General features: G+C 37.2%; 1 protein-coding gene and 2 long non-coding RNA genes across 3 annotated transcripts; 1 reads left to right on the forward strand and 2 right to left on the reverse strand.

The window, feature by feature from the left end:
• Positions 1 to 15,302: 15,302 nt before the first annotated feature.
• LOC309664990 lies at positions 15,303 to 52,841 on the reverse strand. The gene is made up of 5 exons (XR_014266126.1): positions 52,761 to 52,841; positions 45,424 to 45,562; positions 30,875 to 30,951; positions 19,188 to 24,760; positions 15,303 to 19,137 (listed from the first exon to the last, which is right to left on the reverse strand). It is a non-coding gene; the product is annotated as an uncharacterized lncRNA (long non-coding RNA).
• On the forward strand, positions 33,885 to 88,038 carry ALDH1A1 (aldehyde dehydrogenase 1 family member A1). The gene is made up of 13 exons (XM_082471022.1): positions 33,885 to 34,022; positions 52,780 to 52,884; positions 60,553 to 60,693; positions 62,772 to 62,901; positions 64,491 to 64,552; positions 66,100 to 66,228; positions 67,859 to 67,972; positions 72,494 to 72,596; positions 74,174 to 74,358; positions 77,213 to 77,377; positions 80,663 to 80,820; positions 82,632 to 82,706; positions 87,429 to 88,038. Exons 1-13 carry the CDS (start codon positions 33,957 to 33,959, stop codon positions 87,499 to 87,501), a joined length of 1,506 nt encoding a protein of 501 aa, XP_082327148.1. The 5' UTR covers positions 33,885 to 33,956; the 3' UTR covers positions 87,502 to 88,038.
• Positions 88,039 to 90,964: 2,926 nt separating this feature from the next.
• On the reverse strand, positions 90,965 to 121,668 carry LOC309665005. Its single transcript, XR_014266146.1, has 2 exons — positions 120,427 to 121,668; positions 90,965 to 91,910 (listed from the first exon to the last, which is right to left on the reverse strand). It is a non-coding gene; the product is annotated as an uncharacterized lncRNA (long non-coding RNA).
• Positions 121,669 to 121,896: the final 228 nt, after the last annotated feature.

The following is a 121,896-nucleotide window of genomic DNA, read 5'->3' on the forward strand; positions in this document are numbered from 1 at the left end:
CACGTGCTTCCCCCCTAAGTAAAGAGAAACAGATTAGACTGGGAGATATGTGGATTGCAGTGGTCCTCAAAGCCTGTCCCATGCCAGTAGCATAACAAATTCCTGGGGACTTGGTAGGAAATACAAATTCTTGGGTCTCACCCCAACCTACTAAGTTAGAAACTCCAACTTGTGTTTTAACAAATCCTCCAGGTGATTCTGAGTTTTGAGAACCTCTGGCATAGTGAAAGGCAATACACAATTGTCCAAAGTCACATAGCCAGAGGTAGAACCAAGAGCCAAGAAAGCATGTGCCCTGACTCCCAGCTCAGATCCACTTGCCCAAGACTCTGTGTATGTATATTATCAGGTTCCTCTTGCACTTGTCTTTAAGGATGATTTGGATAATTTTTGAAACAGAACTTTTCCAGGACTTTAATTGAAGGAATTAAAGACAGTGTGGATTTTTTATATTTTAATACCACAAAAACTAAATGAGAATATAATGAGTAATGTATACTTTTATTACATATTTCTTGACTTTGGTGATCCTATTGGAGATAATGGCTCTCTGATCAGACTTAACCATTTCTGTTTCTAGGAATGTTCTCCTACAATTGGGAAACTGAATATTTCAAAGTGCTCAACAAAATCTTTGTGAAGTTGGCTTCAGTGCTTCTGTTTGTGAAGTGAATCTTTTGTAGGACAACAGTGATGTATTAAACCACATTGATGTATTCAGATACCTTTCTTACTTTTCTTCATCTTGGTATCAGAAAATGCATCTAAAGTACACCAGTGAAATGGTATTCAGTTCTCTTGGCACTTTGAGACATTCTAATGCTTTAGTACTGTCTCATTTTATTAGTCTATAAACTTGTAAACACATAAATGAACTATGGGCACCATCATAATTGTTTTATTGTTTGCAGCTAAGATTTACTCTGCATCCCTCTAATCATAAAACAGATTCTTTCTCAATTTACTTCTGGTAATATCTATGTATTTTCATTTTATATATTGAAAAATGTTAACCTGGTGGTCTATCTTACCCTTCAAAATACTTAGGGATCTAACAAACTCCATTATTTGGGGGAAGAATGAATCATCTTTCCTCTCAAAGTTAATATCTCACAAATGATCATAGTTTGGTATAAGCATGACGTTTTCAAAGGGGGCTGCTACAGGAACTTTTTCATTACAATACAGCTTTAAAGACACTGTGTAATCTATTTCTAAAAAGTCACAAGTTGTGGAAAGAAGACAAGCTATCTGTAGTGATTATGCTTAACAGGTTTGGTTTCCCTATACCTCAGGTATTCCCACCCACCTCCTCGAGGGAGACTTTATGTTAAATACAATGAAATTATCATCACTCAGGGGCTTGCCCTGCCAAATATAATCCAGGTAAAACGCATTTGTACGATGCAGCCAAGTATATAACTTAGTGCGCTTATGATGGGATTCCTTTCGGTCTGTTAATTGATAGGCACAGCCAGAGGGATTATGTAAGTAATCAAGGGAATGAAATGCAATGCAGAGGGTGTAACTCTATCCCAGGCTGCAAAGCAAGAGGCAGCATGCACCTGACAGCGCGCTGGACTCAAGCGAGGTATCTAAAAATGGAAGCAGTTACTTTTTATAGTCCTGTTCCTCAAGGGGACCTACTCCACATAGTTATGTTAAGCAATCTCCCCACACTTCTGATGCTACCTGGGAGGTTCTAAATTGTTCCAAAGTTTGCTGCTCACAGCTCTCTTGGAGCAAACATTAGGCTTCTGAATTCAGTGTGCACTGTCTTCATAATAATTAAAAAAAAAAATCTGTTATGTGCCTAGTATACAAAAGGAATGGTTTCTTGCATCACTATCCCCCTTCCCCAGGATCATGATAAATGTTCATTCATGTAATTAATAATTATTCATTGGGGCTTCCCTGGTGGCGCAGTGGTTGAGAATCTGCCTGCCAATGCAGGGGACACGGGTTCGAGCCCTGGTCTGGGAGGATCCCACATGCCGCGGAGCGACTAAGCCCGTGAGCCACAATTGCTGAGCCTGCGCGTCTGGAGCCTGTGCTCCGCAACAAGAGAGGCCGCGATAGTGAGAAGCCCGCGCACCGCGATGAAGAGTGGCCCCCACTTGCCGCAACTAGAGAAAGCCCTCACACAGAAACGAAGACCCAACACAGCCATAAATAAATAAATAAAATTAAAAAAAAAAAAAAAATAATTATTCATTGAATACACCAACTTTAAGCCATGTGCTGTACTAGTGTCTGGGGACACAGTGCTACCAAAACACAGCTGTGTAATATCCAAGTGGATCTCACAGATTCATAGACACCCTAGTGTCTGGTAAGTTCTATGGTTAAAAGGCATTGGGTGCTTTAAGAGCCCAAATAGGGTTGGGGAAAGTTTCCCAGAATAAAGTCCTAGTATTACTAAGACCTGAAGTAGTAATTAATCAAGCAAAGAAAGAGAGCCGGAAGAGAGGAAATTATCATGGAAACATAACTTAGAGCACAATTTTATAATTATATGGCAACAAATCGCTAAGGTCATTAGGTCTAATAGCTGCCTTCAAAACAAACCAGTGTCTTAAAAGTCAAGAACATTTACCTAACCATTATTTCTCTAGTATTTTGCCAACTCCCTGAGTGGACCTTTTCCTGCATTTTCTTGCCCTTATAAATAACCCCACAGCATAGTGTCTGGAATATTGTAGGTGCTCAGTTAATATCTGATGAAGTATTATTTAAAATAATCTCCCCTTGTATAATATAGTCTAGTATGAATATAGGAAAACAATCAAATCTTTTTTCTAGAAAATTTCTGCACATATCTTTAGCTTCCTCTTAAGGGTAAAAAGCTTTCCTTAGAAAACTCAGTCACACAGGTAATATCCTACCACTAAGCATTCAACCCCAGGGTGCTGGGGTGTGGAGGAGGGAGTCTTTTAAACAGTAGCCTTTATCTTAACTATGAACGTTAGCATCAAACTAATTTAACCCCAGTCATCATATAATGACAAAGCACTTCGGACATGCCTTTCCCAGCATTATACAGGAGAAAGTGTTTCACCATTAAGCAACTATTCCTTGTTATCATATATCACCACATTTATGGAATCAGTCCTCCTCTTTACCTGCCTCAAAATGCAGTGTCATTAATGTGATGCCTAATTGCAAAAATATATATCTACAGATTTACTGCTTACATATCAAATATGTAAAAATCAAGAGGCTGTCTGGGACTTCCCTGGTGGCACAGTGGTTAAGAATCTGCCTGGCAATGCAAGAGACATGGGTTCGATCCATGGTCCGGGAAGATCCCACATGCCGCGGAACAACTAAGCCCGTGTGCCACATCTACTGAGCCTGTGCTCTACAGCCCGCGAGCCACAACTACTAAGCCTGCGTGCCACAACTACTGAAGCCCGCGCGCCTAGAGCCCGTGCTCTTCAACAAGAGAAGCCACCGCAACGCGAAGCCCGCGCACCGCAACAAAGAGTAGCCCCCGCTCACTGCAACTAGAGAAAGCCCGCGGGCAGCAACGAAGACCCAACGCAGCCAAAAAAAAGAGGCTGTCTGCATCTTGACTTTTAAACCAAGATTGCTTCAGGGGAAGTTGAAAGTTGCTTAATACCAACTGCTTTCAGCAATACAAGCTGATGATTAAGGATTTAATAATCTGCAACCTGGTAGAAGGATGGGGATCTATTGGTCTATTCACATTATATTTAACGGAGAAAACTTTAGTCAGTAATTCCTTAAACACTTGCATACAAAATTATTTTTAAGTAGGGAAAACTCATGTTAATGTTTCATTTGCTCTCTTTAGATATGTCACTTGAGTCAGATTGTTATCATCTATGGCAAATCAGTACCTTAATGAGCACCTTGGGAGTATAAAGTGCACATCGAATTGTGCATGATGAAGACTGAAAGGCAGGCCCATCTAGTCCAAAGCATTGTTTCCCAGCTGGAGACAGAGAGGACTTGAGAGCCCAAGAGCCTGCACCTGTTCAGGGTCCCACTGCTGATTTTTGGAGGGCTGGAATGGGGACCCTGGACTCCCACATCAAGTCAGGGCTCTCTTCCCTTGATCCAGCATCTCAATTTTTTGTTTAAGATTCTCCCAGTTGGGGCGATTACTAGATTGTGAACTGTATCTCAATTCTATGTTAGGATTTTCCAAATTGGAGTGATTAATACATTGTGAACTTCTGAAGAAAAATTAAAAAGCCATTTGCAAGGAATATCTTTACATTTTGATTACCTATTACAGTCATTGACCTCTGCGGAGGATAGTTTATTAACCTGTTTTTTTTTCCTACTGCCAGTAATTAGCTAAAATTTCACAAATGCATGTGAATTTGATATATAGTTTGTGTTCCCTAGTAGGTACATATACTCAAATTAACCCTTTTCTGGAAAGGTTTTGAGGCTAATTCTTAAAGTAATCATTGACTAACTTTTACAGATTGTTTGGTTAGTTGGTAATTCCTGTGATATATTAACCCAGGTTGTCTATTCTGTCACTTCCTGACCTATAGAAGGTATCTAAATTAGGGACGAATTATTTTTTCTCTCAAAGCCTTTTTCTCTTAATAGAATGACTTGGTTCAGAACAGGCTCAGGCAATATAATTTATGGTACACAGTCTCCTAAAGTATAGAGCAAAAAATAGGCCAATGGATCTTCTAACATCATCCAGGAGCCTGGGAAAAAGATACCTAACAGTAGATCCTCTACTACATCACTATGAAGTACACAGGCGCAAAGAATTGAAAAGGACTTGTGATTCTGAACTTGGGACTATTCCTAAGAAATCACAGTTATACTGAGAATCCTCCTTATTAAGCACTCTCACCTTAAGACTGATGGAGCCAAAGCATCATTATCCAACCACACCATTGACAGCCAGATTTGGAAAGATATCTGAGAAGAGCACTCTGCTGATGATAACAGAGCCCTGGCATTCCTCCTTAAAAGTTGTTCTTAGATTCCGTATATATGTGTTAGCATACTGTATTTGTTTTTCTCTTTCTGACTTACTTCACTCTGTATGACAGACTCTTACTCCATCCACCTCACTACAAATACCTCCATTTCATTTCTTTTTATGGCTGAGTAATATGCCATTGTATATATGTGCCACATCTTCTTTATCCATTCATCCGATGATGGACACTTAGGTTGCTTCCATGTCCCGGCTATTGTAAATAGACCTGCAATGAACATTTTGGTACATGACTCTTTTTGAATAAAGGTCATGAAGAACCTAGTGGCAAGACGGGAATAAAGACACAGACCTACTAGAGAATGGACTTGAGGATATGGGGAGGGGGAGGGGTAAGATGTGACAGGGTGAGAGAGTGGCATGGACATATATACACTACCAAATGTAAAATAGATAGCTAGTGGGAAGCAGCCGCATAGCACAGGGAGATCAGCTCAGTGCTTTGTGACCACCTAGAGGGGTGGGATAGGGAGGGTGGGAGGGAGGGAGACGCAAGAGGGAAGAGATATGGGAACATATGTATATGTATAACTGATTCACTTTGTTATAAAGCAGAAACTAACACACCACTGTAAAGCAATTATACTCCAATAAAGATGTTTAAAAAAAAAAATAAAACATACTTGGCCTTTTTATAGAGGCTCACATTTAAAAGTCTTGGACACCACAGTGGATTCTGGGTCCTGACCAAGAATCAGTTGCTTGACAACCAAATCCTGCAGCCTCAGCTAGTCTGAGGAGGTAGTCTTCTCCTCTTAGGGCTCTTAAATCTCTCTACAACTCTAGGAAGGCAACTCCAGAAAAATATGTGAAATCAATCAATCAATCAATCAATCCATGACATAACCACATTTGCAACTGGTATTAGCAAGTGTCATCAGTTTGGTAATTATCACTATACTTCTGTGCATGTTTTTTTTCTGCTCCTTAAGGTATTTGAAGCATTGGATGGGTGAAATCCGTGATTTTATTGAATGTTTAGAAGAGTATGATTAAATGTTTGCAATCAATGCTTAAGCATTTGGATAATTTAATTTGTTAAATGTGTAAGTTTTGATTTATTCATCTTAAGCAGCATGTAAATACTTAGAAGAATATCAATCATTTATGTTTAATGTTTGAAGGACGCTTAAATCATAATATTAATGAAATGGACATTAAATTAAAAAAAAAAGTTGTTCTTTGACTTAGTCATGCTGTTTCTTTTTCAAGAATCTACTATTATATGCCTAACGCCATGACAGTTATTTCTCAGAGATGATTTCTTTCAGTAACATTCATTTTTTTCCCAGAAAATACTTACTGAGCTAATGTATGATGTGATAGGATATTTTTCATATATCATATTTACTATAGTATATAATATATTTTATATCATATAGGGATAACTGAAAAAATTTCTTGAAATAATACTGACCTTTACTACATGCAGTACACTCTAATATATTATATCCTACTGAATTTTATTTTTAAAAATGTAACAGAGAAGTACAAATCTGACTCCATATTGGATCTATTCTTTTAGCTCTAACCTTTGTGCTCTGTTGCCTGTGCTTAGTTATAATGGCTTTGCACCTTTGTAAAAGAATGTTTGCCTGAAATAAACATGATAGCCCATCCTCAAGGCTCTGCCTCCCAGGCTTGACCTTTAGAGGTATAACACTTTTCATTCACACAGAGATTAAAAAAATTGCAGAACAGAGAATAGCGTTCGTCTTGTTAAGAGTTTACAGGAACACCATGACTAGACCTACGTGGACAGCTGCAAGAGCAAAGGATTATCACAATCCCTTGGGGGTCTGGCCAGCGCCAAGAAGTCTGCAACAGCCAGCCACACCCCCTCCCCTTTTAGTGTAAAAGAGGCATGAATTCTAACTCAGGTAAGATGGTTCTTTGGGACACTCGTCCATCATTTTCTCAGTCTGCTGGCTTTCTGAATAAAGTCTCCATTCCTTGTCCCTACACCTTGTTTCCTGACTTAGTGGCCTGTTGTGCGGCGAGCAGTACAAGCTTGGACTCGGTAATAAAAATGCTTATCTTAACCCACTAAACTGATATCATTTACATTTTAGTTGGACAATTAATTTGGCTTATTATTTGATTTGTCATTTGAAAAATACTGTTTCAAGCCATATTAAAATTTGAAAGCCATTTAAAAATGATTTGTAAGCCTTGAAAATGATTGGGGGATTTTGAAGCTGTTTAAGAGTTCTTAGCAAAGAAATGGAGTGATCCTTTGGTATCTTATTTTATTTTGTGCCCAATTAACATTTTAATTAAGGGTAACAAACAATAATTAAACAGATGACATTTAAATTAATTTTCTCACTATAAATAGTCTGATGGAAATTATTGTAAAATCTGATCTAAATATTTCTCATCACAAAAACAGTGACCTCAAACTACCTATGATCAGAAACATCCCCCCACTTTTTTCAGGCTTTATTAAAATATAATTAACATATAACATTGTGTAAGTTTAAGGTGTATGACATATTCATTTGATACATGAATATATTGCAAATGATCACCATTATAGTGTTAGCCAACACCTCCATCAAGTCATATAATTACCATTTCTTTTTTGTGTTGAGAGCATTTACGATCTACTCTTATCAGCTTTCAAGTATACAATACAATATTATTAACTATAGTCACTATGCTGTACATTAGGTCCCCAGAACTTATTCATCTTGTAACTGGAAGTTTGTACTCTTTGACCAACATCTCCCCTCACCTCCCCGCCGGCCCCTGGTAACTACCATTCTAGTCTCTATTTCTCCTTTTGGTATTTTAAAAGAAAATTCTGCCTGTGCCATGGAGCATGACTTGGAAGGAATGGAGACATCCCAGGTGTCAACCATCTGTACAAGAGCCTGCAACTTCACTGAGTAGCAGAGGGGCATCTGCCTCTCCTTGTCATGACTTGGCCCAGATGTCCTGGGAACAATTGGAAGGCTAGGGTTTTAAGATGGTGATTTCCACGTGAGCAGCAGTCAGACCAAGAAAATAAGGAACTGAAGCAAGGGGATTATGAAATCAGTCCAGTCTTTTGGAGCTGGAGTTTAGAAACTTCAGGCTATAGAATCTAGTTGCATGATAGCCATGTGTACTTTGTTATCCAAATTACTTAGTATTTTAGTCACTAATGTGTTCATTCATTTAAGATGTATAAAACAATTACTATCTGTCAAGACTGTGTTAAGTGTCAGGGATTTAAAAAAATAAGGCTAGTTCCCGGTCTTAAAAGAGATCCACACATCTTTCCCTGGAGGAAAACAAATCTTATGTTTTCTGTATTTATTTCTCTTTTGCTCTTTCTATGTACTTAATAAAAGTCTGAAAATCTAGCCTGGCTTTGTTGTAGTGAGAGGAACCTATAGTATCAGGAAAAACCAGAACCACTGGAAAGGGGAAACTTGACAGAACAAATCTGGAGCCACTTGGTTCAAAATGGACCTCTCTATGGAGACTTTGCTTCCGGTAAAAAAATCTTTTGAGGTTCTGGATTTTGTTTGAGAGAGTTGGCATTCCCTTAATCCTACATTATAATCTTAGTATAAGCCTTTTCAAGCATGTTAACTATTAGGAAAATCAGTTGTTTATCACAAAGAACTGAAAGATGAATGAATGACACTCTCCATTATTCATCAACACGTCTCTCTAAATGTGTTTAAGCTATCAGCGAGTAATGCTGGCAACAGCTGAAACAGGCTTACAGAATACTAAGGGACATAAGATAAAGATCTGAGCAGTAACATAGAACAGAGGTAGGGTTATTCAAAGCACACTTTCCTCCAAACTCCAGCACACACAATAACTCCCTCTGTGAGTAGCAGTCTTCCGTGAAAGATCAAAGAACTAACACTTGAGACTATATCAAGAAATCTAGTCGTTAAAGAGCCAAAAATGTAGATCAGAATCTTCTTTCAGATTAACTCAGGATATGAAGCAGAAGAAAATGGGCAAAGTATCTTTCTAGTGAAGTGAGGAAGGAAAACGTAAAAGAAAAGAAGCAGTAATCTATAGTTCAAAGTAGACCCCTAAAATATGGGACAATCAAATATTGTATGTATTTTGGGTCCCTGTAGACTGTCTCATCCCCCACCAAGTTGCTGATTATTTGTCCCACATTCCTGAAGATGATAAAAACACTATAGAAAATTTAAAGTGCTAACTGAAAAACAAGGAAGTTCTGAAAACTGTTCAATAATCCTGGTAATTATCACTGCAGGGAGACTGGATTCAATGGCAAACCATTCTTGGTCTCCCGTTTGGCCCAAATAATTGGGACTCAGTACTTTTACAGGTAGTTTATGATATCTAGTGAATAGTTCTTTACTACTTCTTTAACTTGCAAAATAAAATGGTAAAATGAAATGCTCACTATGGCACTTTCCAGCCTTAAGACCTTATATGTTCAAACCTTTTGAAAGGATACACCCACTTGATTATATATATATATATAATAAAAGGAAAGATTTTGTCGGTAGAGAACACATCCTAACTGTGACATTCCTGATAGATGGCACCACAAAATGGGTCTCATAGACTTCTGAATCTATCTTGATGGATAATTTAGTATGCTAAATAAAAGCCCCAACTGGGAATGTGACTTATACAACATCTGTTGACAAAGACCACTTCTTTAACCTGAGAAAAATGCAGTTTTCCCTGGATTTAATCTACGTGTAAGGTTTGACCTTTAATTTCTTGCACAGTGAGTCAGCATTATTTGGTGCTGCTAAGGAGTGTAAACTAATTTCCACACTTGCTGTTATGCAACCCATAGCTTTATCTTTTCCCTTTGCATTCTCATAACCTTGAATCTCATCACAATCCCAAAAGCACTTGTACATGGTCTTTTGTAAAAATGCATACACCCTGTGTGTACACCTGAGGTCTTGTTTATATTTGGTTACTGTGGTGGTAACCATAGAGCACTTTTGGGGTAGGTGTCGCTGTCTGCATAAAAACTCAAATTCAACCTTAACTTATATACCCCAGAACCTAGTAAACACAGTGAATTCCATGGTGCTACATTATTTTATATGTAAACAGTGCCTCCTAGAATTCTATGACTTTTGTGGCCTTAGTGGAGATAATCACCTCTTTCATAAAGATTTGAGGGAGCCAGTGGGGGGCTTGCTCTGAGAGAGAGGACACATTGTAAAAAATTTCTGAATGTGCTTGATAATAATAGTTCAAGCCTTGCTAAAATGGTTGTCTTCTGTTCTCTAACAATTATTTTGTGGATATTCATGAGAGGAAAACATGAAAGAAATCAGAATGTTATTTAAAGCATATTATTTCACGAACATATAATACCCTAGTTTATCTAAAATGTGTGAGTCTTAAAACAGCAGTTCCTCTATCAGCAGGTCGAAATATAGAGTATTGCATAGTAGCCAGGGGATCCAAGTCCAGAAGGAAATAGTTTTAATATACGGAATTATTCAAGCCTATAATCTCTTGGATTGTTATATAACATTTCACTCCACTATTTGGAAATGTTTCCAAACCACAGAATGTCTTCAGCATTGCAAATAAGTTACTATGCCAACATCTGCCACCCTGTTGAGCCGCATTATAAGATGAGTTCCCTTAGTACCAATTATTTTTTGAGGGACTAGATTCACTTGGTTGGAAACATCATGCTTTCAAAAACCTTTTAACACAGAAACCTGCGATCTCATTGCATGCATGCTTTCAGTCAATCAGCCTGTGTTTATTCGGACATTTCCTAGGAGGTACAGGACTGGGTATAGTAGAGAGAGTAAAGACAATTAAGAAACAGTTCCTGTCCTCCAGCTGCTCAAAGTCTAGGACAGAAAACAGATAGATAATCACAACCATAAAACAATATGATTAAGATAAGTGCAAGGTGCTCTAGTAATAGAAGGGTTAGCAACTGACTGGTGGAGCCTAGAAAGACTTGAAGAAGTAAAATTGAAGCTGGAAATTGAAGGTAATATTTAAGCCATTCAGAGAAGAGGAATTAAGACTTTCATGGTAGAGGGTGCAACATTATAGATTATAGAAACTTAAAAGATTAAAATATTAAGAATATTAAGGCAATGACAATTTATATGGCATGGATGGTTTACAACTTGAAATATGTTAGGGAATGTATGGAAGATGACAGGGAAGGTAGGATGAGTCTTTAGTCTGGTGTACCTATGTACCAGGCAAGAAGGCTGGACTTCATCTCGTGAGAAACTGGAAGCCTTTGAAGGTTTTTTGAGCAGGAAACTAGAGACATGATTATAACTTTATTTGAAAAAGATAATTCTGGTGGCCATATTTAATGAACATCTATTAGTTTTCAGTCAGTCCTACCACCCTTAGTTTGGAATACTGCCCCTTCCTTGCTCCTTGTGATTTTGGAAGTAGTAAGCAAGGGTAGTAAGCAAGGGTTTCCACCTCTCCACCACGGGGTTGGGCACATGGCACAAGCTGGCTAATCAAACTGGCCCAGGAGTGAACCCTGACCCATGATAGCTTAATAGAAATCTTTGGGGGTTGGGTGGGTGGATGACATACATGCTAGTGGTCATCATGCTTTTTCCTCTAGAATTTCTACCTAAAAGACTTAATCATGTGAGCCTGTGGCTCCTTGGCTATCTTTGTCACTACGTGGACAGAACCTGACCAAGGAGGCCAATGGTGAAAAAAGCAGAGCTGAGGGATGGAAACAGAGACAGAATTCTGATGGCATCATTTGAACACCTGTATCTAGCTATGCTTGAAACCAACTCTCTTCTTCAGTTTTTTTATTTAATAAATTATATTTTGTTGTTTATTTCATAAACATAATTTGAATTTGGTTTCTGTATTTGTAGTTGAAAATGTTCTCACTAATGTACAGGATAAAAGTCAGATGAAAGTGGAAGAAGAGAGATGTACTTATAGGAATTAAAGTAATCTACATGAGTGATGATAAGGGCCTGAACTAAGACAATGGCGCTAAAGAAGAGAGGCTATATCCAAATGTATGCATCCCGAATGGACACGCTTCAGTGACTTATTAGACGTGTGAGGGAGGAAGGGGAGAGGGAGAACGAAGACTGACAGATGTTATCTATGAAGCACTCTCCACCATTATTTCTAAGCAAGTGAAAGGTCCCATTCTTAACTAAAATGAATGATTGAAGAAGCAGGATGTGCTTTAGTTTTCCTTGGGGTTCAGTCCAAGGAAATTTGTATAGTTTATTGCACCCTGGTGAATAGCCAATGTGAAGAAACAGAGGCTGTGTGTGCATCTCCTCCTCAGTACTCTGGGAGTCAGGTTCCAAGCTTAGTGTATTGTAATTAGCTAACATAGCACTTGATGTTCCTTCATCTAAAAGCTGGGCGCTGTCAGCTGTGACCTGCCAGCTAAGCTGAGTGCTATGAAAGGATGAGGATGACTCACTGTGCTCTGCTTCTATGCCTGCCACTGCTTTGAATGAGATAGAAACTTAAACCCTCATCTTTGAAGCCAGTCTTTGCGGGTAACTCTTGAGCAGAGCCGTAATTCAATCTCTAGTTCCCAGAGGTATAAGTGATGTTGTTTCAGAGAGATGATGCCACTTCTGTGCCAAAATGCAGCTGGAAGAGGATCTTGTGTGATTTGTCCAGTATGATGGAATGAAAAAAAAAAAACAAGAAAAAAACAGACTAAGTAGGTGCTTAAAATAAATGTTACTTTAAAAAAGAAATCAAGTTATACAGTTATCTAGTCTAAATCTGTAACCTATAAAGAGCACATTCAAATTTTTATGTAAAGCACCAAGACTTCAATATAAAGAGAATGCGCAGGAGGCCCACTCATGAAGAGACATGCATAATACACAGACTCAAGGAAACTTATTTAGCCTCATGGGCAATCAAATAAATGCTTACTGAAACTTAACCAAAGTACCTTTGCATTACTAATAACTCGGAGGCAGGAAATTAAAATGTTAAAATGAAATCATGATTTTGGAATTGAGTATGGCAATATTTAACTTATGGTATTTAAAACCATAAAATATCATTCCTCTTACTCAATATTCCTACTCTTGGGATTATATCCTTAGGATATTATTCAGCAGAAGAAAAAGATATGTACATAAAATGTCCATTATAACATTCTCTGTAGTATCAATATATTGGAAAAAGTTTAACTGACCAATAATAGGGAATGGATAAGCAAAAATGCTGCAAAAAGGTATATAGGCACAATGTTATAAAACAATGTGGAAATATTGAAAATAAGATAACTTCTGAAATAAAGAAGCAGTATTTAAAATTGAATATACACTATGTGAATGAAAAATGTGTATTTGGACAAAGACTAAGTTGACTCAAAGAAAACAGAAACAAAGTAATGCATGTACTGAAACTTAATTTATGACTGAGATTAAAAGAAGGACAAAAAAGGAGCTACTCAATAAATAATGCTGTATGACACACAGACAAAATCAATTCCAGCTAGTTAAAAAACTTTAACGTGAAAGGTAAAATTTTCAACCTTTTAGAAGATAATCTAGGAGAATTTTTTTCTGGCTTCAGAACAAGGAATAACTCCTTAAATCATACATTAAAAGCACTTACCATAAAAGAAAAGTGATACAATTGACTTCATGAAAATAAGAAACTTCTGTTCATCCAAAGACACCCTCAAAAGAGTAAAAATACAAACCACAAATTGAGAGTAGATATATGTAACACAAATAACCCACAAAGCCCTAGTATACAGACTACAGGAAGATTTAAAAATTGGGTGAAAGTCATGAATATATATGCTTCACAAATGAAGAAGTATGACTAGCCATTAAACAAACTCGTTAATAATCAAGCAATTTTACATTACAGTCACACTGAGATATGCTTCATTCCAGCGTTGCTATATACAGCTGCACGGATCACCCACTGCTCCACTCCAGGGAGCACCATCCTTACGAACTCAAATATGAGTGTCGTCCCCTTGAAGCTGTGGAATGCACTGGCTCTGTTTCACAACCACTAAACTGGCAAAAAATCAAAAGTCTGCCATATCAGCAAGGATGTGAAACAATGAGAATCTCAGTTACTCCTTACTGACGTGTAAATTGGTTCAACCCCTTTGGAGAGCAGCTTGTCATTATCTAGGACAATTGATGGCAGGTTTAGAGTAGGAAGAGGAAAGAGTGTTGACTAGTGACAAACAGAGAAATGAGCAGATATTAAAAATAAAAATGTGAAATGGCTCTAATCAGGATACATTTTTTTCCAGATGTCTTTAGAAGCCTGGCAGCAGAAGTGAGGAAAGCAGATCAAGACAGGATAAAAAACCGTCAAGACAGATGGGGCTAAAGGTCAGGAGGGCACAGATAGGGTGAAGTTGAAATAATTATCCAGGCTATCCTTGTTAGTATATAGGCAAAGGCATAGGCCAACATACTATGACCTGTGGACCAAATCCAGCTTGACTACCTATTTTTGTAAATAAAGTTTTATTGAAACACAGTCACATCCTTTCATTTCTGTGTAATCTATAAGCTGCTTTTGCTCTACAACAGTGAAGGTGAATAGTTGTGCAGAAGCCTATGGCCTGTTAAGCCTAAAATATTTACTATCTCACCCTTACGGAAACATTTTGCTGACCCCTGGACCAAAACATTAGGAAAGTAAAAAAAAAAAAAAAAAATTAGAGTGCTTGGTAAAATTTTAAAAATACATTTTAATGAAACAATGAAAAGATTATTGATCTCTATCATGGAAGAGAATTACAGAATTCATGTACGTAAAGTTAAAGCTAAAATGCAAGATAACACAGTCCAGAGTGTGTTCATGCCAGTGGTTGCCAACCTGATATCAAGTTGTGATTAAGTTTAGCAGACTTTTTGATCTCTAGTAATCATAGTGGAAAATCTGGAACAGAAGGCCAAATACTCCCTATGAATTGACAAAATTCTACATCATGTGGATGTAGATATAACTGACTCAATTAAAAAGACCAAAAAATAAATGGTGAGAGATTGAGTTTTGCTACTAGAGTGTTTGGGTATTCAATTGCTTTTGATGACTCCTGTAGTTATGACAATAGTTTACAACAGGGGTATCCACTCACAGATGTATTTGTCAGGGCAAGACTAAACAATTATAAATGATTTCCAAAAATCCAGATAAAAACTGTCCTTGTCCCTCTCCCATAAATGTTCCTATGAGTTCACTTCAGGTTTGCAGGGGAGCCCAACTCCTTGAGGTCATTCATAAGCCAGATTCCTTTGAAGTCATTGTCATGCTACCCCTTAGGCACTATCACCAGTTGACACTGTCACTGTCACTTTCACTCTGGTCAGGACTGAATTCCCACCTCATCTAGCTTCCTGCTGGTAGAAAAGGAAAGAGGAGATAGAAGAGGTATACTCGATGCCTGAAGTCCTAGACCAAACACTGGCACACATAACTTCTGGAACTGTGCCATGCACTCACATGTCAGCCTCAAACCTATTATTATGGAAGATGAGAATAATGGATTTTGGAAGAGAAGTAGCAGCCTCTCTCTCTCTCTCTGTCGAGGAGTAGTAGCTTTCTGTCTAGTAGAAGAATGCCAGCCCAATCGATGCAGAGATGTAAATAATATGATTCCAAGTGTGGAGATGATAAGGTAACCTATTCATAATATTTGCTTGAAAAAGAAGTCCATAAAAATTCTTCAGGGTTTTCTACTTTTAAACTGCATTATGAGAGATATGCAGAGATCTTTTCTCTCTTTCGCTTGGGGATGAGAGGAGGAAATGTAATATTTTTCCAGTCACTGAAACTTCTATATATTTAGTTATTCAGAACATGAAAATAAAGTTGGCAGAATGACAATGTGGTCACAGAACAAATTAACCTCAACCTAAGATAACAAAAACTGGCAATGCAAAGCTGCCACAAATTAAGAATACTGGCCCGGTGACATGGTCATGGTCTCCTTGCCTCTCAAGGCAAATAAACAAAGTTTCATGGGAAGTATCCTCCTATATTAACCAAAGAGGAACACCAAGTCTCTTGTTTTATGAACTGGGTTAACCACAGTCTCATGAATGGAAACTATGGTGCTGATGACTTTCTGAAAATTCTTTGGACCAGGTGTGCTGGTTGGGGACCCTGGTTCTTAACTGTAATATGAATATTTTATCTGTGGCAACTCAAGTTGAACCATTGCTCAGGTAATCTGGAAGCAATAAAACATTAGCTGTTCAGAGGATGAATACTGGGTGGGCTACACCCAAATCAAAGTACTTCTCTAACATCAATATCAATAATTTACAAAACTTTAAAATGATTATGAAATATTTTATTATGTGCAAGGCACTTCCCTCTGAACCACATCTGATACAAAGCTGAGTGAGATGGGCCATTTCCTCAATTTATAAGCTGCTGGAAGAATGAGCAAGCGTATGTATGGGAGCTAAATTAAGAGATATATCAAGGTATTAACACATTTCTATAGGAGGTGGCAAGTCAAAGAAGGTAGGGACTAAATTGATTTGGAATGGTGAGTTGGGAAGGACGAGGAAGACAGTAGGACTCTGAGGATATTATTGACCTCACGAAACCTTGGTTTTTTCATCCATACAATGGGGAAAATAGTACTTTCAATCTAGATTTATAAAGCACTTAGAATAGAATTAGGTTCATAATCACTTCAGTTGTCATTGTTGCTGTTTTTGTTTTGGCTAATGTAATTTTCTGAAAGTTTGATTTTGAATAATGAACAGAATTCCAATAGTTTAAAATGCTGGAGTGTAGAATTCTAGGCAGATGAAATGGAATCATCAGCTACTGGATACTTCATTGGTATGAATCCAGACTGCAACAGGATTTAGTATGGATTTACTAAGCAAAATGCCTTTCTAAGCCAGCTGCCTAAAAGAGACTTTGAAACACCAAGGTTTCTGTGTCCTTGAGTCTACACTTACAAAGAAGGATTTAATTTACTCAGTTTTATGAATTTCCTATTTTACACTTTTGAGGGAGAATGCCACTAGTCTCTTTCTATATGTTGACTGGGGTAAAAGAACTTGTCCATGCACATATCAGTGATAGCCCAGATATGGAGGTACATAAAAAAATAGCTATAAGGTCAGTCCTCACTCAAATGGTAGTTGAAATAAAAAAGTTACATAATGTTAATTCTGATACCGTGTAATGGTACACTGGGGTCAAGTGGTAAGGAATGAATAACTTGCAATTCTATGGAACACAGTGGAATCTCTGTATGCTGGTACTTCTTAAAATCCAAAGAAAGAAACAATTTTTGGCATTAGCTGTGTGCTTCTTGAAATTTTGCAATTTGGGGACTGAATTGGAAACCTAACTTCATACTTGGGGGAAAAAAATCTCTTAGAAAATCAAATAGTTAATCCACAGTAAACTTCCCAGTGTTCTTCTAGGACTTTGAACTTTTGAAGTCCATTTTTTTTGGAGAAACAGTTTGCATCGCCCACAGGTAATGTTAGGAGATTATAAATGCTTAGGGAGTTCATGACTCTCTTATTTAAAAAATTAGTCTTCATACAGGAACATGAGGGAGAGAAGTGTGCCATTGCTTTTTTGCCTAGGAAAGTTGTATCCTGCAAGAAACAACCCCCAATGGTTTAGAGGGAAGCTTTGAAATCTGGGTTCAGGACAAATCATGACACTATTGCCTGAGGGAAACCATTTCCTATGTTCACACACCATTTGTTTTTAAAATGTTTAAACTCCACGTTCTAAATTGCTGTTCAGTGCTTTAAAGTCATAGTAGTCTGACTTCAGAGAGAAAAGAATTCCCGATTCCCAGATTGTTGTACAAACCCTTTCCAAAACTAATCAGGGCAACTTAGGAAAGATTTTGGATTAATACCGACTCTTGTTTTATTCTTTGAATGAGGGGGAACTTGAGGCAAATCATTCTTTATCCTTCAGAAACAACAAGAAAAATATACAAATTTATCCTTTTAGAATATTGAAGTGTTATCCAATACATGCTAATCATTATTTATGTTGTCACAATATCTAAGAAATGAAACTGAAACAATAGGACACGGGAGCAAAATATTTTAAATGGCATGAAACTCATATTTCCCCAGGGCAGCCATTCCTGGGTCAGTTTGAAAGTAATACAAACAGTTTCTCAGGCTTTTAGTATCCATGGTATTGCAAGGTCTACAGCCTCATCAAAGAATCATCCATTAACTGGTATATCCTTGGGTTGTCACATGTGGTCAGTAATAAGTTTCTATCTGCTTCCTCTGTATATTTTTAAAATAATTTATTGAGGTGAGATTTTGACAACATGAAATTAACCATTTTAAAGGGAACAGTTCAGTGACATTTAGTCCATTCACATGTGCTGCAGCCACGACCCTTATCTAGGTCCACAACGTTTCCATCACTCCAAAGTAAAACTCCTTCCCCATTAATCAGTTTCTCCCCAGGCCCTGGCAACCACCAGCTCACATTCTGTCTCATCTGTTTCCCGTTTCGTGATCTGTTCCTTTTAGTGAGGGTTCTTACCAGGCTTTTGCTGTCCATAAAGTCATCTGAGAGCACCCGGCTGCAGCCATTTACAGCTAAAGAAAAGCTGATCTTAGAGCCAAGGACACAATCTCTCTCTTGGTGGTCACTAAGCTGCCAGTAACAACCCTCTGCTGCCTGAATGCTCTCCTATCTCCATGGCTACCCTACCTCCTGGGCATTGCATGGGCTCTACATCTCTGCTGCCATGACTGACACGGTGGAGTCTTCAAAAATACCAGTGATAATGTATTTTCTGGGTTCATTCATGTACCAAAGCCACTGTGGGGAGAATCTTTCTCTCTCTCTTAACTCTTGCATTTCTCTCTATCATGTAACAGATAAATTAAATACCCCTGGAATTTCTTTGGGTCTGTGGGAGAATGACTTGTCATCAATTAACAGTTTTTTATTCATTAATTTCAGCCTACTCTCTCCTTACATTATGATGAAAACCCCTGTCTGGGAGAAGGGGTGCTGAGTTAGGAGCAAATCTCAATAGCAAATGGCAAGTTGTGATCAGATTCAACCCTCATCTCTGACAATCAAAGCATTACTATAGACCTCAGTTTGTTTCTCTGGTGCTATCCTCACTTAGAGGTATTCCCAGGAAGATCTTAGCCCTTCCTTTAAAAATGCTCCTGATGGGTCAATATGATCAGTATTCTGGACACATTCAAAATATCTCAACACTGGTAGATTTTAGCTTGAGTTTAGGTTCAACCTGGAACTCTAAGTACAAGTATTAAACTTAGTATTGGAGAGATAACAAACTAATATGATCTTGTATGATTTTGTAATTTTAATATAAATTGACTAAAATTTTCTATAAAAGGGAAAAACTGAAAAAAAAAAAGCTCCAAATCAGGAAAGAGGTTTCTATACACATACACCTTTATGCTTGTAGCTAATAATAAACAATATATACCATATATAAGAGGGTATGAATATTTTCTTATATTGATTGACATTTATTAAAAAAAGTTTCTCAAAAATATGTGCAAACAAAAAATGAGCAAGTGTAAAAATCTAGTAGTCTTATGAACGAACTAGTTTTTTTTAAAATGACTGTGCTCTTTTTAGAAAAATAATTTCCATTTCACTCGTTATAGCAGGCTAGATCATGGGGAAATTCTCCTTCTAAAACACAACTGAAAATGCAAGATAAAAATATAATAAGTAACTGTCGAATGCATACTTGGCTCAATAAGAAAGTAAAAGAAAAAAGTTCCAGAAGCCAAAAGAACAGAGGAAACTTAAAATTGAGAGGTAAACAAACTGTTCCTGCTCTTGAGAATGTGCTGCCTTGATAGCCAAAGGGTTTAATAGCCAAGTAAGGAGAGCAGTCAAGGTTGCAGGAAGAGGAGGTAGGAACTAAGACCCCACATGGCTGAATGGCTTACATTCACTAAAGAATGTAATAGAAAAATATGCCTTTTGAATCACTGGATGGGGAGGCAACAGCATGGTCAACAGCTCCTTAGTCTAGGCTGTGGGTGTAAAAAAAATTTCTTCCTTCTTTGAGATTTCATAAACAAAGGCGTTTACTCTTTGTCTGTGTTACATCACTTAGACTTGAAACTGCAGTCCCTCCCAAATGCTAATGAAAGGAATATCAGAAAGATAATAATAAAATGTTTCTTCTTCCCCTTACAATACAGAGGAGCAGATACAATGTCATGTCTTAAATTTAGTTCTGATAAAGTGGTAAATTGAGATCATTTAAAAAAACATCTCAATATGATTCTCTTTCCCAGTATGGAGGTTTGTATAAAAATAAATAATCCTGCTCTATTTCATAACACATTCTTGGAAGTGTTATTTATACAAATAAGCCTTTTAAGACATTCAGATTTTGGCGGTTGTTGCTGTGTTTTGTGAAATATAACCTCAACAAACTTCTACGTGCTTGCCCAAGAAATACTATTTGAATTGACAGATTATTTGAGGTTTTGTTGTTAGTCCAGAAGAACTTTAAACTTTCCTTTTTTACCATTTGTTTATAAAGACACAATATATCTGTGATTCTGTTGAATTCTTCAGTTAAATGAAGGTTTGAGAATATTCATCTTATTTAAATCAACACAAGATAATACCAAAAAAAAACCCATGATAATTTTAAAAAGAATCAAAACTCTAGAAAGAAAAAAGTCATTGAAATTAAAAACTCAATTGATGCTCTAAACAACAGATTAAAAATAGCTGAATAGAGAGTAAAATAGAGCATAGATTTGAGGAAATTATCTAGGATGCAGCACAGAGAAATCAAGATATGGGGATTATGAAACAGATTTTCAAGAACACAGAGGTTAGAATGAGAAGGTCCAATATATGTCTAATAGAAATAAAGGTCATAGCAAATATACATATTTTTAAGAAGAAGATAAGATCATCATAAATCTTCAATTATTTGAAAACAAATTTTTAAATCCAATGCCTAATACATAATGTCTAGCACAGTCAGAAGAAGAAAAGACAGCATGAACAAAAGCCAGAAGGATCAACAGACAAAATGCATTTCTCAATGCAGGGACTTAGGATATTGAAATTATCAGACACAAACTTTAAAATATCTATATTTAAAAGACAAGACTAATAATTTCAGAAGAGATCTAAAAACTAAAAAAAGAATAACAAAAAAATAATACTTGAACTAAAAATGGCCATTATCAAATGCCACCTAGATGAATTATTTAATAGCAACTGGACACAGTTGAAGGAAGAATTAGTAAACTAGTTAGGATAGAAGAAAATTTCCATAATGAAACCTAGACAGACAAAATATTAACGAAAAATAGAGAAGAGTGAGTAAATGACTAAATAATAGAGACATGATCTAATAAAACATAGCTGGAGTCCCTGAAGGAGAAGAAAGAAGATTCAATGCAATCCCAATTAAAATCCCAGAAGGCATTTTTGTGGAAATTGGCAAACTGATTCTAAAATTCACATGGAAATAGAAAGGATCTAGAATAAACCGAAAAACTTTGAAAAACACAACATTGGAGGACGAACATTACCTTATTTCAAGATTCATTATAAAGTAACAGCTATTATAACAGTGTGGTATTGATATAAAGACAGACAAAGAGATTAATGGAATAATATAGAGTCCAGAAATAAACCTACACATACATGAACAATTGACTTTCCACAGAGGCACAAAGGCAAGTTGGTAGAAAAAGAATAGTCTTTTCAACAAATGGTGTTGGAACAATTGGATAGGTTGACACATAGCTGTTGAAAGTGGGGTTTTTTTAAATTTTCATTTTAATTATTACATTATCTGCAAGCATGTCCCATTTTATCAAAATAGTTTTGTATCCTTTTTCTCTTTTATTGCTCAGTCTTTCAAAGGATGCTCCATCTTATATTTTTCAAGAAGTCAAGTTTTGGCTTTGTTGAATTTCTCTGTTTTGTCTTTTTAAAAAAACTTAATTCATGCCTTTTCTACTTTTATTAGTTCCCTCTTTCTACTTTCTTTAGGTATATACTGTTATGGATTTCCTACCTCCTTAAAATGAGCAGTTATTTCATTCATTTGAAGAATTTTTTCAATATAAGTTTCAGGAATAAAAATTTCCCTTGAAGTACTGTTTTTGCTGAGCCTAACAGATGTTAATATATGATAATTTTATTATCATACATTTTTAGATGTATTTATATTTTCACTCACAATGCAAGTAATTAAATGCAAATCCAATTTAGCTTTAGTTCTAGTATGCAAAGATTTTTTAATATTAGAAAAATCCATAAATGTAACTGACAACATACAGAATTAAAAAGAAAAAAAACATGAAAATCTAAGATAATAGAAAAAAATTATTTTATGAAATTCAACACATTCATAATAAAACAAAACCTCTAAGTAAAGTAGGAATAAAAAGAACCTTCTTTAAACTAATAAAGAGTTTCTAAATATAAACAAACAAACAAACCCACTATCAAAAATCAATCTAAATGGGAAAACATTTGAAATGCTACCTTTAAAATCAGGATATAGAGGAGGATGTCCACTAACATCACTTAAATTCTACAATGTGTTGGACGGCTTAGCCAGTGTAATACAAATTTGAAAATCAAGTACTCAAGAATAAATCTAACAAAATCGGTACAAATCTCAACAGGGAATTTTTAAACTTTATTAGGAAATATTAAGGATTTGCTAAATACACTGGGGAACTATACCATTTCATGGATAGAAATGTTTATACAATGAAGATGTCAATTCTTTCCAAATTCCAATCAATATCTCAACACATGGCTTTTCATGAAACATAAAGTAAAAAAGATTCTAAAATATATATGGAAGAGTATAAAGCCAAGAATAGCAGGTACTCTTCTAAAGAAAAAGAGCAGAAAGAATCATCTTTTTCTACTAAATTTAGTGCTTATTGCAAAGCTAGACATACTAATTAAGACAATGTGGTATTGGTAGTTGGATGGGCAAAATGACCAGAGAAATAAAACAAAGAACCCCTCCAAATCACACATATTCGTATGAAATGTTATTCTATGACAAGATAGCATGTCAAGTTATTGGAGAAAAGCAAGATGTTCAATAAAAGGAACTTGAAAAAATGCTTATCCACATAGAGAAGATTAATCAGTACTGCTACTCAATGCTGTGCTGGTAAACCAACTCTAAAAAAACAAAACAAAACAAAAAAGGCCCTGATTTGCACTGGTTTGTAGCACTTGACAGTTCCCATAATGCAAATACTCCACCCGTGATTGAGTTCGAGTAACCAGTGTAAAGTCACCTGACTCTCGAATTCCTGAAAGATTAACAGCCATGTTTCCTGAGCTAGTATGAGGCAGCTGCAACACCCCACTAACTTTACTTCACACCATACACAAAAATCATTCCCAAATAAGCTTCAAAGGGAAAAATACAATTTAAAGTTCTTAGTAGGAAAAGATGACAGTATATCTTTGGTCTGTGTTATTTGATTAGTTTTCTTTTAAAAAGCACAAAAGACAACATTGACTGTAAAAATAAAAGATTGATAAATTTAATTGTATTAAAATTAAGAATATTTTGATCATTAAAAAGATACTGTAGGTAAATTAAAATTTAGAGATTCAAAACTGAGAAAAGACATTAGTAATATGATTAAGGATTAGAATCAAGTATATATTTTTAAACATTACAAAATAATTTTAAAATACACAGACAATACAAGAAAACTGTGCAAAGCATGTGAATAGGCTTTTACAAAAACAAAACTAACCAATAAACATATGATGAGGTATTCAAGATACTTAGTGACAAAAGAAGAACAAATCAAGATTGCAGTGCAATACCACCTTGTATCTCTTTGATTATTAAAAATTAAAAAGCCTGATACTCAAATGCTGAAGAATATGGATCCACAGGGTCATTTTTCCATTGGAGATAGAAGTGCAAATTGATACAATCACTGTGACATTATATCCCAAAGTTTAACATTCCTCTTCCTTAAGAAATATCAAATTTGATTCTAGATATATAGCCAATAGAAATGTATACAAAAATGTTCATAGAAGCACTATTCATAATAGCAAAGCCCCGCAAAACCCATTATCAAAGACTGGATGAATAAACTATTATCAGAAAAGTATAGTACCCAGCAGTCAAAATAAAGAAACTACGTGACAAGCAACAATATGAATGAATCCTAGCTATAACATTTAAGGGAGTTCCCCGATGGTCTGGTGGTTAAGATTCGGTGCTTTCACCGCTGTGGCCTGGGTTCAATCCTACAAGCAGCATGGCCAAAAAACAAAACAAAACAAAAAACATTTAAATAAGAAAAAAATAAAGTTAGAACTGACTAAAATGTATACACATACACACACACAAACACATGCATACCATTTTCTGGAATACATAGAGATACAGTGGAAGTCAATCAGGAGAATAATAAACACAGGTTTCATAATTTTCTCATCCGGGTAGGAGAGAGGGGACAGAGCAATGGAATGAAGGACTGCAAGTATACATGTAGGTTATCTTCAAAGTACTTTGTTTTGTGTAGTGCTTTGCTAGTGCTTATTATGTTATTATACATAACTAATTATACAATTAAACAAAACAAAAAGATGTATCTGAAATTCTACAGGAATAATATCAGGGTCACAGCAAAAACAAAAGGCATACCTGGCTGGAGTTCTGTAAATGATATAATGAAGGAATTTTTTACAGAAGGGTAGACAATCCACAAGGGGTACTGGAGAACCTAGAGCTTGCACAGGTGAGAAGCAGTGACCACTCCTGAAAGTCTGAAGAGACAGGAGGTGGAAATGGTATTTTCAGAGCCCAGTGAATAAAGCCAACACTCTATAGTGAGGGACATTCAACAAGGTCCATAGTCATAGGAGGAAGAGTCAGCCCTGCCAGAACCCTGCCAGAATGCCAGCCAGCCATGAGAGAAGCAAGGGAGCATGTATCCTGGCCTTTCTCTCCTGCTACACTCCATTCTCCTGTCAGCACCTCCCTCCCTTTCCTATTGGTTGAACAAAACCAGAAGCCAGAGGGCAAGAGAGCCGTGCCATGAGGCAAAGAGATGAAATGGATCTGAAGTGGAAAACAGAATATCCAGTAATATTAACATGCACACACAAACATTTAAATAAACATCCACCAGCAATGACATGTATATGGGGAGAGATGTAAACAAGTTTAAAGTGTTCTAAGTATTTAGATTAGCCAAGGAAAAGAGTAAAGGTACAAATTAATTTTAGACTTTGATCTATTATTAAAATAATAAACCCAATATAAAATTCCCAAAATAATAGAGAGAATAAATAATTTTTAAATTAATTTAAATGAATGTACACTAAATGAAAAATTAACATAGTTTAGTTTAATTTTAAAACTAATATCTTAATTAATTTTAAAGCAATTTTTTAAAAAGGTAAGAAAAGAAAAATAGAGTAAATAAAACAAAAGTATTTAGTAAGATGATAGAATTTTTAAACATAAATTTATCAATACATTATATTACATGTCAATAAAATAAGTGATCAAATTAAAATAGAAAATCTGTAAAACTGCACAAATGAATAAAACCCAACAATGGGTCGTTTAAAGAGATGCGCAATACATATAGACACAGAGATTGTAAGTAAGAAGATGGAAGAATATATATTATGCAAATTCCAACCTAAAGAAAAGCTACTGTGGGTATAATTTATCAGACAAAGGAAACTTAAAGGCAAAATGCATAAAGATGAGCAGGGACATCTTACAGTGATAAAAAGTTCAATTCACAAGGAAGATAAAGCAATGCTAAATTTGTAAGCACATAAAAATATAGCCTTACTAATGTAAGCTGCAAAGACTTGGGGGCTGTTTATCGCCAACCAATAGAAAAATTAAGAAATGCACACCAAAATAAACCATGAGTCAAGGAAGATATCACAATGGAAATTAGAAAGTATTTTTAATTGCCTGAAAATGAAAATACTATTTCCAAACTTGTAAACGCTGCTAAAGACATGCTTAGAGTGAAATTTAGAGCTTTAAATGAGGGAAGTGCATTAAAATTTATAGGTTGACTGATAAAAATAGAAAGCATTTCTTCCAAACAAAAAAAGAGGTGGAAATGGAGGAATAGAGAAATTGCAATCAATACAAGAGAAGAGAGGTAAGAAGAAAAGGAGTATGCAGTTACCTCTACAATAGTTCTCTCTTCTTAATACTACAATTACTGATTTTGAACTATGAGCCTGGCTGCCCAGAAAAAGTGTACAGTCTTTATTTTTCCTTACAGCTAAGTGTGGATATGTGACTAAACTCTGATCACTGAGCTCTAAGCTTCAAGGGAAACCTCCTCAAAACGCAGTGGACCCTAGTCCTTTGTCATTTTTCCTCCCCTTTCTCCATTCTGAATCCTGGGATATGAATGCAATGGTTGGAATTCTGGCAGCCTTCTCTTACCAGGAAGCCAAGAGTCATAGTTCAGGGATGCTGGGGCAGTAAGCTGAAAGGAACCTCTGTATCTTTCAACTCTGCCACTATGCCTGCCCTGGACGAGCAATTTACGATGTCTGTTTATGTGAAAGAGAAATCCATTTCCATTTTGAGTATTTATTTTGGATTTTCCCTGATGCGCAACCAAACCTAATCCTAACTGATATAAGGACAAACAGAAAGCACAAAGTACATCAGTCATCACAATAAATAGAAATAGATAGAAATGGAATAAACGTACGTGTTAAAAGCAAAGACTCTGAGATTGGATTAAAAAATATGACAGCTATGTGTTCTTTAAAACCCAGACCTAAAATGCCAGGACACTGGAAAGTTGAAGGTAATAATTATTTCAATAAATAAAATTAATAGTTTTACAGGAAAAAGGCAAGGAATCACAGATGCCTGAATTTTCGTCGGTGTTGTTTTGTTATAAGCAGAAAGAGAAAATTTAAGAAACAGGTTTGATTTTGAAAAATGATAATGAGTTCAATCAGGGGTCTTAAAATATGAGCTAAGAGACTAGGTAGTTAACCTAATTGAGTAAAAATAGGCTGAACTAAATACTAGAGATAGGCTGGGTCTATGTCGCAGTGCAGTGGTCCTCAGACTTGACTTTGACTCAGAATCACCTTATGGGTTCCTTAAAGCACAGATTGCTGGGCCCTAGCTCCAAAGATTCTGATTCAGTTGTCCTGAGATGGAGCCTGAGAATTAGCATTTCTAAAATTTCCAGGTGACGCGGATGCCACTCTAACTTTGAGCACCAGGAGGAAGTAGAGCCAGAGCTGCTTCAGCGGTTCTGACAGCTGACCACACGTTAGAATTACCTGAGGAATTTCAAATGCATACCAATAGCTGGGCTCAAACCTCTGTTACTGAATCGGAATCTCTTTTGTTTTGTTTTGTTTTGAATTCCCTAGGTGAATTCCAATGGGCAGGCAGGCTAAAACACTCTTCCGGTCTTCTGATGGTCAAGTTAAAATCTGGTTTTTATGTAAATGTTTCTATTTTTTTTTAATCATACTGCATGGTCCACGTAAACTAATATGCAGGCTCTCAATTTTCAAACCCAGCTACCTGACTAGGTGTGACATGTAGCTCAGGTACCCAACAAGCAGCTGGAATGTAAGCCAGAGCCTGGAAGATAAGTTTGGATTGCAGTTATAGATCTGGGTACATATGTGTGTGGGAACGAATCCAAGCAAGCAAATGCAAACCAAGTTTGATATTGTCTAGCTAAAATGATCATTTTTAAAAATTAAAGGCTTTCACAAACATCATTTTCTATTGCATCTTACTTTTGCAATTGAATGAATATCCATTTATACTACAACGGAAACTGGAAGGATTTCAAGATGTCAGCACCTGAGAAGTTTTTATTCCAGGTACAGATGGGAGGGAGGCTTCCCTTTATTTGAACGTGAATATTTAGATTTTAACAATAAACTAGAAAAACATGCAGAGGGCATGACCAATGACAGCAGATACTATATGGCAACCCTGAACTCCTGCTTACATTGATTATTGTATTGGGTGCCCATGACTGACGTAACAAATTACCATAAACTTGGTGGTTTAACACAGCACACATTCATTCGCTTACAATTCTAGAGGTCATAGGGCTGAAATCAGTTTCACTGGTCAATATCAAAGGGGTGGGCAGAGCCAGCTCCCTCCAGAGGCTCAGGGGGAGAATCCATTTCCTTGTATTTTCCAGCTTCTAGAGCTGCATTCCTTGCATTCCTTGGCTCCTAGCCCCTTGGTTGTCAAAGCTAGCTGCTTCAGTGGTCAAACTGCCTTCTGTTTCTGTGGTCAAATCTCCTTTGCCTCCCTCTTACAAGGATACTTGTGACTACATTGAAGGCCCACCCTGATAATCCAAAATAATCAACCATCTCAAGATCCTTAACAAAATCATATCTGCAGACTTTCTTTTGCTATATAAGGTAACATTCACAGCTTCCAGAGATATCTTTAGGAGTCATTATTCAGCCTGGGAAATGTCTATAAAATATAACCAAAGAAATCACATGATTGTTTTTATCATGCATAAATTCAAAATGCCAGAAATGACACTGAAGTCAAAATTCAGCTATTTAGCTTTCCAAATGCTGAGGCCAAGGTCAAAGGCAAATTGCAGATTTCGGCCAAATACTAAGAGTGAAGCACAATTTCTTAGCATGCCTACAGAAGGCACACGGGTTTATAACCTGCTTTTTTTTTACTAATTTACAAAATATCACAAAAGTTCCTCAAGTATTTGTTTACTTTTTTCACTAACCTATGATTTATCTAACCATCTGGTATTTTTTTAATTTCATAAATGATATTCTTTTAAAGATACTTGTTCATAATTTACACATATTTATTTGTTTCCTTAAAAGAAATTTCTAGAATTAGAATAACCAGATCAAGGGTTAAATATTTTTAATATTTTAATACAATTTGCCAAGTGTTATTAAGCTCTGAGAAACGCTATAGGAAAAGGGTCATTTCTCTGCACCCTTACATGTGCCGGGATTGGGATAAAAAAAGTGCCCCTTGACTCTTAAAAATGCTAACTTGTTGCTGCGTATTTTGCACTTATAATTTATATTTATTGGAGGATATTTGGGTGGAGAGTACTCCCTGAGAAACTTTCTTTACCTACAACCACGATTTAACTCACTTGCCAGATTAACTTGCACCTCTGAATTTCCTTTGTAAAAATATTCTGACTGTATGATTTGCTTACAGGTTCAAAATCAGGGAAAAAAGAATGTGTGGCATTAGAAGTTAAGATACTGGTCATCTGGGGTGAGGAAGAAGGGGATAGTGACAGAGAGGATGTACAAAGTGGGCTATGGGGTTCTAATATTGTTCAATTCTTTGACCCCGGTGGTGGTTATTTTGTTTTGTTCCTTTCATGACTGTTTGTTGAGATGTTATGATTTTTGCAGTTTTCTATACATGGTGTATTTGACTTAAAAAATTTTTTTAATAAAAAATAAATTAGGGGCTGCCCTGGTGGCGCAGCGGTTAGGAGTCCGCCTGCCAGTGCAGGGGGCGCGGGTTCGAGCCCTGGTCCGGGAAGATCCCACATGCCAGGGAGCAACTAAGCCTGTGCACCACAACTACTGAGCCTGCGCTCTAAAGCCCACGAGCCACAACTACTGAGCCTGCATGCCACAACTACTGAAGCCTGTGCGCCTAGAGCCTGTGCTCCGCAACAAGAGAAGCCACCGCAGTGAGAAGCCCGCACACTGCAATGAAGAGTAGCCCCCGCTCTCCACAACTAGAGAAAGCCCATACGCAGCAATGAAGACCCAACGCAGCCAAAAAAAAAAAGAATAAATACAATAAATAAATTAAAAAAAAAACCACAGCTACATAACATAAAGAGAAGATTCAAAAAAGTTTTAAAAAAACTAATTAAAAAAATAAATGCATAAAACATAGCTGCATGACAACATTTTTAAAAATTAATTAATTAATTAATTAAAAGAGAAAAAAATTAGTACTGACACTCATGTCTACATACACTCAGTTTTGGGCACAATATTGTCTGCTTAGCAATAGTCAAATCTCTCTGCTCCAATATCTTATCATTCACATGAACCTAGTAGTTCAACCGCATGATTAAATTAAATGTTATTTAAGTTGTTGATTTATTAGGAGGAAAGGGAAAGTGATTTCTATGAAAACAAAACTGAGTGTTATGCAAACACTCAATCTTGTCAAATTATTAAACACACTGGCACAATAATAATAATCTGTGCATAAGACAATTGTAAAAAAAATTAAAAATGCATAAAAATCTCAAAGCACTCTACATTCAGATTGCTCACAGATGTCTTTAATGTCTTTAAAATTCTTTCTGCACTCTGAGGAAACAAAAACAATGTGAACATTATTTATGCAAGGTTATTTCAAACTCTAGCAGCAGACCCAGTTCTAAGAAATGGTTTTGGCCCATGAAGTTTAGCAAAACCTATCTAAAGTGAAATAATTGTCTTATAGAGGATTTAATCTACTATTTCTTTTAGTGACCCTACTGATTAGTTAGTGTCCTCATTGTATCAGGTAAGAGGGACATCTGCCATCCTAGTAACACAGGACAAAGAGAAAGCAATGATAGGACATGTGAGGAGCAGGGGAAATCAGAGGTAAAAGAATATCGCCAATTGGAAAAGATTGTCAGATGAACAGAAATTAGCCCACAAACACATATGTTCACATACTCGAATTCTCTTTCCACCTCCATTTTTAATAGCAACTTGCCAACTGAGCACATATTCTCTTATCACATACAAGATCCACTTTTTCCAAATTATTAAAACCCAAATAGGCACATAAGCCCATGTGGTGTCTGTTGAAATTGCAGTGATCAAAAGCAAAGGGATATATCCATTGCTGGGTTAACCGCCTGGCAGACTCACCCAGTCATGCTGAAGGTGACAATGAAGTGTCGGGGATGGCAGATGTCACTGAGCAAAAGAAGTTCAACAAATTGATCCTGGATTTTGAAATCAGAAAATGTGAAACTCAGCTATGTTTTATTTTACCATACAATTAAGTTTGTTAAATATAAATGGTCTTTATTTCAATTACTCATGTGGGTGGGAGAAGGTTAGGCTCCATTAGCTTTTCAGTGACTAAGGCTTGAATGGAGTTTTAGAGAGATTCCCTATAAAATGAGACAGCAGTTTCAGCAATGGTTGAAGACCTGGTCTATATATTTCTTGGTATAATGACAGCTTTCACAAAGGACTGGAAGAAGTCAGATTCAAAATAAAAATAAATTATGCTCCTCTCCCCATCCCCCGACTGCTGTGTGTGTGTGTGTGTGTGTGTGTGTGTGTGTGTGTGTGTGTGTGTGTGTGTGTGTAACTTAGCTTGTCCCTAAGAAAGAAAGGAAGATTAAACATCCTTCATCTATTGATCCCAAATTCAAGTTCCAGCCCCTCCTCTGCTGCATAATCCTGGCAAAATATACAAATATATATTGTATGTAAAAATATACACGCTTGGGTCCAGTCTTGAAGTGGGGCTTCTTGGGCCCTGTGTTCTCACCAAAGCCACTTTGTAAGGGAGGAAAGTGATCTCCTAGGCCTTTTACCCATGCAACCACTCCTAAGAATATACTATTCTACAAGACAAATTCTAAGGGCAGGATGATACTTACTTCAGAAATAGAGATCTCAGGCCCTGTGGTTTCTGGACAGAAGAGATCTGCCCTTCAGGTAAGATTAAGGTTGGAGAGTTCCTGATACTCTAATCGTAATGCTTTACTCATAGAAGATACTTGGTAAATATTTGTTAAAATTTAATGTGCAGGTGTGGTAACCTGTTTCCAAAGCTGTTCCTTTTACCTACATTCAGTAATATCTGGCATAAAGGGACCTGTTCTTATGTAATGATTCAATAGAATATGATTAAGGATGAGCATAAAATATTGAGATGACACACCAAGTGTGTTATGAAGCTTTGAGCTTTCACTGCCTGGACAAGTGTTTGACTCCACAAACACCTGCAAAGCTGAGAGAAGAAGAAAGTAGCAAGACACAGCTGTCTGGGCCTGGCCAGAGCAACACTCTGCAAGTTATGTAACAGCTATTGAGTAATAGTGCATTTAATTTGAAACACATTCTTAAGAGAGAAAACAATTAGATTTTCCAAAAAGAATGAAATTGAGAGTAAGAGAAAGAGAGGGAGAGAGAGACAAAAATGATGAAATAGCACAGAAGTTTCTGTCTGGTCTTCAAGAGTGAAGCACAGGGAAGGCCAGGACCTTGGGGATGGTTCTCTTAGAATCTAGGGGCCTGCCTATCAGTCAAATCTGGCCTGCCTCCTGTTTTTGTAAATAGAATTGTATTGCAAAACACCCTACACCCCTTAATGTATTGACTGCCTGTAGTTTGTTTCATGCAGGGTTGAGTAAATTACAACAGAAACTATCTGGCCTAGAAAGTGGAAAATATTATCTCTTTACAGAAAAAGTTTGCTGACCCCCATCTTAGGTGAATAAAAGGCTAAGCTTGAGTGCCTGTGAGGAGTGACTACTTACTTAGAGAACCAAAACAGCCGATTCTCAAGCCCATCTGGGAATTCTCTTATGGAGAGGAGGGCAAAGAGAATAAATTGGAATAAGAGCCAGGGTTTTAGTGTCCGACTGGCCTGAAATGAAATTCAGGCCAGTGAAATTCTTGTACCTATTAGATCTGTGTTCATAAGCAAGCTACTTACTCTACGTCAGTAAAATGGGAAACCCAGTGAGGAAGGAAAGAGAAAGTAAGGCTTCTGCACCTGATTTGGAGTAACTACTCAATAAGCCTTAGCTTCCCTACCTAAATCTCATATTTGGGGGAGCTGGCATCTTTCACTGGAAAAAATAATTGCTGTTCTTAATTCTTAGTAAACAGTTAAGAGCATCCAAAGTTTTCCATCCTGTTCTGACTGTAGCTTTTGCTAGAGTTTCAATAAAATAAACGATTGTACTTAAAATGGGAGTAGTACAGTTAAAAATTGTCCTTTTTGAATGTTCCCAACTTGAAACATTAATTTCATTTTAAGAACTTGTATTACTTGGGAGTCCTGTTTAAATTCACTCTTGGTACAATTGCCTGCATCAGTGATTGATAAATACCAGCCAACTTCCAAAACCAGAGGTTACTTTCATTTTAAACGAGTTTTAGCAGCCGGTATTGCCATATTGCTATTGTGGTGACTGTGTGACAGCACAGTCCGAGTTCTCTAAAAAAATCCTGCTAACTTTTCTGTTCCCATATATAAAAGATAATTTAGATAAAGGTAATTTAAATAAAGATAATGATAATTTAAATAAAGATAATTTAGAGCTCCAGAAATCCTAGTAGTTCTACTTACCAAGCACTGAAAATACATTTGATTGGTATGATTTTGTATAAGCTGACTTGGGGTAGGGTCTCTATAGAGGGCCTTTCTTCCACAAACAGCACCCTGCTTTTCTGGGACATGGACTGATTCTCTGACTGCACTGTCCGAAAGACACCTGGCCAGGGTCCTCGACTCACCAGCCTCTGCGGAGAACAAGTGCCCTTTGAGATTATTTTTCAATCCTTGAATTCTCTGATTCCAAGTCTGTCAGAGAACAGAAAGTTTCACAGCAGCATAAAAAGCATGAAAAGCCAAAAAAATAATAACTGGCCTTAGTGGCCAGAGCAGCTGTGCTTCGTACCCTTATCACAGGTTTCGGCTTTGTAAATTAATTCGTCTGCAAATAGTGCCCTCTCTCCAGATGCAGCTTCAATGCTGTAGCACTGGTTTCTTAAGGATTTAAGTTTAAAGTCAAGGGCTTCCTGCCCTAGGTGTTACAAATAAGTAGTGTCGTTTTCTTTTTGCTCCCAGTTTGTTCATCCAATCATATCCCAGTATGCAAATAAACCTTAGCCCATGCAGATAAAAAGGAACAAATAAAGCCAAGTGCTCTATCAGAACCAAATCGCTGAGCCTGTCACCTGTGTTCCAGGAGCTGAACCAGAAATGTCGTCCTCAGCCATGCCAGATGTACCTGTCCCACTCACCAATTTGAAGTTTCAATATACTAAGGTTAGTACAACTTCTATTTGCTGCTTTGCCTCAGTTTTATAAAAACTACGTTTATTTAAAGCATAAAAGGTCAATTTAAGTAAACTTGTGTAAAGAGCCCTTTGCAAATATAAAAATAAAAGGCTTGCAAAATGCCGGTCTGGGTGTAGTGTCTTGATCAAATAATGAATTCTAAATCGTATCAGGCAACTTTTCATAAATTTATTTCTTGAAATATTTCTGAGTGAAAGGAATTCTCTTCGTTGTAAAAGGTTCTTGTGCCAGGATTCAGGGGACTTTACTAAGCAGTTCTATTAACTTTCAGCAGAGCCTAGCATGTGTGATAAGAGAGGCAGATACTTACTAGAGAAACTTACTGGAGACAGACAAACAAATGGGAATGTTTTTTTAAAAAGGAAAAAAAGAGAGAGAGAGAGAGAGAAACAGAGCATAGTGAAGTAACATGATTTTTATATATGTCAAATGAGTGTCAAAATCGAAAGACCTCAGTCTGATAATTGGATGAAGAAAACTCCAGTTACAAAAAAATTCATGGGACTTGTATTATTTAGCATATTTGGGGAAAGAAAGCATTCTTATTTATTTCTTCAGCCAAATTCGCTGCCATTGGAGCCAGTATGTAATTGTTAGCTGATAAATATTTACAGAAACAAGAGAAGGAGCCAGACCCAGATTTAAAAATCCACAGCTAGGGAGAAGGAGGAAATGGATCCTATTTGAGTCGATCAAGACTATCTCTGAACTTTGCCTGTTTCACACTGTTACATTCCTGCTTTCTAGCCAGAGCCTAGAACTCCCAGAAAAACAAATAAAACAAACAAAACCGATCTAACCAAAATCATTTAAAAAGTGAGCTTTGTGGTGTGATGCAGAAAGGAAGGTAAGAAAGGAACTATTCCCACTCAGGGAGAGAGCCATTTTCCTGTCTGAATTAACCAATGAAAAACCAAGAGCATTATACGTTAATGATAAAGTCCTGCTATTATTAAATTGTTTCCTTACTTGCGACCATGGATGCTTTTGAAATCCTAAAGTCTGTTACATTTTCATTTTCATAAGCACAACAAATGAGGAAGTTGTTCAGCTGACTGCCTATTTTCCATAGGAAAGTGTCTGTAGAGATCAGATTGTGCCTTTAACATGGTTGACCAACAGCTACAAAGTGTGTTAAAGTATTATTTTCACAAGGTTTTATTAAAAGGGAAAATATTTTTTGTCGGTTTGATTTTATTCCAAATGGGAATATGAAAAATGCGATGAGACTATACCCTCCAAAAATTTTGCACTTGGCAAAGTTATGCCCAAAAGATAACAAGACTCCAGTTTTGCCAACTTTCTTACTCTGTCATTCACAAGAAATTTCAATCCAAAGTAAGTACATTTAAAAATGCATTCATTTCATAAAGATCAAAACCATTGGCAATGATTGAATTATACCCTTACTATCATAGGAGTCTTTTTTTTTTTTTTTTTTCTATACTACCTGGGAAGATATTTTGGTAGTCTGCATGTCACTTTTTTTGAAAATTTGGTTTGCAGAAGTTTGCAGTCTTCCTTATATGTGAGTCTCCAGGGACATCTAGTATGAAATATTCTTTCTACTGAATTAAGCTTCATTTAGTAGTTATTAATTAAACATGTGAGAAACAGTAGTAGACAAATGAGATGGTCCTTAAAATCTAACATACAAACACAGATCTAGTGATTCTTTAACACATAGAGATGATTTTGAGATTAAAGTCTCCTGTTCACTTTAAAGTCATTACACAAGAACACCCTCTAGGGAAACTAACTGACCTTCATGTTCAAAAGGAGGCAAGATTCCAAGAGCAGGAATTTACTCTTGCATATAAGAACTTTTCTGGGTAAAAATGCCCAGTGCAAGTCAGTGAATTTTGATTGCTCACACATCTTCTCTACAAATCTGTTCTGCTCAGATACCATTTTATTGTCTGATTTATTGGTTACAGCATTTTCACACTTGGGAGGACACCAGTTATGTATGTAATTAAATCTAAATGGGTGAGCTTTTTCAAATGCCTTTGCATTTTCTTTTTACTGTGCCTCACTGAAGAATTGTATTGGATTTGCACTTGCAAGAGGAGTTGGAAAATGATGGTTATTAACTAAGTTTCCTGGTTGCAAACCAAATAAGCAAGGATTTTATAGTGTCTGAGAAATTACCTTCTATAGCTAGCCCCTAAACTCTATTATTTTTCTCCCACTGTTTCAGTGTCCGTCTTTATTATCGCTAGAATATATTGGTCGTTGGGGCAAGGCGGAGGGAAGAGACAAGCAAAATTGAGTAACCAAAAACTATTACAACTCTGGTAGAAGAACTACACGCCCTTTCAAGCTTGAGACTGCCTCTCATCCAAACAAAAGACATCGTTGTCTCTTATGACTTATTTTCTGGTACAGTCGGTTTAATTTTTTAAGGTGCATAAAACAGAGATCAGAGTTTAAGAAATACTTTCTAAAATGATACCAAAGCTTTTAGACCTTAAAACCTCAATAACATCATTATAAATGCACATAAACTCAGATTTCATCTCTATTCTCATTTTCCCCCTTTCCAATTCTAAACAAACCTTACATCTGCCAACTCATCTGTTTTGCTGAGCTTTTCAATGATGAGGTTCTTCGGAAATTACGTGATCTTTGGGCAAACTACATTACCTCTCTCTGCCTTGGTTTCCTTACGTGGAAAATAGGAATTCCTAAGGTGGAAGAAAGCATTAAATGAGTTTAATGAATTTAAAGCACTTGAAATAGTGCTTGGCACATGGGAAGTGATCGATTAACATTAGCTATCCTAGTCCTATTTATATTTCTGAATTCCTTCCAATTTTCCAGAGCCTTCTTTTACTCAGCCTTTCCTAGACCTGTTTCCCACAAGTGTCCCTCTCATCTCATTCTCTTTTCTAAGGCTTTCTGTCACTCTTTCTTGCACAGTCATGCCCCACCTGACAGGACCGCATTGGAGCGAAGTTCCAGGGGTTGGTCTGGGATTTCAGGGATCAAGAACTTTCTCTTACAGGATTTGGTAAATTTGTTTTCCAGTCTCCCTTCACAACACTGTTTTCTACCTTAAAAGACAAATAGAAAATTCAAGAAGAAAGCTTTCTCAGACAGGATTCAAACCCCAAAATATTTAACTTGACTCTTAAATGTAACTCATTGAATAATGATTTATTCATGCTAGAAAAGATCTTCATCAGCTAATGACATTTCACCGCACACCCCCCAACACACAGGAAATATCATAGTTAAGTTTCATTGTGTTTACTCTGTGCCAATGACTGTTTAAGTCCTTTACAATGATTTTATTTACTCCTTACAATGACCCTACGAGGACGTTACTATTCCTGTTTTGTAGATGAGGACACTGAAGAACAGAGTGGCTAAGTAACTTGGCTTAAGTTACACAGCTAGTAAACGACAAAGCTAGACTTGGAATGCTGGCAGTCTCAGCCCTCACACCAACAAGTGACTTGTCTAAGACCAATATCACTACTTTGGGACAATGGCGTTGCTGACATCCTATTTTATCTTTATTCTGTCTTTCATTTGTCTATTCCTGATTACTGGAGGGGACATGCCCATGAGCCTTTCCAGCTGTTACTCCGCTGTTCCCAGGCCAACAGGAGGAAGTTTGCCACCAACTTAGAAAAAGAGGAGAACAATAAGAAAGGCTGGAAATAAACAGACTCTCTGCTTTGATTGAAAAGGCGGCCTTTGGGCTGGGAGAGACCATGATGCAGAGGACTTTGACATAGGTGTGCAATTTCTACATGAACTGCATTTCTTCAACCCATAGGAAATAATACATTTTGGTTAGAGGAGGAGATATTTTCCTAGATTTCTGGTATTATTGTTTAACCCATGTGGGTTAAAGATATATTTTTGATAAAGAAGAGTTATGAATCATTGAATACTATGTGCTAGGCACAATTTAAAGTGTTTTTTTTTTTCCCCTACCATTATCTCCTTTTAAATTCTTACAACAAACAAATTCAGGCCACATGCAGTTCCAAATACTCCACTCTCTTCACTCATTTCTCCCTTTTTCCCTTCCTCTCTCCCATTTTACCTCTCTTTATTTAACAAATCATTGAATGACTGTTCTGTGCTAGGTCTTATGATATAAGAAAGCTAGTATGATTCTTGACTTATGGAGCTTATATTCCTGCAGGGTGTGGGGTGGGAAGGAAGGAAGCAAGTAAGTAAATACTTTAATCACAAATTGTGGTAAATGCTAAAAAGAAGAAAACAAAGCCGAGACAATATGAGGGGAAGAGGTTACTTTGGATGAGGTATCAGGGAAGGCCTCTTTAAGAAGGGGACAGTTAAGGGGAACCTGAGGGATGCAGAGCATAAGGTGGCCATGGGAAGTGGGGAAACAAAGATCCAGAGGTAATAACACGTGCAGGGACGTCTGCGGACAAGAGTTGGGTATATTCAAAGAACTATCAAAAGGCAAACATAGCCGGAATAAAGTGAGGAAGAGAGAGCATGAATGAGATAAGACTTGAGATGGAGGCTCCAGCCAGACTGCCTGATGGATTTCATTTGAGGGAAACCACTGAGGGGTGCTTAAAACAGGACAGGACTTATGTTGAAGACAAAGACGATTGTGCCATGGCACTGCTTTCATTTGGGAAATCTTTTTAAGTCCCCTCTGACTGAAGCAATATTTTGTTGGCTTTTGGCTTGGAAGCAGTTGAACAAATAGCTGGATGGCTGCAAGGTGCAGTGGCTTAACAAGATAAACCCGGCTTCAATTTCTAGCTCTTCTACTTATTTAATGATATGACCTTGGCCAAGCTTCTAATCTCCCTGAGTTTCAGTTCCCTTGTCTGTAAATTGGGAATAATAATGACTACCTTGGAAAGTGGCTGTGAGAATTAAGTGAGGTAATTTGTGGAAAGTGCCCAGCACTTATTAGCTCCTTGGTCCAGGCTCTCTTTAACCCTCTCCTTCCCAAGATGACTCCTAGAATTCTAAAAATTTTCAGTTGCCAATGTACGTGGAACAAATACTTGCACTGCTTGTCAAAGTTCAAAACTACTCTCATCTGCTGGTTTCATTTGAAGTTCATAATTAACCACCGGGAAGGAGCTGGGAAGATGTTACTTGTGACCCATTTTAGAGCTGAGGGATCTGAGCTCAGCTTAAGTGACTTGCCCAAGGTCACACAGCTTTTAAGAAGCAAACACAGAATGAACTGGATTCTGAATCTTATTTCAGATCTGATTCTTTTCCACATGATTTCATATTTTTCCTAAATACTAAAAATAGTATTTGAATCTCACTGGATCGTCTCTAACAAGTGTTTCTGCACCTGTTATTTAATTTGTATCGTGCATTCCTTACTCCAATAGAGAGAATGGAAATTTGGATGATAAGAGAAGAGAGATGATTTGGACACTAGATCCCTAAACACGTGGACTAATAGAAAGAAGATACTCTAGAGCAGTATATCTCAAATTTGATTGTGTAAGTGCCTCACTTAGAGACCACGTTGAAATGCAGATTCTGATGCTGTAGGTATGAGGTGAGGTATGGACTTCTGCATCTCTAACAGACTTGCAGGTTTTGCTGATGCTACTCAAAGCATGGTCCATTGACCAGCAGCAACTGTCTAAAAGTTTTGGGTCAGCCTTATAACTTACCTACAGTGATCACCATCTAATTACTTAGGGGCTTGACTTCCTATTTCTCCCAGAAACTCACTCACACCCAGCCAGGTCAGAAGCACTTACTTTCTCTTTTAGTGCCTGAGTCCAGCAGGAACTATGTCATGGCCACAAACCAGTGATGAAACCAACTATTGATTTTGATCCTGGGAGATAAACATTCTCTAAGAATGCAATATTTTAGCTCATCTCTGAAGACAGTGTCTTGGCAAATTGTTTTGTTCTCTGGCACCTGCCTGGCTTCAAGAAAACCTAATCAACAAAATCCTAAAGTAAACAGCACATACCCTAAAAGAGGGTGTTATTCCCATTTCATGAGGACTCTCAGGACTACAAGTGTTCACATGATTTCTTTAAACTGGACTTCACCTAATGGATTTGTCATTAACTACTTGTCAGACCAAGGGGGCGGGGTGAGAAAAACTCTTGAAGAGTATGAGAAACAACTCATTTGAAGAGCAACCCAAAGCTAGATTAGTGCCTCTGAAATGGCATGGGTAATCTATGGGATGATATAATCCAGATCAGCAAAAAAGAACCCTCATGGGAATACAGGCATTGATAAAATGGCCATAAACCTGTCTCAGAGTAGCAATTAGATGGCTTGCGGGGGGGTGGTGGTGGTGGTGGTGGTGGTTTGTATTTTCATAATGCTATTATAATTGTGGTCAAACGCATTACACATTTACCAGATTTAAGTGGCAACATAGAGCCATGTTCCAGAGAAGAGGAGCAATAATTGCTTCATAATTAAACATTTAATGAAGAGCCACTGCTAATCTACAAATCAGAAAAGTAAATATTTGTGTAAACTGGATTTCATCACACTGATTTATTTGGAGTACACACACGTGCATATGTATGTGTGCGTGTGTGTCTGTCAAAAGTTCCCACAAACACTGGCGTTGCTTGCAAGGTATGTAAAGTGTTGTTAATATTGGATTTCTGATGTTATAATATCTCTACCTGATGCCTTTATTGTAATGTTGGAATTGTTAATGTATATTTCTTGGCTGGGGGTCTGCACAAACAGCACAGTTCTTAAAATTTTGCCTGAACCGCTACCTGCCTCACCCAGATCCCATTAACTATTTCCACTGCTCTCCCAATACTTTTTCAGAAGTCAAAGGAATGCAAATATCAAACAACTGAATTATGCTCTCCATTTGGCACTTTCTTTAGACGGATGAAAGCTTATATGCGAGCAATTATCTTATTGGGTCTTGATAATTGTTAAATATTAAATACATACAGAACTTTCTAGTGCTTCTGCATCTTACCTCTTTGATATAGGGCATATATGATGTATGGAAATTATCGACGAGTGTTTTTGTCATTTATGGGACAAAATGAAGTTGTGGCTCACAACAGAAATGCTTTAGCATCTTTTCTTTTCCCCTAATTGAATTGAAAAGGCTGAAAGGTTTTTCAAAGAACAAGAAAGAATAGAGTATACATTCATGTTACTGAACTCAGACTATAATATAAAACAGAAATGAAAGGAAAATTTTATTTCTCCTACTTTTCTTTTGGTCACCCCCTCATTTTGTTTTCATTCTTTTGACTGCAGTTAAGTATTTTCTTGCCATCTGTTATTTCCTCCTTAATTTCCTTTTAGACTTTTTTACTTTGAGTCTCAACATTTTGCTTTGCAGCCTCAGGTTTGGGTTGAAAGCAGTTGCCAGAGATCTAGCTTTGATTCTTTTAAATGTTTAACACCTGACTTTTGTTCAGTCTCTCTTATTATTGAACCCCCATCTTGTTCTTTCTCCCTGCCCCCACTCCCCACCCTCAGGGTCTTTGGTGCTTTTTAGGTTCCTAATGCTGAGAAAAGTTTACACATTTACAGCATCCGTCACTTCCTATACGTTTACAACAGTACCCATCACTTCACATGCCCGAGACCCAGGCTCTCAGGTTTGGAATTTCACACAGGTGACATAAAATGGAGAATCTCATCAAACTTCCTCACTCTTGGCATGACTTAAAAGAAATTCTTTGTACGTTGAAAATGTGAAATCTGTTAAAATCTCTCTGCCACCAAGAAAGCACTGGCTTCTCTTACGGCATCTGGAGCCGCTGGCCAGGTTGCAGTCCTACAGAGATAATGTGAATTTAGGGCTCCCCGAGTGACTGTTGGAGGGAGCCAACAGGTTCCAAAAATCTCATATCAGCAGATAAGGCTAATAGGTTTTATTTGCCTATTAGTCAAACCTAACTTGATCTAAGCCAGACATATTTTGAAGAAAGTGCTTATTTATTTAGAATTGTAGCTTTATACTAAACACACTAAGATATAATAACTTTTCCTCAGGAAAGCCTTTTTTTCCTTCAAAATTATGATTTATTGTTGGACACTAAACTACATTCAGGAAGCAGCCGCTTTTTTTTTTTTTAATCAAAGGTTATGTAATGCATCTCTTACAATCTGACATATCTAAAATCGAAAGAGTAAAAATCAATTTTTAAGTTGCTTCAATATTTCCATTGATTGTTTCCCCAAATAAGAAGCACTTGAAGTTTAAGAGTATGAATAGGCATCTATAATTTCCCATCAATATTGTGGACTTTAAGTTGAGTCTACTGCACATATATATTATCCTGAGTCCAAAATTCATAATTAGAATATAGTTAACATAATGGTTAAATAGGATCCAATATTTTTTTTTTTTTACTTTTATAGCATGATCCTTTTCCCCCTAAACTTGCTAAAGGCAATCAGCAAATGGAAAATGAGGTTGTAACCATGATAGATCATTTCAACAGGCCTAAAACAGGTTTCATAATCATTATAATAAACATTCATTAACCTACACATCTCCATATAACCGTTTTATATAACTATAGGAAGGATGGTTATTCAAAAACATTCAGTCACACAGTTAGCTGGAAGGCAAATATAAACCCAATAAAATTAAAACAGAAAAAAAGATGATTAAGATAGTCCCTATCAATAACTTCTCCACAGCTCAGGGGAAAAAAAAGATGGTACAACGCTTGACTCTTTCATCTCATTATCTGTGCTGAGTTTTGTTTTTACGCTGCAAGGCCGCTGTTTGGGGGAGAATGTGTATCATTCATAATTTGCAGACTATACTGCTATGTCATTCTCCTCTAAAGCCTTAAGACGTCATGCCTGGAATGTTAAAGTGGTCTCCAGGCAAATCCCCTGGACTGTTTGTGCTCCTCAAATCCATTTTGGGTACATTAAAATCAATATTCCTAAAACATCCATTTGATCCTGTCCCTCCCTTATGACATCCAGAATAGAGTCACTCAGGTATCAAGATCCACCACACACTGGCTTCATTTTCACTGTTGGAACTTATCTAAGACTTGTTTGCACTGGAACCCTCTGCCTGGGGCTGATCTCTCTACTGTGTTCCAAATACCCCAAGAGGGTTCCCTCCTTCTGCCCCTTGTTTTCCTTTTTTTCTACCAACCCTATCTTCCAGATTGCATTCTTCCAGCCCATGCTCCTCTCTTCCATGAGTTTCACTCTGCAATTTACTGACTAAAGCACTGCTTTGGTCATTGTACTCTACAATCTTTAATTCTTTACTGGCTGACCTTGATATAAATATACTCTCCTCTTAGATCATAAACCACTTGGAAGCAGGGGCCATAGCTCACTCATCTTCCATGTTTCCATATGACCTTACAGAGTATTTCTCAGGTATCTACACATTATTTGACAAACACTTTTCTGATAAAAGAAAAGTGACCATTTGGGATTGTGTGAGTGTAAGCACAAATTCACACAAAAATTAAGTTCACTGTGTTTTCCTTTATTAAAGGTTAAAACTGAATAATGCAGAGTAGCTGCTGGTAATTTGGGATCATCTACAACTGATCTCTTCAGTTGCCTGGAGGTTGACAGATAAATTTGTGTTCTTACTCTAATGCTCATTTACAAAATATTCACTGACTTTAATCTGAAAGGGGAGTTTTATGTACAGTTTAAATGCAAGAGCCTGATAATGAAAATAGATGGCACATACATATTGTAATGGTTCTTTCACCAAAAGAGATTGTATGAAGGGATTAAAGTAAGTTATAATATATTGAGAGTGTATTATTGAAAAGTTGAAACCACAAATTATCAGGGTGAGAGGACTTAGGTGGGAGCTGGAAAGCTTCACCACAGGCCTATCAAAATATAATACATTCTGTCTCTTCTTTTTATGAGAGTTTTGGTGAAATTATACTGTGGAAGGGTGGAATGCTGGGCCTATCTCTGACAGGGTGAGACTTTGTGCTCTCTTAGTTTAGAGATATAAAGTTGGAGGAGGGGATACTATCTTTAGGGCAGAGAAGAGGCAGAATTAGACATCTGTGAGTGAATCTGAATCAAGTTTTGCAAGGCTGGCTCAAGAATCTAGAGCAAGTACCATGATGTCTTTAGTTTTCTGTTTATAATTTGATGAGCTGATATGTAGATAGCGAGCTTTAATTCAAAACAGAACATAATAAGTAATTTAATAGTAGGATATTAAAATGCTATGTTAGGAAAGAGAAAAAAAGAGGTTAAATCCAATTGGACAGACTAGTGAAATCTTCATGAGGAAATGACATTTTAAAAGAGTTTGAAGTATGAGGAGAAGAAAATATTGAAACTCCAGTCTGAGGAACAGCATGAATCAAGGTATGGAGGAGAAAAAAATCCATGGTATTTGAGACAGTAGAATGAGGCTGAAATAAAGGGTAAATTGAGGAAAGAGTGGGATAAAAGGTTAGAAAAGGACACTGGGGCCAAACCATAAGATACCTCAAATGCCATGCTCAGTAGTTTGAGAATGGAGAACCACCTAAGTGTTCTGAGGAGGGGACAAACTTTCAACTGGCCTGGCTTAGGAAGATTATGTTAACGGTAAAAATTAAATTTCAATTAGGCAGAGGTGGGGGGCAGGGAGAACAGGGAAAAGCTTTTTTATGATAGTATAAAACATAGTGATACAAAAGGATGAGTAGGGATTTTGTGTGCCATTAACAGAAGAGGGAAAGTGTGTGTGCATGTAAGAGAGAGAATGCAAGAGCAACTTTTAGAACCTTAGTTTGAGGTGAGAGCAGCATAAAGCTAGAGATGACAGTGAGCTGAACTTGGGACACTTAGATCGAGGTGCTTCCCAGCGATCCCACGTGGGGAAAAATAAGAGGTAAAGGCTAAAGACGCATGAAAGCGAATACTCTTTAAGAGTAATTACAAAAAAAAAAAAAAGAGTAATTACAGGATTCCATAAAATGTGTTTTTGATAGCTAGAATGCTGATTCACTCCAAGAGACGTTGAGCAAGTCAGTAGTTTTAATCTGAATTTATCTTCCTTCAAGTTGAACTAAGATGCCAATATTTTTTTTTTTTTTGGAGGCTAAGAGGAGTTTTATGCTCTTCGTCTGTATTCCATTACCCTATCAGAGAAACAAGGATTTTCTTGATACCTCTATCTTTCTCAAACCTCCATGTATGTGTCTTTGGACATCTAGTCTCTTTATCTGAACTGCTTTGCACCCCTCCCCCTTTATTTTTTCATGCCCACATCTTTTTCCTGTCAGTTCCAGGCTAGCACCACAATTCTTTTGAACGCCTCCAAATACATAGGTTATATTGGCAGGAACAGGCAAAGAAGGAGACTTATCCTTCCCCTTGTTTTTTACCAAATCAAAATATCAGAGTGTACTCACGTGCAGAATATTATAGATCTTACCCATATGTAGCTACTGGATTCTAGGTCCTTTGATTCAATTTTAAGTTATTTATTTAAGAGTTCTTTACTGAGGTTAAGGTCACTTGAGGACTGGGATTGTATCGCACACCTTGGACACTTCGGCTGGGAATTTTTTATTCTGAGGATAAACCAGAAAAACAGACAAACATAACTTTATTCATCACATAAGTAGTACTTCTTAATTTGGCCTCATCAAATGTTTTTATTCTATGAAAAGATGAATATCAAAACTCTGTTAACTTCCATAATGAAATGCAAACTCAGGGCTGCAAAAGTTGAAACTCAGACTTTTTAAATGATGACATACTAACACTTCTTAATATTCTTATTTTTTTATTGTGTACAAAAAACAAAATTCCATTATTTTCTAGATCCTTCTGTTTCTTTAGATGCAGGTCTCTTTCTCATAGATAGTACTAAGAAATCTAGTACCTGATTTCAAATGAGGACAAATAATTTATTAGATAATCTTTTAAAAAGGAGAATGAAACCCTTATGCCTTTAAAAAGTCGATGAAAAAATGTCACTAGCCAATTTTTTTCTAAGCAATCTTCTTTTAAAATCCTCCCTCAGGCTACTTTCAAGACAGTAAAATAAAGGATCAGAAAATAGTCACTTATGATACCAAATCACCAGTAGCCCAAAATGAACATGTTCAGAATCTGAAGTAGAAAATAGACAGTGATTCATAAAGATCAAGCCCACTCAAGCCTTCGCTCTTACCTCAAATTTATGGCTATTTCAGATAACAGCATCTTTTTCTAGATTGCCTTCTCCAGTCTGTATTTTCTATTCTTTAAATGACCTCGTATCTTAGTGAAATTTTAAAGTATTACCTTATTTTAGTGTGTGTATGTGTGCATGCGTGTGTGTGTATCTGTGAATGTATGTGTAAAATGTCTTAAACAGCTAAAATATTCTTGGAGGGGGCAGGTAGGTGAGGGAGGTGAGGTTGTAACATTGGCTTCACCTATGCATTCTGTAGTGCTTTAGTTTAAGTTTATAAAGAGCTTCCGAAATTTGCTGCATATTTAAATGCTTTTTTAAAAAATAGATCTTTATTGGAGTATAACTGCTTCATAATACCATGTTAGTTTCTATTGCACAAAAAAGCGAATCAGCCATATGCATACACATGTCCCCATATCCCCTCCCTCTTGAGCTTCCCTCTCATCCTCCCTATGCCACCCCTTTAGGTCATCGCAAAGCACTGAGCTGATCTCCCTGTGCTATGCTGCTGCTTCTCACCAGCCAACTATTTTACATTCGGTAGAGTATATATGTCGATGCTACTCTCACTTCACCCCAGCTTCACCCTCCCACCCCATGTCCTCAAGTCCATTCTCTATGCCTACCTCTTTATTCCTGCCCTGCAACTAAGTTCATCAGTACCATTTTTTTTGTTTTTTGTTTTAGATTCCATGTATATGTGTTAGCACATGGTATTTGTTTTTTTCTTTTTGACTAACTTCACTCTGCATGAGAGACTCTAGGTCCATCCACCTCACTACAAATAACTCAATTTTGTTTCTTGTTATGGCTGAGTAATATTCCATTGTATATATGTGCCACATCTTCTTTATCCGTTCATATGTTGATGGACATTTAGGTTGGTTCCATGTCCTGGCTATTGTAAATAGTGCTGCAATGAACATTGTGGTACATGACTCTTTTTAAATTATGGTTTTCTCAGGGTATATGCCCAGTAGTGGGATTGCTGGGTCATATGGTAATTCTATTTTTAGTTTTTTAAGGAACCTCCATACTCATCTCCATAGTGGTTGTATCAATTTACATTCCCACCAACAGTGTAGGAGGGTTCCCTTTTCACCACACCCTTTCCAGCATTTATTGTTTCTAGCTTTTTTGATAATGGCCATTCTGACTGGCATGAGGTGACACCTCATTGTAGTTTTGATTTGCATGTCTCTAATAATTAGTGATGTTGAGCATTTTATCATGTGCCTCTTGGCCATCTGTATCTTCCTTGGTCAAATGTCTGTTTAGGTCTTCCACCCATTTTTGGATTGGGTTGTTTGTCTTTTTGATATTGAGCTCCATGAGCTGTTTGTGTATTTTGGAGATTAATCCTTTGTCTGTTGATTCATTTGCAAATATTTTCTCCCATTCTGAGGGTTGTCTTTTTGTCTTGTTTATGGTTTCCTTTGCTGTGCAAAGGCTTTTAAGTTTAAGTCCCATTTGTTTATTTGTTTTTTTTATTTCTGTCACTCTAGGAGGTGGGTCAAAAAAGATCTTGCTGCGATTTATGTCAAAGAGTGTTTTTCCTATGTTTTCCTCTAAAAGTTTTATAGTGTCTGTTTTACATTTGAGTCTTTAATCCATTTGGAGTTTATTTTTGTGTATGGTGTTAGGGAGTGTTCTAATTTCATTCTTTTACATGTAGCTGTCCAGTTTTCCCAGCACCACTTATTGAAGAGGCTGTCTTTTCTCCACTGTATGTTCTTGCCTCCTTTGTCGTAAATTAGGTGCCCATATGTGCGTGGGTTTATCTCTGGGCATTCTATCCTGTACTATTGATCTATATTTCTGTTTCTGTGCCAGTACCATACTGTCCTGATTACTGTAGCTTTGTGGTATAGTTTGAAGTCAGGGAGCGTGATTCCTCCAACTCTGTTTTTCTTTCTCAAGATTGCTTTGGCTATTCGGGGTCTTTTGTGTTTCCATATGAACTGTCAGATTTTTTGTTCTAATTCTGTGGAGAATGCCATTGGTAGTTTGATAGGGATTGCATTGAATCTGTAGATTGCTTTGGGTAGTATAGACATTTTCACGATGTTGATTCTTCCAATCCAAGAACATGGTATATTTCTCCATCTGTTAATGTCATTCTTTGATTTCTTTCATCAGTGTTTTATAGTTTTCTGAGTACAAGTCTTTTGCCTCCTTAGGCAGGTTTATTCCTAGGTATTTTATTCTTTTTGTTGCAATGGTAAATGGGAGTGTTTACTTAATTTCTATTTCTGAGTTTTCGTTGTTGGTGTATAGGAAAGCCAGAGATTTCTGTGCATTAATTTTGTATCCTACAACCTTACCAAATTCATTCATTAGTTCTAGTAGTTTTCTGGTGGCATCTTTAGGATTTTCTATGTATAGAAAATCATGTCACCTGCAAACAGTGACAATTTTACTTTTTCTTTTCCAATTTGTATTCCTTTTATTTCTTTTTCTTCTCTGATTGCCATGGCTAGGACTTCCAAAACCTTGTTGAATAAGAGTGGTGAGAGTGGACATACTTGTCTTATTCCTGATCTTAGTGGAAATGCTTTTAGTTTTTCACCATTGAGTATGATGCTTGCTGTGGGTTTGTCATATATGGCCTTTATTATGTTGAGGTAGTTTCCCTCTATGCCCACTATCTGGAGAGTTTTTATCATAAATGGGTGTTGAATTTTGTCAAAAGCTTTTTCTGCATCTATTGAGATGATCATATGATTTTTATTCTGCAGTTTGTTAATATGGTGTATCACACTGATTGATTTGCATATATTGACAAATCCGTGCATCCCTGGGATAAATGCCACTTGATCATGGTGTATGATCCTTTTACTGTGTTGTTGGATTCTGTTTGCTAGTATTTTGTTGAGGATTTTTGCATCTATGTTCATCAGTGATATTGGCCTGTAGTTTTCTTTCTTTGTGACATCTTTGTCTGGTTTTGGTATCAGGGTGATGGTGGTTTCACAGAATGAATTTGGGAGTGTTTCTCCCTCTGCAGTTTTTTGGAAGAGTTTGAGAAGGATCAGTGTTAGCTTTTCTCTAAGTGTTTGATAGAATTCGCCTGTGAAGCCATCTGTTCCTGGACTTCTGTTTGTTGGAAGATTTTTAATTATGGTTTCAATTTCATTACTTGTGATAGGTTGTTTATATTTTCTAATTCTTCCTGGTTCTGTCTTGGAAAATTGTACCTTTCCAAGAATTTGTCCATTTCTTTGTGGTTCTCCATTTTATTGGCATATAATTGTATGTAGTAGTCTCTTATAGTCCTTTGTATTTCTGCAGTGCCAGTTGTGATTTCTCCTTTTTCATTTCTAATTTTAGTGATTTGCGTCCTCTCCCTTTTTTTCTTGATGAGTCTGGCTAAGGGTTTATCAATTTTGTTTATCTTCTCAAAGAACCAGCTTTTAGTGTTATTGATCTTTGCTATTGTTTTCTTTGTTTCTATTTCGTTTATTTCTGCTCTGATCTTTATGATTTCTTTCCTTCTACTGACTTTGGGTTCTCTTTGTTCTTCTTTCTCTAGTGATTAAGTGTAGCATTAGATTGTTTATTTGAGATTTTTCTTGCTTCTTGAGGTGAGATTGAATTGCTGTAAACTTCCCTCTTAGAACTGCCTTTGCTTCATCCCATAGGTTTTGGGTCTTCGTGTTTTTGTTGTCATTTGTTTCTATGTATTTCTTTGTTTCTTCTTTGATTTCTTCAGAGATCTCTTGATTATTTAGTAGCACACTGTTTAGCCTCCATGTATTTTTGTTTCTTACGGTTTTTTTCCCTGTAATTGATTTCCAATCTCATAGCATTGTGGTCAGAATAGATGCTTGATACAATTTCAATTTTCTTACATTTTCCGAGGCTTGATTTGTGACCCAAGATGTGATGTATACTGGAGAATGTTTGTGTGCACTTGAGAAGAAAGTGTATTCTGTCACTTTTCGGTGGAATGTTCTATAAATATCAGTTAGATCTATCTGGTCTTGTGTCATTTAAAGCTTGTGTTTCCTTATTTATTTTCTGTTTGGATGATCTGTCCATTGGTGTAATTGGGGTGTTAAAGTCCCCTACTATTATTGTGTTACTGTTGATTTCTCCTTTCATGGTTGTTAGCATTTTCTTTATGTATTGAATTTCTCCTATGTTGGGTGCATAAACATTTATAATTGTTATATCTTCTTCTTGGATTGATCCTTTGATCATTATGTAGTGTCCCTCCTTATCTCTTGTAACAGTCTTTATTTTAAAGTCTATTTTATCTGATACGAGTATTGCTACTCCAGCTTTCTTTTGATTTCCATTTGCATGGAATATCTTTTTCCATCCCCTCACTTTCAGTCTGAATGTGTCCCTAGGTCTGAAGTGGGTCTCTTGTAGACAGCATATAGATGGGTCTTGTTTTTGTATCCATTCAGCCAGCCTGTGTCTTTTGGTTGGAGCACTTAATCCATTTACAGTCAAGGTTATTATTGATATGTATGTTCCTATTACCATTTTCTTACTTGTTTTGGGTTTATTTTTGTGGGTCTTGTTCTTCTCTTGTGTTTACTGCTTAGAGAAGTTTCTTTAGCATTTGTTGTAAAGCTGGTTTGGTGGTGCTGAATTCTCTTAGCTTTTGCTTGTCTGAAAAGCTTTTAATTTCTCCATCGAATCTGAATGACATCCTTGCTGGGTAATCTTGGTTGTAGGTTTTTCGCTTTCATCACTTTAAGTATATCCTGCCACTCCCTTCTGGCCTGCAGAGTTTCCACTGAAAAATCAGCTGACAACCTTATGGGGATTCCTTTGTATGTTATTTTTTGTTTTTCCCTTGCTGCTTTTAATATTTTTTCTTTGAATTTAATTTTTGTTAGTTTGATTAATATGTGTCTTGGTGTGTTTTTCCTGGGTTTATCCTGTATGGGACTCTCTGTGCTTCCTGGACTTGGGTGACTATTTCCTTTCCCATGTTAGGGAAGTTTTCCACTATAGTCTCTTCAAATATTCTCTCAGACCCTTTTTTTTTCTCTTCTTCTTCTGGGACCCCTATAATTCAAATGTTGGTGCATTTAATGTTGTCCCAGAGGTCTCTGAGATTGTCTTCAATTCTTTTCATTCTTTTTTCTTTATTCTGCTCCTTGGCAGTTATTTCCACCATTTTGTCTTTCTGCTCACTTATTCATTCTTCTGCCTCAGTTATTCTGTTATTGATTCCTTCTAGTGTATTTTTCATTTCAGGTATTGTGTTGTTCATCTCTGTTTGTTTGTTCTTTAGTTCTTCTAGATCTTTGTTAAACATTTCTCATATTTTCTCAATCCATGCTTCCATTCTATTTCTGAGATTCTGGATCATCTTTACTATCATCACTCTGAATTGTTTTTCCGGTAGATTGCCTCTTTCCTCTTTATTTATTTGGTCTTGTAGGTTTTCACCTTGCTCCTTCATCTGTGACATTATTTTGCCATCTCATCTTTTTTTTTTTTTATGAGTGGGATTGTGTTCCTGTTTTACTGGTTGTTTGGCCTGAGGCTTCCAACACTGTAGTTTGTAGGCTATTGAGTAGAGCTGGGTCTTGGTGCTGAGATGAGGACCTCTGTGAGACTTCACTCTGATGAATATATTCCCTGGGGTCTGAGGTTCTCTGTTAGTCCAGTGGTTTGGACTCAGAGCTCCCACTGCAGGAGCTTCCACCCGACCCTGGGCTCTGTGAACCAAGATCCCTCAAGCCGTGTGGGGTTGCAAAAAAAAAAAAAACCAAAAAAACAATAACAAAGTAAAAAATAAAATTAGACTAGGAAACTAACAGATATGTTAGAAAGAATGTAAAGATAAAAATATAGATGAATCAACAACTGGAAGGTACATCAGTACCACAATAGTAAAAAAGAGGAGGAGGGAAAAGAAAAAAAAAGGGGGGGAAGGCCTTGGCTGTGGAGGGTGGGGCCTAAGCAAGGGTGAGGTTTGGATGGTGGGCGGGGCCAATGCTCAGGACCCACAGGGCTGGAAAAGGCCCTGGGGGCATGGGAGGGTGGGGCTTAGGCTCAAGAAACAGAAGGCGCACAGGCGTGCCCTCCCCGCCCCGGTCTCAGAGGCCAGGGGACCTCACCTGGGAGTCCAGCAGGCTTCCTGGGCTCGAGTGGGCGGCGCAAATGCCCTCCTCTCCTCTACTGCTCCTCTGGTCTGGGGTCCGGGAGGGCACCTCCCGCCTGCCTCTCCTGATCTCCCTGAGCCTATGCCCCCAAGGACACACACGGCCTGGAGGGGGCTTTGGAGGGCAGGGGATCAGCTTAGGAGCTCAGCAGGCTCCCCAGCCCGAGTGGGCCAGGCAATCGCCCTCCGCTCCTCTCCCGCTCTTCCCGGAGAGTCCCTCCCTCCTGCCTCTCCTGATCTCCCCCGTCTAAGGGGCACCGATCCTGTCTGGCCTCCACTTCTCCTCCCCTCTCAGTCCCCCTACATCCTACCGGTTCACTCTGGGGTTCCTCCCGTCTCCTTGGGCGTCAGAGTCCCCCACCAGCAGCTGGCAGTCACCCTAGTTGTGGGGAGATGCTAATTCCATGTCTTCCTACACCACCATCTTGACTCTGCCCTTAAATACCTTTTTATTTACCTTTTCTCCTCTTCTGCAGATCTTCATAAACAATGAATGGCATAGTTCAGTGAGTGGCAAGAAATTTCCGGTCTTTAATCCTGCAACTGAGGAGAAACTGTGTGAGGTAGAAGAAGGAGATAAGGTAAGTTTTATAACACTAGTTCCATTTTATGCCACCATTCTGAGCTCCCAACCTCGTTCCATGTTCAAATAGACATGTCACGAAACATGAAAGCATGGTTTCCAGGGCATCTGGGGAAATGTTCTTGGTACATAATGGGTGCTCACTAGTCATGCAATGATGATGAGCCTGTGCTTGAGCTTCTGGGTGTGGTGACTCTTTGCATATTATTTTCCTTGCTTTTCAGTTGAAATAGTGTCTGTATTTATTGCACAAATAGACTGCATATGAAGTGAGTGGTCATACATTTAAAAAGCAGAGACATCCTTTATTCATACAAAATTTTTTAAGTTGCAAAAGGAAACTAAAAAAATCTTAATATAGGACTTTTGTGATGATACATTGCCTAGTTATTTCATTAAAAATCATTGAATTTACATTGATCAGTACCTTAAAAATTGAATTTTAAAGTGATGTAAATTGAATCACAAATTAAGTGTTGTTGCTTGCTAGCTAATAATACTAACAACAAAAGTTAACTTTTATAATGATAATTTTTAATACAAATTAAAAAAAAATTTAATACACAAAGCAACCCTACCTACTGCTGTTAGCCACTTTTACAAATGATGATGAAACAGCAGAATGAAAAGGTTGAGTAATTTACTCAAGAAGATATTGCTAATAAATAATGAAATCAGCGTTCAGCTGCTGTGCTTCTGTCCCCGGAGCCTGTGTCTGGCAGGGCTACTGCCTTACCTTGTGATCATTATAAAAGAGAGGGTAATATTAAATAGGCCAGGGAGTGAAGAGAGTATAAAAGCCTTCAGAATATTTATCTGAACACATACCTTAAAAAGCATATGGTCTAATTTGAAATGATTTTTCTGGTCTTTAGCTGTCCAGATGTTATCAAGCTTTTAATTTCTGTCATGTAAGATATAAAGAGGTAAAATATTTTGCTGCATGAAAAGACTACTTATTGGAAGATGAAGTCAGCAAAATCCAAGGATAATACTACTTTCGACACTATGTTCAGTTCATGGTAGCAATCATGTGTTCCTGTTCTGTCTCCATTCTTTTGCTATCTTCTTCCCAATCAACTAATCTCAAGGTATTACCCCTTGCAAACCTATCTGAAAATAGTGATAGACCTGAGGGGCTCTTTGGGATTTAGGAAAGGCCCTGGATTCAGGTTGCAGTGTTATCAGAAGAAATAAGACCCATGCCTTGAGGGGCAAGGATGCAGAGTTTAGACAGAGAGGTCAACAGCTTGAGAAGTAGAAGCAACACAGAATGGAGACACATGTCACCCGCTTTCAGATTTCACTTTCTATATACCAGAGTTCACCCGTGCATAAATTCTTCAAGGGCTTCTCATTGCCTCTGGGGGGGAAAAAAAAACCCTTTGTTTCTGGCTTCCAGTTTTCCTCATCAATGTAAGAGTTCCAAGCTTACGGTGCCCAGTACCATGCCCCAAACATTGCATGTTGATCGCTGCCTCTGGGCCACAGCCACAGTGCAGTCCTTGGGACCTAGTTCAAGTCACCATCTGTGGTAAGGGCACAGAAGTTCCACATTTGCATTGACCATTTACCCTCTTTGAGCTCCTGTTCCTTTTTGTGCAGAACAGGGAGATAGGAAAAACTTGGGGGAGCTTAAATAAGAAAATACGTAGTGTTTTAACAGTGCCAGGCATATAATGTAGCCTCAATCATTATAGGTATTACACTTCTTTAAAGCCTTCTCTAACCTTCACAGGTAGAATTGCTCTCTTCTATGTCATTACAGAACATCACTTATACTTAGATTCTAACCCTTGTGTTTTACTGCTTATTGGTTAATTTGTCTGAGACAATATGCTTCTTGTAGAGATTGACATTACATCTCACCTTTATGCCCATGGCATCCAACACCCTATAGATAATGGATAAATGAAATCATTTTCTCCTTCATCAAGCTTTGTTTCCATATACCTCATACACCTTACCTTAGGAATCTAGTACTAAAATGACTACTGACTAAAAGCAGTGATTCTTGAAATTTTGGTGCTTTAGAACTTCTTGGAAGCCTTGTTAAACACAGATCCCTGGACCCCACCCACCCTGAGTTTGTTTCAATAATTCTAGAGTGAGACCTGAGCATTTGCGTTTCTGACAAATTCTTACCTGATGCCGATGCTGCCGTTTGGGGTGAGGGTAGGGGAACACACTTTGAGAACCACTGAACTAATGTATTAAACCGTAAGTTGTATCTCCTCTCAGGTGTTAGCATTTAATAGGAAGCATGGGTTTTGACAGGTAAGAAAGTTGATGGTTCGAAACTGTGCTATGATAATCACTCTGCATCTCTACGAAATGGCACAAGACCAAACTTAGGCAGAAAAATACTGATGATCCCTAGCAATGTGCTCTAGGAAATCCAGAACCCTGGGTCCTATTAGCCATTCCCAGAAATAAGAGAAAAATTGATTCTTCACATTCAATAAAGAAGAATAGCTTTTATCAGAGACTTCTAGAGGTCTACCCAGCATTACGTGACCTCAAATGTCCTTCTAGTTGCTTGAGTGGCTCTGACAATGCTGAAGAGGTGGGAAAAGCAATAAAGGACAAGATGAGGGCAGAGTTGAGCCCCTGACAGCTGCCTACGCTTTCTCTCCAGAGGTATAAATGCCACTCAGGAGGGAGACTGCAGAACTGTGTGCAGTTTGCATTAACGAAAGAAAAAAACAATTCTTGATGCTTTAGCTCTTGGGCCTTGGACATCTCGCTTTGCCACTAGCTTCTGAGATTAATTTCCTCAGTAAAACAAATCTGTGCCTGGAATTCCAGGTGAAATCTTGTCAGGCAATCTGAAGACTTTTCTTGGTATCATTGGTGAGATTTACACTCTTCCTAAAGTGTAGTGAGGGAAAGCTGATGATCACACCTGAAGCTTTAGAAATATTTGATATCTATTTGCTCTCTGCTTATTGACAATTATTCCTGCTCTTAGTAGGGCAGAACTGTCTGTGCAAATGTGGTTTAAAAACATTCATTAAAGTCCAGCAAAGCTTCAAATCAGGTCACCATGCTAATGGAGTTGGCTGGATACTTGATCTCTCAAGTTAGATTGTTTATGGTATAAACTGTCCATAGTAAGCAACTGTTTGCTTAAGATCCAGTGCTCTTGTCGTCATATTCTTTTTTGAAATGATCTACCAGCATTTGTTTTAAAATAATTATTGCTGTTCTCACAATTCTGCTGACAAATGTATAGTAACTTCCAACGTTGCTTAGTGAAAGGTACAAATCTAGTAAATTACATGGTCACAGTAAACCTAATATTCTGGAACTGACTCTTTAGATAATGAGCCAAGAGGTTTTAAGGATTTAATTGATGAGTAGAATGGAGCTAACAATGGGCTACATACCGCCTTTCAATGGTACTATAAAGAAAGGAGGAAGGGCAAGAACAAATGCAGGTTACAAAGAAAAGCACAGATGGGGGTGGGAACTGTTTTCTTTTCACTTCAGTGGCTCTTTTGGGCTATATTGACTAATCCTGAAAACTGCTTTTAATACTAAAGCATGACCTAACAAATAATTGGTGGGGATAAAAGTAAATGTCCATTAAAGTAAGTGCCTATGACAGGTGTAAAACTGGTCTGATAACTACTTTCTCCAAATCTGAACAAATTTAATATGGAAATGCACGGTCTGGGAGGGATGGAAGAGTTCAGTCCTTCCTTAATTTCATCTCTTCAACTTGTGGTCCCTTACTTCAAAAAAGGAACATTTTAAACACTATAAGGTAAAAGTATTACTGATGGTAGAAAATCTGAGTTAATGGTATCATATTGTTTTCTAGTTAGTTAAAAAATTATGTCCTTGGAAATGCTAGTCCTGGATTAAAAATCCAAGAAATAGTCGTCTTGGAATAAAAATAATCATAATAATAATTTACAAAAACCCCTTATGCCTAATAGTTTTGGTTAATGTAAAAGCTTTGTTATATAATGGAATCAATTAAGATATGAATTATTTTGTAAATATCAATATAAGAAAATTATTTATATAAGGAGCACCCTTATATGAAATCAATGTAACATAATGAGTTTATAAGATGCATAATAAACTTATTAAATATTTATAACCTGCCTATGGTAGACCCAAATAGTAAGAAGTATTATAGCTTATAATAGAGATAGCAGTGAGTATTCATTGCAAATGAGATCATTATCAGGATAGCCTTGAAGAGCTATACAACTGGATTTTGGAGTCAGATTTGGGACTAAATTTTCGTTCTACTATCTGCTAGATTTCATGTCCTATAAAACGAGGTCTGTGATGCTTAACTACAGCAGTAACTGTGGGGTTATAAAGGGTTTAGCATAGCGCCGGGAACTTAGTAAGCTCTTAACTAGTAGCTATTATCAAGCTGGATTAGTCTGGCAAGGGTTTAGGTAGGTTGTGATATTTGAGCTGGGTCTTAAAGAATATGTAGGATTTTGAAAGGAAAGGGGTGTGCTGGTAGAACATTCTAGGCGAGGAGAATTATAGGAGCAAAGGTGAGAAGTAGTTGGGCCAGACAGAGTAGAAAAAATGTGAGCACAAGTTTGAGTAGGTGAAGTGGGGCCCCAAAAATGCTAGGCTTTGAAAATCAGAAAGAGAAGTCTGACCTAAGGACCGTGGGCAAAGGGAGCATTTGCAAATATTGGAAAGGGAAAGTGATAAGGTCAAATTATTTGAGGAAGATTAGCCTGGTAGCAATAGGCAAGACAGTTTGGGGAGAGAAGAAAATGGACTTAGGAAGGCTAGCAACAATACGAGATAACGACAGCCTAAAATAATACAGGGCAGTGAAAACTGAAAGGAAGGATTAAAACACACTACAACTGCTGATAGTTATTTTAAGGTTGTTTTGACTGCTCTGATTCCAATAGCACTTACTACCATTTAATGAACACTTAACATAACGGCTGTCACAGAAAATGTATTTCAAGTGTCACCTTATTCAATCTTCAACACAACTCCATGAGGTCAATTATCCCTATTTTAAAGATAAGAAAACCAAAGGTGAGAGAAGTCATATCACAATATAGTTCACTTCAGAATATTTCTCATGGTTTATAATAATGATGTGATTATTTGGTTGTATGTTTCTCCCACACAATTGGAATTTTCAAAAGGCTAGTCTCTTTACTTCACTACTTTATCGTTAGCAGCCTGATGATAAGAATGCTACGGAATAGAGTGTTTAGCAAATCTTTAGATAGATGGATGAACGAATAGATGGATGCTTCAAAGCTTACATAGCTAATAGGTGAGGAACCAGAATTCAGATCAGGGTTGTTTTGTTCCAGACCTATATGTTAACTACCATTATTCTATTTCTGTGCCAGCAAGATAAAATATATGAGAAAAGGAGGAGTATGATCCAAAGGATATAACCACAAACACGTCTTTATTTATAGCAGCGTTCTCCAGGAACATACTTTCCATATGGCAGAGTTACTTGTCTTGAAGCCAATTATTCCATATCCCTTTGAGAGGCCAGGATGCCTATGATAAACCATATTTGGCTAAGGCTGATGATGGAACACTAAGCAGAAGCGTCCAAATGAAAGCTGTGTCACACAGACCTTTGCAAACACAGAGCAGCATGTATTTTATAAGCTGTGGTATCCACAGATCATGCTGGCAATTTCAGATTCTTGTGGTTTGCTTTTTAATTTTTTTCAACAGTGCTCTTCCAATATAATTTGGAAAAGGTGAGAACCTATGGCATAAAACAATGTCCAAATATAAGCAATCAGTGTGATTAACTGAATGCCCCAAATATGACTGAATATATATTTCTCAGGAAGGGAGAGTAAGAATACATGTATTTTATTGTATATAATCACTATTCTCTCAAAAGTTAGACAGTAAGATACACAAGTGACTAATAAGAACCTGCTGTATAAAAAAATAAATTAAATTAAAAATTTTTTTTAAAAAGGAAAAGATACACAAGTGTATGATGGTTACAGTGAAAGAATGTTTGCTTGTAGTCTGTATTGTGATAATATTATCACTTAATTAGACCAAATTATACTTGTAAAATATCCCTCTGGCCCAAGGTCATCTTAGTGTGGTGATAAATAATGTAAAACTAATTTACTTTTCTTGTATTTTAATATGCAGACTTGTAAGTTTGGGACGTCTTTTTTTTTTTGGTGGTGCTATGTGGGATCTTTGTTCTCCGACCAGGGATCAAACCCGTGTCCCTGCAGTGGAAGTGTGGAGTCCTAACCACTGGACCACCAGGGAATTCCTAGTTTGGGACTTCTTGACTGAATATAATCAAAGGCAGGGAATATTAATCTGAGATCCATGCCTCCCAAAGGGGAAGGTATCATCGTTGAATGGGTTCAGCTTAATTTGAGCAACTTAAAAAACTTTAGGACAATTTTCCCTTCAGATTCTTTAAGGAAACTATGGCTCCTGCACAAAAGACAACCCACTGGCCTAAGAGGTACCATGATTTGTGGAGCTTATATAGCTCCATGTAGTGACCAGACTGATAAGCAAAAGAAGATTGGGAAAATCTATGCCTTTAAAGTGTTTGCAACTGATTTGATGGAGGAAGGAAAAAAGACAAATAGAGTAGTAATGGAAGAGGTAGTGATTTTTGTAGTAGATGTATTCTATAGGCGCTCAAATGGGATCTGAACAAAGATCTATGGGAATGAGTGGCCAGGCAAAGTATTTAACTGAGGCAGACTAGGAAAGAACAGGAGGAATAAACCAGTTCAGAAAAAAGAGTGTGAGTGAGGACACATGAGTGAAGGCAAGAAGACTGAGTGTGAAATTACTCAATTATTTGACTTTTGCTTGAATTAATGTAATTTTAAGCAGTGCCTTAATAATAAGAAACTGACTTCTTTACCTAGTTAGGGATTGAAAGGAACTCTTTGTACCTAGTTGGGAAATGAGAGGTTGTAATATACCGCCCTTTCTCTATACCAGACCCGCTGCCTCTGTGCCTTTTTCCCTCTGAACAAGAGGAATGAGCACATGTTTATAATGTTTACTCTTCAACAGCAAAACATAGTTCTTATTCACCCTTCAGTAGGTTCTTCACGAGAATACACAGCCCATAAAGTCACCAGAGATCCAAGAAGATATTCACTATTTTAGATCTTGAGCTTTCCCTGGAACTTTTGACAAACCAATCACCAAAGCAGTAAAATGTAGTGGTGAAGAGCAAAGACTCTACAGTCAGCTGGGCTCCTTTTAAAACACAGTTCAGCCACTTTCAGCTATTGACCTTGGGCAAATCTTCCCTTTCTCTTTGCTTCAGTTTCTTCATCTGTAAAATGGGGAACGTATCTGTCTCATAAAATTATTGAGAATTAAATGAGTTAATAGGTGTAAAGCAATTAGAACATTATCTGATATATGGTAAGCACGCCAATGATAGGAACTATTAAAATATAATATTTCTCTTCTAGGAAGTCAAGCATGTGCTATGTGTGTGGTACTCATCATTCCAAAGAGTAGGCAGCAGGTATAATTCCAATATATGGTAGTTGAGTTTGTACAGTATGCTGGAATTGAGCTGATGAAGACACAGCTTATGAGGAGTTTTAGTGTATTTTATAGGGTTATTGCCACTGGATTTGCTAATACATTTAGCCCACGAATTGAATTCTTTGACTTGCAGGAGGATGTTGACAAAGCAGTAAAGGCCGCAAGACAGTCTTTTCAGATTGGCTCTCCATGGCGTACTATGGATGCTTCAGAGAGAGGACGGCTAATAAACAAGTTGGCTGATTTAATCGAAAGAGATCGTCTGCTCCTGGCAGTGAGTATTAACCAAACTGCGCAGAACTCAAAATCTCTAGAAAGCATTGGTTGTTTGGATTGGTGAGTTGTTTTGATTTTAGTGTTCACTATATACTCTCTACAAATAAAACAAAAAGACTTCTACCAGCTCTTGTATATGAATGGTACCATTGAGCTTATTCTCAGATAGTAAGTAATCTGCACTCTGGTTTTAGATTATGTTAATGTCTACTCCCAGAACAGAGTCTACAGTCTAAACACTGGGTTTTTTTGCTTTATTTTCTTATTTAGTTAGTTAGTTAGTTGCACTGGGTCTTAGTTGTGGCAGGCGGGCTCCTTAGTTGCGGCATGCATGTGGGATCTTAGTTCCCTGACCAGGGATCAAACGCAGGCCCCCTGCAATGGGAGCGTGGGGTCTTAACAACTGCGCCACCAGGGCAGACCCTGAGTTAAATCAAATTAAACAAGTTTCTTTCCTTTACTGTAGAATTTCTGAGCCTTTATAAAATAAGGTCACATGCAGCATGAAGATCCTAGAATAATATACCGGTTTTCTTGAACTTACTTGACCACTGAACTCCTTGAGTGAAAAAAATCTCATGGAGTTTGTTAAAGGTGCCCAGGATATTTCTTTAAAATAAACCTTATTTCTCCATAATCTAGCCCACCAAGACAGTTAATAAATGGCCACTTTTTCCTTTCCTGAAATGTACATGTTCACAATGGTCTTGAATAAATTATGTTCTTTTTATAGGTGAAAGAGCGAATAATAAAGAAAAATCCATTCATGTGTTTATAAAAATGTTATTTTTATGTATACTGCTTTTTAAAACATATTTCAGCAGTTATATGAATCAGCACATAAAATGGGTGGGGGAGGTGTTTCCTTGTTTTTTCCTCTCGAGAAGCCAATTTAACACAAAGCAACAGCAACATCAGATTTCAGAGTAAGTTTTTACTACCTTTAGAATCTTAACTGGCGGCGACAAAAAGGCTTATGTTTTTTAAAATCAACATTAGCAATTATAGTTAATCAAAGGGCCATTTATTATCCAATCAAAGATTCAGCATAATTCAAAGTATGTAAAAATACGGAATTAGAAGTTATACGCAATACAACAACAGTAACCAAAACATCCTGCAGGAAGAAAGCAGAATTTGTTAAAACTTGCCTTCCCTAATTTATCCGATCTGTGAATTACAGAATGTTGACTGCCTCTGTCAGCATAAGATCGTAAGGGGGGAAAAAAGAGTAAGCATACAAAAATCATGTTTGATTAAGTTTTGAGGTAGCATACAATATAATGCAGAGAGAGAAGACTGTACAATAGATAAGGAACTGATTTAAGAGTTTATCACCTGTACACTCCTGCCCCAGCAGAACATTACGCCCCAAAGTCTTTACAGTCCTGCTTAAGAAAAGGAGGAAAAGGAGAGATAGGTCATCCTAAAACCATTAGGGCACTAGACTAGAAAATGTTGAACTTCAGCCTGACCATTCAAACAATAATTTTGATATTAGTGGCAAAACTCAGAGTTTCACAATTTAAAATTTTGTTGAAGAAAACTCATGGATTAAAAAAAAATCCAGGGGTTACTTAAGTTTGTGTGAATATCCAGATGGGACGTAAAAATTAAAAATGATTATTGAGGCATTATTAACGGTCACTGACAGTAAATTGTCACCCACAGTTGTATCATATAATAAGTGAAATCTTGTTGGAACTCTGATCTAAGGAGACTAAGTGCCACTCTCACAAGCTGTGTGTATATCAAATTGTGACCAGTTCCTAGAAAGCTGGTTCACTGGGGGACGTTCAGAATGACATAGAAGGGCACTAGGGTTTAGAAACCAGAATCTCACTACCTTTTCTACCCAGATCTTGCTATGTCCTTAAGCAAGTATGATCTTAAGCAAGTCCTTTTAACTCTTTTTTTAGTCTCCTTTTTAAAAAGAGGAGGTTACAAAAGATTGCTTACAGGATTTCTTTTAGTGTTTTCAAAATTCTCTAGCACACGATTACTCAAAATATTGACTATTTTTTTAATCTAAAATTTCTGTGGAAGTTTAGATTTGGGGTGTGGTCTCTTTTTCAGACAATGGAGTCAATGAATGGTGGAAAACTATTTTCCAATGCATATCTGATGGATTTAGGAGGCTGTATAAAAACATTACGCTACTGTGCAGGCTGGGCTGACAAGATCCAGGGCCGCACGATACCCATTGGTAAGTAGCTTTGGGAAACCACCATGGGTGACGGTAGGGGTGAGGAGATTATTGTAGAGATGAAAAATTCCAAACTCTCCCTTTTAAAGATGTCAACCAAGTAGGGCAGAATTATTTTCTTCTTGACTTTGAGACAATGCAGTTCTGAACCTGGACGTTCTGCTAAGATTCATCACATGCGTTTTAAAATTGTTTCAACGTAATTATGCAGAAAATAACACTATAGATACTTTAGAAAATATTAAAGTAAGAACATTCATATGCCCACAATTACTGATTTAAGCAGTTGTCTCTCTAAGGACTCAAACTTTTCAGAGCTGGCCTCTGAAATTATTTATTTGGGTTTTATTCCAATGGTGACATTTATACCCTTTCTATAATGTAATTATTTAAGCCTCTTTGTATGTTCCAGTATGAGTCAGCTATGGTCATCTGTGCCTGGTCTAACTCAGTATAGTTAGAGCAGACTAATTAAACAAACTGATTCACATTGATTTGTTTCAAATAGTTTCAAAAAAAGAAGGGTCTGTGTTTATAGCTTAAGAATTTGTGTGAGTGAATGTGTATGCATTTTAGTATTTTAATAGAGTATGCACATAATGGGATAGGAATATGAAAAGGCATCGAGTTGGAAAACGTTACAAGTAGAGTTTAATTCATATAAACGTATTGACTATGGAAATACAACACCCTCCAGGACTGGCCCTGAAGTGCATTTCCAATCTAACTGGAGCATCCCGCTGGTCAGAAGTGAGAGCCAGAAAGTGGAAAGGGGAGAGTGAGACCATGATGGGACCAAGAACTGTGGCTCTTTCAGAAACTTTTACTTTACCCTTTGATAAAATGGGAGAAACCATTTAAAGTACAAATAGATCTTGATAAGTAGCCTTCTTGCTATGATAGCCAGGAAGCTTTTGTGGGAACTAGAACGAACACAAAGCACAGTGCAACCTCAGGATGACCACATCAAACTTTGAGGCATATGAATCAGTCAAATCCAGATGGAAATGTCCTTTACATCTGGCATTTTTTTCCATAGAGTAAGAGAGCTTGCTTTTGTTGTTTGGTAGGCAAAGAGAAGAGGACTTTTTAGAACAAGCCAGTAGGAAAGGCTTGTCACTCACAGGGAGATATTTTTTAATTCTACTATATTTTAATTTTACTATTTTTTAAATTATATTATGCACTTAAAAAATTACTGGTAGAACTCAGAGCTGTCAGAAACAGAACTCTAACAGTTTCTTTCTTAGTTACACACCTTTTATTTCCTTTATCATGAAAGAAAGGAAAGTGAGAGCAAGTATGATTTAGAAAGTAGCCCTCCTATAGGATCAGAGATAGAATAAATATTGTTCAGATCTTTTCCAATTGTGCATCTTTGCTTTGACCTAACTCAGTTTTATGGTTCCTCTCATTTCAAATTACTATTTGAGGGCTCAGTTTTTCATTTTGTAAATAGGCAGAGATATGTTCTCTCTTTCTTTTTTTTAAATTATTGTCTATACCTTCCTCTCACATCAGCCCCAAACCACCATTCTGTGAATATCAAGCACATTTGTCTATAAATGATTGTGTGTTTTATTTTTCAGATGGAAACTTTTTTACTTATACAAGAAATGAGCCTATTGGTGTGTGTGGCCAAATCATTCCTGTAAGTTGTTCTCATATAATTTTCAGTCAAAAAAAAGTGAGTTCTAATTCTATTTCATTTGTTAATGAAGATTTCTTGGGCACAGATGAATGCTTAGATATTTGCTAAATGTGGAGCAAATATAGTAATTGTTGAACTTGGGTCTCTCTGTGGCTGTACCCTTTGGATACGAACCAGTAGTCCAGAAACCTATCTATATTCTGGCATATCTCTTGAGTGTGTTTCCATATACAGCATCACCAAACCTTAACCTTTTACTCTATGGTTTGTTTTTAAAAAGATGTATTGTGCACTCTGTTTAAGACCCATGCTTTACATGTACATAGCAAAGTGGTCATCGTGCAAGACGCCAAGCATTTCAGTGAAGTGTAGTATGGCCGACCACTCTCCAACACTTTCTATCAATATTCCTCATTGGGACTTCTCAACATAGAGAAGAGGAGCAACCAGAGTGTTCAAATTGAATGAAATTTCTTAACTAAATGGAAGAAACTGTGCCAGAGGCATTTGGAGCACAGTATGGAATATATCCTACCTTCAGATAAGAGGCTTTGATACTCCACATTCCTCTTTGAGAAAGTACCATTTTAAGCAGATGAAGATTTCCTTTTATGTCCAACAAATAGGAGACTATCAATGATTTCACTTTGACTGACATATTCAGAAAGGCCAAAAAGGCCAAACAAAAAGATGATAAAGTGTCCTGATGTTCTTAGATGAGGAAGTGGCAATGACTTATCTTCTGCTCCAATGAGATTGAAATGTACACATATTAACATTTTGAATGAAATTGCTCATTAGTTCAAAAATCCCAATAAAACCCATAAAAACTACATAATCCTGAATACTAAGAATTGTTAATATTTACCGTATGCCTGTGATGAACAATTCACTGCATTAAACATTTGGCCCACTTTCTCTATGAATCCTCAGGACAACCTTCTGAAGTAGAGAGGACTGTTTTCAGCACTTATAGATGATGAAATCATACACAAAGTGCATATAACTTGTCTGAATTCACATGACTGCTCAGCGATTGAGCTGAGATGTGAACCAAGCTGTCAGCCTCCAGACCCTAGACTTCTTTGTCTTTAGCAAGATACTTGTCTTGGAATTAAATACTACTAAATATTATTATTGGGTAAATGGTTACATTTAAAGCCCTATAGGGAGGGAGGAATAATTACACTTTTTAAACCCTTACAGGTAACTTACAGTATATTTAATAGTAAGGCTTGATTTCTAAACCATGCAGTGATTTTTTTTCCTGGTAGAAAAAGAACTCAAAATAACAGCACTTGATAAAATTTTATGACTTTCTCCTGCTCTCTTCCTGTATCTAGTTTATTTGGAGGTTTTTCTTTTTTTTTTTTTTAGCATTTATGAGTTGCTTTGAGCAATGAACTTAATTAGAATATACCAGATGATTAAACAAAACTACTACAATTCTTGTTTAACATCTACAGGGAGTGTATAATGTGGAAGTTAGATTAGCAAATGTGGCTTTCAGCAATACAAAGAATCTATTGTTATATATTGCTTTCTAGTGGAATTTCCCATTGGTCATGCTCATTTGGAAGATAGGGCCTGCCCTCAGCTGCGGAAACACAGTGGTTGTGAAACCAGCAGAGCAAACCCCTCTGACTGCTCTTCACATGGCATCTTTAATAAAAGAGGTACGTTTCCTAAATCAAAATATGTTTAATCTTTGGATGCTGAAGGAGATGGATGGGCTTTGGAGTGAATGTGGTAGTTAAAAAAAAAAAACCTTTATTTTTTGGACCTGCATATTTAGCTGTTTTGGAACACAGTTGTTTCCTCCTTGAGTTTCAAATATAAGACTACTACAGTCACATGACGATATTGAGAGGTGGAATCTTGTTTGTTACTGCCATTCCCATTTCTTTTCATTTAGAATCAGAATAAAGTTGTATTTCAAATATCTTAAAAAAAAAAAAAAAGTATGTGCAAGAACTCAGGAGTCCTGATTTACAGTAGGAAGACTTCATTTGTTGCTACTGTAAACTACATTATCTGCCAATGGCTCCTGTCCAGTGGGGACGCATTAAGCATAGCTGCTGGCAGGGACTTTTGGCAGTCAACCCAAATGAACCTCTGCCCAAAGCAGGACAGGAAGCCAGACCAAAAGCTTCATGTCCAACTGCCACCTTATGATCACTTCTTTTATTTCTTTTGCCCAACACCCATGAATGCAAGTTCATGTTGAAATTGCTATGATTTTCTTTCAAATGTTGAACTGTAAGTTGGTATATAACTGCAACTAACAGCCTGGAAATTCTACAAATTTGTTTAAACTAGTCTATTTGAAGGTTGGAGGCTTCTGAGCTAATATGCTTGCTTGTGGCATTGGGCTACATTATTTCTAAGCTCATTCACCCATGAGGGAATACCTTTATATTCTCTTTTCTATTACGGTTTCCTCTGCATTTACCTTCCTGCTCAAAAACTGACAATAGAGCACATAAAATTTATTTTCATCAACTATCTAGATTGTTTTAATATATTTTTTCTTGCAAACAAGTTATTGTCCTTTATATCATACCAATATTTTAAAAATAAGCTTTAGTCCCTAGAAATTTAAAATTCAGGAAATCTGAATCCATATCTTAAAAACAGTCTTCACTTCAAGTTAAAAGTAGGCAAAAGAGATGTCAAAATGAGACATTTTGATGCAAATAACATGAAATTTCAATGTGTTGTTTCAGTTGCCACACTGCTCTATACTTGATAATTCTTTAATTGGGATTGGAATCAATCTGTGAGGCTTGATCATGAATGGGATGACCATTTTTAACCTAATATTTTTCTGATTAAATAATGCTGATAGGAATTTGCAACCTAGTTGGTATGCCCTGATCAATCAACAGGTAGAAACTAAAAATGTTAAGATCCCTTTAGCTTCTTATTTTTGCTGAATGGATAATAAACACATTGTTTTCCTTCTTTGTGAGTAATTTACCAACCACTTTTACACACACTATCTTTTTGAGTTACTATTATAAAATTTGAGACAGCCATCATTGGAGCAATGATCCATGAAAGTCAAAGATGGACTTTACTCTGAGGAGAAATAGTCCCTCAATAATGCAGCCCTTGAGGTTATTTTAAGTGGGCTAAACAATGAAATAAGAATAATAATAAATAATAAAACCACCTACATGAATCTTTCTTTGTAGAGAAACTCATAAGATTAGCATAAAGAGGCAGCTTTGATCCCATACTCTCCTTTTTCTGTAGAATTAAATGATCAGTTCTGTTCTAACTATTTTACTTGTTATCTTTCAGGCAGGGTTTCCTCCTGGAGTAGTGAATATTGTCCCTGGTTACGGGCCTACTGCAGGGGCGGCCATTTCTTCTCACATGGATGTAGACAAAGTGGCCTTCACAGGATCAACACAGGTAACATCATTTACTCAGGCCAGTAGTGAAGCAGTCGGAAGCATGTTTTATGTTACTGTTTTTAAGCTGACATTTCCCTAAAACAAAAGTTCTTTTAATGATTTGTTCCTTATTCTAGCCTTCACACATGTTTATAGAACATAAGCAGATGTCGTTGAGATGAAACGAAATACCTATTACAAAAGCAGAAGGACTGGAGTAAACTGTTTTTAGTATGTTATTACTTTCTCTGACGAGAAATACGGCTGATTAGACGTTGTCGTATGATTAGTAAGGTTTATGATAAAAAATATAAATTAGGCCACAGTGATTTGTATGAATGAATTGTAATTTTATCCTGTAGATTAGGGAAGTCAAAGAGCAGAGCCTCACCCTTAGCTCCTTATTTGGGGCTCTCTCTTCCCTGAACATTCTGAAAAGGAGTCAGCAGCTCAGCTTCCCGGATCCGACCTAACTTTTCTGCCTCAGTAGCTCCAGCTTGGCTATCCAGAAGATTAAAGAACAGGACCCCAGCCGTGGGCACTTCAGAGGAGAGGGATGGGGGAGAGGAGGGACGCTAAATGCTCTCCAAATGCTCTGGGTGTTGAAAATGGTTACTTTTTTAACTTTCTGGAGAGAGAAACAGGAAGAACATTCCAGATAGCATGGAAAGGCTAATTTGATTATTTTATACTCCTAATTAGCCACTCCAATATAAAGAAAAGTTTACATAGAGAACTAAAATGATAGAAAATCAAATTTTATTTTTCTTGATCTTTTTTAAACTAGATAAATCAACATGTAATTTTTTCTTGTTTTTTATAGACATAGAATAGAAAAAGTTTACATTCTACAAACTCCTAATTGAGGTAGGGGAAAACCAATTCTTCAATCAGGAGTCTGTGGACAAAACAATTGGTAATGGTCAAGACATAGCAATAAACTAAAAAATGATGAAGTCACAGGTTGAAATCACAGCAGAGGAGGTAAAGCAGGAAGGTACAAATTCCTCAGCCTAGCACTGTAGACCTTGCCCAACAGGGATGCCATGTACAGCTTCTGCTCTAGATCCCACACACTTCTCTAGTTTATCTGAGCCAGAGGCTACTGTTCCACGATGCCATCTCTGCATCACTGCCTGTTTATCTTGGCTCATCCCTGAACCCCTACAGCACTTTAGGGGTACTTTACCTGCCCCCTCCCACCAAAAACTTTGATATGAGAAGACTAGGAAACATCTAAGTTCAAATTCTAAGTCTACCCCTCCTAGCAGTATGTCTTCCAAAAGTTAAGTATCCTTACTAAACTTGAGTTTCTTCATATGTAAAATGGGAATAATATCTACTTTATTGAGTTGTACCGAATAAAACTGAATAAGCTAATGAGTAGTAAAACATTTAGCATCCTACAGAGTAGTCACTAAATGGCATGATTATTGTGTGTTCTAGAGTCATTTCCATTCTCTTGTTCCTTCCCTCACTCTTTAATTTCTCACACTAGTTCATAAGGTGTGAGGGAAGAGGTCCCTTCTCCACATAATATTTCTTCATCGCTGCCCCATCACTTCCTGATTACTCCATGCATCTTTTCATCCCCGCAGGCTTTTGCTCATGCGTGGCCACACCTACTATAATGCGGCTCCCATCACATGCCCTCTATGGCTTTCTCCGCAGTCCCAGGAGCATCCTGAATTTAAAAACTTTCCATCTGTGCCCCCATTGTCCTTGATATATAATTATGATAGCACGTGCTCCTTGCTTTGTTATGTATCTCTCTCCCTTTTGCTGACTATCCTCAAAGACTATCTTATTCATTCTCATCTCCAGAAACCAGTACAGTAACTACTTCTGATTGAGTATTAAAGAATTAAGTGTGACTAAGATGATTTTAGAAGCCACACAGAAAAATCAGTCTTTCTGGGTCCTCTTTTAGCTTCAAGTTCGTTGCTTTGCAGATAGTAGTGAACTTGCCAAATGCCATGAAAGAGGCAAACCATGGATTTTATGTTTTTGTGGTCCATTGTAGCAGTCATGCTCATTATAAAAATGTTTCTGGCAAGGTAAGAATTTTCATGTCCCATTAGATTCATTTAAAACAGAATCCAACCCACGTTGTGCAGGATGTGCTAAGTTAGAACATTTTTATGAGCATTTGCTACTTCTGCCCCACAAGGGCAACGCCATAATATCATGGAACATACTTTTTACCATAGTCTAAATAGTGCTTATCCTCTCTTCATTGTAGACCTTTTTGAGAAAAAAATGACATTTTACTTTTTTCCAAGTGAGGGAACAGAATCATGGGGCAAAAACTTATGTTTCCTTATTTTGACTTTAGCTAGACCTTTGGGAAAACTCAAACAAACCTTTTATTTGCCATCTGAAATTGCACAAAGTAAAAGTGTAACCTTTCTTTCTCACTCATACTTCTAACCATTCTTCATGCTAGTTCTTTTGACATTTGTAGCTTTTAGAAAAATGCCTCTGATCTTACTCCCTTCCCCAAGACAAAAATTATCTGCTTTAATAAAGTTTCTCCAGCAAATCTTTCTAAGCTAAAAACAAAAATAAAAAACAAAAAGAACCCTCCAAAAACCCTCAGAAAATAAAAGAAAGATGCAGAGAAAGAATTTGGAGAATTCAAAGGGAGAAAGGCAAAGATTATTGTCTAGAAAATACAAAATTCTTAATCACCTCAACTGAAAACTCAATTTGGGGCTTCCCTGGTGGTGCAGTGGTTGAGAATCTGCCTGCTAATGCAGGGGACACGGGTTCGAGCCCTGGTCTGGGAAGATCCCACATGTCGCGGAGCACCTAGGCCCGTGAGCCACAACTACTGAGCCTGCGCGTCTGGAGCCTGTGCTCCGCAACAAGAGGGGCCGCGATAGTGAGAGGCCCGCGCACCGCGATGAAGAGTGGCCCCCGCTTGCCGCAACTAGAGAAAGCCCTTGCACAGAAACGAAGACCCAACACAGCCAAAAATAAATAAATAATTTTTTTTTTTTTTAAACTGCCAACTTTAAAAAAAAAAAAAAAGAAAACTCAATTTTTGAAAGTGGTCATAAGAAATATGTTGTGGAACCAAAACGGGATATAAGAGAAATTTCAAACAGGTTTCTCCATTGCCAGTCTACTTTTAGTTTATTTTTATTAACCTACATTTAAGGGTTTGATTTAGTGCATGAAGATTTTAAATAAGATGAAAACATTAGCAGATTAATTAATGCTCTACTCTGTAATGCACAGTAGTAGTCGGTTCAACAGTCAAAATTTAAACACACATTCAGCAAGCGTCTACTTAACTTTTATTCAGTTTGAGATAGAAACTTTTTCTTAAAATCTGATGTGTTGAGGAAGAAAAGAAATCCAGAGAATAAAAGAAGCAAGATAAAATGAATCATCTTGTTAAAAGAAAAGATCCTTTTACTGTACTAAGACTTCAATAAAAAATAATAAGGAAGAAATAGTTATATTAAAGAAAGAAAGAAAGAAAGAAGAAATAATTATAAAACAGGCCAGATTTTAGAAATGAGAAAAATATAAAGAACTGCAGAAACTAATCTTCATAGGAAGTGATCCATAAAGAAAAAAAATGAAAACTCTTTCTCTGAAGAGAGGCCACTAGCATTTATAAGAAAAACAAAAAACAAAAAAAACAGTAGGATTCCAGCTAACTGAAGTAGCAGCACAGAACACAGACCCAATTTCTTTCTCCTAACTCCACTGTTCAAAGGTGTGGAGGACAGCGTGAGAAAGAGGGAAAGTGAGAGCGAGAGACATGGGGGAGAGGGGATATCAGTTAATCAATAGTTAAGTGAGCCCACTCTGACAGATAGTGCTGAGAAAAGGTATGCAATGATAGGACATTGTCACTGCTACCAGGGAGGCAACATCTGTTTGGGAAACTGATATTTACACAAATAATACAATCCAAGAGAAACTCTGAAACGAGTCCTCATGAGGGCACTTATTGGAGATCAGAGCAAGAAACGGTCACGTTCACCTTGAGTCATCATGGATGGCTTCAAAGAGGAGCTAAGATACAAGCTGGACCCTAAGGAAGGGTAGGATTGGAGGCAGCCCAAGTCGGGGTAAGACCTTTGGGTCTCATTATAAATGAGAAGCAGAGAGAGATTCGAGGCTGGTAAATACGCCACTTTGTCTGGATAGAGTTTTCTGGATTTCAACAGAGGGATGAAAAGTCAAAATAGATAAATTATGGTTGGATCATGATATGTCAGACTGATCAGAAGAAAGATGAAGTTCTGATTAAAATGAAAAATAACCTGTCTGGCCATGTACATCAAGATCATGTACATCAAGATCAGCTATCACGTTCAATATATCTGTTTTCATGATCCATCATATGTTTATGCTTGGATGGAGGAGTCTTTGGTATCTGAAAGTGCCAAATCTGGAAAAATGCCATTTCTCCCTAATGAAACGTAACTGTGGCACAAACATCATATAAATTTAAATTGCTAAAGAAACCTGCCTTCATGAGAACAGATTAAGCCTCCTCCTTTGTAATGCTCCATTTCAGGTTGGCAAAATGATCAAAGAAGCTGCTGGGAAAAGCAATCTGAAGAGGGTGACCCTGGAACTCGGAGGAAAAAGTCCCTGCATTGTGTTTGCTGATGCCGACCGTGAGTAAAAGCCACTCTGCTCGCTTCTCACTCTTCTCCTTTTTGGTGTCTGGTAGTGCCATACAGTGAAGGGTTTGCTTCTAACGTCAAAGTGTAAGGCATTAACCAGAGTCCAAAATTACTCTTAAAAATCTCTTAAATTGTCCTAAAGTTATAACGCCTAGATAAGTCCAACACAGACACAATTTCTTGGTTTGGAATAGATTGCTATTTTCTCAGCTGAACTCTAGAGAAACTAACTATTTTGCATTTAGGGGCCATAATGTATATTCTTAATTCCATACCTTTAAATATTAGCATCACCTTAAGCATGGTGAGATACCCTCAGATACGTTGGACTGAGACCAGCTGGAGAGACAGCAAGTTGCACATTTGTCGTCTCCCTTCTCTCTGGGTCACACGCTCATTGAATAAAATGGCCAGAGGAAAAGGATGCCTACTATTTAAGTAATTTCTCTCATTTTTTTCTAGCAGGTGTAGTTGAATTTATATATATTAAATCTCTAATTATGATGTGACTGCATTATACAATATCCTAGGTTCATCCTGATTATATTATCAAGTAGAATCCCACAATTATTTCCAGCAGAAAAAGAAGGTCAAACATTCATCTGTCTCTTTAAGAGCTGCATTATTGGTCTGAGGCAATTAACACAGATGATTTATGCTGTTATTGTGATCTTACCTGAAGCTTTTTAGAGCACACTATCTTATACATTCTACAGACATGACAAGATTTCTGATTTTACCAAATCTTCCTGTAAACTGCTTTCACTACAGCTAAGCGGATGTGATTAGTTCACAAAATAAAGATAACAATATCCAATTGCTACAATGTTAAATTAAATCTTCTGTATTTAGAAAATTAAAATGCAAAGAAAACTTTCTTCTGGTTGTTTAGGATCTACTAATGAAGCAAACTATTTCCTCTTTTTAAGACCCATGCAACCATCTCAAATAAACAGATAAGAAGAATTTATAGGCATATATGAAATAACATGGCACACTTTACATAAATTTGGAAAAATTTTTTCATAGAATAGGGTTGTAAGGTGGGTGGGCAATTCTGAATATTAGTTGTTTGGGGGTTTTGGGGGGTTTTATGGGTTTTTTTGTTTTCAGAAATATCACTTTTTCTATTGATTTGGGTATCTAAGAATGTTTTTAAATTCTTATTTAATGTAATGGATATTTTATATTTTCTTTGTCATTAGTTAAAACCTGAGGCCTGAAAGAAATATTCACAGTCGTCTAATTATAAATGGAGATATTTATAAAAATCACTTGCAGTGAGATTTGATCTTAGGATAGTTTCCACATTCTTGGAATTGCGCATATTAAAGTTGTATTAATAACCACTATTATTTCAGAGTCTACTATTTTTACTATCATTTTAGTAGCAAATAAAGGATCAGAAAGGTTAATGTGTCACCTGGCTGATGAGGTAGAATATACTGAATCTATGACTATATGACTCCTGATTTTTTTATACCACCATATCACCTCTGAGAAAGATGTATAAAAATATATAATCTTTAGAAAACATCTCTTCTTTAACATGAATGTCTTCTTTGCAGTGGACAGTGCTGTTGCATTTGCACACCACGGGGTATTCTACCACCAGGGCCAATGTTGTATAGCTGCATCCCGGCTCTTTGTAGAAGAATCCATTTATGATGAGTTTGTTCGAAAGAGTGTTGAGCAGGCTAGAAAGTATGTTCTTGGAAATCCTCTAACCCCAGGCGTCAATCAAGGCCCTCAGGTGAGTGTAAAATAGACGGAACAGCGTTCACCAGGCAAAAGAATAAAGTATCTTCTCTAGACCTGGTTTTACTTGAATACGATTACTTCCCATTCACATATCTTCCCAGGTGACAATACTGTATCAGTTTGGTGATTAAAAAAATAATGAATCTAACTCCCAAAGGTAAAGAAAGTATCCTGGTTTTGTGTTGCCCGGTTATCACATCCAGAAACAGTTGAAGAGATACGTTGGAAATTAAAGATGTGACGAAACATAACGAATGCTGTAAATTTGTTTTCCTCAATCGGTACACCTCTGAATCCCTATTTACAGTTCCTATCCACTTGGAAGTTCTTATACAATCCTATCATTTATTCTTTCCTCAGCATCAATCCTTTTTCTCGGCTTCCATCCCCAGATACAGGCAGCTGGCACACCTCTATAAATTCTCTCCAAAGTCTTTAGTTACTCTGACCTTCTAAAGATAGCATGAGTGTCCTAAAAAGTCCCGAGTTCCTGGCTTTGTGGCAAACTTCCCATTTTAGTTGTTAAAGCTCAATTATCCCCTAGGGTTCCCATTTTCTTCTGTCTGCTTAGAACCATTGTCAACAAGAGTGTCTCTCTTATCCAAAGCTCACCCTTCCCTCTTCGTTACACAGTTCTCTGTTCATTGTCTGCTTTCAAGCTCCTGGACCTTTGGTTCTAAATTTACTCCTGCCCTTTGAGGTCTTGATCCAGAGCAGAGTTTCTACCTGATCTCATAGAGCTTACAGTCTAGAAAGTTAAAAGGCTGTCTTGGATTTTCCTGCTCATGCCAAGATACCCAAGTAGGAAAATTTTAGGACTTAGGCAATACCAAATATTGAAATCTAAAAGCCCTAAAATAACTTAACTGGTAAATGAAGTAATACGTTTTGTTAAGTCTAATCTTGTTATAATTTGTATTTATCTTTGTGTTTAGTAACTACATAGAAGTAGTTGCTAATTTTGATCATATTGGGTAACTTTCCAAATGGATGCCAAGACATGTATTAAATTCAATTTTGACTTGGTCTCCCATTCTAAAAAAGGATGAGATTCTAAGGTTTTAGCTGTGATTGTTTCTTTCTCTAAATATCAATCTGTCTATTTATCTATCTATGTAAAAGTAAACACGTTTCCCATTTGCGATACACATCTATCAAACAGACATAAGATAGATGATAGATAGATAGATAGCTTGATAGATAGATAGATAAAAAGAAATATATATGTGAAGAGGAAAGAAAAGAAGAAGAGAGAGGAAGGGAAGAGAAGATACTTAATATTAAACATTGTTGGGCAATATTTTCCCCCATCAGGGGATCTGCACAATTCAACCGGAGGCTCAAAAATTGAGCTAGAACACTTCATTTTAAGAAAATTTCCATTCATAGGGTTCTTAAGTAAATAATCCAGTAATCTAACTACTTAACATAATAATTTAAACTTTATAAGTGAAAACATTTTTGTCACAAATTGCACTGAATAAGTAGAAAAAATAGATACGTTGGGACTTTGAGGAGTAAAAGACCGAAAAGCCCCTGAAGCTTCTTTACCCTTTGAAATACTCATTTGTTGTTATAAGAAAGAGCTTATGGAAAGAGACACTCATTTACTAAGCTTTAATATATATTCTAATTTATAATATAAAATTATATATATATGTGGATATCATAACTTCTTTTTCAAATGAAAATACTGATTATTTCCAACTTTTTAAGGAAATGTATATTTTGGTCTTTGAAATCAGATTGGAAAAGGACTTTACCAAGGAAGAATTTGTTATATGTGTAAATAGTATTTAATCTAATTGGATATGGAGCTGGATTGTGTGCAGTGAGAACTTTGAAAACTTTTCCTGGGATTTAGAAGATAGGGGAGATTGCAGAGTCAAAGAGGACGATAAAGAACAACAGTTTTTAAGTAGTCAGAAGAGTCAAGGCAAATTGACAAGAGGCTCACACCTTAACTCCAGGATCTCCAATGTTTTTCCTTTAAAACCTAACCCTAGCCACATCTGAGACAAGGCAGTCTTCACCAGTGGTTTGGAGTCCAAGAATCACCCAATCCTTCAACCCCTCCAAATAGGGACTGAGGCAACAGGTAGTCCCAATTCCAGTGCATGGAGGAGAGGTATGGACTCCTGATGTTCCCAGCTAGAACTCTGTAGTCATTCTTTTCCTTGTAAAAATAAACCATTTAAGTTCTGTAGTTCTTGTAATATATTTAGATGTGGTCCATTTAACAAAGGTTGGCAACAATCAGGACAGGTCAGAAATTAGAACCAGACCTACTCACTGCCCCAGGGGGACCTAAACTGGGTGGGATAACCAGGCTGTGGTCAGCATGGACCCTGCCACAAGGGTATGGTCAGGATGAAGAGAAGCAGAGGTCGAGGAATCTTCCTAAAGTCACAAAGCATCTGCTTTCCAACTGCCATGTCTAATTAACCCAGTATCAAAGTTTTCTTTTTCTTCTTTCACCTTTTAATTTCATTTAGGATTACAGTTTCCAGGTAAGTGTGGTTGATGATTAACAGACATTTCTTCCTGTAAATAAATGACAGGTGTGTGAAAAGGTTTACACATGTTTGCAGTGCCAATACACTTCTCTTACATGGCTGTGAAACAAACACTAAATACAAATATTTATCTTCAAGGTTTCTTTCCAGAAAAGTCTTGAGATAAAATATACCCAACAATAAATCTGAGCCTCTGTCAGCTGTTTTGGTTGAATATTTAACTTAATGACAATAGCCTAGCATTTTGAAACCTTTATTTACAGGCGGGGCAAAGTATTATCTTTACGAGTTGCTATTTTTTTTCCTTTTCATGTGATATTTTTCAAATAGATTGATAAGGAACAATATGAAAAAATACTTGACCTCATTGAAAGTGGGAAGAAGGAAGGGGCCAAACTGGAGTGTGGCGGAGGTCCATGGGGGAATAAAGGCTACTTTATCCAGCCCACGGTTTTCTCTAATGTTACTGATGAGATGCGCATTGCCAAAGAGGAGGTAAATGGTTTCATTCTGTTCTGTTCCCTTTGTTGCCATATTTTGTCTGCGTGGATGTACACAAAGTATTCCTGTAACATTCTCAGCTCTTTGAACACCTTTTCCAATAAATGTTACTTTTCATTTCTAATACTGATAAAGGATTAATTTATTTTTGATTAAGACTAAAAATAGTCAGGAATTCATTGGGCAGGCCAAGAACTTCCAGTCGACTGCAGATCAGGATGCTTAACAGTTTCTAGGTGCTTCCTTCACAGATTTAAAGTAATAGAAAATACAATTCCATGTTCATTGTTGCTTTTTCTCCTTTGGAAATAATATATTCGAAAATAATTGGAAAAGAATAAAGCGATATGCCGTTTTTTAAAATTAAACTCCTTATTTTGAGATAATTGTAGATTCAGTTGCCATTGTGAGAATATAGAAAGATCCCATGTACTCTTTATCCAGTTTCCATCATTGGTAACATCTTACAAAACTATAATATAATATCACAGCAAGTATGTTAATACTGAAACAGTCAAGACACAGAACATTTCATCACCACATGAATCTCTCATGTTTCCCTTTAATAGCCAAATCTATTATCCTTCCTACACCATCCCATCCTCAACCCTTGGCTTTCTCTTAACCACTAATCTCTTCTTTATTTCTGTAATTTTGTCATTTCAAGAATGTTACATAAGTGGATTCATACTTCATGCAGTCTTTTGGGATTAGCTTTTTTTCACTCAGCGTAATTCTCTATAGATTCATCTAGGTTGTTGCATGTAAGCATAGTTTGTTCCTGTTTATTAATGAGTAGTATTTCATAGCATGGGTGCACCATAGTTTGTTTAACCATTCACCCTTTGAAGAACTTTGGGTTGTTTCCAGTTTGGGGCTACTTTTAATAATGCTGTTATAAACATCAGTATACAGGTTTTTTGTGTGAACGTAAGTCTTCATGTCTCTGGGATAAGTGCCCAGGAGTATAATGCTAGGTCATATGGTAGATGCAACTTTTTAAGAAATTGCCACTGTTTTCCAGAGTGGCTGAACGATTTCACATTCCCCTTAGCAATGTATGAATGATCCTAATTTCTTTGCATCCTTGCTAACATTTGTTGTGACTATTTTTTATTTTAGCCATTCTGATAGGTGTGATAGCTCACTGAGGTTTAAATTTTCATTTCCTTAGTGGCTAGTGATATTGAACATCTTTAATGAGCTTATTTGCCATCTGATAACTTCCTTGATGAAATGTCTCTTCATTTCTTTTGCTCATGTTCTAATTGGATTGTGTGCTTTTTACTGTTGAGTTTCGAGAGCCCCTTATACATTCTTGATACTGATATTTTTTTGGATGTGTGGTTCGCAAATATTTTCTCCCAGGCTGTAGCTTGTCTTTTCATCTTCTTTACCAGGGTCTTTCTCAGAACAGAAGTTTTTAATTTTAAGGAAGTCCAATTTATCCATCTTTCTTTTTATGGATAGTATTTTTGGTGTCAACTCTATGAATTACTCTTTGTTTACTCCTAAATCCAAAAAAACTTTTTTCTGTGTAATTTTTTAAGTCTTTCTGAAAGCTTTATAGTCTATGTTTTACATTTAAGTCTATGATCCATTTTAGGTTAATTTTTATACAAAGTGTGAGATTTAAGTCAAGGTTGTTTGTTCGTTTGTTTTTGCCTGTATGTTCAATTGCTTCAGCATCATTTGTTGAAAAGGTGTTTTGCTTCCATTCCATTACTTTTGCGACTGTGAAAGTTCAGTTGTGCATATTTGTGTGTGTATCAATTTCTGGGTTCTCTACTCTTCAATTGATCTATGTGTCTATTTCTCTACCTATACTCTCTTTTTTAATTTATTTACTTTTATTGAAGTATAGTTGATTTACAATGTTGTGTTAGCTTCAGGTGTACAGCAAAGTGATTCATATATATATGAATATATATATATATATATTCTTTTTCAGATTCTTTTCCCTTATAGGTTATTACAAAATAATGAGTATACTCTTTTGATTTTGGTAGCTGTATGATAAGTCTTGAAATCGGAAAGACTGAGTCCTCTCACTTTATTCTTCTTTTTCCAAATTGTTTTATCTAAGCTAATTCCTTTGCTCTTCCATATAAATTTTAGAATAACCTTGTCCATATATACTAAAAAATCTTGCTGGAATTTTGAGAGGAGTTGTGTTAAAATTGTGTATATATCAATTTGGGGAGAATTAATGTTTTTATTGTGTTAAATCTTCCAGTTATTGAATATAGTAGATCTCTCCATTTATTTATATTTTCCTTTATTTCTTTCATTAGCATTTTGTAATTTCTGGTAACAAGTCCTATATGTGTTTGACTGGATTTATACCTAAGTATTTTTTGAGTGATTGTAAATGGTATTTCTGATTTCAGTATGGACATGTTCATTGCTAGTATATACAAGTATATTTGATTTTTGTATATTTTCTTGCATCCTGTGACATCACTGAACTCAGGTACTCTAGAAGATTTTTGGATATTCTTTGGGAATTTATATGTAGAAAACAATGTCATCTACAAATAGGGACAATTTTATTCCTTCATTTCTAATCTATATGCCTTTTATTTCCTTTTCTTGACTTTTTCACTTGCTAGAAATCCAGCACTATGTTGAATAAGAATAGTAAAAGTGGGCATCTTGCTTTGCTCGCTATCTTAGGGGAAAAGCATTCAGTATCATATCATTGAGTATGATGTTAACTGTAAGAGTTTTCATAACTGCCTTTGATCAGGTTCAGAATGCCTTTCTATTTTTAATCTGTTGAGGAGGAAAGGAGGTTGGATTTTTGTCAAATGCTTTTTCTGCATCAATTGAGGTGATTATGTGATATCCTTCATTTTCCTTCATTCTATTAATATGATGTATTATATTGATTGATTTTTGAATACTGAACCAGCCTCGCATCTCTAGAATGAACCTCACTTGGTGATGGTGTACAATTCTTTCTAGGTATTGCTGAACACTACTTGCTAATATTTTTTAGGAATATTTGCTGTAGTTGATATTGGTCTGTGGTTTAAGGGATATTGGTCTGCAGTTTTGATAGTTTTGATTGATAATAAAAAAACATTTAGTGATTGCTCACTGTGTGCCAAGTACCTTATAGTCAATATAAAGCATAAGTATATTTACATGAAATATAATAAATATAAATATTTTATTTATATATTAGATAGATTTATATTTATAACTATAATACAAAATAAATATTTAGTTGTAACCTATTACTTTGATTTATTTCATTCATTTCTTGTGGTATAGATATTTGGACCAGTGCAGCAAATCATGAAGTTTAAATCTTTAGATGATGTAATCAAGAGAGCAAACAATACTTTCTATGGCTTATCAGCAGGAATTTTTACCAAAGACATTGATAAAGCCATCACAGTCTCCTCTGCTCTGCAGGCCGGGACAGTGTGGTAAGTCAAACCTATGTAATATCACCTTTTCAATGTTAACCACATTAACAGGCTACTTTGAATTTTTTCTGACTGTGATTTTTTGTTTGGAATCACATGGCCTGCTGCTTGAAAATAAAACAAACAAACAAACAAAAATCCTGCTGTATTGGAAGAACTTTAGAAGAGCATAGAAGATAGATAGATAGATAGATATAGCATATATATATATATATATATACACACACACATATATATATTTAACTCTATCCAGCCTTTTGAAATTACTTGCCCAAAATATTCTATTGATGTTTGGCTAATACAATAAGTATTATTATTATAAATAATTTCTAGGCACTTGGCACTATGCTACACACAAGGGAGATAAAAGTTCTGTTTAATCAAGATAATCAGATAGTAAGACAGTATTTATTCAGTGCCCTTATGTATACAAGCATTTAGTTCTTACATCAGCTTTTTACTCTGGGATTATTAGAGATGTCTGAAGGTCTTAAATTGTAAGAACATATTGCCTTTTGAGGAGCATGTCTGTTTTATTTTTGACCCGGTTTATATCTCTGATGTTTACACTTTAATTTAGAGTATATAAGTGCCAAGGCTATGTCTCTCAAACTGTCACATCCCCTGCCCAGCCCCCATCTCTGGACCGCCTTGTTAGTAATTTTTGTTCCATCAGACCTCACTTTGTCCCCTCAGTCCCAGCAACAGCCCAAGATTATTTTCTTCCCGATAATGTCACAACCAAATACACTGGACGTTGAAAAGTATTCATCCTTGAGAGACAGCCAAGAAATCCTTGCCCCTCTTGATAGCTCTAGAATCTTTTTTCTTAAGCAAAGGGACATTCATGATTTAGTCAGTATGCACTCTACGCTAAGCACCACATGGCAGTCTTCACATTCATTATCTCATGTTACCTTACTACAACTGTCAATTGGTATGGCAAATTTATTGACAGAAAAACAGAAGCTTAGTGAGGCTGCATAATTGATCGAGATCATGCAATAAATGACAGCTGAGATTCAGACCTACTTCAGACTCTAAAGCAGTGATTCTCAACCCTGGCTGTACAGTAGAGTTGTCTGGGGAGCTTTAAAAATATCTACACTGATTTGGGTGGAGGCGGGTGTACATCAAACCCACCAATTATATCAGTTTCTGTGACTGAGTCTGGATGTAGGTCTTTTAATTTTTTAAAATTCTAATTATTCATGTTTTTATAATTATATGTTCATAAAAGCATTTTGAAACATTTTTTAAAATATGGCAAGGGATAAGCAAATTAATAATGAAATCGAACTCCTGTCAAGGCCTCTGTTTAAGCAATTTTTGAATTAATTAATGAAAAAAGTGAACTAAGTAATATGAGACATATTACAATTATAAAAGAAAATTAATTCTAGCCTGTTAAGTACACAACCCACAACAGAACTACAAAGCTTCCTGAGTATAGGCAGTAAAGAACACCCATCCAACAAATTCGTCTCTCACAGACCATATCCTTCCTCTTATGGTACGTTGGGTATTCTATCTTTTATAAGTCAAGCTATAACTTCTCAGGGACATGATGTACTGCCAAAATGGCTGTCCACACATGGAGTTGGACCATTTTTTTAAAATTCCTAGGCAGTATATATACATATACTTATACTCCTGCATTCTAATTTATGGTGCTACTTTTGTTCAAAAATGACTATGTAATATTAAAATTAATGGAGTTGTTAAAGAACTCTCTGAATTTCAAAAATTCCAAATTTAGGAGTTATTTCATAGGTTAAGTATGACCTATAACGTACTTATTTTCTTTTCAGGGTTAACTGCTATAGTGTGGTATCTGCCCAGTGCCCCTTTGGTGGATTCAAGATGTCTGGAAATGGTCGAGAACTGTAAGAATAACTTTCATTAAGATAAACACTTATCTTGATAAAAATGGTTCTCACTCTCAAGGAATTAATCCTTAGTTACTGCTCAGATTAAAACCTGCCTCTGTTCTTTCCTGGAGATTAATACTGTCAAACAGCTTTTTAAATGCTGGATTTACCCCCAAAAGTGCAAAAAGGTGATGGCAGAGGGAAATACAATTTATTAAACTCTTACAATTCACAAGGGATCATACTAAGCACTTTACATTGGTTACTGAAATATTGCCTACTTTTAGAATTGTTTGCTGTATACATGAATGTAATATATTTGGGAAACATTTCCAGAAAGGAGGTGGAAACTACAAATTGGTGATTGTAAGAAGTGTGCAAATATAAAAACAGTTTAGCTATTTGAATATGCCTCTTACATAAGTAAATTAGGTGTCTTTATGTCAAAAAACTTTTCAGTGTAGGAGTAATAATTCTCATTTGTTGTAATATTTTTGATGTAGACTCTAAAATAACGTGAATGAGTTATTTTTGGTACTAAAATCTAAACTGAAAGAAAAATTTAACTAAGGAAAACATGTTTTATAGTTATGACTAGATTGAGGACATATCTATTATACAAATGCATTTATGAGCCTTCAGTTGCTTTTCAAACCAGGAAATACTGACTTTTTAAAAATGTGCACATACATATTTACACACAGAAAGTAGTGGCAATGTGTTTGGTCAATTTTGTTCAAGCACTTTTAACCATTTTATTTCTTAAAATTTTCTCATATTTATCAATAAATTTAAAAAATCATCAGGAAAAGACACATTATAGTCAAACCTTATGGAATCAAACATAGTAAAGCTGCTCATTTTGTAAACAGCAAGTAAAAGTGAGTCTCAGCTTCTAAAGGTCATGAGTGCCTTAAAGAGCCAGGTACTTGTCATTTAAATAAATCAGCAAAATCACAATGAAACAACTACCACTGGGGAGTCAGTGAAAAGAGGGCATGTTAAAATGATCCATCCTCCTTCTCAATATACTTTCATTAAGTAGTTACTATGTATATGAGGTCCTAGGAGCCCCAGAAACACGGTACCACATCCCACCTTCCATATAATCGTGGTGGCAGGAGGAACATGTAAAAATATAGAGAGAGCAAAATAACCAACACACCCTATGAAATAAATAGTAACAGACTGGGAGTCCGTGCCTCGTGAAGGTAGAGAAGCAGTTAAAATGCAGAGCGCAGTATCGGAGGACGGAAAATCTGGGCACCACCAGACTATAACATTCATGTCACCTCGCTAACTCTCACTGTTTCCATCTGTCAGACAAGCTCAGCATTTGTGGTGGGGATAGGAGTGGGAGAAGAAAGTAAAAGGTCTATGAGCTCCTTTCCATGCTTGAGGTTCTGTGGTTCTAACCCCGGTGAAAATGCAATGGGTAAAAACTTAAAGACCGTTGATAGAACAAGAGAAGACCTAACAGAAAAGGTAGGACTTGATCTAGGGCATGTAACAAGTGTAGGATGTTAGGAAGCAGAGAAGAGGGCATTCTTGAAGGAATGTTCCATGTGGCATGTTGAGGGGTTAGTGAATTTGCCTCACAGTGGGGGATTTATGGGGGTGAGAAGTGTGATTTCAGAGTTAAATAGGATACAGATTAAGAGGTCTTGAATTCAAGAAAATCGGCTTACATATATTAGTGGAGCAGGGAAAGCGATGGATAGCTTTAGAATGTTGCTGGAGAGGTGGAGTGGGCAAAAGATCAATTTGTCAAAGGTGCACAGGGCATAGTAAACATAACTGGAGACTAACCAGCCGCCTGTGAACTCTGACTCCACCACTTGCTAGCCACACAGTCTAGTTCAAGTTGCCTAACTTCTGAGCGTCTGTTTTCTCCTATTTAAAAGGGAAATGTTAACATTCCTCTTAAGATGGTTGTGAGAGTTAGGAAACATACTACGCCTTCATTCCCTAGCACCGTATCTGTCACAAAGCGGGGACTCAACAAATGGTTTCATCCTTCCCTAGCTCCTTGTCTTTATAACATCCATTATTGGGGAGTCCCTTGGCAGCACTAATTGCTTTGTACAAAGAGCTATAACAAAAGTTAGATTATTTTGAAGATCAGATTACTGCTGGCCCAGCTATCTAATACACTTCCCTAGGAATGTCAAAGATCAAATAATCAGAAGGGATGAAATAATTAAAGTAGACGAAACATATCAATTTTGCTAAATACAATTTAGTCAATCAAGCTTTATGTTCGAGACATATGGAAAGCAAATAAGAGGGGGATGAAAACAAGAATCAACCATCAGTAATTTCTTAAAAATCTGGACTGTGGGTGTAGATAATTTGCTTCTTTGAAACACAAAGGAAAAAGTTATACTGTAATTTTTACTTCAAAACTTCCCGCTGAGGATGCCAGTGTTGATGTCTATGTGAAACCAAATTTGGCAAATTTAATAAATAAGTCATTTGCTGCAAGATGTTTAAAGAGAATGACTGAAGCAATAACCTCAAATGACTCCCAAGAGTTCAATTACAGTTTATCTTCAAAGATAGAAAGGTAGAATTGATCGGTTGGGAAGAGTTCTCAAAGAGCTAAAAATAGTAGTATGCACAGCCCAGTGTGGTGGTGGTGCTGAGTGCCCGAACCAGGATTTGCACCCCAGGTCACGGTGCTGGCCCTGCAATGAGTTAAATGGTAGAAATCCCTCTCTCCGTGTCATTGCACTGATTTTTACTTAGACTAACATAGGTCACTTGAGACTTTACTAGTATGCCGTTTCAAACTTAATTGGCTCTCAACACCTCACAAGATATTTCTTTCTTCCTGTCCCCTTCAGAAATGGGGAGAAATAAAGTGGTGTAAACTGGTGGGCTAACGTGAGTAGTTTTTGCTTGATTATATTTGCCAAACCAGTTCAGCAAACATTTCCTGTGCCTACTTAATTAGTGCCAGGCTCATTTCTGGATACAGGGTGAAAAACAGGCGTAACTTGTTACTAGCATCTTATTACTCCAGTGTGGACCCTGGATGAGAAGCATGGGTATCACGTAAAAGTATGTTGGAAACGCAGAGTCTCAGGCCTATCCCCAGACCTGCTGAAATAGAATCAGCATTTGCATCAGGTCCCAGGTGACTGGTACATTGACAATTTTAGAAGCACAGAACCAATAACTCATAGGCTAGTGATATAAAGATAAATATAAAGATGTTTTTGTGTTATATCATAGACATAGGAATTTGTATACATCGGAACAGTAAGAAGCAGGGCTTATTTCAGCTTGAGTAAGACAATTATCACACTTTGTACTCTCCTGAGAGTTTCAAGTGTCCGTGTAACCCAAAATACCATGGAAAGCCTATTGGCAAAAATCATGGGTTAATATATCTAACTTTGTGAGATAAAATACTTACTAAAATATTATCCTTTAATGGGTTTCAGACAACTGAGGCTAAACCCTTTAATTACTTTGAAGAACATGCTCATTGAAGCTTTTAGAAGGTATTTTCAGAAGCTTAATGGCCCAAGAAAATAATCAGTGTAAGAGGATTAGGTTACCCAGGAGAAAAAGATGTCTTCTACATACCTGTCTACCTCACCAAAGGAGAGGGGTAGAAAAAGATCGAGATCTTTTTCCTCTGTAAGCCTACATGTGCATGAGTGTTATGATTTTAAGAGTACTCTTATGTACATGTAATTTAATCCTTTCATCAAAACAATATAGAGAATAATTTAGCCTAATCTTTTTAGTTATCTCTTTAATGAAGGGTAAATCACAGTCAGTTTCCAAAACTGGTAGGAGGTCTCAATAAACCTGTAACAAGATACCAGGATTTTAACTGATTGACTCAAGTTAATTCCTGACCATTTGGGTTGGATTTAAGAGTTATATAAGCAAATGACAGGGGTTGCATAAATAGAAAAATCCAACAACCACAAAAAGCCCAAAAGCCCTGAATTTTAGGCCAATGAACCCTCTCCCCCTCTTAAAACAAAACAAAACAACCCCACCCCCAAATAAAAAGTTGTAACAGTTAAGGTCAGATTTTTGTTTTTTTGGTTTTGGGGGGTTTTTGTTTTTGTTTTTGCCAAGAATCAAGAACAAAAGATATTAAAACTACAGCTAGAAAATATTTTGTTTTAAGCCATATTAGGGCCAGTTAGAGTGAAAATAGAAGCCTGGTCATTTTCAGCCCCTTCCTCATTTCTGGACCAACTGGACATGGTAAATACACTAAACTGAGCAATACTTGAATTTATAGTTGTTCTATACTACTCAAGTGATTATAAATTACTACTTTTCCTCTGGTAATATAGCCATCTTATTTATTTGAACCTAAGCTAGATATGATAAAATTCTTGTTGGGCCGATGTGTGTGTGTGTGTGTGTGTGTGTGTGTGTGTGTGTGTGTGTGTGTGTGTGTGTGTTGAGCCCTTTCATAGTCAAGCAGAAAAAATGTCAAAAATGAACAATTTCTTTGAAAGTCTACTGAGGGTACATGATCATTTAAAAATGCAAAAAAATTATTTTAAAAATTTTCCCACAAGGGGATTTATATAAGACCAGATATCTTATGGTTGGCTAGCTACTATTTGAAATGCTTCTTTACACAGAAAATATTTTCCATTGTCCCTAGCCAGATAAGCAGGAACAAACTTCGACTATCATTGACCATAGTATATTTGTACTGCTCTGCTAAATTCTGTTCATTTTTCCCCCTCTCTCTAGCGGAGAATATGGTCTCCATGAATACACAGAGGTCAAGACGGTCACAATCAAAATTTCTCAGAAGAACTCATAAACTACAAGAGTGCAGAGACGACTCCTCAATGGCTAAGCACCTCCTTCAGTGGCTAATATATCATAGTGGGTTTAAAATGCAAAATTGTTCTTTCTTTCATTTTTTAAACATGAGCTAATCATATTAGCATTAATACTACACATAGAAAACTTGATATGTAGCTTATTCTGAAGGAATCATCTGCCTTCTGATATGTGACACCCAAGTCCTACCCGTAATGAAAATGATGGATTTGGATGCAAGATCTCTCTAGCTCTGTAACAGTCATGTGCTTTTCTTTGTAGCTACTTGTCTAGGACAAACATTTTATGAAAGAGGACCAGTTATCATTTAGCTTCTTTCCCTTGACCACCCCTTGAAGTACTTACCATACCTGTTAACTGCAGACTAGATGTGCTCTGTTCCCCGTAGTTGTGAAGCCCTTGGAGTTTGTTGAAATGTTTCCTAGAATGTCATGTCTGCTTGTCAAATGAAGTAATGCCTGAAATACTTAGATGTAATCTAAACATAAAGCTTAATAAAAACAACCTTGCATGATTCTTGTTCAGTGTGAATTTTTTAAGTAGAGTCTTGGTTATGGTGATTTACTCTCCCTGTCACTCAAAAGCAGTGTTAAATTGAGCATAAAGATATATTTAAAAATAAAAGTCTAATCTACTTATTCTCAAATAGGTAAAGAAACAAATTTTATTTTCTGGAGGAATTCTTACGATCAATAGCAAACATTTGAGATAGATGGCTTCAGTCCTTCAGCAAGCATTTATTGAGTTCCTACAAAGTTCTGGGCACTATGGTAGGTGTTGTAGAAAATAGATGAATAGTGGATGGTCCATTATCCAAAATGCTTTAATATGTGGAGAACAAAGACACTGTCTGAAAAAAAAATGATGGCGCATATGATGGAAATGAGAATTCCAAGAACCATAAGATTATAGTAATATGCCAAAGGGTAGTGATACTAGTAACTGACAGACTTGAGAATGGCCTCATGAAGGAAATTTGACTGGATATGAACCTTAATGATGAGCAGATTTGCAGTGAATAAAGAGGAAAGAAGTCCTACAAAATATTCCCTCTGGACATGTTCCATCAAAAAAAATTCTATATTATATTTTCCCCTGTTGGAGTTGCAGATTGCACACTGGCATAGTCTAAGTTCTGAGAAGTCCTACAAACTGTTTAGTTTTGTTTAATAGTTTTTTTTCCCAAAATTTATTTAACCAGAGGCCTTGCCTTCCCCTCACCCTCATTTAATACCAGTTAACATTAAGAAACCCACATTGGAAGATGCTGTTCTATGCAACGAGGTAGCGCTGAGTGTTCTGAGCAGAGATCTGGGGATCAAAGGGAAGCAGCTGGAAAATGTCATCTGTAAAACTAACTGGACCATATTTACATATTTGTGCCCTAGACAAAGAGCCTCTTCTTGTTGTGCTTCCATGTGGGAAGTGACTTAAGCCCAAGTATAATGTTTTTTATATATTACTATACATATTCTAAAACTGTTAGTTCAGCAGCTGAAAACTTAAGCCTAGTAATCTTTAGGATAACATTATTTTTCAGATTCAGATTTTATATAAATGATTAAGTTTGTCATTTTACATTAACAGATTCGTTAGTGACACTGTTACTAGGACATTCTAATGGCTGTCATAGTCAAGTGCAACAATGTGTGAACGAATGAAATTTATTAGCTTCTTAGACCTGAAATAATTTCACCCCCAATTGCAAGAGCTTCTCTAACTTGTATGGGCCTATAAAATTTGCCATCTGGACTATCTTATGCAATTTGGGACATAATGACCATTTTGAAAACAGGAAGAATTAAAGTCTAGGGAGAACTGAAAGATGTTAGGACACTGAGAAGGGAAAAAAGCCAAATACAGAGGAAGGTTGTGTTTTCCAAAAACCAGACATTGTCTACATTATGAAAAGATGTGTTTAAAACCATGCATAAATAAATAGGTAGACAAGTTAATATTGTAATGGCAACCCACCAGAACATTTTAAAATGTAGAACAAAGAGGGATGAACGCAGAACAAGACAAAAGCCAGAAGCAAGTTTAAATATTTGAAAATTAAATCTTCCTGGTATAAATAAGACATTACAGGATTAAACAACAAAAAAAAATCTGTTTAATATTGGCTCATCCTGACCCTCTAGACATTATCTGTGTTCCTTCTCTCCGCTTTCTAAAGCCATATTGGCAATAATTCTTAAAACCTTGAAAAGTTAAAGAGTATCTTATTAGCCCACGACTACAGGAAGTACTATACGGAATTTTATCATAAAGAATTCAGTTCTGCAGTTGTAAATGTGATCTCATCGTCCTCAAACCACCTGGCAGAAGTATTTTCCTCTCTAGGAACACCAAAGTTGGAGGTAACTGTTTAGGCAGAGGCAATAATATTAGAGGTCAGATATGGATTCTCAAATGTCTAGCATCTTTTTTTTTTTTCATTTTTTAGGATACATGTTTCTGGGTTTACTTTGAAATAACCAATGAGAAATAGGGAGAAAATATTTTTCTTAAATTCTTGTGGCCAACTAAAAATAGAGTTAACTCAAAGTAGGAAAGTTTAGTCATTTCTTCACATAATTCAGGAGGGAATAATGGACCCCAAAGACACCTTTCCCCGGGCAATGCATGTAATTTTTTGAGTATCTAATTTCACTTGGACTTTTAGAAGTGTGCAAGTACCATTAACGAAACTCTTATCTTTTGGTGACTTTTGCAGGGTATATCAAACAACTAGGTTACATTTTCACATGAAGCGTAAGTTCCCAATTAGACTTTCATTTGCTGATTCACCTTGGGTTTTTTTTTTAATGCTCTCTGGAAATGGATTTGAGGCTTCCCTTTTTTTATATTGAGAGAATATACAGGAAGGAGAATTAGAGAAGATAGCTAAATTCCCTGGATACCAAAATTCAGTGACTACCAGGAGGGCATGCAAGCTCACTCTTGTAACATGCTGGGACTGTGGTAGTCTGGAAGATATCATCCTGAGTCAAGATACAAATGAGAGGGAAATAGCTCAGTTATCCCTTTGACATTCTGTAGGGGAGAAGAGATGGCATCTCTCTCCAAAGGCAAGACCACAAAATTACCAGGAGTGATTGAGATTGCTCTAGACCATGTCTTTAAATCAGTCTTTAGATTCTGGGTGGTGGTTTTATTCCAGGGGAGAAGAGTCACATCCATTAACATCTATAAACACTTAGGATAATTCCAAAATCCCTAGAAAGTCAACTATATTGCCTAGTAGAATATCTATGGCAAAGGTATTGCAATGTTTTTTTTGCACATTTACTTTAGTGTCATGTGCCAACTAGTCTCACGAGCATTTAGTTTAGTTTTCTTTTGTTTAGTTTAGTTGTGTTTTAATGGACATCTCTGAGTTTTATAGAAAAGTTCATAGGAGGCTGACATGGCACTATCCTGAAATGATTCCACTAGAGTTTCAGGATTTTAGATTTTTTTATTTTTTGTCGAGTCACTTAAAGATTCATCAGGCCTTGAAAAATATATTTTACAAATCTGATTAGGCTGCCAACTATTTCTTTTTAACTTTTTATTTTAAAATAATTTCAAACTTTTGGAGGAGCTGCTACAGCAACACAAAGAACTCTCATGTATCTTTTATTCACTAATTTAAAAACAAATTTTTTTACAGTAGGTCCTTATTGGTTATCTATTTTAAATATAGCCATGTGTACGTGTCAATCCCAAACTCTCAATGTATCCCTCCCCCCAACCATTCCCCCCTGGTAACCATAAGTTTGTTCTCTAAGTCTGTGAGTCTGTTTCTGTTTTGTAAATAAGTTCATTTGTATTTTTTTTTTTATATTCCACATATAAGTGATATTATATGATATTTGTCTTTCTCTGTCTGACTTACTTCACTCAGTATGATAATCTCCAGGTCCATCGATGTTGCTAAAAATGGCATTATTTCATTCTTTTTAATGGCTGAGTAATAATTTTTAATATTTTCCCACATTGACTTTTTCATTCTAATTCTCTATATAGATTCATTTTTTTCTTGAGACAAACTTTTAAGAATAACTCTTAGCCATCATGTCCCTTTACCACAAAATATTTCAGTATCTTTTTCTAGAAATAATGTAATTCTTTCACAAAGCCACAATATAATTATCTAATTCAGAAATTTAACATTGACAAGATACTAGTATCTAATATACAGTCCACATATAATTTTCTCTAACTGTCCCACTAATGTCCTTTATGGCGTTTTCCCCCCATGATCCAAAACTTAATTCAGGATCATGCATTGCATTTACTTACCATAGCTTCCTTTTGTTTTGCTATTCCTTGACAATGGCTTTATACTTCATACACACACCTAATATTCAGTCAGGTTGTGTTGTTGGCCTGGAGAGAATCCTAAAGGACACACAAAACTCAAAGTTACTGAGTTAACAAGAATCAGAGAAAAGCAGGTTGAATAGTGTTAAAGAATAAATACTTCAAGATTTGATTATTAATTACCATCCTCCATGATAAACTGACAAGGATATTTATAAACTGGAAAATATACCTTCTTTCTTGGACAATTTTGAAGAAAAGCTATATGTTCCCTTGAGGATATTAGTGACTGTCCCTTGCCTGTACTATTGCAATATTGCCCTTTTTCATTTTATTTCCTAGCTTACTTATTTGAATATTTTTTTGTAATAACAGATTGCCTACATTCTGATGACATCTGGGGAGGTACTTCAGTTTGAACTAGTTACAAATCCCTAACCACATAGAAGCATATTAAATGACTTTCCTTTCAAAGTACAATGGGATATAAAGATCTTGACCTTTGGAGTCAAAAAGATTTTAAATTCTGGTTCCATTGCTCACTAGTGGTATTATCCTAGGTCAATTGCTAAACCTTTCTCATTTAGCAATCATTCAAGAGATAGTGGTGGCTATTGATATTTGGGAAGAAATATAATGTTCTACATAATCACATGGCCCTTGGACCTCAGCAATCTGGTTTCAAATCCCTGTTCTGCACTCACTGGCCTTAAGATTTGGGACAAGATACTCAACCTCTCTAAACTGCAGTTTCTTTATCTGTAAGAAGGATCAATAACAGTACTTACCTACTTGCTTTATTCTATTAAATGAAATAATGTTTGTAAAATGTTTGCAGGGTTCCTAGGATGTAACAAGTGCCGAACACATTACTAATCTACTGATAGCTTAGATTAATAATAACGATGTCAACAAAAATAATAGTGTCTTTAGACAGCAAAGAAAGTATCTTTCTCTTGATCTTGACTTTGTATTTTCCCTACGCTCTTTTTCTCAGTCTTCCAGTGACCTAACTGCTAAACTAATCTCAGTTAGGACCCCATAATTGTGATTTGCCAATGCCTTCCATCATTAAAAAAAAAATCATTCCCGGGACTTCCCAGGCGGCGCAGTGGTTAAGATTCTGTGCTCCCAATGCAGGGGGCCTGAGTTTGATCCCTGGTCAAGGAACTAGATCCCACATACCTGCCACAGCTAACAGTTTGCATGCCACAACCAAGGAACCAGTGAGCCGCAACTAAGGAGCCTGCCTGCTGCAACTAAGACCCAGCGCATCCAAATTAAAAAAAAAAAAAAATCATTCCCTTCATATAAAGGTTAAAATTTACCATCAAAGTCAGAAGAGGATGGAGAAGAATGTGAACAAAAACTTGGCTCTAAAGCTGAGGTTGGAAATTTGAATATATTTAATTTCAAAGTGGAGTTAGTTCTAATTAAATGAACTCAACTGCCTTTCATCCCTGAGTTGCCAGTCATCATGATTAATCTTTAAGCTAATAGTCAGGGACAGTGGGACTAAGCAAAGACAAACAGAAGAGACTGGTTTCAGACTGACACACAGGAGCCCACAATGACACTGGTTACCCAGTGATTGATTCAGAGACTCAGCCCCTATGAATTCAATGAGAAAGATTAGTGGACTTAAAAGCACATGACTTAGCATTTGTGTTCAATGTTCAGTCATCGCAAATTCATGTAACCACAGAATGTCAGAGCTAGAAAAGAACCTAGTGTTCTTCTAGCCCAATAACTTCATTTCACAGAGGCATGGAAAAATCGAGACACTTGAAAGGTCGCTAAATTACCATTGGCAGAGTCTGGCTAATGCCCTCTGTATTCTAACTCGTAGTTCTGTGCTACTGCCTGGGTCCCATGTGGCACTGCAGATGTTTAATTGATACTTGATTAAATATGTAGCATCCATCATTTTATTTTATTTTTTATATTTTATTCCTTGTGTCTAAAAAATGAAGCTATATAACACCCATTGTTACATTTTGTTTGCATGTATTTTATTTATTGGAATTTATTCCTTTTGTCTATAAAAGGAAAAACTCTAAATGATAGCTTTTTAATGAGTCTTCAAATAATGCAAGTTAGTTTCAATCACTTACACAGCAAAGTGCCTTGATTTAGTTACAAAAACAAAAATTTGGCACATTTATTGATTTAACAGTTATTGGACATCTATTGTGCACAAAATAACTAAGGACTGCAAAAGAAATAATGGGTATTAAGTACTTGTTCTGTGACAAAACAATTCTAGTGACTCAAGAGGTTATTTTTTCATATAAAAGTGAAAGATACTACTCACTCAATGCTTACATCTGATAGAGGAAATGAGAAATATACACAAAATCATGGAAATAAAAGAATGTACAAAATATACTAAGATTGATAGCAAAAAATCTGCAGTTGTTTAGAGGTAGGAAAATGGTCTCTCCCTGGAGTGACTTTTGTGGAATAGACAGCATCTGACCCAGCCTGAAAGAGAGGAGGACCTGAACAAGTGCAGATGAAGCAGGAAAGTGAAGTCCTGCTTGGTTGGGAGATAAAGCTAGACAGGCAGTTTGGGGCAAGATCATGGAAACCTTGAATTCCAACTTAAGTCATAAAAATGTAACAAAGAGAAACCTTAAAATGAATGGTAAATTCATTGAGATTTTTTCAATTAAACTTTTAATTTTTAAATAATTGTAGATTCACATGTAGTTGTAAGAAATAGTAGAAAGAGATCACATGTACTTTTCCCCAATGGTAACATCTTGCACAATTCTAATACAATATCACAACCAGAACATTGATGCCATTACAGCCAAGATAAGGAACATTTTCGTCATCTTGTGGATCCCTTATGTTGTTTTTTATTGTCACACCCATGTCTCTCCCACCTTCACCTCTCCCTTAACCCCTAGCAATCTGTCTTCCATTTCTATAATTTGTCATTTCAAGAATCATACAGTATGCAATCTTTGGGGATTGGCTTTTTTTTTTCAGCCAGCATAACTCTTCGGAGATTCATCCAAGTTATTGTGTGTATTGAATGATAATCGTGTAAAATATATGATTGAATTTTACCACTTCTAATGGGAATTATCTTGGCAAGTTTTAAGATACTTGTCTCTACAAAGAGAGAGAGTGGCATGGACATATATACACTACCAAATGTAAAATAGCTAGTGGGAAGCAACCGCATAGCACAGGGAGATCAGCTCTGTGCTTTGTGACCACCTAGAGGGGTGGGATAGGGAGGGTGGGAGGGAGGGAGATGCAACAGGGAAGAGATATGGGAACATATGTATATGTATAACTGATTCACTTTGTTATAAAGCAGAAACTAACACACCATTGTAAAGCAATTATACTCCAATAAAGATGTTAAAAAAAAAAAAAGAAATTATACAGAAAGTTAATTATCTTTTTTTAGAGAAAGAGATAAAGAGAGCTTATGTTCCAAGTAGTGAACTAAAGATGTAAGATCTATTAATTTATTTAATTCTCATAAAATAGTCTTTGATAAACATGATCAGCAAATGAGGGTTTAATGTATTTAGTAATGTATCTCAGGTCACAGAGCTAGCAGGATGCTCAGATTTAAACCAAGGCAGTGAGTTCTTAGGTCTTAGGGATGGCTCTCCATTAGTATAATCATCAATACTGGGGAAAGGCCAGGCAAGGGTCCTTGACTTGTGCTCCGAGAAACACATTTCATCTCAGTACAGCTGACCAAAAACTGTTTCTTACATTAAATAAAATTAACTATAATGTTTTGTCAAAAAAAAAAAAGATACATGTCTCTAAAGGGGGGGTTATTATTTTTTTTCTGTAATAACTTCTGAGTACAGTTGAAGTGTCTTATTGTGCCCCATCCAAGTATGAATATAGAATGACAATGAAAAGGCAGGAGAACAGGAGGAGGATCTGTTGGCAGAAACATAGAATATTCCATTTTTCTACTTCTAGAGATGTAGTTGAATCTCCTCTGAAGTTCTGAGTTAGATATGAAAAAGCAGAAGGGACAAATCTTCCCATACCCATGTTAGAAATGAAACAAAGCCTTGAAGAATACAGAGCAGGACCCCCATATGAGAGCATGTGACTTCGGTTCTTAGGCAAGCACAACAGATCAGGAGATTGTCAATCTCCTGTGTCTTCTTCACACATCTCCACTCATGATTCATCCCCAGAAAGGCTACGGTAGAAAACATGGGGCATCTACCTCAGGACTTTTGATGTGCTGGTCCTCACATTGCCCAAAAGACTGGTCCACTCCAGCTGCTCCCCCACCCAGAAGAAGGTGGGTTGTCTCCACTTGAGCCTTTCTCTTTCTCCCCACAGCTGCTGAATTAGGCTAAGACAACCACAGCACTCAGCAGCTCTCCAGACCGACCCTGCAGAGTGAAAACAGCAGCTGCCACGGAACACCACAGGACACCATGGAACATCACAGAACACCCCAGAAGACCACACCACAGGACACTACAGAAAACCACAGAACACCGCAGATCACACACCACCACAGAACAACACAGAACACCACAGACATCACAGAATATCACAGAACACCACAGAAGACCACACCACAGGACACTACAGAAAACCACAGAACACCACAGATCACACGACACCACTGAACAACACAGAACACCACAGACATCACAGAATATCACAGAACACCACAGGACCACTGAACACCACAGAACACCACAGAAGACCACTGAACAACACAGAACACCAGGAACACCACAGAATACCATGGAACACCACAGAACACCAAGACACCACAGAATATCACAGAACACCACAGAACACCAGGAACACCACAGAATACCATGGAATACCACAGAACATGACTGGACATCACAGAAAACCATGGAACATCAGAGAATACCAAGACACCACAGAACATCACAGAATACCACGGATCACATGACACCACAGAACAACACAGAACACCGCAGACTAGTGGTGTTCCACGACTACCACAGAATATCACAGAACACCACAGCATACCACAGGACCACTGAATACCACAGAATACCACTGAACACCATAGAACATGACGGGACACCACAGAATACCATGGAATACCACAGAACATGACAGGACACCACAGAACACCATGGAACACCACAGAACATCACAGGACACCACAGAACGTCACAGAATACCACAGAAGAAGACAGAATACCATAGACACCACAGAACACCTCAGAACCTCACACACACCACAGGACAACACAGAACACCAGGACACCACAGAATGTCACAGAACATCACAGCACACACAGGACCACTGAACACCACAGAACACCACAGAATACCACTGAACAACACAGAACACCAGGAACACCACCGAATACCATGGAATACCACAGAACATGACTGGACATCACAGAAAACCATGGAACATCAGAGAACACCACGGAACATCATGGAACACCACAGAACACCACGACATCACAGAACATCACAAGACACCTGAGAATACCACAGACACCACAGAACACCAAGACACTACAGGATACCACAGAACACTGAGACACCACAGAATATCACAGAATGCCACAGAGCACCAGACACCACAAAACACACTGGATACCACAGAACACCACGGGACACCATGGAACACCAAGGAACATCACGGAACATCACAGAATACAGCACCCCTCACAGAACACTTTGTTCACACCAGCCACTGTTCTAAGCGCCCTCAGAAAATTATCTCATTTCCTCCTCTCAACAGTCATATGAGACCAGTATTACTTTCCTCATTTTGTAGTTGAGAAAACTGAAACTCAGAAAATTTAACTAACTTGAAAAAAGTAGACACCTAGTAAGTAGTAGCATGATGATTCAAAGCCAGGCAGTCTAACTACTTAATCCCCCTCATTCTGAACCAATATACCATAATAACTAGGCATTAGGCCCAGTCAAGCAATCACAAATTACGGAATATTATTAGCACATTAGGGAAGTTGTCATCTCTCTCATTCATTGGCGCTACCAGCCAAAAATTTACCCCAATATTTCTTTGCCCAGTGATGGTCAGTCAAAGCAATGGTCTGGCATTCAAGGTCTTCTTAGGCCAAGTGAAGTGATTATGGTACGTCTATAACATTTCAAGACTTTTAAGCTACTCTCAGCTGATTTTTAAAGATAAAAGAATTTTATTAGGACTCATCTACTCCAACAACAAAGGATGTGTCAGTTTTAAGGCAAATCAAGTCTCAAGGAAAAAGGATGGAAGAAGAAATCTTTAGATTTAAGGTTTTTAATAGTTAAATTATGGCTAAAGGAAAATATCAATGGCAGATTTGGAGAAATAAGAAATGAAAGTCCAGGGAGATTGTAGGCACAGACACTGAAGAGGGAGGAATAACTGTATTATATTATAATGATAACTTGGGTGATTGTTTAAGACTTAAGTCAGTGGTCACCTCAATCCAGAAGTCTTCCCTCCCACACACTTTTCTCAACCACTTTCCTAGTTAGTTGGCTCTCCTATCTGCCCTGTAGTTAATCAGTCAGTGAATCTCTCACCTAGAATGCATTGTTCTCAACTGTAACCCTCTGTTTACTTGCTTGCTTCACACCCTGGACTGAGAAATGATAGCCAGAGATTTGACATTGTGCTTTTATTTTACATTCCTCCATCCAGTACGGTGCTTAGCACCCTGGTCTTTTACAAGCTCTGGTTACACTTCAAAAAATGGTTTTTACATGTAAAACATATATGTTGGATTTACCACAACTGGACTTTGCCATTTGCTCTATCCTGTCCTAAATCTGGGGATAATGGAAAGATATGAACACCGGTGATCAGAGGATGGAGGCCAAAAGAGAACCAGAGCCACTGCTCATTGCACAGGCTGCAGGTGGAGAAGAATCACCAAAGCAGATCAGAAATGCACCCTCCCTACCACAGGCAGGCATGCTAATCCTTGTAAGAAATACCACAGAAATTCTGCACAAGAAAGCTGACTTCAGCATCACGCAGACTTGCTTCAAAGAGCCAGCTCTTAAACCTGATGTGAGTAATTGTGCTACTTTGAGTAAAATAACCACTCTAGGTTTCACTTTCTTCATCTCATGAGTGAAATGGGGACATAATAGTGAAAACTTCAGAGGGTTGTGAGAATGAATCCATGTAAGTAATGAACAGCCCATAGTCCATGATTCATAAAAGTTGGCCATGAGACCATTAGTGGTACAATCCTTCATGACAGCTAACATTTTTGTTTCATTTTACATGGCACATTATTGTATTTGATTCTTGTAACCTCTCCTGAGGTGAGCTGGGAAGGAACTGTCATCCCACTGGATATATAAGAAATCTTAACTTTTAAGAGATTTACTGACTGCTCAAGTTCAGACAGGTAAGGTGTGATGGTGCAAAGATTATGCTGAAATCTTCTCATTTTATTACTCCAGGCTCCTAGACAGCACTCTCACATCCTTAATCGTTCTTGATCTCACTGTACTTTTCAAGTCAGAGGTGCAAGTGAAGCAGCAATGGCAAAGAACAGTAGTTCACTGCTGGGGAAAGGGTGGAAAGGAGGAAGGAAGGTGGTGCTTATGCACAGAGGCCCGGGGACATTGCTCCTTCATATTGGCCAGGAATGTCAAAGGAGAGCTGCATGGAGTTAGTTCTGCATGGGGAAGGAGTGCAGGTAAGGGATACAGGGCTCAATGCCACTGGAATGACAACCCCATACCATCACCCCCAAAGGGATGCTTGTTTTCCCTTCAGAAGGCTGACCTCCTAATTCTTCTTTGTTCTCTTAGTGTTTCTAACACTAAGCAGAGCAGAGAGCAGGGTAGGTGGGGACAGTGTAAGAACGGAAGGAGCAGGTTGGAGAGCGCCATCTCTCCATCCCACAGAGTGCCCTCTCAGGGCCTGAGAATCTGATCACAAATCCCTTCATACCTAAAAGGTGGACAGAAGCTTCAAAAGAAATTCTGAATGGTGATGGAGGCGGGACACTATGGAAATTTCTAGATCTTTCAACCAAAAAAAAATAATAATTGGAAGCAAAGTGGTCACTATTAAAGAGCCAAACAGTCTCCTCCAAACAAGATTTATAGCATACAGCATTCTGAAAGGTAAAATCTCCAAAACTTGCAAATTCCAGGCCAGTTAATATAATTGAAACTGAGAGGTCTGTCATAGTCTCTCTCGGGCAGAAAGGGCTGGGGTAGATGAAAATGTTTAGCTACAACCTCAACCTGCTGTTGGATAATTGCATGTTCTGAACAACATCAAACATAAGGTAGTCTAGACTTTATTAACATTAAGTGCTATTAGGTTGTCAAGAATCCTGTGACCTCAAACTGCAAGAATAGGCAGAAAATGACTATGCAGAGGATATTAAAGGATTGTAGGATATTCTCTCCATTGTTGTGGTATCATTTTATTTTCTCCAATCATTTTGAGTTGCATTCTGGAGGAGGAAAACTGGGTAGGATTTCATAAGGTAGACGGTGCAATTTAAAGAAAGAGAGTGGTTTTGCTGGGCTTATAAAAGTCCCATCTGATGTTCTCCTGGTTTATAAGGTGTTTTAGAAGCATAGAAATGTAGGCAGCTATGACATGATTATACCTAGTGGGTAAAAGGGAAGCAATGAAATTACATTTCTGTAAGTCATCCACATTTCAATTAACTTTCCAGGGTTTTTTAGGTTGTAACAGATTGTTTGCCATAGATAAGAGGAAGAAGTCAGAATAAAATGACTGCAGGGACTTCCCTGGTGGTGCAGTGGTTAAGAATCCACCTACCAATGCAGGGGACATGGGTTTGATCCCTGGTCTGGGAGGATCCCACATGCCGCAGAGCAACTAAGCCCGTGCGCCACAACTACCGAGCCCGCGTGATGCAACTACTGAAGCCCGCGTGCTTAGAGCCCATGCTCCGCAACAAGAGAAGCCACCACAATGAGAAGCCCGCGCACTGCAGCAAAGAGTTACCCCCACTCGCTGCAACTAGAGAAAGCCCGTGCGCAGCAACGAAGACCCAGTGCAGCCAAGAAGAAAAAAAAAGACTGCAAAGTCAAGCTCCTCCCTCTAGAAATAAAGTCCTTCTATACCTCCATAGATGGGGTTATAAGTGAAAAGGATCTAGCCCCCACCTATCATTATGTAGCTGAAGATACTGAGGCTCAGAGAGGTTAAGTGGGATGGCTGCTATCACACAGCTAGTTGCTGGCAGCATCACGACTAAAATCCAGGATTGCTAATTTGTGCACTGGTACATTTCCCAGTATCATTCTACCTGTCATGTTTCTAAACATAAAATATTTGCATCTTCAGGTTGGAACTGACTTGAAAGTTTCTGGTCACGTGTTATTGGTCATTGTTTCATTTTTCCAGCTTAGCATGTGTTTGAGGAACCAGCTTTTCTCCACTCTCACTCCATATGGTTTGGGAAAATGGGAACCCATGCACTTCCTCTAACTTTAGGGATGGGCATTAATCCAAGTCTGGTCAGAGTTTTTATCTTCCTGGGCTTGGGGATTGGTGTCCAGTTATGCACATGGTCCCAGCTAAGCGAGTCAGAACACTACCTGAGACAATTGCTGGAAATACAGAGACTGATTACTAAGACACCTGGCATATAGAATAAATGAGATTTAAGGAATCTAAATGGTACACGGCATTTTTGTTTTATCTCCCACTGTCCTCTTAAAATATATTTAGTAGGAGAATTTCTCCTAATCCTACATGAGAACTTCAATAGACTGATGAATTTCTCTCACTCTCGGAGAATAAAAAGTTCTTTATATTTTTAAGAAGTAATTCAGCATTTAGAATGTCAAGGCCTGCTTGTTAGTCAAAGGCCTACCTTTTCTCAAAGTCATCATTACTTCTCCTCCCCTAACCAGAGCTTGTGGTTGATGAAAACTTACAGACTGGAAAGGAGTGAGGACATGGTCTTTTTTTCTTATTTCTTTTTTTTCCCAGTTTATACCTTTATCTCCTTCTTCCCCAACTTGCTAAGCAGCTTTCTTACTCTTTAGGGTCAAATCTGAGATGGAGGTAGGGAGGGATGAAGGGGAGGAAGCAGCATGGCGGCAGGAAAGGTTTTACGTGCCTGGTACTGTGGTGTCCTGGCTTTTTGCTCTCTGCTTCTGACTTTCTCCAGTGGGCATTTTCATGGGTTCTTGGAAAACTCCAGTGCTGGAGTTCTCATATCATCCGTGCCCTCATCCAGGTTAACCACAGCCATAAAATGTCTGCAAGTCAAGCTTCTTTCTGACAGAATCTGATAGCTACCCTGACAACCCTCTCCTATGAATAGCCCCGACATGTTCTGTGATGGGCTAAATTGTGCCTCCCAACTCCGTATTCATAGGTGGAAGTCCTAACCCCCAGTACCTCAGAATGTGACTGTATTTGAAGAAAGGGACTTTAAAGAGACAGTTAAAGTTAAGATGAGGCCATTAGGGTGAGCCAATATGACTGGTCTCCTTATAGTGAGAGATTAGCACACGGACACACAGAGGAAAGACCTTGTGAGGACACAGCAAGAAGGTGGCCATCTGCAAGCCAAGGAGAGAGGCCTCGGAAGAAACCAAACCTTCCAACACCTTGATCGTGGATTTCAGCCTCCAGAACTCTGAGAAAATGAATTTCCATTGTTTAAGCTTCCCAGTCTTTAGCATTTTGTTAGGGCAGCCCTAGCAAACTAACACACAGTCCAAGGGAGACACTTCTGCATCACTCTTGCTGTCAAACTTTGGAAGTGCAAGCTGAACATAGCAGCAATTCTCCTTCATTTTACTTCTAGAGAAGCTAGTCAACTTTTCTCTCATCCTCTAGATTCCTCAGGAGAGAGTCAGATAGTAGTGAATTGAAGGGGAAACTGATTGTAGATGGCACATAGCAAGCTCTCAGAGTATATTTTTAAAGCTCCCCACTGATACCTTCTCACAAACAGTTTTCTCCAAAGAAATCTTTCTCCTAATTCCTCCTTAATATTGCATAAGCCAACCCTTTTGTTAAAGGTGATTTATTTTTAGCATTGTATATTTCATCTTTGGTTAACTCTGCAAGTTCCATATATGGTTTAGCACTTCCTTTGTAAGGCAATAGACATTGAACCTCAGTGATTCAGCTGAAACTTTTATTTAACTAGATATAAAATCACACCGTCTATGGCAGGAACCTAGATAGTAATGAAGTCAACTCACAAAGAAAAGTAAAACCAGTAGATGGACAGAGTCCTGACATTATCATTTGCACTCTTGAATTTAGCCATACCTGAATAGATACTACCTTTGGACATTTCAGTTAAGTGACCTAACTACAGAGCTCATTCTCTGAAGCATTCTCATTGCTTGCTTCCTCATTTCCAAAGTTTCAACTGAAATAAAACAAATAAAATAAATGATTAGGGTCTTATCTTCAAGTATTTTCTTATCAGTTGGTTCAGTCCCATCATCCTAATCATGCTATCATAAAACTGCCAGTAGGGTCACGGTAGCTGTGGAGCTGGGTATGGTGGTGTGAGTCTAGAGTTTTCATTACTCAGAGGGCTGGGTGGAAATACTCCTTAGAGCTCCCGGAGTCCCTCTGGGCGTGGAGGTTTGACTAAGGAGGGATGAATGGAGATTGAAGCAGTCTCAAGTGAGGCAAATTGACCAGATCCAAGTCGCGAGCTTTTACCATGGCAGACTCCAAGATGATTAAGTCTTTCAAATCCTTGAGCTTCACAATAATCTAATCAGTCTTCATTTCCTGTCAATATTTTCACTGCAATATCTTTTATATCTAAACTTAGTTCTCTGTTCCTATAGTCTGTTACGCCAAGTGAGGCTCTCAATAAAACTCTCACTTGGGATTCATTATATTTAGATAAAAGTACATTTACTTACACACACAATTTTGCATACAATTTCATGGGGTTTATTTACCTTCTGAAATCCATCTCTAGGTCTTATAATGTAAGAACCTCTCTTTTGGCGCTTTGCCTGAACTGGCTTTCATAATATTGACTGACATCCTGCATAAGGCAGGATGAGTTTTTGTATTATTTTATATTTTCAAATCTCAGATGTTTTCAAACATTTTTAAAGTGCTTATTATGTGCCAGGAACTATGCAAAACACTGTAATTTTGCATGAATTACCTCATTTATTCTTACAACAACATTCTGAAGTACGTACTATTTTTATTCCCACTTCATGGATGAGAAAAAAGGTTTAGTGGTGTTATGTAAAGTCACAGGCTGTGACGGACGCTGGACTCAAACTCAGGTCAGTCTCTGCATGACTTTATTCTGACTTTCTTTTTGCACTTCCTTTTCTTTTCCCATGGCTTTGTCTCATGAGCATTTCCCTCACTGCCCTGAGTTAGTCAGGATAGGCCATAATGTGCTGCAATAAGAGATAAACCTCCAAATCGCAAAGGCTTTGCACAGTGAAGACTCTCATAAATTCTCATGTGAGTACTGCAGCCTTCCTGCATCTTTCAGCTCTGCCATCTGGAACATAGGACCTTCAAGGTAGCCACTTTAAGGGAAGAGGTAGATGGAAAAGGCACACTAGCTTTCAACTGCCTCAGCCCAGAAGTGATGCATTACACATATAATCTGGTTTATAGAACTTTAAGAAATTGTATTAGCATTATAATCCTTGCCACCATCACAGGAAAATGCATTATACTGCAAAGCCACCTCAAAGGAGTACATTTTCCTAAATATTAAATAAGCTCAGCCATTTTTCTGTATATTTCCCAATCCTCCCCTCACTATAGCAATGCACACCCCATAACAGAGAGTTATTATCAAAAGGTCTAGAAGAGGAAAACTTTTGATGATTCTCATTTAGAGTTCATCAGGTATTCATTTCTTCTTCTTGTGGATACCTGGTTTCCATGTATGGAAGCTGCACTTAAGCCCAGAGACATCTGTGGGCTTCCACCACCTCACTGCCAAACAAAACATCTAAATCTGTGAACAACCACTGCAACCTCCAGCATCCATATGTCAGAAAAACAAGATTCTCTAAATCCTCTAAATCAGTTTAGGAAAAAGTGAAGAATCTATAACTATCTAACTAGACATTAATCGAAACAAGGCACTGTGAAAAGCCCAAGGGTAAAAGAAGTACAGAAGCTATCAAATGGCCCCATCCCTCAGTAGGAAAATACAGGATGTTGGGAAACTGTCTTTCTAGAACATAAGCGGAAGAGGAAGACAAGCTGCTACTCAGAAAATCATTTGCCTATATTAATCATGTTAATCAGGGCAATTCTATTGGGATATATCCCCCCTCCCAGTTTTTGTTTTTGTTTTTTGCCTTCTCAACCATAATAAATGACAGCTATATTTATTGAGCTATAGGAATGGCACTAGGCTGTGTGTGTGTGTGTGTGTGTGTGTGTGTGTGTGTAGGTGTATATGTAGATGTGTATTCTATACAATTTCTCATCATCCTGATGATGTTACAAGGGAATTAAGAATCTTCATTATATAATGAAAAAAACTGAAGCACAAAGAGGATAAGTTATTTCTTCCAGGTCCTAAGCCCAGGAGCTTGTGAAGCTGGCATTCAAACTCTGATTGGGATGAGTTCAAAGGGAGTTGCCCTCACCAGATTAATAAAGGCTACACAAGACCTTCTCCAGAGCTTCTTAAAGTGTTCCAAATAGACATGTCTGACCCTGAACCATCTAGAACAGCCAGCCTGTGGTAGAAGTGAGCAAAGAGAATGGGGGTGCAGGCAGGTGGGGAGGCTCAAAGAACCAGAGAGTAGGATAGCAGTTTCCAGGGCCAGGGGTGGGAAAATGGGAAGATGGTCAAAGGGTACAAACTTCCAGTTATAAGATGAATAAGTTCTGGAGATCTAATGTACAGCATGGGGAATATAGTTAATAATACTATATTGTATACTTGAAATTTGCTAACAGAGTAGATCTTAAATGTTCTCACCACCCCCCACCCCAAAAAAGATAACTATGTGAGGTAATGGATGTGTTAATTAACTTGAATGTGGTCTTTTCACAATGTGTACATATATCAAATCATCACATTGTACACCTTAAATATATACAATTTTTATTTGTCAGTTATACCTCAATAAAACTGAAAAATAAATAATGAGGGGACAGGAGGCTTGAGGCTTTTCTCTTCTGTCATCAGAGCCCCGAGTAAGTAACCAGCCAGATTACTAAGAATAAAACAGCGCTCTCCCTCTGTCCTTACATGATTTCACTCCACCAATTAATTCCGTCATTTCTTCATTCATGGGTTTGTTTACTCATTCATTTGTTAATTTAACTTTTTTTTTCCTCTTATTGTTTGCCTTATTTCTGAATGCTCTTCTGTTTACCAGCTCCTTAGTCAAACCTCCACACCCAGAGGGACTCCTGAGCTCGAAAGAATCTTCCGGCCCAGCCCTCTGAGTCATGAGGACCCCAGACCACACCCAGGCCCCCAGTTACTGGGACCACTGCTTGTTTTACGGCAAGACAGTGGCACAAAACCAACTGGAAATGAAACACTTGAAAAGAATCTCCTCATCAAGAAAGTGGTTTTAATTCGACTGGAACTTTGCAGAGAAGAACGTAAGATTAAAAGCTGAAGGCTCTAAACCCAGGCAGCCCTGATTTCAAATCCTCATTCCACCTGTTCTTACTGCGAGCCCTTGATCAAGTTAAGTTTAAAGTTGTCACTTGGAATGTGGGGATAAAGATGGTACCTAGCCCATTGTTTGAGAAAGTTAAACAGGATCATGGGAAACACTTAGAACACATGGCAAGACATATGCTGGTCAAGGTTCCAAATGGGGGGCGACACAGCAAAGAACACTGAGAAATTCCATGCTCTTACTCAGCATATGCTCTAATGAGGGAGGGAGATAATAAAGAAATAAACAAATAAATATAAAATATTCTGGCTGGTTATAAGTGCTAAGAAGAAACATAAGGCAGGATAAATGTCTAGGAGTGACTGTGGAGCAACTGGGTCACCCTTGAGGGGATACAGGGTGAGGGACAGAGTGATGCTGACACACCTGTTCCCAGTGAGTGCCGCTCTGAACAGGTCCCCCCACGTGGACCCCAAAACTGACAGACCCGTCGTGGAGAAGAGGAGAGAAATTCATCATCTCTATCATAAAGTCATAGTTTGTATCAATTCTTCCTCGCTCTCTTTTTTCCGGTATGAAGAAGACTTACCAAAATCTCTGAATATATCTGACTGAGCAATTTTGTTTAATGAATTGCTGACCAAACCCATTCTTTCATATAAATCTGTTAGCCTGCAGATCCCAGAACACTTTCATGAGGGAAGGGGCTTGAAGTCTTGCAGGCTTTATAGTCATACACCTTATTCCATTCTTAGAAGTCAGAAGTGGGAACAACCTGAGCTGGGAGGACTGGAGGACCAGCCTTTTAAGCCACTGGAGGAGGTAACAGGTAACATTCCCAGGTTTGTCATCGTGGGCCATGAAATCCAACTTGGACGGCTGCCCTAAAGTGATCTGCTCTTTCTGGGAAGGCAAGAAACCTTTAGAACATCGTGTCCAGAGTAAAAAGGGTATTTGGCAGCAGTTCCCAAGGGTTTCTCATGCCCCTCCCATCCTTCTTCTTGTCTTCTTGTGAGGCTTCCTATACAAAGAAAATGCTTCTTAATCTCCCCCATCACCTCCATCTTCTGTCTGGGGCACCTGTCAGGGGTGTTAGCCTTCAAGGACCCTTTAGTGAGTCAGGGGTGTTCAGCCTTCAAGGGCCTTTTAGTGAGTCCCTTCAAGGCCCCAGGAACTGCTAACACTTCCCCACACTGTCTGCCTGGCTCTTATTTCCCCACGGCCTGAATGAGGCCATCCTGTGCCCATACAGTTGCTTACTGCATGCTCCTGGCTCCTCACCCCCTTTCCCATTGCTGTGGTCCCCACACCAAAAACCTGCTTAATTTTGGTCCAGTTGAAGGTGACAGCTCACCCTGTGTGCAACCAGTCTTGCTCTTTTAGTATAATGCCTCTTACAGCTCAATTTTGATGTGCTGGCTTCTAAGGGATTCTCATTCTTTGGCTCAATAGGATAGAGGCTTGTTTTAAAGTGACAACCCCCTTTTTAGTGCCTTGGTTCTGGTTTCTGCAAACTGCCTCACAGGCCCTCTTGATGGAGCAGGGCAGGGGCTGTTTGTGAGGCAAGGCAAGGCAAGAATGGGCCAGCTCCAGAGCTTTGGAGAGGCCCTCCTGCCCCCTCCAGCTCCAACCAGAGCATCTCCTTCTGCATCTGTTCACATAGTGTGTAACAGGTTTTTAGTTGAAAAAGGATTAGAAAAAAGGTTGAATACTACTGGACTGGATCGATCCCCTGCCCCCGCTTTAAACAGGCCGGACAGTTCAGGGTGGTGTGACTCAGCACTCTACAGGATCCCTTGCATCCCAACCCCACATCTCAGATTGGAGCCATGACTTCGGCTTCACCCCATCTTCCTTCATTCAACATATAATTATCAAGAAAATATTCTGTGCAGGTGAATCTGAGAAGGACTGGACGTCTTCTCCAAGCAAAACAGAGTAATATAGATAGGCCCTCTTTTGTGTTAATGTCTTAATATTGGTTTCTAGGGACTGGATTCTAGGGCCCCAAAGTCTCTTAAAAAAAGTTTCTCTCAGGAAGCTCTGTGGCTGTCATGCCTGCCTGGGCAGCCAGGGTCCCTGAGGGATGCTCCATGTGTTAGCCTCTGAAAAACCCTCAGGGTCACCAAGAGCAAATTGGTGGCATCATTGAGAAAGTGTAACACTAAGCAGGTGTTTCTCACATGCACTGCCATGGAATAGAATAAAGAAAAAAGAATGAAAAGAAATGAAGACAGCCTAAGAGACCTCTGGGACAACATTAAATGCACCAACATTTGCATTAGAGAGGTCCCAGAAGCAGAAGAGAGAGAGAAAGGACCCGAGAAAATATTTGAAGAGATTATAGTCGAAAACTTCCCTAACATGGGAAAGAAAATAGCCACCCAAGTCCAGGAAGCACAGAGAGGCCCAGACAGGATAAACCCAAGGAAAAACATGCCGAGACACATAGTAATCAAATGGACAAAAATTAAAGACAAAGAAAAATTATTAAAAGCAACAAAGGAAAAACAACAAATAACATACATGGGAACTCCCTTAAGGTTAACAGCTGATTTCCCAGCAGAAATTCTACAAACCAGAAGGGAGTGGCACAATATATTTAAAGAGATGAAAGGGAAGAAGCTACAACCAAAATTACTCTACCCAGCAGGATCTCATTCAGATTTGATGAGAAATCAAAAGCTTTACAGACAAGCAAAAGCTAAGAGAATTCAGCACCACCAAACCAGCTCTACAACAAATGCTAAAGGAACTTCTCTAAGTGGAAACACAAGAGGAGAAAAGGAACTACAAAAACAAACCCAAAACAATTAAGAAAATGGTACGAGGAACATACATATCAATAATTACCTTACATGTGAATGGATTCTCCAACCAAAAGACACAGGCTCGCTGAATGGATACAAAAACAAGACCCATATATATGCTGTCTACAAGAGACCCACTTCAGACCTAGGGACACATACAGACTGAAAGTGAGGGGATGGAAAAAGATATTCCATGCAAATGGAAATCCAAAGAAAGCTGGAGCAGCAATACTCATATCAGATAAAATAGACTTTAAAATTAAGAATGTTACAAGAGACAAGGAAGGACACTACATAATGATCAAGGGATCAATCCAAGAAGAAGATATAACAATTATAAATAGATATGCATCCAACATAGCAGCACCTCAATACATAAGGCAAATACTAAGAGCTATGAAAGAGGAAATCGACAGTAGCACAATAATAGTGGGGGACTTTAACTCCTCACTTACACCAATGGACAGATAATCCAGACAGAAAATTAATAAGGAAACACAAGCTTTAAATGACACAGTAGACCAGATAGATTTAATTGATATTTATAGGACATTCCATCCGAAAACAGAAGATGATACTTTCTTCTCAAGTGTACAAGGAACATTTCCCAGGATAGATCACATCTTGGGCCACAAATCAAGCCTCAGTAAATTTAAGAAAATTGAAATTGTATCAAGCATCCTTTCTGACGACAACGCTATGAGATTAGAAATCAATTACAGGGAAAAAAATGTAGAAAACACAAACACATGGAGTCTAAATGACACGTTACTAAATAACCAAGAGATCACTGAAGAAATCAAAGAGGATATCAAAAAATACCTAGACACAAATGACAACGAAAACACAATGATCCAAAATCTATGGGATGCAGCAAAAGCAGTTCTAAGAGACAAGTTTATAGCCAAACAATCCTACCTTGAGAAACAAGAAAAATCTCAAATAAACAATCTAACCTTACACCTAAAAGAACTAGAGAAAGAAAGACAAACAAAACCCAAAGTTAGTAGAAGGAAAGAAATCATAAAGATCAGAGCAGAAATAAATGAAACAGAAACAAAGAAAACAATAGCAAAGATCAATAAGACAAAAAGATGGTTCTTTGAGAAGATAAACAAATTGATAAACCTTTAGCCAGACTCATCAAGAAAAAGAGGGAGAGGACTCAAATCAATAAAATTAGAAATGAAAAAGGAGAAGTTACAATGGACACTGCAAAAATACAAAGCATCCTAAGAGACTACTACGAGCAACTCTATGCCAATAAAATGGACAACCTGGAAGAAATGGACAAATTCTTAGAAAGATATAACCTTCCAAGGCTGAACCAGGAAGAAATAGAAAATATGAACAGACCAATCACAAGTAATAAAATTGGAACTGTGATTAAAAATCTTCCAACAAACAAAACGTGACCAGATGGCTTCACAGTTGAATTCTATCAAACATTTAGAGAAGAACAAACACCCATCCTATTCAAACTCTTCCAAAACACTGCAGAGGAAGGAACACTGCCAAACTCATTCTACGAGACCACCATCACCCTGATACCAAAACCAGACAAAGATACTACAAAAAAGAAAATGACAGACCAATATCACTGATGAATATAGATGCAAAAATCCTCAACAAAATACTAGCAAACAGAATCCAACAACACATTAAAAGGATCATACATCATGATCAAGTGGCATTTATCCCAGGGATGCAAGGATTCGTCAATATATGCAAATCCATCAATGTGATACACCATATTAACAAACTGAAGAAGAAAAACCATATGATCATTTCAATAGATGCAGAAAAAGCTTTTGACAAAATTCAACACCCATTTATGATAAAAATTCTCCAGAAAGTGGGCATAGAGGGAAACAACCTAAACATAATAAAGGCCATATACGATAAACCCACAGCAAACATCATTCTCAATGGTGAAAACCTGAAAGCATTTCCTCTCAGATCAGGAAAACGACAAGGATGTCCACTCTCACCACTATTATTCACCATAGTTTTGGAAGTCCTAGCCACAGCAATCAGAGAAGAAAAAGAAACAAAAAGAATACACAATGGAAAAGAAGAAGTAAAACTGTCACTGTTTGCAGATGACATGATACTATACATAGACAATCCTAAAGATGCCACTAGAAAACTACTAGAGCTAATCAGTGAATTTGGTAAATTTGCAGGATACAAAATTAATGCATGGAAATCTCTTACATTCCTATACACTAACAACAAAAGATCAGAAAGAGAAATTAAGGAAATAATCCCATTCATCACTGCAACAAAAAGAATAAAATACCTAGGAATAAACCTACCAAAGGGGGTAAAAGACCTGTACTCAGAAAACTATAAGACACTGATGAAAGAAATCAAAGGTGACACAAACAGATGGAGAGATATACAATATTCTTGGATTGGAAGACTCAATATTGTGAAAATGACTATACCACCCAAAGCAATCTACAGATTCAATGCAATCCCTATCAAATTACCAATGGCATTTTTTACGGAACTAGAACAAAAAATCTTAAAATTTTTATTGAGACACAAAATACCACAAATAGCCAAAGCAATCTTGAGGGAAAAAAACGGAGCTGGAGGAATCAGGCTCCCTGACTTCAGACTATATTACAAAGCTACAGTAATCAAGACAATACGGTACTGGCACAAAAACAGAAATATAGATCAATGGAACAGGATAGAAAGACCAGAGATAAACCCATGCACCTATGGTCAACTAATCTATGACAAAGGAGGCAAGGATATACAATGGAGAAAAGACAGTCTCTTCAATAAGTGGTGCTGGGAAAACTGGATAGCTACATGTAAAAGAATGAAATTAGAACACTCCCTAACACCATACACAAAAATAAACTCAAAATGGATTAAAGACCTAAATGTAAGACTGGACACTATAAAACTCCTAGAGGAAAACATAGGAAGAACATTCTGACAAAAATCACAGCAGGATCTTTTTTGACCCACCTGCTACAGTAATGAAAATAGAAACAAAAATAAACAAATGGGACCTAATGAAACTTAAAAGCTTTTGCACAGCAAAGGAAACTATAAACATTACGAAAAGACAACCCTCAGAATGGGAGAAAATATTTGCAAATGAATCAATGGACAAAGGATTAATCTCCAAAATATACGAGCAGCCCATGCAGCTCAATATCAAAAAAACAAACAACCTAATCCTAAAATGGGCTGAAGACCTAAATAGACATTTCTCCAAACAAGACATACAGATGGCCAAGAGGCACATGAAAAGCTGCTCAGCATCACTAATTATTAGAGAAATGCAAATCAAAACTACAATGAGGTATCACCTCATACCAGTTAGAATGGGCATCATCAGAAAATCTACAAGCAACAAATGCTGGAGAGGGTGTGGAGAAAAGGGAACCCTCTTGCACTGTTGGTGGGAACGTAGATTGATAGAGCCACTATGGAGAAGAGTATGGAGGTTCCTTAAAAAACTAAAAATAGAATTACCATATGACCCAGCAATCCCACTACTGGGCATATACCCAGAAAAAAAACATAACTCAAAAAGACACATGCACCCCAATGTTCATTGCAGCACTATTTACAATAACCAGGTCATGGAAGCAACCTAAATGCCCATTGACAGACGAATGGATAAAGAAGTTGTGGTACATATATACAATGGAATATTACTCAGCCATAAAAAGGAACGAAATTGGGTCATTTGTAGAGACGTGGATGGACCTAGAGACTGTCGTACAGAGTGAAGTAAGTCAGAAAGAGAAAAACAAATACAGTATGATAATGCATGTATGGGGAATCTAGAAAAATGGTACAGATGAACCGGTTTGCAAGGCAGAAATAGAGACACAGATGTAGAGAACAAATCTATGGACACCAAGGGGGGAAAGAAGTGGTGGGGGTGGTGGTGGTGTGATGAATTGGGCGATTGGGATTGACATGTATACACTGATGTGTATAAAACAGAAAACTAGTAAAAACCTGCTGTATAAAACAAATAAAATTAAATTTAAAGAAATAGTAATTGACCCAAATCTGCACAATAGTGAGTGGTAGTGCTGGAATTTGAATCCTGGCCTATCATCTTAATCAATGCACCAAGATGAACAGAATTTTTTAAGTCTTACTAGGCTCACTCATTTTCTTTACACACCCAAAGACTAAATTTAAAACTACTGACATAAGAGAATGAATATTTATAAGCTTACATGAAGTGTAATCTTTTTGCAGATAATCTATCTTATCCATCCTGGAACTAATTAATCTAGTTTATTTTGGATGATTCAGTTGGGAGTCATGCCCATATATCTAGGGAAAATAATTTTTAATTCTGAAGAATAGAATGTTTCATATCTTGGTTTATCTTTTTGGCAGTCCAACCTTTAACTGTGTGGAGACCAAAAAAAGTCCCTAAGGATAATAAAATACTATTGACTGAGACGAAATACATCCAGTTATTTTTATTGGAATGACTTAACAACAGGCAAAAAAGCAAACCTGGAAGTCTCCTCTTCTTTAAATAAATACCTGTGAGAGATCTTCATTCAGGGTTACTAGAAAGTTTTCATTTACATTGTCAATTCTATCATTCAAACAATGCAAGTAAATTTACATTAGTTATATTTTCTAGGTATTTCTCAGAAAATTCTAAGTGGAATAGTTCCTTTATAGGAAGGGTTTTTAAATAGTCCATTTGCTAGGCTTAGATAGCTAGGAGACAATAGTGATAATTTTATATTCATTCTTTTACTCCAGTAGACATTTAGGATCTGCTCCTTGTTACTCAATTTTTTTCTTTTTATCTACAGTCACTATCCCAAATCTTAGTAAGTAGATGTTCCCAGGAACATTAACATAGGAATCAGAATTGTCACTGAAGCTGTATTAAATCAGTGGATTTAAATGAGACTGTTGTCTGTGAAATCAGGACCTGGGGGGAAAAAGCCACCAGTAACATTCTGACTCGGGGTGGCCAACCCACTAATTCATAATTAGCCTGCTACATGTGAGGGGTCAGAGAGGCCAAGGACTGTATGTCAGACCTCTGACAGCCGAGTCCACACCAGTGGACACAGCGATAACAGATGCATGTCAGGTAGTGTCTTGGGGCTCTCAACGACTTGATTTAAAAGAAAAATCATCAGTAGGTAGGACATTGTTTATGTGCCTGGCTCAATTTTGCCTTTGTGCCATTTCAGTGGAGAGATAAAGAACCAGATCTGCTAGCTAATGTAATAAAACTCCCCCAAGAAGCAGGGAGTTTGGCCAACTTAAAATGCAAGGCAAGTTATTTTCATGCACTTTTAAATTACATTAGCAGCACATGTTGGGAAACATTGTACTGATAACAAATTTATGATCTCTACCTTCAATTTCTACATAAAGCAAATATAAAATGAAGAACCCATCTGAATGGAAGAGAACTATGTATATTTCACAGATTTCTACAACTGTTTTCCCGAATTCTGAGAGGACTTCATTCACCACAAATATGTTTACCCATATTAAAATAATAATCTATTTAAAGAATAAGCCCAGTGCCCCTGTATAAATAGGAAATGGTTAAATTTTTCCTGAAACACTTTATAGCTGAGCAAACTTCCTGTTCCACTCTAATTGTGCTGACCTTTAGTCGTCTTTTTAGGTCTATACTTAAATGCCACTTAAACTTTTTTCCCCCTAACCTCCTAATTGTAATTAAGTTCCCATGTTACACTCTATTTTAAAGCTGCCTATTTTATTCATAACATTTATAGCAATTTGTAATTGTATGCATGTGCATTTATTTGTTTAATGACTCTCTTCCCATTTAATGCCTCATGCACCTCTGTATCTCAAGTCCCCAGCACCAGAGTGGAGACTCGGTGCATATTCAAAGAATGAATAATGAATAAATGAGAAGCAGACATAAGAGTGACAGTGTGTTCCCTAAGAGAAGCAAAGAGCAGCCCCTGCTCCTGGTAGGCCTTGGCTGTGTTTTGTTTCTCTTCCAAAAATGTCTGTGATATTCCTTCTTGTGTATTTATAATAGGATTCTTTTTTCTTGAGCCAGCTGGAATTAGCCTCTATTCCTTGCAGCAGGAGTATCCTAAGTCACAGCCAGAGAATGGGGCACATTGACATAACAGTCAAAGCGAATATGATAATAACAAGGTAACATTCTAAAAGGGAACATCAGAGGGAAGAAGTAGTGCCCTTGGTATCGTTTATCTTTGTTTTATCCTATCTGAAACTGAAACCCTCAACCAAATTTACTTCCTAAATTTAACCCTTTAATAAACTAGCCTCTAACTCCACCTGGTGGAGATATAGAAACCTGTGGGAAAAAACCAATCCAAAGGAGGATAAAAAGGTCCCACATCTATCTGAGTTCTCAAAAAGAAAAGACATATACTCAAAAAGCCAAATAGATGACCTCCTGGGATGTGTTTTAGCCACTCAAAGTCGCTGAGAACAAATAGGTTGTAACGATCATTTGCTTATTGCCCTTGGCTCCCGTTTCTGCCCTTCTACATTCTGCTATGTAGTTTAAGAGTCCAGGGACCTGCGTATCCCATTTTCCCAATTACTTGCCAGCAAGCTTCTGGTTAGTTTCTACCAATGGGAAGTACTGACAGAAGTTTGAAAGGCAGGAATGGGGAAAGGGGATTTGCTTCCTGTTCTAGATTCTGTTGGCATTTTCCAGCAGCAAGAGAGCCAGCACTCCATCCTCATCTTTCAGCACTTCCGGCACCTGCAGCAAAGAGTCTCCTCACATGCTGCATAGCAGCCTCTCAGCAGTCCCAGCACCTGTCTTAGGTGGTGCTTCATTTGTAGTTTCAACAGTGGCTCAGGCAGGCCCCTTCTCCATGATCTTGGGTCTGGTGAAACCATTGCCTTCATTTACTTCTTCAGAGGGGTTGCTGCGGCTCCCAGCAGCTACTTAGCATAGAGTTACCTGAGTATAACCAGTTCAAAGAGGCTAAATTAATGTTTTCCTATGTCCACCACCCAGATGTATCCAGAATCCAATTTTTGGTCTTTAATACTATTATGGATTGAAGAGGAACAAGGTCCCTTGGAGAGTAGGTCTTTCCAAGCCATAGAGAGGGAAGACAAAAGTCTATGTAAATCTGCTTTTGCCAAAAAAAAAAATCTCATAATGACAGGACAGTGAATTAGTATTATTGTTCATTTTAAAATGTACATTATTCCTAGAATTTCAAAAACACAAAATTTCATAAAATTCATGGACTGAAGTTCTCATAACCAAACAAGGGAGATTCATTATTAGAAAGGGCTCATCCCAAGTAAGTGGCTCAGTTTTGCGTCACTTTGGACTGCTTGGGTTCTGCAACTCTACTGAGAATCAACTTATCAAGAATGTAAACCCTAGACCTTGACAAGTCTGAGTATTCTTTTACTTTGGTGTTTGGACAGAATATTTCCCACTTTAAGGAGGTATAAAAATCAGCATCTGGTAAAATTACTGTGATCTTGGGACAGTAAAACAGAAGATTAAAAACAAGAATATAAATATAAAATGAAATCATTAATAATGTAGTTATATGTTTTCATCATTATCTTTACAACTATTTTAATTTTACTGTAATATTTGTAATTGGTATGATATTTTATGTGTGGGTTTTCCACTCTTCAAATTGTTTAAAGCCTTTAAGAGAATTTCATATTTCATGTTTTGATTTCAACTAAATATTTAGAAGAGTAAAATTAAATATATTCATAATCATTTAAATATTTGTGATATTTTTAACTGAACTCTGTAAGTATTGATGGATTAGCCTTGTAAGTAGTATAAAATATTTAGAGAGATTGTGAGTGTTCAGTGTTTAAGTGAATGTTTATAACAAAATGGTTTTAAATTTAATGAATTAAGCATTAAACAAAATAAAAGGAAAAGGTTGCATTTTCCGTTGAGGAGCTAAAGGACCTATTAACACCTTTGACTCTCTCTGTAAAACGTCACGCACTGATAGGAGGATGTATTATTCATTGGGGTTGGGGGAAGGATTTGGCAACACATTAGTTTCCCCCAGCACCAACACCATAGATACTTAATTATCAAAGACCAGGAGCCTAGTAGGCTCGTGACTTCAGCTGTATTTGGCTTTTAATCTAGCCATGCCTTTTAAATTTTATATTTTTACATTTTACCTATCGTTGTTATATATGTGAAGCAGATGGGGCATTGCCATCATGATTATCTAGTGCCATCTTGACTGAAAATCTCTCTTATTGGACTTTTTAAATTGAACTGGAAATATATACTTTTAAAATATCCATCTCTCCTACTTAATCACAAACTCCTTTAGGCATCGTTCTTCTTTTTATTTACAGACTCTGGCACATAGTAAAGTGTTCAATAAATATTTTTGAATAAATTATTGAGAGGGTAACATTTTGTGAATACTGGAAATGCTGGAAAGGGAAGACAGAAACTATTGCTCATGTATTATTGATGGGAAAGTAAATTGATGCAACTCTTTGGAACTGAAGTTAGCAATGTCTTATGAACATGTTCATAAGCTTTGACTGCCCTTATAGGAATCTGGCCTCAAGTAATAATGAAAAAGAAGCAAAATAACAACAACAAAATTGGAAACAACCTGCATGTCCACTTATGTGGAATTGGTTAAATAAATTATAGTTTATTCATTAGATACAAAATTAACCCTCTATTAAAAATATTTTAAAATATGATAGAGTAATTTGAAAAGAAGATTTATGGCATCAGCTTATTTTAAAGGCAGCATTTGGAACGATTATGACAACATTATAAAACACATGGAATAAAAACTGGAGGAAAATAACACCAAAATTGTAGCAGTGTTAATTCCATCCCCTTTCCATTTCTCAAATTATGTAAAATATGTTTCTGTAAATTGCCCTTAAATTTACATTAGAATTTATTGCATTTTTTTAAAATGTTATTTCCTCTAACTATATATTCAATTACAGGAATCAAACAGAATATACATTTTGAAAAATGTGATGTTTAATCTGGAAACAAACTCTACTTTCAGTTTTTAGCCCACAGCAAGCATGAATTTCAAGGATCCTATTACTTTTGATATATCATATTTTTACAAGTTTTGTACATATGGTTAAATGTAAGTCGATGTTACAACAGCCTTTGGGAAAACAAAAAAGAAAGGGAAAAGAAATACTGAGTAGAAATCACAGTGAAATAAGGCTCAGAGAGACTTGAAAACATTATGAAGCATCCCAGCCAGTGACAACCACCAACCAACACGAGAGTGAGGCCATCTTGGACCTTCCAGCCTAGCCCAGCTACCACTTTCAAATCCTGACTACATTTGCAGTCACGCAGCAGTTTCCCTCTGGAGGAGAGTCCTTGCAGTACTTCACAATGTTAAACGTTCTTTTATGACCTTGACGGTAGAGATCATTTGACACAGCCTTAACAGTACTGGCAACTGAGATTCTTAACACAAACTCAACAGTCCAAGCAATTTCATGCTCCAAGGCCACCTCTCCTTGGGATGGGGGGCAGTGGAGATCACATCTTTTCCAGGGACCTAATTTTATCCATCATCCTGTTAGTCTAAATAGACAGGAGTAATTGAATGTTTCTGGGCACAAATACACCTAGAGAGGTTGTTAAAAGTATAGATTTTACGGCTCCACTCAGCAGAGATTAAGATTGAAAAAATTAAAAGGTAGAGGTCAGAAATTTGTATATTTAATGAGCATTTTAATGACCATTCCCATCCCTGCCAGTGGATCCGATGAAGATGATGAGGCCCGTTTATCGTGAGTGGGCCTCATCCAATCAGTGGAAGGTCTGAGTACAAGAAAAGGGCTGACCCTCCTGCAAGTAATGGAAACTACACCTACCTGACTGCCTTGAGCTTGGACATCAGTTTTTCCTGCCTTCAGACTAGAACTGAAACATTGGCTCTTCCCGGGTCTCAAGCCTGCCAGCTATTAGACAGGAACTACACCATTGGCCCTCCTAGATCTCCAGCTTGCCGGCTAGAGATTTTGGGGACTGGTCAGCCTCCATAATCACGTAAGCCAATTCCTTACAATAAGTGAATAAATACATATGTGTATATAGATACAGATACACACACACACACACACACACACACACACCTTATTAGTTCTGTTCTGTTTCTCCGGAGAACACAGATTAATACATCAGGACACTTGGATACCAGACACCCAAAAGTGACAAACGTCCACTACAATAAAACTTTTCACCATTTTGAACATATTCTTACCCATCTCAATTACACACTTCATTGAAGAGCTATGAATAGATTAGGATTTACCATTTAAGTATCTTTAAAGAACTCCATTTTTATCTCAATTGTAATGTTACTTGTTCCCTTTCAATTTTCTAATTTGTAATTTTTAATAAAATAAGATTAAAATACCATAGCTTTTACTTGTTTCATCCTCATGGTGCCTGTATCGTCTGGGTCAAGTTAAAATGCTGGGTTGCAGGCAGCACGACAAACGGATGGCTTGCAATGCTCATTTTTCAAACTTATGAAATTCCACTATGAACATACTAAAGTCAAGGACTCCTGATGCCCCATGTCCTCTTTCATGAGGGAGTTAGTTAATTCCTCCTTCTCCGGCTGCAAGCTGAGGCTGATAGAAACTGTTATGGAGGGGAGGGGGCAGGGGCATGGAGGGAAACTCTTTTCTCTCTCTCCCTAACTCTGCTCTTTTACCTGTAAGGCCTTCATTGCACAAATAAAAACATTATAACAAAGAAATGGGCATCATAAAGATCATTAGGATCAAAGCCAAAGTTGAATATTCTCACAATCATATGTTAATTGGAGAAGTCCAGGCCATGAGGAAGGCAGGTGTGAGCAGTTAACATACCTGAAGCAAGATTTGCTCATTAGAGGAAACCTCTCTAATCACAGAGCCTGTCATTTCAATAGCACAATATAATAGAATATAGCATTTATCAGAAAGCACTGACTAATATATTAAAGCAATTATTGCAATGAGAATGGTTCATTTTAATAAAGATTAAAAAATAAGAACCAAATCACTGCTGATCAAATTACTTACTTCCCAGCACAGGCTACAGGAACTTAATATAGCTCAGTACAGCACAATTTCTCTCTCAAGCAAGTGGGAATCCTGACTCTTCTTCATTTCCAACACTGCATTTACAAAAGGGATCTACTTACCACTACCGTGATGAAGTTCGGAAATGCAAATGCTAAACTTTCACTTCAGGATGGTATAAAAGACATACTCTTTCCCTCTCACGCCAAACCCCTAGAAGTAAAAAAACATATTTTAAAGGATATTCAGACACGCTGAAAAACAAAAAGAAGAAATATAATAGATAGGAAATTGTGACAAATCCTGGAAATACAAAAGACCAACAGGTTGGATTTAAGAGGAAACTGATAACATAAGAGATGTGTGGGAAAGTTCTAGCAGAAATGGTGGGAATAGAACCCAGGGTATTCTGCACTGGTGTTTCAGTGCGGAAATTTCCCATATGTCTCAGAAATTTTATGTTTTTCAGAATCTCAAAAAAAAAAAAAATCAGTTGAGCAATCAAGGAAAAGAGAAAAACTAATTCTTCTGTGAGGCTAACAATCAACATGGAGGCATTACTGGTTCCAAGGAGTTCACTGATATCTCCTTGAAAGCAAGACATTTGTGACCTGAAGGTTAAGACAAGCGTTTCTGGGAACCTGGAGGAGAGAGGCAGGAATGATCTGATCAGTTGTCATGTTGTAAAATGGGTGTGCATGGCCCCGTCTGCTGCTAACAGCGACTTATTCTTGCAAATAATATAAACGTCAATGATTTTATCCTCATAGTACACATGCTTTAAACTAATTCTCTAAATGGTATGCTGAGAACTAACACATTTGGAAAGCAAAGTAAGTCCTTAAATTAGCAACTTCAACTGCTGATTCTATGCAATACTGTGACCCTTGCTAGCAGATTCTAATGTTATGTTACTCAATATTTTCTAGCATTTTCCAGAGTCTGAATATTTGCTGTAGGCCACAGTTCCTTGTAAATACCTTAAAAGAGAAAATACAAGGAGTAGAAGATGTGAATATTATTGAGAATATACCCTTAGGAAATCAGAAACTCATCTAAAATCTGAATGAGCAAAAGCAACAAAAAACTCAAAATTGTTTAAAAAGGAAGTAAGCTTACGGAAAGCAATATATATTCTAACACCCAGCTTGAAGATGGTTTTGGACAAGTGAACAAATGTCAATGCAGAATGAAAGCAATTTTTGTCATGAAACAAAGATCAAGACTATTGGATAATGTTTTGAGTCTTAAAATTCAAGAATCTTAACTTTTAAACATTAAATGTATATGGTATAATCCTTACATTTGAACATAATTTTTATTTGACATTTGTTTTGTTTTTATGTTCTCTTACTTCAGTGTATTCTATTATAAAATGTCAAATCAGGTAGAGATCATTCTAATATACTATTAAAATATATAATTTTGTTCCAATATATTGTTTCATAATAATAAAGAAAACCTCTGAACTTTTAGTAAAACCCTGTGAGAAAAAAACAACTTTTGTTCATTATTATGGTCACTCACTACTAATTAAAAATATGCAAATAAAGAATTTTTTAGAAGTACATAATCACGTCATTTCAAGAATG

The sequence above is a fragment of the Balaenoptera physalus genome (genome assembly GCF_965194825.1).
Source record: "Balaenoptera physalus genome assembly, chromosome: 7".
In the NCBI taxonomy this organism is placed as follows: domain Eukaryota; kingdom Metazoa; phylum Chordata; class Mammalia; order Artiodactyla; family Balaenopteridae; genus Balaenoptera; species Balaenoptera physalus.

Bases quoted from the DNA above. Each gene is read 5' to 3' on its own strand.
- ALDH1A1 (XM_082471022.1), top strand. From the start codon at position 33,957: ATGTCGTCCTCAGCCATGCCAGATGTACCTGTCCCACTCACCAATTTG. The intron at 34,023-52,779 runs GTTAGTACAACT...CCTCTTCTGCAG, and splicing joins TGAAGTTTCAATATACTAAG to ATCTTCATAAACAATGAATG. The intron at 80,821-82,631 runs GTAAGTCAAACC...TTTTCTTTTCAG, and splicing joins CTGCAGGCCGGGACAGTGTG to GGTTAACTGCTATAGTGTGG.